General features: G+C 36.8%; 3 protein-coding genes across 5 annotated transcripts; 2 read left to right on the top strand and 1 right to left on the bottom strand.

The window, feature by feature from the left end:
• The first annotated feature begins 1,632 nt into the window (after positions 1-1,632).
• LOC124986656 (olfactory receptor 6K2) lies at positions 1,633-2,598 on the top strand. Its single transcript, XM_047555225.1, has one exon. It carries the CDS (start codon positions 1,633-1,635, stop codon positions 2,596-2,598), a length of 966 nt encoding a protein of 321 aa, XP_047411181.1.
• A 9,387-nt stretch (positions 2,599-11,985) lies between these two features.
• Positions 11,986-106,954, top strand: Spta1 (spectrin alpha, erythrocytic 1). Of its 3 annotated transcripts, XM_047554291.1 has the most exons (53): positions 11,986-12,009; positions 13,195-13,434; positions 14,753-14,878; positions 16,646-16,786; positions 17,579-17,725; positions 19,917-20,050; positions 20,604-20,748; positions 29,210-29,364; positions 30,387-30,522; positions 30,643-30,744; positions 32,172-32,309; positions 32,928-33,038; positions 35,093-35,170; positions 35,308-35,463; positions 36,998-37,202; positions 38,528-38,709; positions 41,964-42,207; positions 43,073-43,195; positions 47,002-47,219; positions 48,181-48,273; positions 50,977-51,114; positions 53,014-53,165; positions 53,769-53,955; positions 56,566-56,667; positions 58,055-58,146; positions 59,792-59,936; positions 60,754-60,935; positions 69,859-69,958; positions 70,069-70,266; positions 71,021-71,164; positions 71,696-71,799; positions 72,532-72,694; positions 72,909-73,040; positions 73,545-73,682; positions 73,867-73,971; positions 75,232-75,440; positions 76,527-76,647; positions 77,252-77,373; positions 78,197-78,329; positions 90,716-90,814; positions 91,007-91,015; positions 92,093-92,255; positions 92,911-92,987; positions 95,263-95,472; positions 98,094-98,390; positions 99,171-99,283; positions 100,378-100,395; positions 101,184-101,235; positions 102,483-102,670; positions 103,526-103,579; positions 103,994-104,140; positions 105,305-105,449; positions 106,829-106,954. In XM_047554291.1, exons 1-53 carry the CDS (start codon positions 11,986-11,988, stop codon positions 106,952-106,954), a joined length of 7,263 nt encoding a protein of 2,420 aa, XP_047410247.1. The 3 variants fall into 3 exon arrangements, with proteins under 3 accessions (XP_047410247.1, XP_047410236.1, XP_047410243.1); XM_047554280.1 differs by lacking the exon at positions 91,007-91,015 and having other exon boundaries at positions 90,716-90,813; positions 92,083-92,255; XM_047554287.1 differs by lacking the exons at positions 11,986-12,009; positions 91,007-91,015 and having other exon boundaries at positions 13,198-13,434.
• A 5,837-nt stretch (positions 106,955-112,791) lies between these two features.
• Positions 112,792-113,733, bottom strand: LOC124986703 (olfactory receptor 10Z1). Its single transcript, XM_047555348.1, has one exon. The coding sequence runs from the start codon at positions 113,731-113,733 to the stop codon at positions 112,792-112,794; it is 942 nt and encodes a 313-aa protein (XP_047411304.1).
• Positions 113,734-129,941: the final 16,208 nt, after the last annotated feature.

Consider the following 129,941-nt stretch of genomic DNA (forward strand, 5'->3'; position numbering starts at 1 on the left):
CAGGGATAGAAAGTTGGATCAAGGAGAGGTTTCTAAGTAGAAGAGTCCAGAATAAAATGTGGAGTTTAGGGAGAGATCCAAATCAAGAAATTTTGGAGCCACATTAACTAAGAAGGCCAATAGACTGTACATACAAAGAGAGAGTAATTTAGAGGAAGAAAAATGAGAAATGAGGAAAATTCACCAGCAATATATTTCTCTTTATCATTATAATAATGAATTAAATCACATACGAAGAATCAGAAGAGCTGAAAGTTTGAGGAAATAATTTTAGAACAGTTGTGGGGAGATATCAGTAAGATTTAAATATGGAAAAGACCACTATCTTAATATCTTGCTATTCCTTCAATAACTGATTCTATGTTTCTTTCTTTTATATACATATACATATATATATATAAAATTTTATATATATATGTATATATATACACACACATATTTTATTTATTTTTTACAGATTGCATTTTGATTCATTGTACACAATGGGGTACATCATTTCATTTCTGATTCTACATGATGTAGATTCATACCATTCATGTACTCATACATGTACATAGGGTAGTGGTGTCTGTCTCATTCCATCATTTTACATACACTCCTCCCTCTCATTTCCCTCTATGTAATCTAAAGTTTCTCCATTCTTCTCTCACCCCCCGGGCCCCAAATATATATCATTATTCACATATCAGGGAAAACATTCGGCCTTTGTTTTTTTGGGATTGGCTTATTTCACTTAGCATGATATTACTCCAATTAGAATGTCTATTATTAAGAACACAAACAATAATAAGTGTTGGCATGGATGTGGAGAAAAAGGCACACTTTCACATTGCTGGTGGAATTGCAAATTGGTGCAGCCACTCTGGAAAGCAGTGTGGAGAATTCTCAGAAAACTTGGAATGGACCCACCTTTTGACCTAGTTATCCCACTCATGAGTTTATATCCAAAGGACTTAAAATTAGCATACTACAGACATACAGCCACATCAATGTTTATAGCAGCTCAATTCACAATAGCTAGATTGTGGAACCAACCTAGATGCCTTTGAACTGATGAATGGAAAAAGAAACTGTGGTATATATACAGACTGGAAAATTATTCAGCCATAAAGAATAATATTATGACATTTGCAAATAAATGGATGGAATTGGAGAATATCATGCTAAGTGAAATAAGCCAATCCCAAACAACCAAAGGTCAAATGTTTTCTATGTTTCTTTAAACACAATAATTTAAAAATATTGTCTGGCCACCAGGATCAACACTGCCTGCAAGATATTGGGTACTAAGTCAGTTCCGTTGAATTAGAAGCTCTTGGGCTGGGGACAAGCAATCTGAGTTTTAACAAGCTTCTAGCTGATTCCAATGCATACTAATATTTGAGAATCTTTGGTTCAAAATATTGGCTGTGCTTTTTGCATTGCATTTTTTTCCTTACTGCAATTGCAGAGTTGTAAGCAAGCATGGAATACAGACCCTTTTGTTTTTCAATTTTATTCTTCTATATCCCCAATTCAGGGGTCTACCCAGAGGCTGGCTTTTGGTAAGTGAATTTTCTCTCAGAATAACAGCAGACACTATCTAGAAGCCTTGGTGTACTAGGAGTTGAAACTCTCACCTTCCCCTTGAAGATGGAGACCCCCAATCTGACCACGGCTCAGGAGTTTATATTCTTTGCCTTCCCTTATTCCTGGGGAGATTCTGTCATCTGCTTCATTCCACTGCTCTTCATCTATGCTTTCATTGTTGTTGGCAATCTGGTTATCATCACCGTGGTCCAGCTGAATCCTCACCTCCACACTCCCATGTACTTCTTTATCAGTGCCCTTTCTTTCCTGGAGATTTGGTATACCACAGCCACCATCCCAAAGATGCTCTCTAGCCTGCTCAGTGAGCGAAGGAGTATTTCCCTAAACGGCTGTCTCCTGCAGATGTATTTCTTCCACTCCACAGGCATCAGTGAGGTCTGCCTCTTGACAGCTATGGCCTTTGACCGCTACCTAGCCATCTGCAGCCCTCTTCATTATCCCACTATCATGACCCCCAAGCTGTGTGCCCAGTTGACTTTGGCTTGCTGTGTTTGCGGCTTTCTAACACCACTCCCTGAGATTGCCTGGATCTCCACGCTGCCATTTTGTGGCTCCAATCACCTTGAGCATATCTTCTGTGACTTTCTCCCGGTGCTGCGCTTGGCCTGCACGAACACACAAGCCATCGTCATGATCCAGGTGGTGGATGTTGTCCATGCGGTAGAGATTATCACAGCGGTGATGCTCATCGTCACGTCCTACGTTGGTATCGTGGCTGTGATTCTCCGGATTCGATCAGCGGAAGGTCGCCGCAAAGCGTTCTCCACCTGTGTCTCCCACCTGACGGTCTTTTTGCTCTTCTTTGGCAGCGTGGCTCTCATGTATCTCCGCTTCTCTGCCACTTACTCCCTGTTCTGGGATACTGCCATTGCTCTGTCCTTTGCAGTTTTATCTCCCTTCTTCAATCCCATTATCTATAGCCTGAGGAATAAAGAGATAAAAGAAGCTATCAAAAAGCACATGGCACAAGCCAAGATCTTTTTTCGTAAGACCAGGGACCTCCAGTAGGAGCCTTCAGCTGTGAGTATATATATATATATATATATAGCAACTGGTTCCTTCTCATCCTCACCTCTCAGAAAAAAGTCTTCTAGGGCTGGGATTGTGGCTCAGTGGTAGAGCACTTACCTCGTACCTGTGAGGCACTGGGTTCGATCCTCAGCACCACATGAAAATAAATAAAATAAAGATATTATGAAAAAAAAAAAAGTCTTCTAGTGAAACTGGTTCCCTAAAGGTCCCTAATAAACAAAATTTGCTAACAACTGAATTTGACAGTTTCTATTCAATCTTTGTCCAATTTAGCCCATTTTTGGACCTAACTTTGTTTATTAAACTTAATGCCACTCAAGGTATCTGAGGTCAGCTCATTTTGGTGAAATGCTCTGGGTGAACACTTTAAATCTAATACAATCAAAACATTTGTTTGTAAATTATGGTAACTGAAATTCACCTTCATAAGACTGTTTCTTCATGGTGCAAACAGTGGAAATAATGAATGACCTTAACTTGTAAATGGAGTGTTCAAGTATTGCTCGAGAAGAAATCTAGCTTCAAATAATGCATCTAATAATCTCTTTCTTATGATCAATGAAAATTCTAATCTTTGTTTTCACTGTGATCAAATGCATTATACATATTAAATAATAAATCTGCTGAATGAATAAATCAACATCACCTTGCTAAATTTTGATTGCTCCAGGCAATGAATGATTTATTGTATTGGACAACAAATCTTCATTTTTTCAAGTTCCTTCATTCATGGACTTTTAGGATTCTGGATCCTTTTTTTTTTTTTTTTTTTCTTTTTATCCTACCTTCTTAAGGACTCCCTTTTGCTGACCTTTTTTTTTTTTTTTTTTTTTTTTTAAATCATACAGGATTCATAGGGACCAATATCTTGGTTTGGATGGGAAAAAACTTGACAAAAGTGCAAGTGCTGAGATTTTTAGGTGTCCCTAGCCCACCAACACAAATTCTATAGTTGTTGGCCTAGTTTTCTTGCTTCTATGGCATAGTCCTTCCCTCACCCTCACCATGGAATCACAGGTACTTGAAAGTTGGATAGAAGTCAGAATGGCCTTAATTTGTAAGTGGAGTACTCCATTTACAAGGAGTAAAGGAGGGCATAGTTTTAAAAAGGCTAATGCCATCTAATAATGAACTGGGATGGAGCAGAGAAAGAAAATCAAAAAAAAGTTGTAGGTCTTGGGTGGAAGAGATCTAAACAGAAGGAAGGCTTCAGAGAATACTTAGTTTTAAAAATATGAGGGAAAGCAAGAAATACTGCTGAGTTTATATAGCATGTTTTTAATGTTCTTCAAAAGATATGAGAAATGGTATTACTGTACAGATTGGGTGACTGTGCTAAATTTTCTGGTATTGTTAGAGAGTTAATATACATGACCATCCATTGGGTGAAAGTGCAATTCTTTTCTCTTTTCTCTCTCTCTCTCTCTTTTGTATATGTAATTCCTTCCTAGATGTACACGGATAGAGCACATGCTAGGCTCTGGGTTCAATAACCAGCACTGCAAAAAGAAAAAGAAAACTGTAGGCATTGTTACATTATTATCATGTTATCATGCTGTCTTGATAATGATGGTATGATGATGGTTAAAGAAATCAGAAAATCCTTTTGTTTTGAAAACTATTACCATCATTTGGTTTACTCTAATGCCCTTGCTTCCTTCCCAAGTGGCTTTTGTAAGGAAAAGGCACCTCTCTGGGCTAATTGCTTAAAAAACCGTAAAGCAGCACAAAGTCTCTCCAAAGTCACCTTAAAATGCCTCTGAATGTCCTAATATTCTTCTGAAAACAACTGATCCAAGTGCCTTCTCAATTTAGGAAGAGCTGTTTATCCCTCTCAGCCTAAGTTATCTCTATTATTGGCAATGAAAGACAGTGAAGCATTCCTTAAAAGTGTCCCATTGTCTGTCCTTTGTGCCAAAAACTTTCTTAGTTTTCAGAAATCAGGTAGAAATTGCCACAGTTACGACCCCAGCCTCTTTACCATATATTATTTGTCTTCAATGTTATTTACATCCATGTTTACTGAATATTTACTAGTGAAACATCAAGTTTAAAACAGTCTAAAAATTAACTGGGGAAACAGACATGCTATTGTAATATTAACCACAATATTTAAAGTAAAATCTTAATCGCCATGGGCATACTTAGGAGAGAAAAACTGAATCCCAGTAGAATCACTTCCAGGAATGTATTGGTCTACTCAGTCTGCCATAATAAAATGCCACAGTCTGGGTGGTTTAAACAACTGAAATTTGTTTTCTTACATTTCTGCAGGTTGGGGATTCCAAGATCAAGGTGCCAAACTGACTTGACTTCCTGGTGGAACTCTGGTTTTGGCTTGCAGATGGCCACCTTCTCACTATATCCTCACGTGGTGGAGAGAGAGCTTCTGTCTCTTCCTCTGATAAGGGCATGAAACTTTTGGGATTAGAACCCACTTTTATGAACACATTTAATTATGTTTGATTATGAGCACCTACTCACCAGCTTAATTTCTCATACAGAGACACTGATTTAGGTTTTAGCTTGTGAATTTTGTGGGGCTGGGACACAAATTTAAAGTCTGGAATTGTGTGTGTTTGGGGGGTAGGGGTCATAATATTTGAGCTGAATCCTGATTTCTTCTTTTTCTGAGGGAAAGAATCACTGATATAGAGGAATCAAGGTGAAGGATATAAATTCTTCTTTTTATTGGTTCTTTTTAGTTTTACATGACAGAATTCATTTTGACAATTATACAAGCATGGGATATCTCTTGTCCTAATTCAGACCCCAGTACCTCTCCTCCTTCTCCCCTCTTCCCACCTCCTATTCCCATCCCTCTATTGCTCTTTCTGCTATACCCACAGTTATTTTTAAAATTAATTTCTTGTGACTGTACACGATAGATTCACTGTGGTATATCCACATATGTACATAGGAAAGGTATGTCAGATTCATAAATCCTTTTAAAACATAAAAGAAATGTAGGGGGCAAATAACTTCAGAGAACCTGAAGTGTTAAGAGTTAAAGTGGGTAGTGAACTACCAAAAACAAAACTTTTCATTTTTTAAATATTTCTACTCTCTTGATTCCTTTAGTAATCAAAACTGGAGAAATTTTAGAATGAACACTATTTCTGGAGAGACAAAAATTAAAATTTAAAAATAACAGATTAATGATGACTTCTATTACATGGGAGGATTAGTTTTACATTAAAGATAACATATTTGTCTTTGTTGATATATGAATCAAGGAAGTCAGACTCCAAAAATTTCACAGTAAATGAAGGCATTAATTTTTGGAGTGTCTGAGGCCAGGAGAAGATCAAACACTTCACTTTGTTGTAATGTTTGAGCAGGGACAGTTGCAAGCTGTTCAGTGCAGATTACACTACTGTGAGAAGTTCAGATCTGCTCAGAGCTGATAACCATGGCCAAGTACAACAACCCTACAAATTACCCCCACCCTTTAAAAATTGTACACAGGATTTCTCTTTTAAAAAAGTTTTCTCTTAAAACTTTCTCCATTTTTTGACTTCTAAGTGAGTCAAACAGTAAATAATGCCATCTAAAAATTAAAAGGTTTTTTTTTTTCAGTTAACTGTCTTCACTTTAACTTCTTATTCTTCAATTTTATTTTAAAATGTATGCAGACTTGCAAATTCGTAATTTTCTAAAAAAAGCAAAACAGAATTGCCTTCCTTTACTTTCCTTTAAGCTATCTGTAATAAACTCCAATGTCTCCTATAACCTCTCAAAACTTTTTGCTCATTGCATGGCACACAATTTTATGGATTTTTTTGTACATTTGTGTCTGCGTGGGATTTACTGTATATTCTTTCTTTAAAATTTTTTTATTTGTTCTAATTAGTTTTAATGACAACAATGCATTCATGCATTTTGATTTATCATACCTGGAGTATAATTTCTCATTTTTCAGATTATACATATTGTAGGATCACATTGGTCATGCAGTCATATATGTACATGGGGTAATAATGTCTGTTTTGCTCTACTACCCTTCCTACCCCTACACCCCTTTTCCCTTCCCTTGTTCCTCCTCCCTAATCTAAGTAATTCTATTCTTCCTGAGTGCCCCCACTTATTGTGAATTAGCATCTGCATATCAAAAGAATATTTGGTTTGGGGGTTTGGCCTAAATCACTTAGCATGGTATTCTTCAACTCCATCCATTTACCAGCAACTGAGTTGGTTCTTATCAGGATTTCTATGTGATCAGAGCTGATGAGCATTCTCTTTTTTTTCACATCTTTTATTGGTACATTATAGTTGTACATAATGATGGGATTTGTTGTTACATATTTGTACATGCACACAATATAACAATATAGTTTGACGAATTTCATTCCCTAGCACTTCCCTCCTTCTTCTCTGCCCCCTACCCCCTTGTCTCTTTCCTCTACCCATTTACCTTTGATTTTCATGAGATCTGCCCCCACCTTTCTGTTCCTTTTTCCTATCAAACTTCCATTTATGAGAGAAAACGTGTGACTCTTGACCTTCCATGTTTGACTTATTTTGCTCAACATTATGATCTCTAGTTCCACCCATTTTCCTGAAAATGACATAATTTCATTTTTCTTTATGGCTGAATTACACTCCATTGTGTATGTATACCACATTTTCTTTAGCCATTCATTCACTGATGAACATCTAATCGAGTTCCATAGTTTGGCTATTGTAAACTGTGGTACTCTTAACATGGTATGCATGTATCATTGTAGTATGATGACTTTAAATACTGAGAAGTGGTAAAGATGGGTGGTTCAATGCCTAGTCTTTTGAGGAAACACCATGTTGATTTCCATAGTGGTGGTACTAATTTACAATTCCACCAATAGGATTAAAAATTTTCCTTTTCCTCCACACCCTCTGCAGCACTCATTATTATTTGTATTCTTGATTACTGCCATTCTGATTGATGTGAGATGAAATCTCGGTTTAGTTTTGATTTGCATTTCCCTAATTGCTAATTATATCAAATATTATTTCATTTATTTGTTGGCCTATTGTATTTCTTCTTTTGAGAAGTGTCTACTTGCCCATTTATTAATTGGGTTATTTGGTTTTTTTGTTGTAAAGTTTTTTGAGTTCTTTATATGTTCTAGGTATCAACCCTCTGTTAGAAGAGTAGCTAGCAAAGATTTTCTCCCATTCTGTAGATTTATTCTTCACATTCCTAATTGTTTCCTTTGTTGTGCAGAAACTTTTTAATATGATGTCATCCCATTTATTAACTACTGGTATTATTTCCTGAACTTTAGGGGGTCCTATTGGGAGATCATTTCTTGTGCCTATATGTTAGAGGGTTGACTCTACATTTCCTTCTAGGAATTGCAACATTTCTGTTGTAATTCCTAGGTTTTTGATCCATTTTGAATTGATTTTTGTTCAGAAAGAAAGATAAGGGTCTAGTTTAATTCTTCTACATATGGATAACCAGTTTCCCAACACCTTTGGTTAAAAAGGCAGTCTTTTCTCCAATGCGTGTTTTTGGCATCTTTGTCAAGTATCAGATGACTATAGGTATGTGTATTTGTCTCTGTGTCTTCTCTTCTATACCATTGATCTTTGTATCTGTATTTATGCCAGTCCCATGCCATTTTTGTTATATGGACTGATGAGCATTCTTGGGAGGTGATAGGAATACAAGGAGAAGGTCAATGGTCTAAGTGTTAAGCCATTAGGACATAAGTTTTACTCATCCTGTCCCTCCATCCATCCCAAGGACATGCTGTGACACTACTACTAATAGTAAACAATATTCAGAGATTGGAAATCTATACCATTTTCAAGAGAGTAGAAATACAGGGTAGACTGGATTTAAAGTCAACAGGGACCAGAATAACAGCCTAAGAGCTGTCAGCAACTTTTACAATGTATCCCTCCTGGCTGTAATGACTGAAAACCTAAAGACCTCATCTGTTTTGGTTACACAAACCTCTTTCCTGAACATTTCCTGTGGACTTCAGGAGTTTATATTGCTTCTTTTCTCTAAAGACTGGTTCTTATCAACTTATTAAAAATTGCACGGAAAACTCTTAAAGTGAAATCTACCCAGTTAACAAAAAATTTTAAGTGCACCACACTGTATTGTAAGCACTCTATCTCTGAGCTCCATCCCCAGTCCTTTATACAGTATTGCATAAAGACCCTTACAACACTGTACATCAGATCTTCAGTTATTTTGAACATTTGAAACTATATTCATTGACTAGCAACCCCTCATTTCTCTTCCACTCGTCCCTGACAATAACCATTCTACTCTCTGCCTCTATGACTTAAACTTTTTCATGGTACTCCATATAAGTTGTATCATTTGTCCTTCCCTGACGAGCTTAACTTCCTCAAGTTTCATCCATGTTTTCTACATGACAGAATTTCCTTCTTTTTAAAGACAATAATATTCCACCGTATGTAAGCATGTACTTAAGCTTTGCAGTGCTGAGGAATAAACACAAGGTCTCAAGCAAACTAGCAAGCACTCTACCACTGAGTTCTTTATTTTGTTGTGTCTTTGTAGTTATACATGACAAGAGAATTAATTTTGACATAATTATAAAAACTTGGAATATAATTTGCTATAATTCAGTTCCCAGTACTTCCCTTTCCTCCCTCTTCCTGTTTCCTGTTCCCTTCCCTCTACTTTACTGATGTTTCTGATATTTACTTTTAGTTTTTTCCCCCCATTTAATTACTGTCTTGTGCATGTTTGAGACAGAGTCTCACTAAGTTGGCCAGGTTGGCCTCAAACTTGCAATCTTCTTGCCCTGATGTCCTGAGTCACTGATATTACAGACCTGTGCACCATGCCTGGATTCCAATGTATTTATAGGTCACATTTTCTTTATCTATTCATCTGGCATAGACGTTTTGATTGTTTTCATATCATAGCTATGCACTGGAGTGCAAATATCTCTTAATGGTTTCTATTATTTTGAATATGTACCCAGAAATGGAATTGCTGGATCATATGGTAGATTTTTAATTTTTTTGTAACTTTCATACTGATTGCACCAATTTATATGTCCACCAATAGTGTAAAATGATTCCAATTTCTCCACATCTTTGGTTAAACTTCTTTCTCTCTTTATTTATCTTTCTATGACAATAGCCATACTAACAAGTATGAGATGATCTTCATTGTGGTTTTCATTTATATTTCCCCAATGATTGGTGACATGGAACACCTTTTTATGTACCTGTTGGTCATTTGTATGTCTTCTTTGGAGAAATGTTTATTCGGGTCCTTTGCTCATTTTTTTTTTTTTTTTCAATGCTGGGGGTTAAACCTAGGACCTAATGCTTGCTAGACAAGCACTCTATCTCTGAGTTCCATCCCCAATCCTGTTTGTTTGATTTTTTTTAAACTTGGGTTCTTATTGCTGTGTTTGCTATTGAGCTGAAAGAATCCTTATATGTTAACCCTTTATCAAATAGATTAAATTATGTTCTTCTATTTTGTAGGTTGCGCTTTAATTTGCTGATTGATTCCTTCACAGAAGTTTTCTGGTTTGATCTAGTACCACTTGTCTACCTTTACTTTTGTTGCTTATGCTTTTATTTCCATATCCAAGCTATTGTTGCCAAGATCAATTTCATGAAGACTTCTTTCAGGTTTTCTTCTAGGAGGATAATATGATTTTATTCCATTTAAATTAAATTTGGCACTAAAGGTGGAATACAAGTTTAGCAAATGAATTATATCACATGTTTTAGGGAACCTCAGTCTGGAGTTGGTATGAGGAGGGGAAATTATCTTTATTTAAGAGATGAGAACAAGCATCCATTGCATATATATCGTACATACTGGTGTGATTCATTTACATTAGTTTCTAATTTTTAAAAGATTCTGTAATGCAGGTATTATCATTCCCACTTTTTCATGTTAAGGCAGTCTCTGGAATGTCATGTCTCATTCTGTAGTTATTTGACTTATGAATATTCACATAAGAAATCAAATTCATTTCAACATAACCATCGTGACATTCTTCTTTTCTTTATTTTTAGTCAAACTTCTCTTAGTACAGCATTTCTGGTTTCTTTCCCTGGTTTCTTTCATCTCACCAAGAGTGCAAAAAATGTGATAACATTATGGTCAAAGATACAGGATGACTCAATAAACAGAACTGATCATCACGAAATAAAATTGTCTCTTCAATACAGGGTGATGGGAAAATTGCATATTAATACACAACTGGACACTTAAACACCGTACCCCCCAAATCAGCTCAAATTGGACTATACACTTAAACATAAGCCCTGAAACTATAAAACTGCTAGAAGAAGACATGTGGAAAAACTTCATGCCATTGGTCTTGGCAATGATTTTAGGGACAAGAGAACAAAAGCTTAAGCAACAAAAGCAAATTGAAAGAAGTTTGGCTTGGATGGTTCCACTGCTTTGTAAAGAGATTTTAAAGCCATCCTGCAATTTTTCTTTATTGCTTGTTTGTTCTACTTTAGTAAGGTAAACTAAAAGAGCTATGCCCTTGAAAATATTCCTTCCTCCTTTTCTCTTCATTAAAAACAATATGTAAAATAATGTGATTTTTATCTTATATTTTAGGAGTCAGCCCTGTTTTCAAATGTTCTGTAATGCACAGTTTGTCAAATGTAGTCTCCAAATTGTTTAATTAAATTAAAAAATGAACATATTCATATATCTTACCTGTTTTTCCTTCTATTTAAGTGTCAAGGGGACAAGTATATCAGATTTTCAAAAACCAAATCTATGAGGCCATAGAGAAAATTGTCTCTATTTTTGGATTGAGTTTACAGCAAAAGTTGGGATAATTTGTTGACTTAAATGCTGCTAAATGCCTAATGAAGTTGTTGAGTTGTAGAAATGGGTCAGAATAAGAACCTATGTATGCCTCGAGCTCTTACAATTCTGCACTTCAGAGTCAAGAATGAACGACAGAGAATTCCTTCCTGATCCATGATTCTCAGCATTATCAAATATCTAAAAGTAATCAAAGAAGCAAAACACATCTTAATGCAGTCTTTTGTCTTATGTCTCTGTCTTTTCTTCCTACTTTTTCATTTGGAAACTTTGCTTGCATTTTTTTTTTTTTTTTTTTTTTTTTTTTTAAGTCCTGAGACACTGAACACCATAGACTTCAAAAGTGATGAGTCACAACATTGTATCTGTGAAAGTTAGCAGCTACCTCAGCTGGGTATGTCTCCTGAAGATAATGTTGCTTGTCTCTGCAGGCGGGATTCTGAACTTTTTTTTTTGCCACGTTTGTAACATTTCTGACATCCCTATTTGAATTAGAGTAGACAGTTCCATGTGCCCCTTTTTTCTCTTTCTCTCTCATACATTTTATCTTGCCAAGTTCTAGACCTTTGGGAAAAATGGAACAATCTCCAATGGAAACCGTGAGTACAGAATTCAATTCTTAGTGCAATTTGTCACTAATATTAGGAAATCTGTCTCCTTTGAACTCTCTTATAATATCTTTAACAGGGTCATTAAGAATTGTTCTTATTTGACTTTTAGGATATAGAGAATTTTAGGTCTCCTTTTCATGAATGTTTCACTTAAATTTTTTTTTATTTAAATAATAAACAAGGACCTATGCCTATATAGCAACAACTTGTTAAAGTCATTTCACATAGAGGAAAAACCAGGTAACTTGAAAAAAATAATAAAGATTTGAGTCTCCATGCAATTTTACAGCTGCAATAGTAATTGTGATTTGCAAAGAAGCAATTGTATTTAGAAAGAATAATCAGAGAATGTTGTGGCTAAGGTAAGCTAGGGAACAGTGTTCACATCTCTATGAGTGAAGGTGGCCCCTATGGAAAATTTGCTGGATATGGTCACACAGGTTGGATCCCTTTAAAGGAGAGGATTATTTTATGTTGTTTGTACAAAATTTTACATTACAAAAACAATTACTGAAATACTAACAATTAGAAGTTTATGAAAAGTGGATAGAAGACAGGTTGAAGTTAAACTTTCAGTGTTTTTGAATAAAGCAAAGAATAAAGAACACATGATCTACATTTTTAGGTTTGAAGAAACAAAAATTTCCAGTATTATATATAATTCATGAAGATAATTGCAAGTTAAAAAAGATAATTTCTAAATATTTAATCAACTTGTCAGTGCCTTCTTTAGCTCTTAGAGCCCATAAAATATCATTTCTTTTTTATCCACCTGAAATTCTATGATTTTTGTTAATTTAGACTTGCTCCAGTAGCCCACATTCATTCTTTCTATTGAAAAATAAATGTTGGTCCACATTTATGGGAAAAGTTGAGTGTTTTGGATGACTAAGAGTTCTATAGTTTAAGCTCTGCAGTACTTCAAACAATAAACATAAATAAGTTTAAAGGTATCTAATTATAGATCCAACATGAGTAAATAAAAGTCATGGGATATATAAGAAGGACAGCATGCTAAAGATGTAAGAACTAGCAGTAGATAAAAGCATTTCTATTTTTATTATTTATTTTTAATTTTTAATTAATGCATAATAATTTTCCAAGTTTATAGCATACAGTGTGATATTATGATCACGTAGGATTTTCTTTTCTTTTTTTTTTTTTACCTTACAGATTATGGAGAGCAGTGGGCCAAAGGTTTTGGAAACAGCTGAAGAAATTCAGCAGAGGCGTCAGGAGGTGCTGAATCGGTACGAGCGGTTCAAGGAACGGGTTGCTGAGAGGGGCCAGAAGCTGGAAGAATCCTATTACTACCAGGTTTTCAGGCGAGATGCGGATGACCTGGAGAAGTGGATCATGGAGAAAGTCGAGACTGCATCAGATAAAAGCTATGAAGATCCCACGAACATACAGGTAACTCACCTCCATGGACTTTCCCAAGCAGACCCTAAGTTCTCTGTGGAGGGAAACAGGTTTTTCATTCTGTGATTGTTGAAGTGCAGGTGTGAGTGCCATCTGATTCCATTTAGAGACAAAATGTAATTAAGTAAGCCAGTAGAGTGGGAAGTTCAAAAATTGAATTAAGGAAAAATCTAGAGATGCATTTCCCATTCTAGATTTGGAGAGATGAGACTGAGAAAAGAAAAATCAAACAAAAACAAAAAAAAAACAAACAACAACAACAACAAAAAAAACAGTTGTTGACAGTAGAAATGTTTCTTATAATGAACGTACGTTCAGAACTCACATTCTTGTGATTTAAGTATCTAGCTGGTTAATAGTAGCAGACTGATGTAATAGAAAGATTAGACTATTACTAAGGACAGTAATTAAATCTCTAAAGGACATGTGTTTTCAACTTCTTAACCTTCAGTATCTTATTTACAAAGGAAACTTATTCAAGATAGCATTTGAAATTAAACCATGGACAAAATAGTGACCAAAAGTTTAAGGAATCTCTGACATACCATGTGATTTCAATATTTTGTGCCACGAAGCATAAAATCATGATAAGAAATCATAAATACTTCAAAAGCAACTGCTGTCCATTCTTTTCAGAATCAAGGTTTTTCTTAGTTCTTCTCCAGATGCTGCTTGTGGTTCTTGTTAAGTTCAAATGAAAAATCCTGGGAGAAGAAGTTGGGTGGAGAATTCCACATCTATCTGTTGATGTAGTATTATAGCATGTGCTATCATCATGATCAGAAGAGGGGAGTTCACATGCCGAAAGGACAGGAGTACCTGGAACAAAATCTAAGTAATGTATGGTAAATGGATTAGTTTGCATAAGATAAGCACAGAGCCAGGATGTATGTTTAAAAATCCATTATTATAACTGTCATCTTCATTGAGCTTTACTCTCAATGGAACTTAGCTATTCTTATCTTTGAAGGAGACATCACATCTTTTAAATTTCAGAGGAGTCTATGGAGCCTTTAAAATAATAGGATATATGCTAGAGTCCCCAAAGGTAGCAGGGACAGGAAAAGACCCTCTCCATGGTTTCTGATGTTGACCCTGGGATCCTTTGAAAACCTACGTTTAGGGGTTTTACCCAGAGTGACTATTTCTTTTAGGATAGGACTATTGCAACAATGGCCATGGCTTGTCATTGAATTCAGGTTATGGAGCAAATAATGCTGTCTGAAAGTAAGAGAAGAAGTATAAAGATCATTTTATGATCAGGGAGACAATGATTCATTATCCATACACTCTGATTTCTAAACTTTAGGGGAAATATCAGAAGCATGAATCTTTTGTAGCAGAGGTGCAAGCAAAATCAAAGGTCCTTCCTGAACTGGAAGAAATCAGGAAAGTTCGATTTACTGAAGATCACTTTGCCCATGAGGACACTAAGGTAAATGTATGGTAGGGGTCTCAAAGAGAAGTTTCCCATTGTTAAATTTGTTATCAGGGTTTTAATCAATTATATCAGATAAAAGCCTTAGAATAAGGGCTTCTGCCACTGGTGTTCTCCTGGGATTGAGGGAAAAGTGATGGGATGTCCTTGTTTTCCTTGGGGTAGGAAGAGAACTGTGATTGGTATATGTCATTGGATGGTACTTCATTTCTCTTTATGACACTGTAGGATTATTGGTTCATCAAAACCATGTCAACCTGCTCCACATTTCTCAGATAAAATAGTTTTTCCCCGTGACTTTTCTATTTTTTCTGACCTCATTCTCCTTGGCTCTTAAACTCTTTAAACAAATGATGTTTTCCCACTTGAATCTACTTTGAAATCTTGCCTTTTTGTCTATGAAAGTTTTTTCTTTTCACGTCCCACACCTCATGACTAATATCTCTTTTCATATTCTCCTTTACTCTTACTACAAAAATCCTAAAATTTCATCTTCAGAAAATGTTCCTAGAGGTAAAGATAACATTTTCTAACTTAACCCATTCACTCTTCCAGATGTTTGCATTAATATAGTCATTTTTGATAATTTTTGTATTAGTGAACTTTTTACTGTTTATATTCTTTTAAGTTACCAGAAATTCAGATTACATGTTATAAAATTGGGGATTGTGTTTCTGTATGTAGCATAAAAATTCTATGCCTATAATCCCAGTGATTTGAAAAGCTGAGGTAGGAGGATCACAAGTTGGAGGCCAGCCTCAGCAACTTAGGGAGATCCTATCTCAGTAGAAAGAACTGGAGATGTGATTCAGTGGAAAAACTTGTTCAATCCCAGTACCAAAAAACAAACAAACAAAAAAACGAACAAAAGACAAAAAACTAACCTATTTTACTATCAATAAAATATCATAAGACAACGTAGACTTCAACCAGTAAAGAATCTCATTAGAAAGAACTCACAGGAAAATTTCAAAATTCAGATAAAATAGAAACAATTTTATATCACTCAGTAACTAATATTCTACATTTATTAAAACATTTGAGAAGTGATTAAAACATCTGCCATCTTTCAGAATCATTAGGGCTATATCAGACAGCATTATGGTAAGATTCAGAAAGAAATTCAGTCCACAGTTTTGTTGCTACCTTGAGCAACAAAGTAGCTTAAAAACAATTCTTGAAGCTATGACAAGGACAGTAACTTCAGTTGCACAAGAAATGCATTACATGATGTTCTGAGTTAAGGCGATCAAAACCCTCTATATGGTCTCAAATTATATAGTCACAAAATACTCTTACTGTTTTGGTGCTACTGATTTCCAGTAACCCAGCAAAATTATAGCTGTTATACTTTCTGGCAAACAGTCCATGCTGTTTCTTTTCTAGCATTACCACAGTTATTTGCTGTTTTTAGAACATTTTTTACCTATCCTCTACCTGTCAAAAATCTTTCTTTTCCTTAAGGCTCAGTTCAAATAAACAATCTTCCATGCATCCTTCTTCCTGCCTATCTTATTGCTTGTTGTTATTCCACCTTTAAAACCCCAAGGCATTTTTTGCAAAAATTTCTCCCATGCAAGATCATATTTGGTTTAATTCAATAACTATTTTCCTATACATCCTATTCCTTTCTTTAGATATTTATTGAACAATTAATGCGTGAATGAATGGGAGGGGGAATCATTCCAGCTCTTTTCCTAAACAATTCTGAGTCAGTACCTGCTCCATAGCCTCTGTGACTGATTCTGCCTCTGTCCCCCAAAGGCCCATTTGGAGGAACTGCGTCGTCTATGGGACCTGCTGCTGGAGTTGATGCAGGAGAAAGGCAACCTGCTGTTGCAGATCCTGAATTTCCAGAAGTACTTACAGGAGTGTGAGGACATCTTGGAATGGATTGGCGACAAGGTAAAGGACAGAATGTGTACAGAACCTCCCTTCCCTTGTCCCAGGAACTTCATAGCAACTCACTGCAGACTGCTCACAAAGAAGTCAGAGTGTCTGTTCTTGGAATTCATTCCATGGAGAAAGGGGGATTCTGGCAAAGATTTAGAGGCATTTTGGAGGTTACCACTGTAAGGTGTAAGCCTAAAGCTATGAATCCAAATATGGAGAAGACAAAGACTTACATGAAGAATAGGACTTGAAATGTGATCTGGGCTCATCCTCGTTCTACCTCCTTTGATCTTTAGCTCCTTCTCCTAGATTTTTGTTCATACTCTGGTGCCTTGCTTAGAGTATTTCTGGCCCTTTCTCTAATCCCCTCTCAATTCCTATATCCATGGGGTTCATTTTTCTAAGTAGGGAATAATCTCACACTTATTGAAGATGTATACAAGCAAGTACCTAGTGCAATACCTTTTTAAGATATTTGGTATTTACAAAAGGATGTTGGAGTAGAATCAGAATGAATGGACTTCTTATCTTCCAAAAACATAACAGGGTACTTCCAGAGGCCCTGGCCAACAGTGCGCCTGATTTTACTGAAGATTTATTCTAGAGATCACTGGCCTCTTGGCAAGGTGCCCACTCAAGAAATGCACTCTGGTTTCTGGTTTTTCCTGGGGATGGGGGCAGTTCTCCCAGGCTTCCCCAGGATTTGCATTGGAGTTATTTTGAGAATGCAGAGATTTTAGGCTTTTTACCTGCAGAAATTCCTAATGTTTATCAGTGGATCAGGAAACTTTTCTGTATCTACAGGAGGCTATAGTGACATCAGCAGAGCTGGGTGAGGACTGGGAGAGAACAGAAATTTTGCATAAGAAGTTTGAAGAGTTCCAGAAAGAACTGGAAGCTCGAGAGGAGAGAGTGGATAAAGTGAACCAGTATGCCAATGAATGTGCAGAGGTAAGGTGGGAGTGAAAGTCATTTCTGGGAAAGAGTTCTGACCTCCAAGAATAATTTCTGGCTGTAAATAGGTGGGATATGAAGGCAGACAAACGTGAGAAAACAGAGGGTAGCATGTTCCTGTAGTAACATGACCTGAGCACTTTCCTCTCCCCTTTGAATCCATCCAGCCCTGGCCAGTTCATGGAAATGGAGGGGTGTGTTTGTGTGTGTGTGTGTGTGTATGTGTGTGTGTGTGTGTATGTGTGTATAAAGAATTAAATTCATAAGGAGCAATGAAGTTACTGTTATATCATGCAGTACATTAATTACTCATATTTACAGAGCACTCTTTGTTCATGAAAAGAAACAAGAATAAAGTAGCGAGGAATATAAAATAATGTTGTCTATTATACACACATACACACATATATATATATGTACAGACACATATACACAACATACTCTATCATTATATATGAGTTTTTAGGAGATGGAAAGGAGAAAGGAGGCAGCTTTACCATCATTTACTTAAGAAATAACTAAAATGAATTTGTAGTCTCTGAGTAGACAAAGGGTCTGTTTAGGAATAAATAACCTTAGTATATGCAAAAAAAAAAAAAAAAAAAAGAAACCTTGGAAACCTGATTTTATGTGCAAACACACACACATATGTATATATAGGAGAGAGAAAGAAAGTCAGACTTTCATATAACACAGACACATGCACGCACACACACACATATATAAAATCTCTAACAGTTGGCTATATTGTACTTATCTTCTTATAGTTTCATTATGATTGCAGCCCAAAAGTAGGAATGTTAGTAGTTCTTTATGAACAACCAAGAATTCAGAAGAATGGGTTCTGAAGAAGGGAAACCAGCATATGTCTGCTAATTTTTTTCCAGACCACATTTCCTATACTCTGCATTTTTCCCCTCTCTCATTTTCCTCCTATTGTGGGAGGTTTCCAATATGTCTATTACTTCTTAACAAACCACCACAAAATTTAAAACAACAAACATGTCTTTTGTTCATGAGTCCATTGGTCAGATATTTGAGCTGCTGGACTGGGTCATTCTCCAAATCTCATCTGTTTCTTTTATGTGACTGAAGTTTTTTGGTGGCTCCACTTAGGGGTGAAGGACCTAAGATGGCTTCCACCATGTGTTTGGGGCCCTGGCAAAGAAGATGAAGGTTTTCTCAATGTGGTCTCTCATTCTTCAGTGGGCTACTCTTGTTTATATGCCAGTATCCCAAGAGAACAAAAGCAAATGACAACTTGAGACCTAGGTGCTGGAACTCATGGAAAATTACTTCTGTCACATTCTGTTGATAAGCAACTCAAAGACAGACCCTGAGACAAGGCAGGAGGAAACAAACTCCATCTCTTAGAGGGAGAAGTGACAAAACAGCACGAATTCCATTCGTTCCAGCCTACCACAGAAAAGATGAATCCAATACAATTAAAGTGTATCTTCTGCCCCTTGGAGTGGGTCTATACCACTATAGTAGATAGGACCATATACTTAAGAAGGAGGATATAGAAATTATGTCTGAACATCAAACTTGGGAATGGGAATGGAAATGGAAAGAAATGAGGATAGGAAGAGCTGAGGACTTGGACATATGAGAACTCCTCAACACTGAGAAGTATTAAACCAGGATAGTGTTGCAAGCTTAATCAAACATTGATAGATCTTGTTGCTTCAGTTGGTTTTCAGAATACCTGAACTTTTCTACAAAATCATGTGTGTATGCCTGTATGTATAATTCTGGGAAGAGGAAAATAGCTTTCATTGGATTCTCAAAAATATCATGATCACAAAAAGTAAAGAACCAAAGTACTAGCATTTTGGGAAATTGTCATACTTCACAAAGGGGATTTTCTTTTCTTCTCCTTGGTTTCTAGTTTACAGGGGATTTGGAAGGCATCAAAATTGTGGAGCTCTGAAAATAACATTCGGACTGAGCATTCTAGTTCAGTGTTGTAGGCACAGGATAAAAGGTCTGGCAGGTTGGTTTTCTGTGTTTTGGTGATGTGGATCAGGTTAGAGCCAGGGAGCAGGGCTATGGTGAAGTTCAGAGTTTGCTGCTGGTGGTCATTCTCTACTGCTGACAAAGGATAAAAAGTATGGAAAAGTGTGTTTAAATAACATTTGATATGACCTCATCTTTGCATAACATCAATGCTAATTTCCTTCCACAGGAGAGCCATCCTCAGTTGCCTTTGATAAAGACCAAACAGGATGAAGTAAATGCTGCCTGGAAGCGTCTCTGTGATCTTGCCCACCAACGACGGGAAAACCTGTATAGTGCTGCAGACCTCCAGAGATTCAAAAGGTATGAATCTGGTCACTGTCTTTTAGAAAACTTTTAAAATAGCAGCATGCTATTTGGTCTCTATCACTCCTTTTAGCAATGAGTGGTCAATACCTCAAACCAAAGTGCATCATGTGCTTGTCTTTGAGACAGCAAAAGAATTAAGAAGACTGTGATCTGCTCTATAGCCATGCTGTGGAGGTGGGAGACCAAAGCAACAATAACTACAGAAATAATAGTACTTGTGTATTAGTGTTGGACATTCTGCGGAAAAGTGATGAAGAAATAGATGGGGGGTGGAAGGTGGATTTGGGAAGAAAGTACTCATGAAGAGCTGACTCAGATATGCGTTGCGTCTCTGGATGCTCAACCATGAGGAGGCATCTTTTCCTAACATCTCAATGGAAACAAATAACAAGAAAAACATCTTAAATTACTTTTTGCTAGTATGCAGGAAAGTAGGTAATTGCTACCTGGGAGAACTAGGCTGGTTCATGCTCTGTGCCATGTTGTTCTGTTTGTCCTGCAATGCCTGCCATCTTGTTTTATTGGAGCTCATGTTAATGTCCGGTAGGGATATGACTGAAGCCATGCAGTGGATCAAGGAGAAGGAGCCTCTAGTCACCTCTGAAGACTATGGCAGAGATCTTGTTACGTCTGAGGCACTGTTTCACAATCATAAAGGACTTGAGAGAAATCTTGCAGTCATGGAGGACAAGGTAAGACACTGTTGAAGGAATGACTGACCCCTGGAATTAGAAAAGGTATTTGGTGAACCTCCGGCCTAATACCATGCCTCCAAAGGACACACTAAATTTACTATTTTCAATAAAGGAGAAATCATGTGGCACTTGAATATATTCCTTCATTGTAGTTCATGCTTGTTCATGGGATGCTATATTTTATTAAAATTATTTTTATTTAAACATACATATATGCTTTATATTTTGTTGTCTTTTGTTATATATTTCAGAATATAAGAACAAAATGGTACCTCCAAAGATGTTTCTCTAATCCCTCTCAGTAAGCTACCCTATGCCAGAATCTTTCATCTGTTCACATTTTCTTATTGCAGTTGAATCCTGCTTTTTTTGGTCCTTCACTCGGTATATCAGGGAAGCATTTTCTTCTCATTCTATAGTAAGCACTGAGACTCTTAAGGATTCCTAAATCCACCTTTAGGTTTCCTTCTGTAAGCTGAAAAACCCCAGTTCTTACGTCTAGAAGACTAGACACATACATAGAACTTGGAGGAAGCCCACCTCCTTGAATGATTCTTTTCCTTTATTTCTTTCCCTTACAACTTTAACCATAACTTAAGCCAATTACTACTGAGTGTCCACAGAGCAATCAACCCACAGATTCATACTTGCTGTTTGTTAGTTGTAGTCCTGTCCCTGTGACCAGTTTTTATAAATATCCACCATGCTACTTTTTTCATTCTTTCTCATTTGTTTTCTTGTTTTTGGTCTTTTTTGGTAATAATGAATAATTAAACCCTAGGATTTGATAAATAATTATAAAAAATGCCAAACCCTATAAAATACATGATTATATTAGAGTATGATGAAAGAATTAATGGTAACATGTGGAAAGTCACCCTATTCACATTTTGATATTGTAACCCTGTTCTTCAGGAATTGTGATCAAAATGGTGTAGTATTACTGGAATTTTCTTTGCCTTGTGGGTAGAAGTGTTTTTGTGACTTCCACAATAAAATTTAGGGAAACAATATAAAAGAATAAACAAGAAACCTTATTTCTGAGTTGGATGAGGTGGTATATGCCTGTAATCCCACAGACTTGAGAAGCTGAAACAGAAGGATTGCAAGCTCAAGGTCAGCCTCAGCAACTTAGCGAGACTGTTTCAAAATAAGAAAAAATGAAAAGGGTTGGGGATATGACTCACTGGTAAAGTACCCCTGGGTTCAACCCCTAGTACCAAAAATAGTTATAAAAAACTAGAAATAAACCTTGATTTTGACACTGAGTGAGTTTAATTAAATAAAACACTTTATCTCCATTTTCCCATAAAAGGAGAATAAGAAGTTTCTACTTCATATTATTCAATGAAGAAAAAAATTAAGAAAAGACATGTAAAGCACTGAACACAATGAGAGATAAAAAGTATTCGATAAATTTTACTAATGTCATGCATTTTTGTTTTTATTAGTACATTATAGTTATACATAACATTGTAGTTCATTTTGACATAATCATACAAGCATGAAATATAATTTGCTCCACTTCAGTCCCCAGTACTTCCTCTTTCCCTTCCCTCCTCCTTCTCCTGTTCCCCTTCTTCTATACTAATGGATTTTCTTCCATTTATTTTTATATATTTTAAAATTAGTGTTTTATAGATATACATAAAAGTGAAATTCACTGTGATGTATTCATATATGTACATAGAATGGTTTGGTCAACTTCATTATGCAGTTCCTCTCTTTGCCCATCCTTTATATATCCCCCTCAATCCCCTTCCTCTCTTCCTCTGCTCTGCTGATCTCCCTTCTATTTTAATGGGATTTTTCTCCCCACACTTTCCCCTCATACTTTGGTAAAAGCTTCTGTATGTAGGGGAAAACATTCAACTCTTGACTTTCTGAGTCTGACTTATTTCAGTTAGCAAGATATTTTCCAGTTCTATCCATTTATCAGCACATGTGATGACTTTGTTTTTCTTATGACTGAGTAAAATTCTATTGTGTATATATACTATACCTTCTTTATCCATTCATCTGCTGATGGGCACTTAGACTGGCTTCATAACTTGACTATTGTGAATAACATCACAAAAAACATCAAGGGGCCTGTATCACTATAGTATGTTGATTTAGTTCTTTTGGATAAATAATGAGGAATGGGATAGCTGGGTAATGTGGTGGTTATATTCCTAGTCTTTTGAGGAATCTCCATACTGCTTTCCAGAATGACTATAATAATTGGTCGTCCAACCAACAATATATAAGTGTACCCCCTGTCCCACATCCTTGTCAGCATTTATTATTGTTTGAATCCCTGGTGATTGCCATTTTAACTGAAGCAATGTAGTGTTGATTTTCACTTTTCTGATTGCTAATGATATTGAATATTTTAAAAATATGTTTTTTGTGGAAACTTGTATTTCTTCTTTTGAGAAGTGTCTGTTTATTGATTGGTTTATATGTCTGTTTGGTGTTAAGTTTTTTGAGTTCTTTATATATTGTGAATATAAATCCCATTGGAGAAGCAGCTGGCAAAGATCTTCTCCCATTCTGTGGGCTCTCTCTTTATACTCTTGTTTCCTTCACTGTGCAGCAGTTTTTTGATTTGATGCCATTGCACTTATTGATTTTTGTTTTATTTCTAGTTCTTTGGGAGTCTTGTTAAGGAAGTCAGAGACTGTACCAATGTGTTGGACTCCTGAGCTGCCCCCCCCCCCTTTTTTTCCCTAGCAGTTGCAAAGTTTCTGGTCTAATTTCTAGATATTTGATCCACTTTGACTTTTGTGCAGGGCAAGAGATAGGGAACCTAGCTTTATTCTTTAACATATAGATACTAATTTCCTAGCACCATTTGTTCAAAATGGTGTCTTTTCAACAAAGTAAGTTTTTGGCACCTTTGTTGAATATTGGAGACTGCAACTTTGTGGGTTTGTTTCTGTGTCTTCTAGTCTGGTCCATTGCTATTCACATCTGTTCTAATGCAGGCACCATACTCTTTTTGTTACTACAGCTTTGTAGTATAATTTGAAATCAGGTATTGTGATGCCTTTAGTATCACTTGTCTTGTTCAGGATTGCTTTGGCTATTCTGGGTCTCCTTTTCTTCCAAATGAATTTTAGAATTATTTTTCCCTAGTTCTGTGAAGAGTATCATTGCATTTTGTTGGGAATTGCTTTGAATCTGTATAATGCTTTTGGTAGTATGATTATTTTGACAATATTAATTCTGCCTTCCAAGAACATTGGAATTCTTCATTTTCTAAGGTCTTCTTTAATTTCTTTAATGTTCTATAGCTTTCATTGTAGAAGTCTTTCACTTCCTTGGTTAGATTAATTCCCAGGTTTTTTATTTAGTCATGTATTTTTTATTGTGAATGGGATAGTTTTCCTGATTCTTGTTTAGCAGATTCATTATCAGAGTATAGGAAAATTATCGATATATTGTGTTTACTTTGTATCCTGCTACTTTTCTGAATTTATACCAGGTCTAGAAGTCTTCTGATGGGGTGTTTTGGGGACTTCTAGTTATAGGATCATGTCATCAGCAAAGAGAGAAAATTGGACTTCTTTCTTTTGTATTTGTATCACTTTAATTACATTTTCTTGCCCGAGTTTTCTGGCTGAGTTTTAAGAACTATATTAATAGGAGTGGTTGGAGTGTACATTCTTATCTTGTTCCTGACTTTCAAGGAAATACTCTCAGTCTTTCTCCATTCAATATGATGTTGGTTTGGATTCGTCATATATAGTCTTTACATTGTTGTGGTAAGTTCTTCCTATTCCTAGTTTCTCCAGTGCTTTTTAACATTGAATGGATGCTGGATTTTGTTGAATGCATTTTCTGCATCTATTGAGATGAGCTTGTGATTATTGTCTTCAACTCTATGTGGTGAATTGCATTTATTGATTTGTACATGTTGAACCAATCTTGCATCCTTACTGATGAAACTCACTAGATAGATCATGGTGTTCTATCCTCCTAATGTCTATTTTTTTAAGTATTTTTGCATCTATGTTCATCAGGAATATTGGTCTGATGTTTTTATTACTTAATGTGTCCTTGTCTGGTTTTGGTATCAGGGTGATATTGGCTTCACTGAAGGAATTTGGGAGTATTTCCTTTTTTCTATTTCATGGAATGATTTGAGAAGAATTGGTATTAGTTCTTCTTTGGAATCTGATAGAACTCCACTGAGAATCCATCTGTTCCTGGGTTTTCCTTTGCTTTTCATCTGTTTCTGGGCTTTTGATTGCTGCTTCAATTTCATTGATTGACATTGTTCTGTTTAAGCTTTCTATATCCTCATGGTTCAATTTGAGCAGATTATATTCATCTTAAAAATATGTCAATATTATCTAAATTTTCTAGTTTATTAGAATATAAAATTTCAAAGTAGATTCTAAAGATACTGTAAATTTCAGAAGTGTCTATGGTGATATCTCATTTTTTTAATCTCTAAGTGTTTATTTGGGTCTTCTTTCTCTTTCTTTTGGCTAGTTTGACTAGGGGCTTATCAATCTAGCTTATCTTTTCAAAGAACTGATTCTTTTTTGCATCAATCATTTTTATTGTGTTTTATTCTCAATTTCAGCTCTGATCTTAATTATTTCCTGTCTTCTATTAATTTTTGGAATTGATTATTACTTTTTCTAAAGCCTTGAGGTATAACATTATCAAATATTTATTTGGGATATTTCTTTTTTTTTTAAAGTAGGGACTTAATGCTACAAACTTTCTTCTTACAACTGCCTTCATATTGCCCCAGAGGTTTTGATTGTTATATCACTATTCTCATTTTAAGAACTTTTAAATTTTTTTCCTGTTTTTTTGTATGATTTATTCTTCATTCAAAAATTCATTATTTTATTTCCAGGTATTAAAATAATTTCTGTTTTTTATCTTGTTGATTCCTAATTTCATACTATTATGATCTGATAGGATGCAAGGAATTATCTCTAATTTGTATATTCTAAGTCTTGCTTTATACTCTAAAATATGATCTATTTTGAGAAGGTTTTATATGCTGCTGAGAACAAAATGAATTCAACTGCCAGTGAATGAAATATTAATATGGGCTTATAGTCTACTTTGTCTGATACAGGAGTAGCTACTCTATTTGCTTTTGGTCTTCATTTATATGGTGTATTTTTTTCCATTCTTTCACCTTCAGTCAATGAATGTCTTTGCCTATCAGGTGAGTCTCTTGTAAGCAATATATGGCTGGGTCTTGCATTTAAAGCTATTATACTCATTTATGTATTGATGGAAGAATTTAGGTAATCTATATTCAGTGTTAGTATAGAGAGAGACTATTTCCTGACATTTTGGTCTATTTCTGATGCTTAATTCAGACTTGATTTTCCTTTAATTCACTGTTATTAGTAGCAATATTCATCCCCATGTTGGCTTTGATTTTTATTTTCCCTTTCTTCTGCATGAAATATTGAGTATGTGTCATAGTACAGGCTTAGTAGTTATGAATTCTCTTATAGTTTGCTTATCATGGAAGGCTTTTATTTCAACTTTTCAATTCTGAAGGATGGTTTCGCTGTGTATATTAATTTTGATCGGCAACTGTTTTCAGTAAGAGCTTAGTATATATTATTCCAAGTCTTCCTGGATTTTAGGATCCAGGTTAAGAAATCCATTGAAATTCTCTTTGGCTTACCTCTAAAGGTGACCTGCTGTTCTTCTCTTGTGACTTTTAAGATCCTTTCCCAGTTTTGCATGTTAGACATTTTAATTATGATCTGTCTTGAGAGGATCTTTTCAAACTTGCCTATTTAGGGTTCTAAATGTCTTTTGTATTTGAATTTCCCTCATTCCTGAGGTTTGGAAAGTTTTTTGGAAAATAATTTATTGAAAAGATTATACATTCCTTTAGTTTGCATTTTGGTGTCTTCATTTATGATTTTTAGATCTGTTCTCTTAATGTTGTCCCAGATTTATCAAATATTCTGACCATAGTTGGTTAACATCTTTTCTTTTTCGTTAACTTTATTTTCAAGATTATATAAGTCCTTCTAACTTTCCCATGTTCATATGTGAATACACGACTAGTGTAATTCCACATCATGTACAACCACAAGAATGGGAAATTATACACCATGTATGTATGGTATGTCAAAGTACATTCTACTATCATGTATAACTAAAAAGAACAAATATTTTTAAGAAAAAGAAACCAAGAAAGAACCAATTAAAAAATTATATACATTCTCTTCAGGGCCTGAGAATATATCTTCAAAGTGGTCTAATCTATTGGTGATGCTTTCAATTGAATTTTAAATTTGATTTATTGAGCCTTTTCAGGACTTATTTGGTTCTTTTCCAGAATCTCTATGTCCTTACTGAAATGATCTTTTACACCTTTGTTTTCTCTCAAAATTCACCCTTTACATCTTCTTTTAGCCCACTGGACATTTTAACATGAATTTTCTAAATTTTTTTCTCTGACATTTCCTCTACTGTGGTGTCAGTGAGATCACTTTTTGAAATGCAGTGAGTTGTTTGGGGTAGTTTGCTTTTTTATATTGTTTGCATATCTACCCTTCTGCTGGGATGATTATTGCTTTTACTTTTATGCAAAGGACTTGTCCTAGGCTGGGCAAATATATAGGTATTGATTCTCCCACTCAATGTGTATCTTCTACTGTTTCCAGTATCAGCACCACTTTGAGAGAAGATACTAAGCAAAGAAAAAGAAGGATGGGGGTGAATTTGAGGCAGTAGCTGGTAATGCAAGAGGAAAAAGAGGGACTAAGAGGAGCAAACCTGAACTTAGGAAAACAAAGAATGATTCCAGTTAAAATATTAGAAGAAATACAATCAATGGGTTAAGGGCACAATATTGACTACGAGGGGAATAACTATTAATTCAAAATGAATAGTAATATACGTAAAATCAAAATTGATGTTAGATCTATTTATAATAATTCATGCCAAGTGGGGGAATTTCTCATTGAGTCTTCCTGGTTTGGATTTCGTCAAGATTTGGGACCTTTAGAAGGTACTTACCACTCTTCAGCTTTACCTCCATGTTTCCCTGGGTGTGGAGATAGCAATCATACCAACTCACCTCTAATACAGTTCTAGGAATCCCCCTCTGATCTTTGGTGTGTCTAGGTACCTACTAGCTTTCTGTTTGATCAGAGGAAATGCCCCCCACCAATTGTCTGTGACATAGTATCCCAGTTATTTCCTGTTAGGAGGTGTAGTCTTATATACCTTCCTGAAGAAAAGTCCCATGTATCCAGTGCTGTCAAATCCAGTGTGTACTGCCCAGGTATATCTGAGTGTGGAGGTGTGACAGTCTCAGGTAGAGGTATTGTAGTCTATTTGATGTGGCACTGGGGAACCAGTGTCAGAGGGTGTAGTGCTCCTGTCCTCTCTGGAAGTGCATAGGTCACAGGTTGATGGGTTTTTATGTGGGCACACTGCATAGTGGCCGGTGACTATGGGGTGCACCTCTGTAAGCCCCTTTGTGGGGTGTAGTGTCATGCATATGCAAGGTTCTCCTTGGCTGCTTGAGGTTATTCTCAGGAATTGCCCTATGTGGGTCTGCACATCTAGATGAGAACTGAGTTAGCTAACTCTGGGACTGACAGCTGTGTTCCTACAGGTGCTGAGGCACTGGAGATATTTCCCTGGTTGCTGTGGATTTCTCATCAGTCAATTCTTGTTCATCAGCTCAGGGGCCTGAACCTGCATGCTGTGCTGCATCTGCTGGCTGTTTCTGTTGAGTGTGGGAGCACAGAATGCAGGGCTCAGTGCTGTCGTGCTGACTACTGTGGAATGTTCTGCCCCCACTTTCCTCCACAGGGCCTTCTTTAAAGTGGCATCGAGTCTTGTGACTTCTACAAGTGTGGGACCTGTAATTGCAGGCTATCTGCGAGTGGGTTGTGGTACAGAAACCACCACCGTGGCTGATGCAGTTCACCTGTGACTGGGATAGAAAGTTAGTTGGCCTTCCTATATCTGAGGTCCGATTGCCTGCGGTTGTGAATTGTGGGTGCCCACTCCCTTTCACTGGGTCTTCTTTGGAGGGATGCTATCTAAGCTCTTGGTGGTTGTCTCCAAGTGTGGGACCTGTGGGTGCAGGTTCTCTGTGGGTCATCTGTGGCACAGAAGCCTTCACCATGGTTGGTTTAATTTACAGTGGTTTTACCTATCACTGTGAACTGTGGTGGGAGTAGGCTGTCTGTGGGCTGTCTGTGTCTGAGCTCCTGTGCAGACTGTCTGGTCAGCTGTTCTTTCACTGTTTCCTTTCTAGGCTGTGGAGAGGTTGAGGACTGCAGCCTAGATTCACTCCACCATCTTCTTCTATAATCTCTTAATATCCAAGTTAAAATATATCAACATAAATATATTTGTAAATTACTATATTTCATATGATTTATTACACTTTTGCCATAAAACTTTGCCAGGAGTCAGAGTGCTTGATTTCTTACTTGGTTTCTTTTTCTTTCCAAAGGTAAAGGAGTTATGTGCCAAAGCAGACAAGCTGATGATTTCCCATCCTTCGGAGGAACTTCAGATCAAGCAGATGAAAGAGGATCTGCTCTCCAACTGGGAGCACCTCCGTGCCTTGGCTACTATCAGATATGCAAAACTGCAGGCTTCTTATGGGTGGGATATCCCTCTTTCCTATTGCTCTGTTTACCTCCACAGGGTTCAAGTGTAATGTCAAAAGAAGAAAATAGTGAGGGTCTTAGCTCTGCCTATTTAGCAGAGGCAGATGAAGTTTTAATTTGTGGATGTGATACTCAGCATCACACCTCCACTCACCTGCCTCCTTGTCTTTATCTGTGTGTATCCTTGTAAGGTATTGTAAAGTGGCCCATAAAGCTGGAAAGGCAGATGATATAATATTCCAAAATCCTGGCTCCTGCTGCAGAACTCAGATTTCCAAGCTGAAGAGCATAGAAATAACTCCAGAATTATTTTCTGACTATATGTTAAAAGTTTACAAAAACTGGGCATTGCTTTAGTAATTTTGTTAATTTTTATGGTTAATAGTTAAATTTCCAGAAGATAGTATTTATCTTATTGATATGACTTCAAATCAAAATTTTTTGAATAATTAATCATTGTTTCAGTTTTTAAAATTACTTTTATTGGTACATTATTATCATACACAATAGTAGGATTCACTGTTAACTTGTTCACACATGCACACAATATAACAATATAATTTGGTCAATATTATTCCCTACTACCTACCCTGAAGTTCTTGTTTTTAATTAATAGGGCTAAATGTGAGCTAAGATACAAGGAATCCTAATCTCAGTTCTGGCCCCTCTCCCACATGGTGCTTTCTGTAATTTACATGACATCTGTTTATGTATTGGCTGTTTTGTATTTCATTCAAGTACTGCTGGGGTACTGTGACCTCATGGTGATGGAGATCTAAAGCCTGTGCAGGGTATCCACATGACACCTATGAATATTGAGCCTGCTGTGAAGGACTTCCCACCTGCACCACTAAAGGATTGCTGATGCAAATAACAGGAAGAACATCAGGGAGAGGGAAGGAAAGGATCAGGTTGAAGAAGAGCTCACATATCTTAACTCAGTCTGACCCTAACTCCCTTCAAAGTCCTTTGCCTTTTGTTTTCTCTTTCCTGTCCCTTACCTCACCCTTTCCACAGGTACCAGCGGTTCTTATCTGACTATGATGAACTTTCAAGCTGGATGAATGAGAAGACTGCTCTGATCAATGCTGATGAGCTGCCAGCAGATGTGGCGGCTGGGGAAGCCCTACTGGACAGGCATCTGCAGCATGAGGTAGTCGGGAAAGTTCTACCTAGTCAGAGGAGGGAGGGGGGAATTCGGTTCAGCACCAAGAACGTCAGAGGTTTTTTTGGCTGTGTTTGAGACTTTGTTTTGTTTTGTGTGTGGCCACAGCATGAGATTGATTCTTATCTTGACCGATTTCAAGCTGCTGAAATGACTGGTTGGGAGTTGCTGGATGGCGAGCATGAAGCCTCTGATGAAATTCGGGAAAAGGTGATCTAGTTTTAACAGGCTTTGTGAAATCTGGATTGCATGTTCACTCCTCATTTGATCTCATAACACTACTGTAATCTTGGAAAGGGAATGGGATAGAAGTCCTCCAAACAAGTTACTAATGGGAACTCCAGCTTCACCCTGTCCCCTTTTGCATATGCTGAGTATCCTGACAGCATAAGGAGTGTTTGCTTACCTTTGAGTCTATTTCATCAACTCTCCGACTTCTGCCTAACTTAAATCCTCATACTATTTTGCCTCATTGAATATGCTCCCCTTTTTTACATTCCCCTCCTCATATCTAGATTATAAATTCAATGAGGTCTGTACCTTCTTAAAGTTCAAGTCCCCTGTAATGCGTAGCATGGTGCCTGGCATGTGGCTGGCCTCTGTACCTTTTCCTCCCTCCTTTTTACAACATCAAATTTAGTTGATTTTCCTATCTCCTGTATACCTCAGAATTTTCAATACAGAAGTCCACTGAATGAAGAAATCAGAATTGCCATCATTCTAACATCCTAGAACATGAGGACTTGTCTTAACTCCCTGACCCAGTCACAGAATCTGAGCAGTCCTTGAGATGATAGTAACAATAGATTTTTCATGCCTCTTTTTATCCTACTAGACTCTAAGCATAGCCCCCAGCTCTGTGTGATGGGTGAGGTTGAGATAAACATATTTTGAATTTCCCCAGAACTCTGCGGTAACATGATATTATGGATTTTATTCTTTGGCAGAACCCTAAATCCATGAAAACCTAGCCACGATCCTGGGATTCTGAAAATTTGTACTGATTTTTGATGAAGTTAATAGCAGCAACTATAATAAACCAGAATTTCTTGGGTAGATGGTTGGTCAGAAACAAGGACTTTTTTTTTCTGTTTGAAAATGTGTTCTTTTTACTCTTTCTTTGATTGTTCTTTTTCAGAGTAAAATACCAGCTTCTCAGTCTGACATTTTAAGCACTCTCTGTACTTCAACTTCATGAGCTGTCTAGCCATTAATCTACCCACTGCATTTTCTTCTACAGCACATTCTATAACCTAATAATTAGTATCCCAATAATATCCACTTGTTCCAAGGGTTATGTCCTCCTACAATTCTGATACTACCTCTCTGCTCTTTAAATCTCCATTTTGTACAATACTTCTCATACATTCCCTGACCTTTACTCCCTAATTAATCCAATCTGAATTACTCTTTTCTTCCTTCTTTACATATACAGTATATTGAATCTCTTTTGTGGTATTTATCCCAGTTTTTCTACACTACAACTATTTGCTTAGGTGTTGGAACCTTAAGAGAAAAATCCCATTTTCGACTCATTTTTGTAAACTTCAAAAGGGTTTGCATTTATAAGCTCCATAGTAAATATAAGATAAAATAATTAAATGACCTTCTGATACAGTATCTTCTCCTTTCCAAAGATGACAACACTTTCTAACGAGTGGATTGCCCTGCGGAATTTGTGGTCCAAGCGTCAGCAACAATACCAGCAATGCCTTCACTTTCACCTCTTCTACCGAGACAGTGAGCAAGTAGACAGTTGGATGAGCAGACAAGAGGTAGCTGGAGGATTCCAGTCAATCACTTCCTTCACCCTTCATTTACCACCATGCCTGTGATCAGCATCTCACAACCACTTCTTTGGGCTAGAACTTGTACTTGGGAACTAAAGGGTGATCCGTGACAAAAAAGTAAAAATGAGCCCACTCTGTATGACTCTTTTAATCCTCTCCTGGGGAGATGCATAGAAAAATATTTAAAGGCAGCATATAGGCTGGATCACAACTGAATATAAAGTTAAAGTAATGTCAATTTATTAAGGGGTTAGGTAGAAAAAATTGTGATGAGGCAAGCAATACTAATCAGACAAGATGTCTTGGAGGAGGTAAGTGGTTCTTTGGAGATAGTTTAAGAGCTCAGATAATGCCTAGATTGGTTGAGTAAATTCCATGGGGATAGACCCAGTGATAGAGGTGGGAAAATTGGAATCATTAGGAAGAAGTCTTAAGCTCCTGATATCTGAGGTTAATCCCTACATACCTTCCAGATTTGCACTAAATCCCACATTGCTCTCCAACTCCCTTGCTTTCCTCCTTAGTGCTTATCTCAGGTATAGTCTAAGAGGAATATTTCTCACCAAAGAAGATATTGGGTGTGTTTCTTTCTGTCTTCTGCAGGCCTTCTTGGAAAATGAAGATCTGGGAAATTCTCTGGGCAGTGTAAAAGCCCTTCTGCAGAAGCACGATGACTTTGAGGAAGCCTTTACTGCCCAAGAAGAGAAGATCACTGTAAGAAATGGGTCCTGAATGGGGCATTGGTTTCCTGTTGGCATACAATACTTCATCCAACATATGTCCCTAGATGAAATCACTCCTGTAACTCTCAGACATAGCTTGCAGATTATTGTGAATAAATTTCCATCCCTAAATTGAGAGCATTACGTTAAACAATATAAACCAAACTCAGAAAGTCAAGGGTCATATGTTGGATTTTCTCTCATATGGAAGTTAGAGAGGAAAAGGGGGAAAAGGGTTACAGGAAGGAACTCTCATGAAAATAGAAAGGAGATCAGTAGAATAAAAGAAAGAGACCAGAAGAAGAGAAGAGGGGAAAGAAAAAGAAGGTATTGAGGAAAAACTGACCAAATAGTAGTGATATATTTTGTGCATGTACAAATATGTAATAACAAATTCCACTATTATGTACAATTAGTAAAAAGAAAATAAAAAGAAAAAAGTTTCCATCCTTGTTTTGTTATTAGCAATATTTACTTATTTTTTAAAAACTCTTTGATTTAATATTATACACATGTAAAAATTTTTTATGTAATTTAAAAGCTAAAACTTAATAAGCATTTACCTTTAGAAAAAAGGAAAAACATCCAGAAAAATAATCACACATTATTTTTCCAACATATTTCTTCCCTACAAAACATATTTAGAAAGACTTTTCAGATGATAGGCAATTATTTTTTCTGATGAAGTGAATTATGGGTATTTATTATTTTTTTATTATTAAAATATTTTTTATTTTTATAGACTGCATTTTGATTCATTTTGCGGCCCATATTTAATATAGAATCATTACTTAAATATTTGAGTCTGTTTTTGTTTCTCCATCCTAGTAATATCTTCCTATAATTTTCTCTTATAATATCTAGATATCTAAGTAATATCTGTTCTTTTCCTTTATGGTATATTTTTATTTTCTAATATGCTTTCATTTTTGTGTTTCTCATCTAATGCCAGTATAGAGATGTTTTGAGAACCAAAGGTAATAATGTTTCAGAAAATAGATAAATACATAAGCAGGACTCATAAAGGTTTGAGGCAGACTATGTGGGTTCCTTATACTATATGTCTTTTGCTGTCTCCTGGGCTTATGTTGACCTTAATATTCTCTCTCTCTCTCTCTCTCTCTTTCACACACACACACACCATTGCCACCACTAGCATCAAAAATGACAAATTCTAAGTCTTCCCTTCTTTGAATGGAACAATTTTACTTAAATTTTTTAGATTAAAAATATTAGTACATTACAGTTATGCATAATATTGGGGTTCATTTTGACATAATTATGCAAACCTGGAAACCAGTCAGTCTCCAGTACTTCTCCTTTCCCTAATCTCCTCGTTTCCTTATTCCCTTTCCTAATCAATATGGTGCTTAATATGGTCCCTTATTAATCCATATGCTTATTCTATTGATTCTCAAAGCCAAAAGTATATAATACTTTATTTTTATGTTGTTATCATTTGCTTTATATTATTTTTCTATTCCAATTAATCCATTCTAAACTCTAGCAATTTGGGAGTATGAATGAATATGGCAAAAATTCATGCTTACAATTTCTGACTCTTCTTTCCTATGCAGCTGGAGATATAGATATATGTTATAGGTTAATGAATGAAGTTGGGGGGATAGAAAGAGAGAGAAAGAGAGATAGATACTGGCCACTGGACTTGGTTTTGTATAAAGAGTTATTTGTTCTATGTGAATAGATCAAATATTTACCTTTTAGTAACATCTGCATTCATGCACTGTAGCCTGGATTGAAAAAGTATTGTGGTACACATGTATGAATATGTGACAACAAACACCACTATTTTGTATAATTATAATTGTCAATCAAAAATGGGCATAGAGAAGCTAATTGATATAGTTCAGGTATATATTTTGAAATACTATTTATAACAGAAATAAGAACTGGGACCTAGATCTTCTGACCCTCAAACTTGTCTTCCCCCATTGCTATGCCTCATCTTTATACAGTGACTCAAACTGTGACTGCTCACTCAGTGGTCTCTGAGTAAAAAAAAAAACACTCTATTTTCTTTTCCAGACCTTAGACAATACTGCAACCAATCTGATTGACAATGACCATTATGATTCAGAGAACATTGCTGCTATCCGTAATGGGGTATGTTCACCGCACACAACTTCTAACTGCCTGTGCACTGGGATCAGGAAGAGTTGGGGCATGGTGTCCAAAGGTGAGCAATTCAGGCATCCATATGTGGTTTTGCTGATAGTAGTGAGTTTGCTTATGTTTTGCAGTTGTTGGCCCGGCGGGATGCCCTACGAGAAAGGGCTGCCACTCGGCGGAAATTGCTGGTGGATTCATTACTTCTGCAGCAACTGTATCAGGACTCTGATGACCTGAAAAACTGGATTAACAAGAAGAAGAAGTTGGCAGATGATGAAGATTACAAGGTAGGCAGGGTTTCTAGACCCTGGATATGCTCATCAGCAGTTAACTTCATGGAATTACAGTCTTGGAGCTGAAGAGATGGCTGATGATCCCCATTTATAGATGAGGAAACAAGGTTTGGGGAAAAGGCAATGACTCACCTGAGGCTATACATATATATAGTTAAAAAAAAAGAATCAAGATTCTGATTTTTAAATAGCTAGTTGTCCCTCACCCCTACCCTCTGGCAGAACATCTAGTAGTCCTTAACAGAATGGGGGAAGAGAGGAAAGGCTTCTTATTTGTCTGCTTATTGTCCCTTTATTCCTCTTCTATTCCTTTGTGTACCATTCTTATAATAGGAAAATATTATTTCAAATCCCAGTGATACATTTCAAATTAAAAAAAAATACCATCAACTAAAAAGTAACCTAAGAGTTTGACATAACATAGATTTATTCAGTTTTGCAACTGAGAGGGAACAATCACTTCTTTTATATACAAGGAAACTAGGATCTAATTGGAAAAAGTCCCAAGTTATCTAGTTATTTAGAAGGTGGCATAACATACAGGGTCAAAGCATGAGCTCTGGCAAAGGTGAACCCAGGTTTTAACTCTTGCCCTTTACTGTTGAAGTTTCTATGACTATGAAATTGCTAAATTATCTCTGACCGTTGATTTTTCTTCCTTTGAGTTGTGGCAAACACATATTTTGCACTCACGGATGTTATATAATATAAACTATTATGCACACACATGCATTTATGTGAAATGTATGTGTGTGCATAATACACATTTACAGTCAGGGCTAGAATTAGTCTCTGAATTTCTAGTTCAGTATCTATTGACAATATTTACTTTTCCAGGTATCATTTAGTCTGAAGTGGTTACATGTGATCCTTATGATTATTTATTTATTTACTTATTTATATCAGTGGTTCAACCACTGAGCCATATTGACGGCTCATTTTTTATTTTTTATTTGAGACTCACTAGGTTACTTAAGGCCTCACTGTGGAGGCTGACTTTGAACTTGAAATCCTCCTGCCTCAGCCTCCTGATCCACTAGGATTACAAGTGGTGCCTACCAAGCCCAGCTGATTCTTATATATTCATAGGACTATGAATCTTGCTTGTACCTTTCATTCTGTGAAACTAGGTAGCAAGTGTGCCTTCTATATGGCTCCCAAATATTCAGAATAAACAGATCTTTTTTATATGGGACAAGTAAATGGATGGCTTATGTACTAAGAGAGAAATGGAAAGTAATTTTCATCTCTCATGATATCTCTGATTGATTGTTAATACTTGCATTCCAAGTGATCTTCAGGTCCTATTCGGACTCCATAGAAATAAATGCTGTATTGCTTAGCCTTTCTGCCATGTGTGTGGAAGGAGGGATTGATTGCATGAGTCTCCCAAGCATTGGGCAAGGATTCTTCTCCCTTATCTTGTTTTAGTACAGTTAGATTTATATTGAGAACAATCCTTTGTCCTCAGTATTTCTGCCCCTCATTCTCCAGATAATTATTTCTTTTATTTGACATCTTCTCTCAGGATACACAGAACTTGAAGAGCAGGGTTCAAAAGCAGCAAGACTTTGAAAAGGAATTGGCAACTAATGAGATCATGCTCAATAACCTGGAGAAAACTGGCCAAAAGATGATTGAAGATGATCACTATGCCTCTGATAACGTGGCCGCTCGTTTGAATGAAGTTACCAGCCTCTGGAAGGAGTTAATGGAGGCGACTGCTCAGAAAGGTTAGAAGCAGAGGTTTTGTTGGAAGGCTAGTTCTTACATTCTGAAACATACCACTTTCACCTTTACAAGAATGAATTTACCTGGTGACCTCTATGAGTAGAGATACTATCCATTTACTTCTTTATGTCTTCCTTTTGTTGGCCAATGATTTAAAATCCAACCTAAATTTCTCCCAATATATAACAACAAAATTTTATGTTTTCTTTACATTTGTAGGGCTTTTTAAAGCCAAAATACTTTTGATTTCTTCACTTATTCCCTGTGTTTTCTGTTTTCTTGAATAAATACTCATGAACCATGCATTCAGTATTGGTTCTGTATCTAAATCTAATGTACTTAAAGTAGGTTTTATATGTTTTGGTTCTATAAACTAGACAGAATATTATGGCCCACTTGTAACATTTTGAATGGGTCATATTAGACATTAAACATTACCATTAAGAGATTATACATGAATAGATTATTACTATCATGTGATTTTCTACATGTTGTAAGCTCCTTAAAAAAATTCCCACATGTGTGCTTGCATAGTCTTTCTGATATTTTACCTTAGCTCTTACTTTGGAGAATTAATCAGTTATCAATAATTAATTGCCTCCATTGCCTCCATTGCTATGAACATTATCTGTAGATATTACTCTGTCCTGGTTACGGAAGAGATGTGTTACATGGACTCTTTGGCTGTCTTCTCATTTTTGGTTAGTACAAAAAATCCAACCTGGTTATAATAACATGTCAGTGCTATGCTCATTTAGCAATTGCTTTACTAAGAGAACATCTAGTAATTGCTTCACAGAAACAATGCAAATAATTGCTATATGATCATAAAGAATTCAACCAAGAATACTGTGAATAATCAAGACTTTTTTGGAAGAAAAAATTATGGGGCATGGTTTGTGATGAAGGACAGGCACTAAGAGAGGGCATAGCAAAGTTCAAAGAAACTTCAAAATTTCAAACTGAGCCAACCCCACATTTTATGCTTTTCAGAGAAAATGTGATATTTGGGTTTGAATTTCTTTGAAAGCAAGTTCTGAGTAGAATAATAAATGAAAATGAAAATACCCAAGAAGGTTTAAATCTGACACAGATTAATTTTATTTCACCAGGGGTTATTACTTATTGTTGATCTTGTTTTGAGAACATTACTGTATTTCAAACCAAATACCATCAGAATTCTACAAATTTAAGGTGATTTTTTTATATAATGACATTCTCTTTGGAATATCAAAATATTTGTTTCTCCTTTATGTTGAGGGAAGGTATATTATACTGTATAAAGGAACAATATTCTTAATATTTTATGCCTAATGTCTTCTCCTAGGGACTCAACTGAATGAAGCTAACCAGCAGCTACAATTTGAAAATAATGCAGAAGACTTGAAGCACTGGCTGGAGGAAGTAGAGGGGCAGGTTGCCTCTGAGGTTTATGGGAAAGGCCTTGCTGGTGTTCAGAATCTACTCAGGAAACATGTCCTCCTGGAGTCGGCTGTGGTTTCTCGTCAGGTTTGTTGTTAGCTCTTTGGCTAATTGTAGGCAATTGGTATATATGCTCTGAGTATCTTCATTATTATTAAATAATAAATAATTATTAAGTAATTATTATTAACAATTATTATTATTATTAAAAAAGCAAGGAACCAAAGGTAAATTCAAATTCTAGTTAGTCAGAATTCCCAGTACTCCTCCAATTCAGTCATTCTCCTGAGTGCCTGTCTTTATTAACTTTTCTAAATATAACACAGTTTACTCATTCCAGAAGCCTAAGTGTGTTAGACAATCAGTCACTTACTAGTTACATGATCTTTGGTAGGTCATCTCATCTTTTGCCTCTGTATCCACACCTGTAAAATAAGGGTTTTGGATAAAATTTGGCTAAAATTTCCCATTCTGATATTCTATTATTTGAATTGAAAGTATAGTCAATCTTATCTTTTGTGTTACAAAAATTAAAGTCCACATATATGTAAGTTGATTTTCCCAAAGTCACAGAGAAAATTAACAACAGGGTAGGACTAAGTTCCTAATTTCAGGATTATTGGCCCTAACATTCCATTAGACTGTTATTTAGAAGAAATTTATCTAGTTAGTTTTCATAACATTTATATTGTGAGTTTTGGAAGAAATCAGTTACAGCTAATTCAATTTCTTATCCTAGGAATCTTAGCTTTTAATTTTAAAATGATTTTGCTCTTCCCTAGAAGGTCACATAAATCTGTACTCTTATAATATGCTTCTTAAAATTCTGTTCCTTGTTACTCTGACTTAAATGGGAAAACCAAAAAAACCTACAGAAAACAAAACAAAACAAAAACAACCCTTCAGTCATTTATATAACTCTAGGGATGACTCAATGAAACTTTGAATAAACTAAAAGGATAGAGATAGGAAAACCATTCAAAGATGATATTTTAGTCAGCTTTACTGTGTTCAAAAGATAAGACAAGAACAAAATAGAGGAGGAAAAGTTTATTTTGGCTTACAGTTTCAAAGTTTCCATCCATGGTTGGCAACTCCCTAGCTCTGGTCTCAGTGTGAGACAGAATATCATGGTGGAAGGGCATGACAGAGGAAAGCATCTCAGGACGTGGCAACAGGAAGCAGAGAGAGATTTGCTCACCAGGGAAAAAATATAAACTTCAATAATATGCCCCCAGTGACTTACTTCCTCCAGCCACACCCTACTCGCCCAGAGTTACCTCTAGTTAATCCATACCAGAAAGTCAATTCAGGTCAAAGATTTCATCATTCAATCATTTCACCTCTAAAACTTCCTACATTGTCTTGCACAGGAACTTTAGGGGACACCTCATATCTAAACTATAACAGATGAATTTGAAATCAACACAGTGGTAGAGAGTTTGAAACAAATTTTTAAAGGGGAGAAGATAAGATTTGTTTACTTGTCCAAAAGTTTATCTTTTTGTTTAAAAGTAAATGAAAAAGGACAACTTGAAAATGATGAGCATCATGTGTAAACACTTAAGAAATAGGTATCTGTCACATTATTTGGGAAAAATAAGAGTAACCAATCACTAGGAATTGGTTCTCCTAGTAGAAGCTAAGAAGTGATGCTTGCAAAATTCATTTTATTTATTCATTTATTTTTTCAGTACTGGGGATTGAACCCAGGGCCTCACACATTCTAGGCAACTGTTCAAGCACTGAGCTATATTCCCAGTTCTGCAAAGTTGATTTTGTTAAGTATAGAATGTTATAGTTATAAAATATGTTCAGTATTTCCTTTTCCAAAGTCTTCATTATATAGGTGAGGAAACAGATCAAAACAGGTGAACAAACTTTCCCATGATCAAATTGCAATTAACTCACCCCTAGGAATAGAAGGCAGGCCTCCCATCTCCCTACCTTTAGGGAATCTTACACTACATTAGAGATTTTCAGAGTATGGGGGATTCATAGTATGATGATGATGATGTTTGAAAATCACTCTATTATACTATGAAGTTGTCCAAAGTGTCCCATGAAAATGAGAAAAATTATCTAAAGAGAGATTTTAATTTTAAATATTTATGGACCCTTATTTTTTACAGAGTAGTGAATTTACATTTTAAGAAACAATTGATAGTCAATGTTTTGTTCCAAATTGAAGAAAGAGATCAATTCCTGGATAGGCTGATCATTGGATGATAAAACAGAATAATTAAAACCAATGCCTACAATTCCTCTTTTCTCAAAGAATTTCTTTTATGTTACAAGCTTTCCTCCTCAACAACAACATCAAAAATCAAACAAAAGAAGTAAATAAGCATGTGTACCATTTTTATACAAGGCCAGCTATCGTTCATCTCTCTAACAAACTTGAAATTCGTCTTTATGTCTATTTTAACCTACAGACATACAGCGAGAATTTTATTTCCAGGAAAATCATTCACAATCCTGTATCCATCCTTTTTCAGATTTGGCCCAAATGGGGACAACTAGGTTGTCCTCAAGGCCAGTGCTGTTGCATCTGTCTTGCTGAGGTTCTGACATTTGCTTTTGTAACACCACATTCCATTTTGTAGATTTTGTTCCTCTTATGCAACAAACTTAAACCTCAGAAGTTCTCATTTTATATTGGAAAATATAGCTCATTTCAAAGGCAGACAAAGCATGGAAGGGAAACACAGATAGGTTTCACAGATGGGTTTCTAATTCATCAATATGCATAATTGTTTTAATTAATTTAATTTAATTTAATTTAATTCCAATTTGTAGGATTTCCTTGGAGCATTTTGTACTTTCTTTTCTCTCTCATTTTTTATTAGTGCATTCTAGTTATACATAATATTGGGGTTTATTTTGACATTATCATACAAGCATGGAATATTGTTTGATCCAATCCAATCCCAGTATGTCCCCTTTCCCTTTTTCCTTCCCTCCTTCTTTCTCCATTCCCTTTCTTCTACTCTACTAGTCTTCCTTCTATTTATTTATAGTTTTCTTTTAATTACTACTTTATGGACATGCTAAATAAAGGTGAAATTCATTATGGTATATTCATAGATGTATATAGGATGGTTTTGTTAATTTCATTCAACAAGTCTTCCCTTTTCCCATCTTTCTTCTAAAAGAGGTCTTAGCTTCATGAGGTGATCCTCAATGTAACAGTCCATCCCACTCCATTTTACTGATTTGATTGGAAATCTTAACATGCCACATATGGAAAACTCTCCCATGGCCCCCCTTATCACTTGGAAATCCAGTTCATTTTTCCTAAATGCTGGTATGTCCTGACACTCTTTCTCTTTCTCCTTCAGGATCAGGTGGACACCCTCACAGATATGGCTGCACATTTTGAAGAAATAGGTCATCCTGATGCTGGGGACATGAGGGCCAGGCAGCAATCCTTGGTGTCACGATTTGAAGCTCTGAAAGAGCCATTGACCACCCGGAAGAAAAAGCTCATTGACCTATTCCGTCTGCAGCAGATTTGCAGAGACACAGAAGATGAGGAAGCCTGGATCCAAGAGACTGAACCTTCAGCAGCATCCACCCAGCTTGGTTAGTACAGCCTGAGCAGGTTGAGCCTTGGAGAGAGGACCAAGGGCTGCAGGTAGAGAGATCTGGGACAGAGTAGTGTTGGAGTAGAAGGTTTGCTCTTGGCTTCACTCACCTCCAGATTCATGATAATTTGTCCAGACCTCCATCTAAATAATGCCAACTGATTTATCTCCTGAAAGCACACATGAATGATGCTGTGAATTCAATAGTTCTGGGAAGATCTAGAGTACTCAGCTTTTTACTGACTCTTCTAAAACTTAAGTTATTGTGACTATTCTTGACTGAAAAGTCATGGCTAATGTTTTAAGGTATCAAGTTAGTTTTTGTCTGGGTTATGGGTGGCACCCTTTTGAAACTATAAGAGCTACTATGAAGATAAAAAATGTAAAGTTAGCAGATAGAGTACAATTGTTTTGTCCTTTGTAAAGTATTAGTTCACAAGTGACTACACCAGGATACTTAGGTTCAAGTGCAGAAAAAAACAGTATACAAATAAAGGGTGACTTTGTGCATATGTATTGGGAAGATCTGTGAGGGACTGGACAGTGCTATCAATAGAGGAGTTAATCTAGGCAAACTTTGTAGAAGAACTTGAGGCTAATTGTAAAAGCACAGAGTTTCTGGAGGGGTATTTTGAATAGGAAGTATGGGAAAGAAAGTTTGAAGGGAAGAGAAGTAAAGAATGTTTAGGAGACAGGGAAAATGAAACAAGGAGTATGGATGGGGGATCTCAAAAGAGGGACGAAATTCACAGTAATTGTGTTTGTTGTGAAATATTAATGGTTGGCAACAAGTGAGTCACATTTTGTAAGTTCCTTCCATATACTAGGATAATCCCAAACTTTAATTTTGTTTCTCTCTATAGGCAAGGACTTAGTTGCAGCCAAAAATCTTCTGAACAGGCACCAAGTCATCTTGGCAGACATTACCAGCCATGAGCCACGAATCCAAGTGATAACAGAGAGGGGAAACAAAATGGTAGAGGAAGGTATGTGTGATTCATATGGAGTTGACTGAAATATCACAGACCAGACCTGTGGGAAGAGACTTGTACAATCTTAGAGCTTCAAGGAAATTTAAAAATAACTGATCCATTTTCCCACTCGATGCAGAAATTCCTTTTAGAAGTTTCTGACAGATGATATACAGCTTTGTTTGCATATTGCCAATATTAGAAATCTCCCAACCTCATCATCTGATCCCCTTTTTTTTAAAGCCAAAATTATCAAAATAAGATGCTTTTACCACGATCATCAATATGCTTCTCTATAAGTTACAGAACTTAAAAATCTAAGTTCAAAACCTGTTATAGCATGTGAAGACCCTTTCCTATGTAGGAGCTTCCAGTTTTGTGGAGACTTAGGTTTCTAGTGTCTTATTATCTTAATGGTAAAGGTGACATTTCTTTGAACTTTTCACTTTATATAGCTTCAATGACTCTCCTCATTCTGATCTTCCATATTCAGAAACATCTGCTACTTTAATAATATAATGTTCATTCTTGAATATCACAGGCCAAGCATAGTATAAGCAATGCAGATTAAATTGAGATTTTCCTTTTGCTGTGTGAAGAATCCATTTCTGCCACCCAGTGTCCAGTTTTCAAAAGTATAGGTTAAAATAAAGTTTGCTAAGACAAAGTTCAAATTCCAATTGAGTGATTAAAATTGATGAATTTTAGGTTTTGGGTTTCTAAGTTACTATAGAAACTCACCTTTTGTTTCTCTAAATATCTGACTGTGATTGGGAACTTTGTAAATTTTTTCTTCTATAAGTTTGTTTTATGTATTTTGAAGCTCTGTTATCTTATACATATATATTTAGGATCATTATATCTTTCTGATTAATTTAAATCTTTACATTATGAAATATTCATCTTTATTCCTGCTGATATATCTTATTCTGAAATCTACTTAATGTGTTTTTAATATAGACACTTGAGCTGTCTTTTGATTAGTTTAGTATGGTTTATACTTCTTGATCCCTTTGCTTAGTTAGGTCTTGCTTATTCTATAGAATCTGGTATTCTCTCCATTTTAATTGGTGTGTTTACAACATTCACACTTCACAATTATCATATGGTTGAGTTTAAATCTAGCATCTTGCCATTTTTTTTTCCCTCTTTGTCCATCAGTTCCTGTCTTCTTGGAATTATTTCTGTATTTATTATAAACTCTCTGTATCTCCATTTTGGTCTAGTAATTAACAGTTCTGTTTTGTGTGAGGATGTGTTTATTTTAGTGCAGATGTTTTCCAGTTGTGGCTTGAGGTACTGGAGACTCTTCAAGAGAATGCACGTTGTCAAGATATTTTGGAAAAATGTTAAGATGTTATTTGTTCTTTTCTCACACTTCTTCTTTTATTGGCATATGTAAAGTTTCCAGAGAATACACAGGATGTGCAGTGATGTCATTGCCCAAGTGTCTACTAGAATACATGTTTGTGTCTTTTTGAGTCTCAACATTTTCTATTTTGATTTCTCATTTGGTAACTTTCAATAAGTTTGAGCATGAGCAAAAGTGGTTTAGTGTCCTCAGTAATTTTTAAAGTCATGCATGGATTCTGAGAGAAAGTGTTTGAGAGTCATTGCTCTAGGATTTAAAATATAGATCTTTAATTTATGACAGCCTAACTTCAAATAGTATCACATCCATTCATCTGCTGACGGGCATCTAGGTAGGTTCCACAATCTAGCTATTGTGAATTGAGTTGCTATAAACATTGATGTGGCTGTGTTAATGTAGTTTGCTAATTTTAAGTCCTTTGGGTATAAACACAGGAGTGGGATAATTGGGTTAAAAGGTGGATCCATTCCAAGTTTTCTGAGGATTCTCCACACTGCTTTCCAGAGTGGCTGCATCAATTTGCAACTCCACCAGCAATGTAAAAGTGTGCCTTTTTCTCCACATCCACACCAACACCTATTATTTTTTGTGTTCTTGAAAATAGTCATTCTAATTGGAGTAAGATGAAATCTTAGAGTTGTCTCTAATTACTAGGGGGGATGTGGGGTGAGAGAAGATGAGAGGAAGTTTAGATTATGTAGAGGGAAATGAGAGGGAAGGGGGGTACGAAAAATGGTGGAATGAGACAGACATCATTACCCTATGTACATGTATGATTACATGAATGGTGTGAATCTACATCATGTACAACCATAGAAATGAAATGATGTACCCCATTGTGTACAGTGAATCAAAATGCAGTCTATAAAAAATAAATAAATCATAAAAAATTAAAAATAAATAAATTAAAAATAATATCACATCATTTCATGTGTAATACAAGACCCTTAATGTGTACTCCCATTTTCCCATTTCATCCTTTGTGCTCCTGGTATTACACATTTTAAATTTTTGTATATTATAAATCCTACCTTGTTTGTCATTATGTTTGCTGTGATATGCCATTAGCTTAGAATAAGATTCAAAAGTGAAAAAAATAACTAATGTATTTATCATTTCCAGCATATTCAGTCCTTGGTGTAGGTAAATATTTTCATGTGTATCATTTTCCTTCTGCTTTATGAACTTGTAGTGCAGGTGTGCTAACTATACAATCTCTTTGCTTTTGTTCATCTGCAGGTCTTTATTTTACCCTCATTTTGGAACATATTTTCACCACATAACAACGTTCATCATTAATAATTTCTTTCTTTCGGTACTTTAAAGAGGCTGCCACATTTTTCCTCTGACTTGCAGTTTCTGATGAGCAATCTGCTGTCATCATTACCTTTGCTCCTCTGTGTGTTATGCCCCCTTTTTTCCCCTAACTCTTTTAAGCTTTTCTTTTTATCACTCGTTTTCATCAACTGGATTATATTGTAAATTCATGTGGTCTTCTTTGTTTCCATGGCTTGGCAATCATTGAGCTTCTTGGATCTTCTTTGTTGTGGTTCTTCCAGGGAAGACTTTATTCTGTGACTAATTTACGGATTAGTCTAATACTAAGATATTACCCTTCTAAAGACTCAACTCATGTATTACAATATCTTGTACTTTGCAGGTTTATAGTTTAATTATTTCCTGCTTTATGTGAGCTCTAGGAGTTTTTGGTTTTTAAGTCATTCTTTCCTGACCCTTTAGGAATTTCCTTTCACATGTGTGTAAAAAAGTAGTCAGTCAGATACTTAAGGGACTTTTCTTCATAATTCCAAAACTCCATTTCTGTGCAGCATCCTTCTCTTTAGTGCTCTGCCTCACAAATTCTAGTTGTCTTGTCTTTCCCAGACTCCGATCTCTATCTTCCTAATTCAGTGTGACTGGAAGTTTCCAGTGGGGTTAGTTCTACTACCAACTCCATCCCCAAAACTGCTGAGGGCATAACCTATAGCAATAGTAGTATATATTTTATTTTTTTCATTGTTTTATATCTTGCATGAAAATCATTGTATATAATATGTTTTCCCTATTTTCCAGTTGTTTAATGTGGAAGTACAATTCCTATAATAAATACCTTATGAACAGAAATAGAAGTCTGTTGATTTTTCTGTTTAGACTAGAGAAGAGACACTTTTGATACTCAGAGTAAAAGCTACACATTGGTGTTTTCTTTTCAGATCTGTATTTCTTTGTTTATACCAACTCATTTATCACCACATACACACACAAGTTAGACCTAGCTGCTCATCTTACTTCAGATTTTCCAATTTTCAGAGAACTTATGAAAAGTATGACATTGACTAAATTCAGCACCATTGTCAGTCCTCCCCCCCTCTCTCACATTATGGGAGAAACTAGAGTACAGCAGACATTCATGAAGGTCATCCTCACCTTTTCTATAACTACTCCACAGGACACTTTGCTGCAGAAGATATTGCCTCTAGGGTTGAGAGTTTGAACAAGAATATGGAATCTCTCAACGCTCGAGCTAAGAGGCGGCAGAATGATCTTGAGGCCAATGTCCAGTTCCAACAATACCTGGCTGATCTGCATGAAGCAGAGGCATGGATCAGAGAGAAGGAGCCTATTGTGGACAACACTAACTATGGAGCTGATGAAGAAGCCGCTGGGGTAAGGCAGGGGTGGGGTGAACATTGTGTAGTGAATATTCACCAAATGCTACCAAATTATTAATGTGGGTTTTTTTTTTTTTTTTTTTCATACTGCGAGACAGATAAATGTTCTGCTTGATTATTTGGACTTTCCAAAGTTATCACCTTTGGCTTCTATCTGCTGGGATACCCTTAGAGTTAGCAGGGATCCCAAAAGATAACACCACATTTTTCTTTTTTTTTTTTTTTTTTTTTTGCGGTGCTGAGGATCGAACCCAGGGCCTTGTGCTTGCAAGGCAAGCACTCTACCAACTGAGCTATCTCCCCAGCCCAACACCACATTTTTCTAATCCTACAGAGATTTATAGATTCTTTGGGGAGTTTCTAAATCTAAAAGATGTGAACAAAGATCTATACTTATCTTGGTCCTATTCTGAAACTTCTCAGAATAACTAAACTTGAGCTTTCATAAAGCAAACATGTTTTTCTGATATAGGCATCTTTATTTCTTTATTTAAATATAAAAATTATGCAGGTATGTCAGGACAAGAAGAACTTCAAAGATCATAATAACTCTTTACCCATTTTCTTCATTGTCCTATGGGAAGCCAATATAGTGTTTCACAAACCCTAGTCCTGAAAACTAATTGAAATATGAATTTAAAGTTATGCTGATGTTTATCCTACAAGATAAGATTATCATTAGCACTCTCTTTCAACTGTGACATGTTGGTTAAAACATGGGCAAATTTGAATTGACTTTAGCTTTAACAAATATATTGAAATTATTTATCGATTCCAATTTTCTTGAGTCTTGCCAATGGAGGGTTAAAAAGAGCTTTGTAATAGATAGAAAGTGTCTCTTACCAAGACTTAAGGCTATCAGCATAATCCAAAGCAATAGTAGTTAAAGCACCTTCTTGATGGGATTAGTGTTCCTGCTGTATTTGTTCTGATGATCTTGTCGTCAATAAATACAGGCTCTCCTCAAGAAGCATGAGGCCTTCTTGGTGGATCTCAATGCATTTGACAAGAGTATGCAAGCGCTACGGGATCAGGCAGAAGCCTGCCAGGTAAGGACTTGATGATGGGAAGAATTAATGTTACTCACCATGGAGGCAAAGGGATTTTCTTATCACTGATTTTACTTCCTACAACCCTCCCAGGGTTGCAAAGAAAATACTAAATTCTATAATCCTGTTAGGCAGGAAATGTAAAATCTACAGAGATTTAGTCCAAAAGAAGTTTTCAGTAAGCTATATTATGTGTTCATTGATATCTGGTTTTGACTTGCCTCATTCTTCTTTTTTATACTCTTCCTTTCCTCCCTCCCTCCCTCCCTCTCTTCCTTCCTTCTTTCTTTGCATACTTAACTCTTTTCTTTCCTTCATTAATTTTTTTTGTAACAATGCTTAATAAATGTCTACCATCTGGAAGTATGAACAAAAAGTGATACTAACTTGCAAGAAAATTACACTTCATTAGGAGGCTAGAAATTTAAATAATTAAGTTCACATAGTGTATGTAGAACCAAAAAAATAAGAATATCAAAGAAAGGAGCCTTCTGTTTCCTGAAACAAGAGTGCTGGAAGATAGAAAATTTTCAAGCTGAGGGGAGCCATTTTATCTGAGTTTTTTGTTTGTTTGTTTTATAAAATGGGAGGTTTTCTGTGCAGACAAGAAGGTAAAGGATTTTTTTCTTTTATGGAAATACAGTCCTAAAGTTGTTTAATCATTTATTAGTGCATGATATTTATACATAATTTTGGGGTTCATTTTAACATATTCATAAGTGCACATAACATAATTTGCTCCATTTCAATCCCTAGTACTACCCCTTTCTCTTCCCTCTTCCCTTCCCGATCTCCTTCCTCTACTCTATTGGCCTTCCTTTCATGAATTATTTTTAAATTGGTGTATTATGGTTATCTATAACAGTGGATTTCATTGTGATATATTCATACACACACATAACAAATTTTGGTCAATTTCATTCTGAAGTTCTTCCCCTTTCCTATCCCTCCTCCCTTTCTCTTGACCCCCTTTGCCCTATTCCACTATTCTCCTTTCTATTTTCATGAGATCCCTTCTTTAAAAAAAAAAAAATTTATTTCACTCTAACTTCTCCATATGAGAGAAAATATTTGACCTTTGACTTTCTGGATCTGGCTTATTTCACTTAGCATGATGTTCTCCACTTCTATCCATTTACCAGCAAATGTCATAATTTGATTCTTTCTATAGCTGAGTAAAACTCCAATGTAAATATGTACCATATTTTCTCAAAATATTCCTTTAAGTAATTTTTAAACTGATGAATTATGATTGTACATGAAGGTGGAATTAATTGCAACATATTTGTTTATGCATATAACATAATTTTTTCAATTTTCTTTCTCAATACCTCACCTTTCCTTCCCCTTCTTCCTCCCCTGGTTCCTTTCCTCTACTCATTTCCTGTCTGATTTCATGAGATCCCTCCCCTACTTTTTTCACATAGGAGAAAAAAATATGGTCCTCAAATTCCACCCATTTTCCTATTAATGACCTTAAGTTCATAAACCAGGAGTAGATGCACTGAGGTGCAAAACAATTAAGTGTATTTGGGAAGTAGAGATACAATTGGTTGAGAATGTGAGAACGACTAGGGCATGAGGAGAAAGGCAGTGTGGTGAAGGGTGATCAATTCAGAATTCAGTGAATCATAGAATCGATGTTTCCTATAGGTGTTGGAAGGAAAAAAAATGAGCCATTTTTTTACATTCAAAGAATCCCTTCAAATGAGAGGCTCAGGATTCACACACTAGACCAGACAAAAGACAGATTCAGCACATCAGAGCTCCTGTGTTCTGCCTTTGGCTGGATACACACAGTAGGTGCCTAGAAATTAACAAAGAGACTTATACACTGTGGTCATGAGGAAACAAGTGTTTGAAGGGACTTCATCAGGGGACTCTTTAAGGAGAGGTACATGTTCAGCTCCAATCTGAAGAAGGGGTGAATTGTTATTAGGAAGAGGGGTTTTCTTGGACTCATTTTCTGAAATACGGTAATTTGCAGAAAATGCAACTCAGAAAAAACCCTTCCTTGAAGAGCAGGCTGCTTGCTAAAGTGAAACAGAAGACATATTTAATATTATCAGTTTATGTTCTCAATATTTTAAATTCTGTAACCTTTGTGCTGTCGGTCACCCTAAGGTCCACAGTTCTGGACATAATGACTCAAAGGTCAAGAGAGTGGGGAAAGTTGTCAGCAGAGGCTGTAAAGGGGAGGTGATAACGGGGAGTGGGTTTTTAACTTTCTCAGACAGTTTTCTAAAATGTCAATGTGTATAATCCTTTTGGACCTTCAAGTCTGTCTACTCTTTAAATTGGTGCATTACACTTATATAAAATAGTGGAATTCATTGTGATACGTTTGCATATGCAGATAACATAAAAGCATTTAGTCAGTTTTGTTGCCCAGTACCTCCTCTTTCCCTTCCATCCTCCCTTCCCCCAGCCCCATCCTCTACTCCACTGGTCTCCTTAAGGAGCACATTAGGAACACTGACTTACAGCATTTAACATTTCTGAGACGAGATGCTTTACTTGTTCACACTGAGTTCATATTTCCCGACCTGCTGGCCTCCTGATAAGTGTTACAGTATTTCTGAAAACCACATATTTTAATCTTTGGCAGTCACATAAGACTTAGGCTCCTCCTGTGAGGCAGGTTCCACAGAGAGATGCTTCCAATACATGACTGACATCTGCTTCCTTTTTTTTCCCCCTCAGCAACAGCAGGCTGCACCCATGGAGGATGCTGCTCAAGAAGCAAGGGTTGTGGCTTTATATGACTTTGAGGCCCGTAGCCACCGAGAGGTCACCATGAAGAAGAATGATGTGCTAACTTTGCTCAGTTCCATCAACAAGGTGACTTGTCCTTTAATCTTTCCATCAAAGAAGTGCTGTTTTCACAGCCATCTCTCCTGACCTTGCCAGATAACCAGATAATCATATTTTTACCACTAGACTTTTTTCTTTTTTCAGTTCTGGGGATCAAGACCTTGTGTATGCTAGGCAAAAGCTCTACCACTGAGCTACATTCCCATCACTTTTTCTTTTTCATATGGAGATAGGTCTCACTAAATTGTCTAGGCTCTCCTCGAACTTGTGATCCTCCCGCCTCAGCCTCCTGAGTCATCTGGATTACAGGCATGAACCACCATGAACAGCCTCAACATTTTTATTCATTTTGTCTTTTAAATAATTTATAACTTACTAAGTAGTATCCTTTCTCCAGATCACCCTATAAAACCTTCTGGACTTACAATCCTAATTTTTATCATGAAAGAAATGAAGAATCAAAAAGTTAATAATTAACATAAAATATGTAAGGTGTGTCACTTCTCTAATGTATAATTTTATAGGACTAAATCATCCCTTTTTTCCCATCTCTTTGCTTGTTTCCATTCTGTGACAGTATTCATAGTGAGGGGATAGGAATATCTAGGGTCAGGAGAGGTATGAAAAAAGATGAGTCTTTTGCTGGGGGTACTGGAGTGCACCTGTAAATCCCAGTTTGAGGTCAGACTGAGCAACATAGAAAGACCTATAAGAAGAAAAGAAGGAAGGAAGGATGGAAGGAAAGAAGGATGGAAGGAAGGAAGGAGGGATGGAAAGAACGAAGGAGAGAGATTTTAAGATATTAGTTCATGTACTGGGAAGTTCAAAATGTACAGGGTAGGTTGGCAGAAAAGAAAGAAGTAAAAAAAAAGGCAGGAAGGCAGGAAGGCAGAAAGGAAAGAAGGAAGGAAGAAAGGAAGGAAGGAAAGGAAGGAAGGAAGAAGGAAGGAAGAAGAAAGGAAGGAAGGAATGATGAGTCTTTTATCTGCTTGATTTTCTTTATACTTTATGACCATAAAGACAATGAATGATAAAATAGTGGGCTGGGATTTTAAATACATTTATCATAAGAAGCCAAGTAATTATTATATTCTAATACCTAATTAAGTTTCAAAAGATTTTGATGAAAAAAAAGAAGAGAACTTGGCATATTGTTACTCTGTATGCTTTTGGAGAGACAAAAAGCTTCCTCATGAAAAGCACTGCATGCTTAGGCTGGGGCTGCAGCTCAGTGGCAGTGCTTGCTAGCATGTGTGAGGCCCTGGTTGTATCCTAAGCATTGCATAAAAATTAAAAAAAAAAAAAAAAGAAAAAAGAAAAGCATGCCATCCATCTATACCTACAAAAATCTTTTTAAAAACCCCAAAAAACAAAACCACCATGTACCAGCCCACCACCTCCTTTTCTCTTTGCCTAGACCTCTTTATTTCACCACATTTTTCTCTGAGAAAATGAACTACCAAGAAGTTAGTACAATAAGACTAACAAAAAAAGAAAAGAATTTACATTAATGAATTTCTACAGTTGACAATTGTTAGAACCTCTAGATGTGAGAAGAAATTTTTGTGCAGTATTATCACACACATGACCACCCCCAAGACACTTTGTTGGATTCCTGGTGAACAAAAGTGCACCATCCATTAGAAGAGCTAGGCTTGATTTTTGAAACCCTTTCTACAGTTAGGGAAATGACATAAAATACCATATTATTTGATTTTAGGGGCTTACCTCTGCAATTCCTGAAATTCCACAATAACTTTTTTTTTGGTAATCTGTGGAAATCACATACCCACCTATAAGTGATGGTTAGTTTTTCTTGGCCACCAACTGGTGTCTGTGCCTAGAACCTTAGTTAGGAGAATCAAAATCTCTCTTGTCTGTGGGTCTTCCAAGAACTGAAGGAGTGGGAATCTGTTCTCCCTTCAGGACTGGTGGAAGGTTGAAGCGGATGATCACCAGGGCTTTGTGCCAGCTGTCTATGTCAGAAGACTGGCCCACGATGAGCTCCCCATGGTCCCAAAGCGGCGGCGAGAAGAGCCAGATGACATTGCCCAGCGCCAGGAGCAGATTGAGGAACTGTAAGTTCTGGATGCTGGAGAAATGGACAGTGTTTCGCAAAATATTTCCTATTGAATGAAGGTACTCTTCTCATTGGTTAGAGATACAAATTCAAAGATTTCAAGAACAGGAAAAATAAAACTTAGGATCCTCCAGACACTTGAATTTTATATGAAGAGAGGGAACCCCAAAACCATTAAATCAATTGCCTGAGGTCTGACACTTAATACAGCATTGTCTGTGGAATCTCTGCTCTTTCCTTTAAGGTTGATAAAACATCTCCTGACAACCAATGTGGACTTGGTTTATTCTGTTTAATATTGGGGGCATCATGTAAGAATTTCAATTTGATAGAATAGGAAGGGATGTTGCCAGCCATACTCTCAGGTCACTGACATTTTTATTGTTATTAAATGTAATACTATGTTTAGCTCTCTGCTCCTAATGCTTTATTTTGCTGCCATCTTTATTTCACCCACTCCTTTACTGATCTTCTTTTGAAATTATTCTTCCTTCCCTTTTTGTCTCTTTCACTCCCTATTTTTTTTTAATCCTGTCTCTACTCTTCTGAATCTTTTACATCTTTTATTCTATTTTCCCATCCTCATGACTTCCCCACCCAGGTACCGCTCTCTCTGTGAACGTGCGGAAGAACGCAGACGTTGCCTGCTACAACGTTATAATGAATTTCTGCTGGCCTATGAGGCAGGAGACATGTTGGAGTGGATTCAAGAGAAAAAAGCAGAAAACACTGGAGTTGAACTTGATGATGTTTGGGAGCTGCAGAAAAAGTTTGATGAATTTCAAAGGGTAAGTAAGAGGAACTTTCATTGGGTACGGTGGCACACGACTGTAATCCCAGGGGCTTGAGAGGCTGAGGCAGGAAGATTGTGAGTTCAAAGCCAGCCTCAGCAACACCAAGGTGCTAAGCAACTCAGAGAGACCCTGTCTCTAAATAAAATACAAAATAGGGTTGGGGATGTAGCTCAGTGGTCAAGTGCCCCTGGGTTCAGTCCCCAGTACCCACCCACCAAAAAAAGGAAGAGGAGCTTTCTCTAGACACCTTTTGAGGCTTGTCATAGATTCTTTATGTCCCATGTGTCCTCCTACATGACTCTTCAATTGATTTAATACTTATTATACTTATTAGATATTCTCTGCAATGCTACTGAGAATTCCACAAGTCAGGTCTTCCTCTTTTTATTGTAGTCGTTAATCACTGGTTAGGAAATGCAGAAGAAATTAACTACTGATCGCCCAGAATTCCTCAAAACTTTCCCTATATCATACTGTCTTTGTTTTTTTTTTTTTTTTTTTTTTTTTTTTTTGGTACCAGAGATTGATCTTGGAGGCACTTGACCACTGAGCCACATCCCCAGTCCTATTTTGTATTTTATTTAGAGACAGGGTCTCTCTGAGCTGCTTATCACCTTGGTGTTGCTGAGGCTGGCTTTGAACTCAGGATCCTCCTGCCTCAGCCTCCCTAGATGTTGAGATTACAGGCGTGTGTCACCACACCTGGCTTGTACTGTGTTGTTGATGCCCAGGTTGAGATGGGATTTTTTTAAAATTCATTTTTATTGTAAACAAATGGGATACATCTTGTTTCTCTGTTTGTACATGAAGTAGAGGCATACCATTTGTGTAATCATACATTTACATAGGGTAATAGTTTTTGATTCATTCTTTTATTTTTTTTCTTCCCTCCCACCCCTCCCACACCTCTTATCCCTCTATACAGTCCCTCCTTCCTCCATTCTTGCCCCTCTCCCACCCCCAATTATGTGTCATCATCCACTTATCAGGGAGATCATTCATCCCTTGGTTTTTTGAGATTGGCTTATCTCATTTAGCATGATATTTTCCAATTTTGCCTGCAAATGCCATAATTTTATTCTTCTTATGGCCGAGTAATGCTCCATTGTATATATATATACCATAGTTTCTTTATCCATTCATCAATTGAAGGGCATCAGGTTAGTTCCACAATCTGGCTATTGTGAATTGAACAGCTATGAACATTGTTGTGGCTGCATCTCTGTAGTATGTAGTCCTTTGGGTATAGGCCAAGGAGTGGGATAGCTGGGTCAAATGGTAGGTCCATTCCAAGTTTTCTAAGGAATCTCCACACTGCTTTCCAGAGCGACTGCACTAATTTGCAGCCCCACCAATAATGTATGAGTGCACCTTTTTCCCTACATCCTTGCCAACACCTATTATTGCTAGTATTCTTGATGATAGCCATTCTAATTGGGTGAGATGGAATCTTAGGGTAGTTTTGATTTGCATTTCTCTTATTACTAAAGATGTTGAACATTTTTTCATCTATCTGTTGATTGCTTGTAGATCTTCTTCTGTAAAGTGTCTGTTCATTTCCTTAGCCCATTTGTTGATTGGGTTATTTGTATTCTTGGTGTAGAGCTTTTTGAGTTCTTTATATATTCTGGAAATTAGTGCTCTATCTGAAGTATGAGTGGCAAAGATTTTTTCCCACTCTGTAGCTTCTCTCTTTGCATTTCTGATAGTTTCCTTTGCTTAGAGAAAGCTTTTTAGTTTGAATCTATCCCAGTTATTGATTCTTACTTTTATTTCTTGTGCAATGGGAGTCCTGTTAAGGAAGTCTGATCCTAAGCCGACATGTTGAAGCTCTGGACCTACTTTTTCTTCTATAGTATGCAGGGTCTCTGGTCTGATTCCAAGGTCCTTGATCCATTTTGAGTTGATTTTTGTGCAGATGAGAGATAGGATGTTGGGATGGGACTCCGCGTAGAGTCTAATTCTGGGACAAAGATTGGGGTGGGAAGAGAAGAATGACCCAACTTTACAGTGAGAAAATGTCTAAGTATTTATCTACCTAACATCCTTTCATCACCTTTTTTTCTCTTATTTTTATTCTATTATTTTATTTAGTACTGAATATAAGTTTCTTCCTTCCTTTTCCTTTTGATATTTCCCATTATGTGTGTATATGTGTGTGTGTGTGTGTGTGTGTGTGTGTGTGTGTGCATGCACATAGATAGTGGGTGTACTCCCTTGTGCTGATTTTTACAATATCCTTTTATACAGGAAAATCATAACTCAATGAAATTCTATAAAGATGGAGGTATTTATAAGAACAGGAAATAATATTACATAGCTCAGGTATAGATACCTCTGACAATAAAAGTCACTATAGGGAAAATTTTTAATAAATCTAAGTAGATGGATATGCTTCTTACTTTAGATGAATAATAGTTCTCTTGGCAAGGTTTGATAGTTACTGGGTGTCAGAGAGTTTAAGAGTATTTCCTCAGTGGCTGATTAGAAGAAAGCAATTTGTGGGGCTGGGGTATAGCTCAGTTGGTAGAGTGCCTGCCTCGCAAGATAAAGAGGGTTTTGAGAAGAGGGTTGACACTACTTTGGACAAATTTTCTCATCCAGGATTTGAAGACCAATGAGCCTCGGCTAAGGGATATCAACAAGGTAGCTGATGATCTACTATGGGAAAACCTTTTGACACCAGAAGGAGCTCACATCCGGCAGGTAACTGAGGCTCCTTCCATTCCTCCTCACCAGGAGGTTGGGCCTTGCAGTCATCATTTTACTCTAATGTACTCCATCTCATAGTCAGCAGATCAGTTAGGATATGCAGGAATTGACAGCAGTGTGAAACTGACTATAGGGAAGCCCAGCCATATAGGAGGAGCCAGACTATAGGAGTCCAGCCATTTTTATTGTCTAAATAAATTTAATTAAAGAATGTTTGTTTATTATAATTTATTGAGTGTCCTCTAGGTTCTCACATAGGTTTTTTTTTTTGGTGAAGGGGTGGACAAAAGTATTGGGACCATAAATTCAGATTTAGTTTCAAGAAGCAGTTTTAGGAAGTTTAGAAACTATTGCATTGGGCATCAGGAAAATTGAGCTTAAGTGCTGGCCCTATCCCTATCTGACTATGTGTTCTTGGGCAACTCATTTCTTTGCTGAGATATTCAGTTTCCACATCTGAAAAGCAAGAATGTCAGATAGAAAAATCTCTAAATTTCCTTTTAATTTTCTGTGCTATGTTCCATAAGTTGAAAATAAAGTTTCGCCTTCTATCCCTACCCCAAAATATAACTTTTGAATAAAAATTTTGCAATATATGCATTTGAACTGACATGAAATTTTTAAATTACAACAATCACTTCCCTTTTGTTACCATTCACATGAGATCCATTGCTCAAATACATGAATGCAAAGAAAGTGCAGATAAAGAAGCTATGATACTAGAAAGAGGATAATCAAGAAAGTTTACTGTAAGAGTTGGGTTCTGATAAACATAATAAAGAGGGAGAAGGGAGGGAATAGAGATGAGAGAGAGGAAATTCTGTGTCTAGAGCTACGACTCCATAAAAGACTAATGAACTTTAATAGAAAGTCTAGTCTGTGTGTTGTTATAAAATGGCAAAGATGAGGTCCGTTCTTGCTTCTGTGGTGGTTGTCGAGGAAGAAGTAATGTGCATGAATAGGTATACCCCTAACAGAAAGTAAGGCTCTTAGAGATTACTAGGTCTATTCAATTCAGAATACAGAAAGGTATTATGTTTGCCCTGGAGAACTGTAGCAGATTCTAATTACTAAGGCAACAGTTTTTACTCATTTTTCAGAAGTTATATATAATATGATCTGTGTGATAGCAAGCATTAATTATGAATCCAGGGTTGATGGATCTACTGGGAATCATCAGTTTGGAAGAGAAGAAATCCCTTTATCTGCTGCCCCAGCATAAGAGCGAACCAAGCTTAGCCTGTCCAAGAAAAAAGTAAAGCAAGACAATTTCTGAAGGAGATAACATGAAAGCAATAATTTAAGTCCCAGTTAGTCATAGACACCATTGAGCTATCTGGACCAGTTCCTTGTCCAAAGTCTGATGTGTCTTTTCTTTTAGGAATTGAATACACGCTGGGATTCCTTACAGAGGCTTGCTGATGAACAGCAGCAGCTGCTAGGCAGTGCACATGCTGTAGAGATGTTTCACAGGTAAGAATTAATTCTAAAACACAGTCCTACTCTAGAACAACTCACATAACTCACAAGTCCAGTTATTATGTGTGTTAGTCAGCTTTTCATTGCTGTGACAAAAATATCTGACTAGAAGAACTTAAAGGAGAAATTTGAGCTCACAGAGGACTCAGTTCATGATTGGCGATCTCCATTACTCTGGGCATGAGGTTAGGCAGAACATCATGACACAAAGGCTTGAAGGAGGAAAACCACTTAGTTCAGAGTAGCAAGGAAGGAGAAAAAGAGAGAGGAAGGGACCAGATCTAGACTATGTTCATAGTGATCTCTTTCCTATAAGCCATGCCCCACCTGATTATGGTTACCAACCATTAAGTCCATTAATTATTAATCCATCAAGTGGATTAATCCACAGATGAGGTCAAAACTATCATAATTTATTTTTTCATTTCTGAACATTGATGCATTGCCTAACATGTGAGTTTTTTGGGGGACATTTCATTTCTAAACCATAACTCTATGGGAATCATAGCTGTTAGTGTTACCCTTTTTCCTGAGATAGAGACAGTTTGCAAATAGGAGATTAGGTTTTTCAGCAATAGATTCCTCATTTGGCAGATTCAATACTCCAAGACAACCTACTTCAATTTTATTTATTTATGTATTGAATGTATTACTATTTTATTTTTTTGTGGTACTAAATATTGAATCCAGGGGTATTTTCCCATTAAGCTACTTCCCTAAACCCTTACAACTTTTTTTTTTTTTTTTTTAATTTTGAGACAGGATCTTCCTAAATTTCCCAGACTGAACTTGAACTTGCTATCCTTCTGCCTCAGCTTCCAGAGTAGCTGGGATTATAGGCATGCACTACCATGCTTAGCTCCAACTTTAGTTTTCTAATGCCTGCCTTGGGCTCTGGCACATAATTAATACTTTATGAATGCTTTCATGATAGTGCATCAGTCGAGGTACAAACAAGTGGTGTAAATAATTATAGTCCTAGACTAGGAGCAGACAGTAAAAGGCAACAGACATCACATTGACTTTGTTCATTGAATACATTTTTTGTCTTTGATTACCAAATTTGTACTTGCACTAAGAAAAATAACCACACATACAAGAAATAAACAAATGAACAAAACAGGAACCAGATACTTTCCTATGTATAAATGTGTCTTAAAGATGCAAGGAAGGAGAAAGCAGAGATTCATGCGGGTATGGTGGGAATAGCTTACAATAGAAAACATGCATGTAATTGTTAAACAGTTAGCTCTGAGTTAGACCTCTTGGTTCAAACTGTAGGCTGCACTATCTGGCATTGGTGTTATTGTGGGAAACAGAGGTGGTGGTGATGGTAATGGTGGTGGTAGAGGTGATATGATGTTGGTGGTAGAGGCAGTAGAGATAATAGTCATGGTGGTGTTGGTGGAAGCGGTAGAGGTGGTGATGGTGGTTGTGGTATTAATAATGATAGTAATTGTGATGGTGTTAAAGGTAGTGGTTGTGGTGGTAGTGGAATTGGTGAAGCTGGTGGTAGTGGTGATGGAGATGGAGGTGGTAGATGTGGTAACGTGGTGGTGGTGACTTCCTCCTGAGCCCAGTCAGTTTCCCTTTGGTACATATCATTTCTTCTAAAATCTTTTATTCTCTTGTGTACCAGAGATGTAGATGACACAAAGGAACAGATTGAGAAGAAGTGCCAGGCCCTCAGAGCTGCTGACCCTGGCTCCGACCTGATCAGTGTTCAGGCGCTTCAGCGACAACATGAAGTCTTTGAGAGAGACCTCACCCCTCTGAGGGAAAAGGTGAGATATTTTCTTCTGAGCTTTCTCAACACCTTCCTATTTGCTGTAATAACCATATCAATGCCCCTACTTTGGTTCTCTTTTCCAGTCTCTTATTCTTTTGTTTCCTTATCTTGCACCATCTTTGTTCTTGTCCTCTGTCCCCAAAGCAAGACCACTAAAAAGACTTAGCCCCTAGACCATTAACATCAAGAAAAATACATTGAACTTCTACTATCTGAGTGAGTATTTAATGTCCCCCTGCCTGTTTAGTGGGTGTCAAGTGATCAGAAGTTGTGTCAAGTAGTTGCAGGACAGTGACCTAGAAGAAATAGCAACTATGCATACCCAGGATGGCTAGGGCTATGCCTGAGCTTGGTGCTGTGTTTTCTCAGCTAGGAGTTGAATAAGTTTACACCTACCCCAAAACACAAAAAGAAGATTAGAGCTTTCCAGATACATTGAAGGCAACATGCAGCTTGGTATTATCATGCAGAGCAAAAAGAAGCACAGAAAATACCTATATTGGAAATATCCTCACATAAAGAATAAGGACCCTTTTTATACCATGGTTCTGTCACTAACTGGAAGAAGCATTTAACCGTCCTTTTCTAAAACTTCTTACTTTTTATCAAAAAAGAATGGTTTCTGAAGTTTGAGCACTTCAGAAAGTTATCATGTGAACTAAAAGGTTGGTATTATTTTAATGAAGTAGTAAGATGTGATTGTACATTGCTGGCATCTATTTGGGGAGATTAATACCAGGATTCAGGACTCTTATTTGCTAAGAATCGGGTGCTATGATAGTCTGATTGCCAGAGCTCTTGCACCTCCTCAGGTGACCATACTGGGAGAGACAGCAGAACGGCTCAGTGAGTCCCACCCAGATGCCATTGAGGACCTGCAGAGACGGCGAACAGAGCTGAATAATGCCTGGGATGACCTACAGGTGCTTACAGAGGACCGTAAAGAAAACCTAAATGAGGCCCAGAAATTCTATCTCTTCCTCAGCAAGGCCAGGTAAAGTTCAAATGTGGATTTTCACCTTGTGGGTGGGGAATTTTCATATTTGGACCTTAGATACAGCCTGGAGGAGCAGTCTGGGTACTACAGGTGCTATCAACTGATGAATTTGAAAAGTACCACTCTGTCCAAATATTGAAACTGTTGAGGCACAAAAATGTCAAGTTCAATACTTCCAGCCATAAAAGATTGATATTTGAAGAAATGTAAGGCCATATGGATCAACTAAACAACCTTCTTCAAAGTATATGGCACATACAAGGTGCTATATCAGGAGATGCAGGGCAAGGGGACTTTATTACCGCTGGACAGGCAGAGAAAAATATAGACAACCAAGGTAAAACATAACAAAACACACATCCTAGCAAATAGCAGTGAAAGCTCAGAGATACAGAGAACAGATTAGATTCCCTGCACTGTAGCTGAAGTAGCATTTGATTACTTATCAGTCAGGATATTGATAAAAGAGAATGTTATTCATACAGATGGGACTGGAAAAAGATATGAGGATAAGAGAAGTTGAGAATGTTCATGAAGAAGGGGAAACTAGAGAATAGTATTTTTTATGTTGAGGGTGGTAAGGAGAAGTGGTAAAGAGAAAAATTTTGAAATGTCGGAACCAAATCCTAGAGAATTTTCAGTGTTGTGGTACAATCAGAAAATTATCGCAAGATGAAATTCACCTCGAAAATACACACTATGCGGAATAACTCTGCCCCATCATATTAACCTGCTTGGAGGAGTATTTGGAATTGAAGGTCCAGGTGGTAGCAACTCACAATGCAGTTCTTGAAGAAGAAAAGGGAGCAGATGAGCAAAACGATTGCAGTTGTTTTTGGTAACTCCTCCCCCAATTTACCACCTCTGGAAAGCTATAGTTTTTCACACACTGTAATTAGACAATATTCATACCCATTCTTCAAAATCATTTATTTCCATATAATTACTAAGATTCCAGATTAAATGATGGCTCCTTCTTCTTATGAAATTTTATTCTTTGATATTGCAGAACTAAAGTCATGTTTTCAGCTTCTGAGAAAAACTAACGCCTTATTTTATTCCTTTATAATACTTTTGATTTCAGTTTTTTAATAGCTATGAGTGTCTATGATCTATTTGCTTCCCCCACCCTCAATATAAACAAAGTATGAGCTCCTAGAAGGTGAAGATACATCTTTTTCACAGTGTTTGGTACTTTATAAGCACTAAAGAAAACTTAGATGTTTGGATAAATGAATAAATTATTTTACAAAAATCAAAAGACCTATCTTGTCCAGATCTAAGGATTCCTATTTAGCCAACAAGACTAAATATATTCTTAGAGATTATTATTTTAACCATCATGATAACTTTTAAGTTAATGCGTGGTTGACATTTTCTCTTTGGAAGAATAAACCTTAGCTTGCCTTGCTTAAGGTCTTGACTACTAAAACAATAGGAAATAAGCCTTGATTTAATCTATAATGTAGGAAATGCATGTACATTGTACATATGTTTGTGTGGGTCTATATGTGTGTGCTGAGCAAAAACATGTATTAGATTATTGGGGAAAAAAGAGGAAAGAGGAAAGATATGTCTCCCCTAAGACTCCATAAGTTATATCATTAAACCCCAGAAAACTGTTGAAGGAACAGGAATCAACAGTAGTAATGGAATATGTTCAATCCAGAATTCCAGAGGTCTGGGCTCTAGTCCGCATGTATTTTTAAAATTTCATTATATTGGCAGATTGCTTACCTGTTCCATGCTGACTTCCTCATCTCCAAAATGGTAATAAAAGAGTTCTCATAATTTTTTTTTAAATTTTTTAATTTTTTTTTTTTTTTTTTTGCAGTGCTGGGGATTGAACCCAAGGCCTTGTGCTTGCGAGGCAAGCACTCTACCAACTGAGCTATATCCCCAGTCCTCTCATAATTCTTTTCAAGATTATTTCAGGAATTAAAATAAATAAAATGCATGACAAGATTTTCAAATGCAAGATAATGCTATCATTAACACAACAAGAATACCAAACATCATAGAAATATAAGAAGTCAGACAGAAAATATTATTCTGGAAATATTTTCTTTTTTTTTTTTTTAATTGTAAACAAATGGGATACATGTTGTTTCTCTGTACATGGCGTAAAGGCATACCATTTGTGTAATCATAAATTTACATAGGGTAATGTTGTTTGATTCATTCTGTTATTTTTTCCCTTCCCCCCCCACCCCTCCCACCCCTCTTTTCCCTCTATACAGTCCTTCCTTCTTCCATTCTTGCCCCCCTCCCTAGCCCTAACTCTAACCCTAACACTAACCCCTCCCACCCCCCATTATGTGTCATCATCCACTTATTAGCGATATCGTTCGTCCTTTGGTTTTTTGAGATTGGCTTATCTCACTTAGCATGATATTCTCCAGTTTCATCCATTTGCCTGCAAATGCCATAATTTTATCATTCTTTATGGCTGAGTAATATTCCATTGTATATATATATACCACATTTTCTTTATCCATTCGTCAATTGAAGGACATCTAGGTTGGTTCCACAATCTGGCTATTGTGAACTGAGCAGCTATGAACATTGATGTGGCTGTATCTCTGTAATATGCTGATTTTAAGTCCTTTGGGTATAGGCCAAGGAGTGGGATAGCTGGGTCAAATGGTGGTTCCATTCCGAGTTTTCTAAGGAGTCTCCACACTGCTTTCCAGAGTGGCTGCACTAATTTGCAGCCCCACCAGCAATGTATGAGTGTACCTTTCTCCCCACATCCTCACCAACACCTGTTGTTGTTTGTATTCTTGATAATCGCCATTCTAATTGGGGTGAGATGGAATCTTAGTGTAGTATTGATTTGCATTTCTCTTATTACTAGAGATGTTGAACATTTTTCCATATGTTTGTTGATGGCTTGTACATCTTCTTCTGTGAAGTGTCTATTCACTTCCTTAGCCCATTTGTCAATTGGATTATTTGTATTCTTGGTGTAGAGTTTTTTGAGTTCTTTACACATTCTGGAGATTAGTGCTCTATCTGAAGTATGACTGGCAAAGATTTTCTCCCACTCTGTAGGCTCTTTCTTCGCATTGCTGATAGTTTCCTTTGCTTAGAGAAAGCTTTTTAGTTTGAATCTATCCCAGTTATTAATTCTTGCTTTTATTTCTTGTGCTATGGGGGTCCTGTTGAGGAAGTCTGGTCCTAAGCCAACATGTTGAAGCTCTGGACCTACTTTTTCTTCTATAAGATGCAAGGTCTCTGGTCTGATTCCAAGATCCTTAATCCATTTTGAGTTTAGTTTTGTGCATGGTGAGAGATATGGGTTTAGTTTCATTCTGTTGCATATGGATTTCCAATTCTCCCAGCACCATTTGTTGAAGAGGCTATCTTTTCTCCATTGCATATTTTTGGCCCCTTTGTCTAGTATGAGAAAATTGTATTTATTTGGGTTTGTATCTGTGTCCTCTATTCTGTACCATTGATCCACCTTTCTATTTTGGTACCAATACCATGCTGTTTTTGTTACTAATGCTTTGTAGTAGAGTTGAAGATCTGGTATTGCGATACCCCCTGCTTCACTCTTTCTGCCAAGGATTGCTTTAGCTATTCTGGGTTTTTTATTCTTCCAGATGAATTTCATAATTTCTTGCTCTATTTCTGTAAGGTACATCATTGGGATTTTAATTGGAATTGCATTGAATCTGTATAGCACTTTTGGTAGTATGGCCATTTTGACAATATTAATTCTTCCTATCCAAGAACATGGGAGATCTTTCCATCTTCTAAGGTTTTCTTGAATTTCTTTCTTTAGTGTTCTGTAGTTCTCATTGTAGAGGTCTTTCACCTCTTTTGTGAGATTGATTCCCAAGTATTTTATTTTTTTCGAAGCTATTGTGAATGGGGTAGTTTTCCTGATTTCTCTTTCTGAAGATTCATCACTCATGTATAAAAATGCCTTAGATTTATGTGCATTGATCTTATATCCCGCTACTTTACTGAATTCACTTATGAGATCTAAAAGTTTTCTGGTGGAATTTCCTGGTTCCTCTAAGTATACCATCATATCATCAGCAAATAGGGATAGTTTGAGTTCTTCTTTTCCTATTCATATCCCTTTAATTTCTTTGGTCTGTCTAATTGCTCTGGCTAGAGTTTCAAGGACGATATTGAAAAGAAGTGGTGAAAGAGGGCACCCCTGCCTTGTTCCAGTTTTTAGGGGGAATGCTTTCAGTTTTTCACCATTTAGAATGATATTAGCTATGGGCTTAGCATAGATGGCCTTTACAATGTTAAGGAATGTTCCCACTATCCCTATTTTTTCTAGTGTTTTGAGCATGAAGGGGTGCTGTATTTTATCAAATGCTTTCTCTGCATCTATTGAAATAATCATGTGATTCTTGACTTTAAGTCTATTGATATGGTGAATTACATTTATTGATTTCCTGATGTTGAACCAACCTTGCATCCCTGGGATGAAACCCACTTGATCATGGTGCACTATCTTTTTAATATGTTTTTGTATGCGATTTGCTAAAATTTTGTTGAGAATTTTTGCATCGATGTTCATTAAGGATAATGGTCTCAAATTTTCTTTCCTCGATGTGTCTCTGTCTGGTTTAGGTATCAGGGTAATATTGGCTTCATAGAATGAGTTTGGGAGGGTTCCCTCCTCTTCTATTTTATGGAATACTTTGAGAAGTATTGGAATGAGCTCTTCTTTAAAGGTTTTGTAAAACTTGGCTGAGAACCCATCTGGTCCTGGACTTTTCTTTGTTGTTAGGCTTTTGATGACTTCTTCTATTTCATTACTTGAAATTGGTGTATTTAAATTGTGTATGTCCTCCTCATTCAGTTTAGGCAATTCATATGACTCTAGAAACCTGTTGATGTCTTCGAAATTTTCTATTTTGTTGGAGTATAGATTTTCAAAATAGCTTCTAATTATGTTTTGTATTTCAGTCGTGTCTGTTGTGATATTTCCTTGTTCATTCCGAATTTTAGTGATTTGGGTTTTCTCTCGTCTTCTCTTTGTTAGTGTGGCTAAAGGTTTATCAATTTTGTTTATTTTTTCGAAGAACCAACTATTTATTTTATCAATTTTTTTGTATTGTTTCTTTTGTTTCAATTTCTTTGATTTCAGCTCTGAGTTTAACTATTTCCTGTCTTCTACTACTTTTGGTGTTGGTCTGTTCTTCTTTTTCTAGGGCTTTGAGCTGCAGTGTTAGGTCGTTTATTTGTTGAGTTTTACTTCTTTTTTTAAATGTGCTCCATGAAATAAATCTTCCTCTAAGTACTGCTTTCATAGTGTCCCAGAGATTTTGATATGATGTTTCTTTGTTCTCATTTACCTCTAAGAATTTTTTAATTTCCTTCCTAATATCTTCTGTTATCCATTCATCATATAATAGCATATTGTTTAATCTCCAGGTGTTGGAGTAGTTTGTTTTTTACTCTTTCATTTATTTCTAACTTCAATCCATTATGATCTGATAGAATACAATGTAGTGTCTCTATCTTCTTGTATTTGCTGACATTAGCTTTGTGGCATAATATATGGTCTATTTTAGAGAAGGATCCATGTGCTGCTGAGAAGAAAGTGTATTTGCTCTTGGTTGGATGGTATATTCTATAAATGCCTGTTAAGTCTAAATTATTGATTGTGTTATTGAGATCTATGGTTTCTTTGTTCAATTTTTGTTTGGAAGATCTGTCCAGTGGTGAGAGAGGCGTGTTAAAATCACCTAGTATTATTGTGTTATGGTCTATTTGGTTTCTAAAATTGAGAAGGATTTGTTTAACATACATGGATGAGCCACTGTCTGGGGCATAGATGTTTATGATTGTTATATCTTCCTGATTTATGCATCCCTTAAGCAGTATGAAATGTCCTTCTTTATCCCTTCTGACTAACTTTGGCTTGAAGTCCACATTATCTGAAATGAGGATGGATACGCCTGCTTTTTTGCTGTGTCCATGTGCATGATATGTTTTTCCCCATCCTTTCACCTTTAGTCTATGGGTATCTCTTTCCATGAGGTGAGTCTCTTGCAGGCAACATATTGTTGGATCTTTCTTTTTAATCCAATCTGCCAGTCTATGTCTTTTGATTGATGAATTCAGGCCATTAACATTCCCGGTCATTTGGTTCATATTTAAAATTTTATTTATTTATTTATTTATTTTTGACACATCTTGGTACCTCCTTTATTTGACAGTTCCTTTAGGATAATTCCTCCCTTTGCTGATTTGCTTCTTTGTTTTTTTATCTCTTCCTCATGAAATATTTTGCTGAGAATGTTTTGTAATGCTGGCTTTCTTTTTGTAAATTCTTTTAGCTTTTGTTTATCATGGAATGATTTTATTTCATCGTCAAATTTGAAGGTAAGTTTTGCTGGGTATAAGATTCTTGGTTGGCATCCATTTTCTTTCAGAGCTTGAAAAATGTTGTTCCAGGCCCTTCTAGCTTTTAGGGTCTGGATTGAAAAATCTGCTGATATCCTTATTGGCTTCCCCCTGAATGTAATTTGGTTCTTTTCTCTCACAGCCTTTAAAATTCTGTCTTTATTTTGTATGTTAGGTATTTTCATTATAATGTGCCTTGGTGTGGGTCTGTTGTAATTTTGTGTATTTGGAGTCCTATAAGCCTCTTGGACTTGGTTTTCCATTTCATTGTTCAGATTTGGGAAATTTTCTGATATTATTTCATTGAATAGATTGTTCATTCCTTTGGTTTGTTTCTCTAAGCCTTCCTCAATCCCAATAATTCTTAAATTTGGCCTTTTCATGATATCCCATAGTTCTTGCAGATTCTGTTCATGATTTCTTACCATCTTCTCTGTTTGTTCAACTTTGTTTTCGAGGTTAAATATTTTGTCTTCAATATCTGAAGTTCTGTCTTCCAGGTGTTCTATCCTATTGGTTATGCTTTCTATGGAGTTCTTAATTTGGTTTATTGTTTCCTTCATTTCAAGGATTTCTGTTTGGTTTTTTTTCAATATCTCTAACTCTTTATTGAAATGATCTTTTGCTTCCTGAATTTGCTCTGTTAATTGTCGATTGGTGCGATCATTCGATGCCTGCATTTGCTCTTTCATCTCATCATTCAATGCCTGCATTTGCTCTTTCATCTCATCGTTTGCTTCTCTGATCATTTTAATTATGTACATTCTGAACTCCCTTTCTGTCATTTCTTCTGCCATGCTGTCATTGGATTTTATTGATGTAACATCTAGATTTGTTTGGGGCATTTTCTTCCCTTGTTTTCTCATATTGTTCAGGAATCAGTGGGTCCTTAAGATATTGCAGATTTCCTCTATTGACTTATAATGTTCCTGAAGATTGCTAGTATATCCTCTCTTATCCTTCAGTAGCCTGAAATCTTGGAGGAAGTTGATAATGCGGAGCTCCACGAAGAAGCTGCCTCTCTAGGGGTGGTGACCCTCTGGTGGGGTATATTCCCTGCTAGTGGGCAGAGGTGCCTCCACTTGTTGAGCAATGGTCATCCAATGGGGAACTAGGCTGCGGGCTGAGGCAAGGCCTGTTTGTATCTGTGTCTCTGGTTTTACCGTCCCTGTGGGAAAACCTCCCCCGGCAGGAAGACTCATCCGGTGGGGACGTCTCGCTGGTCAGTTCCCCTCCTAGAGGTTCCCCTCAATCTACAACTACCGCCTGGGCTGGGCTGTCTTCCTCTGCAACGTTCCCATGGGCCCGGATCTACCTCCTGGGCCTGGGAGCCTCACCCTTTGCGGGCGAGTCTCCTTAAGCTGCCTCTCCCAGAGAATCTGCCCGCAGTCCTGGAAAGTTCGCTCTGCCCCTAGGCGTGTCTCTGTGTGGCTCTTCTACCAAGAAGCCGGTCCTGGGACCCTGCTCTGCACCTAATCCCCTGGCTATGCGGCCCCTCCTCTGAGCCGTCACCTGGAGCCCCGTACAATAGCTCCGAGACCCAGAGACCCGCCACACACCTCCTCCTCTGGACAACTGCCCGGTTTCCGATGCAGTCACTAGGAGTCCAAGCAACTCACTTCCCGTCTCCTCCTCCTGCCAACCGCCCATAGCCCTAGGCAGTCACTCCAAGTCCAAGTGACCCGCCCTGTTCCTCCTCCTCCTCCTCAGGGTAGCCCCCTGGGTGTTCAGGAGCGGTGGCTCTGAGACCAAGGGACCCACCGCGCTCCTCCTCCAGGCAGGCCACCGGTGTTCAGGAGCGGTCGCTTTTAGTCCAATCAACTCACCACTCGCCTCCTCCTCTGGCAACCACCTGTGGCTCTGATGCAGTCACTCCCAGACCAAGCGACCCGCCGCACTTCTCCTCTTCCTCCGGGCAACCCCTCGGTGCCCAGAAGTGGTCGTTCTGAGTTCAAACAGCTCGGCACGCAGCTCCTCCTCTGGCAACCGCCTGTGGCTCTGATGCAGTCACTCCCAGGCCAAGAGACCCACCGCGCTCCTCCTCTTCCTCCGGGCAACCCCCCGGTGTTCAGATGCGGTGGTTCTGAGTCCAAACAGCTCGCCACGCAGCTCCTCCTCAGGCAGCCGCCCGGAGCCCCAGTGGTTGCTCCGAGTCCAAGCGCTGTGCTGAGCCGCCTCCTCTACGATGATCCCAGTTGTCCGTGTTTACCGCTCCAGCGGAGGGAAGAGCGTCTCGCCAAGCAACTCTACTTCACAAAGTTACCTGTGTTCCGGGGCTACCGCCCCATCCGGGATGCCTCCCCAATGGGAGAGACTCCCCCAGCGGCTTTGAGTTGGTCCCAAGTCTCTCACTATCTCCTCTTTTGAATCTTGCATCCTGGAGCAACGTGAAATGCAGCCACCCTCTAGTCCGCCATCTTGAAAAACTGGAAATATTTTCTAGAAAGTTTAATATGGATAGTCCGGTAGAAAGTTGCAGGTTTTATTTATTTATTTATTTATTTATTTTTTGTGGATCCTAATATACCTGTTTCTCTAGGGACCTTGAGAATTGGATGAGTGGCATTGGAGGCATGGTGTCATCACAGGAGCTGGCTGAGGACTTAACTGGCACAGAGATCTTGATAGAGCGACACCAGGTATGGCTAGAAATCTACAACCACTAATCATTTGACCTGATAAACTCCCCTCACTTAAGAAAATTTCAAAAGGATTAGCCTTATCAGTCTATTTACCTTCTTTCCAACAGGAGCATCATGACGAGATGGAGGCAGAAGCCTCCACCTTCCAGGACTTAGAAAACTTTGGCACAGACCTTATAGACAGTGGGCATCGTAAAAGCCCTGAGATTGAAAATAAACTTCAAGATGTTAAACGAAAGAGAGATGATTTGGAGAAGGCTTGGGATCAACGCAAGAAGATGCTAGACCAATGCCTGAACTTGCAGGTACAGCCAAGTTCTAGTAGTTAAGCAGATTTAGCCCTGGTCTGTTCCTTGTAAGCAGTTTGGATATTATATTATAGTCACTCAGCATACTAACTTCTGATGGGTGTAAACACATGGCATCTCTTGATTGTGTAGCGTTGTATTCTATAGTCTGATTATTGTTTTACTCACTGCTCTTATCCCTGTTAGAAGTGACAAACACACTGGTGATCAGTCCTGAACATGACAGGGAGGGATTGTCATATATTGATTAATTAAGGGGTTTATGTAGGCCCTTGTGTCACAAAGATTAGTAAGATAATATTTATATTTTTAAGTAGTGAAATTAGATGTAGTACAGGTGATTCTAATGTAGGGAATCTTTTCATAAAACAAAATACGTGAACGCTTTGAGAGTGAAGAGGAAGGAGTGATTACAGCTTTTGAGGGAAGAGTATAGGAACATCACAGGTCAACTCTATGGGTAATGTTTAGCAGAGTCTCAAAGAAAATAACCAGTCAGTATCTGCCAGTTGTAAGGTATAGGAAATAATGCCCCCAAATTGGGTAGAGCTTATGTAAATACATAAAATGTGTGCTCAGGAAAGATTAGAAAACCCAATATAGCTAAGATTCATTATCTTAGTGTTTCTGGAAAGAAAGTAAACACTGCTTGCAAGATCCTTGGTGTCTGTGTCGGGGGAGAGAGGTAAGACCATTTCCTCTGTCCACCTGCAAAAAATATGTAATACACTTCTAATTTCATTCCCTGTAGTTTTTCCAAGGTAAATGTGAACAGATTGAGAGCTGGATGGTGGCACGTGAGAATTCCCTCAGGTCAGATGACAAAGATTCCTTAAATAGCCTAGAGGCCCTGATGAAGAAACGTGATGATTTGGACAAAGCAATCGCTGCTCAGGTAGTAACAATGAAAATAAGTATCCCAATAATAATGATTGTAATAATGACAGAAGTCTTATACATTTGTCTGGTATTATGATTTAGAAGTATTTTGATTCACATTTACTTCTTACAGACAAGTCTAAAGCAGGCACGGTCAATTGACACTAGACACTCTCTTATCCAAATCATATGTGCAATTGAACTTGATGTCTGCCATCCTAAAACACAAAGTTTAGGATTAAAATTGACTTTATATTCTTAATATCTATTTCAACAACCCGTTTGGTATAGGATTCACTTTATAATAGCATGAGAAATGACTGTTCTTTAGGGAGCTCATTACTACATGTAGCTCACCTCAGTAAGATTGTTAGATATTTTTCCTCTTGTTGAGTTGAAATATACCTCCCTGTAAGGCATTTACCCTTTGGATCTGTCTCCTGAAGCCAAAAGGGATATCTTTTTGTTTTTCCGTAGTAAGGAGTCTGAGATTGTACCAAGGACTAAGGTACCTAAGGAATCCGAACTCTTATTTTCCTTTATTTAGGAAGGAAAAATCAATGACCTAAAAGATTTTGCTGATCAGCTTATAAATGATGACCACTACGCCAAGGAAGAGATCACTGCTCGGCTCCAACAAGTGCTAAACAGGTCAGACCTGACGCTACAGGAAGATGTAGCAAAGTGACCTCTTTGCTAGCATTGTGATGGGGGAGACACTCTGAGATTTTGTCTTTTCTAGAGGCCTTAAACTGTTTGACATCTTGGAAATTGTGTTACCTTTTCATCACTGTGACCAAAATACCTGAAACAAACAACTTAGATGAGAAAAAGTTTATTTGGGACTCAGGGTTTCAGAGGTCTCAGTGCATTGTTGGCTGACTGTCCTGCTCTGGGCCTGAGGTGAGGCAGAAAATCATGGCAGAATGGTGTGGTAGAGGAAAGCTGCTTAGAGAACCATAAAACAGAGAGGTGGGGGGAGCCAGGAACAAGATATAATCCAAGGTCACACCCTCAGGGACCTGTTTTCTTCAGCTACACCCCACCTGCCTACAGTTACCATCCAAGAGCCCATTCAGATTATTAATCCATTAAACGGAAACTCATCATTTCACTTCTGAACATTACTGCATTGCCTAACACATAGACTTTTCAGAGGACATTAAAGATGCAAATGATAACACTGCCTGATCTAGACTTATGGAATGAAAGACATGGAAAGTACTTTTGAAATTACTTGACTTAATCACTGCATTTTATATCTGAAAACAGTGAGATAGGATGAGAGGAAAAAGGGCAGGTTGCAAGATGAAAAAATTCATGTATTTGACATCAGAGCAAAAGGCAAGGGTAATCAGAGAGTGATTTAGCCTCCTCTCATAGATGGGATGCTCTCAAAGCACTACTGATTGCTGAACAAACAAAACTTGGAGACTACGCTGATCTGAAAAAATTCTACCATGACCTTGAGGAGCTAGAAGAATGGATCAGTGAGATGATGCCCATAGCCTGTGATGAATCCTACAAAGACCCCACCAACATTCAGGCAAGTTCAAAATAGGAGTCTTGGAAAATTTAACCGTCTTACCTTGTTGGCTGAATGATCACCCGTATATACTGAACACTCATTTGCTTTTGAAGCCTCTGCATCTACCATCAGAAACTTCTGATGTGACAGAAATATTAACTTTCCCTTTTATACATTATTTTCTTTATCTCACCCACCTGAGAGGATAATTTAGTTTTTTCTTTGCCTTCAGAGGAAATACCTGAAGCACCAGACCTTTGAAAATGAGGTCCATGGTCGAGCTGAGCAGGTAGAAGAAGTCATCAACCTGGGGAACTCCCTGATTGAGCGGAAGGCGTGTGATGGCAGTGAAGAGACCATGGAGGTAAAGGTCCTGTTTGGGATGAGCTTTGGGCTGCAAAGGTACAAGAAGAAAAATCTTTTACTCTTTATTGTTCTAAAGGTAGGGATCCAGCATGTGCTCTGTGGTCCCCCTGATTGCTGGACAAGAAAGGAAGAAAGCAGTGATGCTTAGACCACCTCTCCCATCATACTTAGCTCCTGAATCTCCAAGAAAGCTTTCAACTGAATTCCCAAGTCTTCTCATGCTTGTTTTGCATTTCCTATCCTTTCTGCCAAGAATTTTTTTGGCATTTGGATGCTAGTCCATGCAATCAGTGCAGGATCCTTGTTTAAAACTTCTCCTTTCATCCAAAACTTCTTGCTTTCCCAGATTGAGCATCACTAGTTTGAAATGTATAATATTCAAGTAAGAGCAAATTTTGGCTGATCCCTACATACAGAAACTCCCTACATTATCATCTCGAGTTGTCATAGTACTCAGAGTACCAAACACTATTTTAAAAAGTCCTCACTTTCTTTGAGTTAGGAGCAACTGAAATTGCTAAAAGAACATTGGGAAAACCTCCTTGAGAGAACAATTGACAAAGGACAGAAACTCGATGAGGCTAGTCGTCAGCAGAGGTTCAACACAAGTGTCCGGGATTTCGACTTCTGGCTTTCAGAGGTAATTGCACCTGGAGGTGGTGGGAGCATGGTAACTTAAAGAATACTTTTTAAATAAATGAATTTATATATGAATGGCTTTCGTGAGCCTTCTTGGAAAAAGACTGTAGACTAGATGCTAAATTTTATTCTCCTTAAACACATTTTTCATCTATCAGCTTTATTACTTATTGCTTTGTGCCCAGGCAGAGACACTTCTGGCAATGAAAGATCAGGCCAAGGACCTGGCTTCTGCAGAAAACCTGCTCAAGAAACATCAGCTATTGGAAAAAGAGATGTCGGCTCGAGAGGTAAGTAGTATTGAAATCCTCTCAGCAGAAGGAAAACATTTCTGATTTCCTCCCTTATTTTCTAGGAGACCATTTGAGAACTTAGCCTTGCAAAACTGAGCATGGTGTACTCAATCAGCATGCATTTTAACCAGGTCAAATCTATGGGCTACAGAGCCATTGTGACAGTCACTGTCAATTATCACTGAACTGTAGACTCTAAAACTCCAGGAAGTGGATCTTAAAAGCTGCCTTGTTTATCTTTTCACCCATACATGTATATAAACTATTTTCTATAGTTATATATTCAATCTAGCCTTTGAAAGAAAATTCAACTTTATTTTACAGAATTATAGAGAGAAAAAATAAAATCACTTGGAACATGTACAATGAATTTAAATACAAATACACTCTAGAAAACCTGTGAAGAATTCCAGTTGCAACCTAAGAGCAACCAAAAACTTGTCCTGGGAACAGTAATAAAAATGCTGGCAGGTGTTCATTTCATAGAGAGAATTGTATACTATCATTTTTCTTTGGTAATAGAGTCACATGCAGAAAGGACAAGAAGTCGAACACTTTCTTGATTTAGGTCTTCAGTACTTAGCATCTCCTGTTACATAACTAGAAGGCTGTGTTAGAGTGGGCAGAGCCTGGGTGTGTTCTATGGCCAACCCTAAGCATTCTACCAATAAAGTTGTTCTTGTTCAATATTTTGATCAACGAATCAGTGCTCTAAAGGAAGGTAGTCCTGTATGGTGAAATTGTTCACCAAGATCTAATTTTCTCGCTGTGGATACAGGTAAAAAGCAGAAGGAGGAACAAGGACATACAATAAATGTATAGTTTCAGTAACATAGTTATGCTATCTGTATCACTCTATGTCTGACCCTTATTTATTCTGAACATAGAAAAATATGTATAAAATATGTAATAGTGTAGACCATCAAATTCACTATCTTTTTTTTGTGCGTGTGAGTGTATGTGTGTGTGTGTAGCATTGGGGATTGAACCTAGGGTTGCTGTATCTACCACTGAGCTATAACCCAAGTCCCTTTTGATTTTTATTGTGAGACAGAGTCTCACTAAGTTGCTGAGGCTGGCCTCAAACTTGTAGTCCTTCTGCTTCAGTCTCCTGAGTTATCTGCCCAGCTAAATTCAAGCTATCTTTTAAAGCAATCTATTTGAACTGGTCTTTGATCCAGAAGCAGTGATGATTGAAGTCTGGGGTCTATACAATACCTATACTCTGCCATTCACAGACATATTGGGACTTTCTAGGATGCACTCAAGGACCTGAAAAACTTGGCTACGGATCTGCTCTCCAGTGGAACTTTCAACATTGAGCAGATTGTGGAGAAAAGGGATAGTATCAACTCGCGGTTTGAAAATGTTCAGAACTTGGCAACTGCACATCATGAGAAACTGAAAGAGGCCTATGCCTTGTTCCAGTTCTTCCAAGATCTAGATGATGAGGAATCCTGGATAGAGTATGTACCCTCAACTCAATTCACAATTTGTGGGTAATCTAAAAGATTTGACTGGAAAATCCACCCAACATGTTCCAACTTATATGAAATGAAATTTCAATGTAAAATTTGTATTACATTTTAATCATGTTTGTCTCTGCTTAAAGTTCACATTGGCTTCCTTTTTTCCCAAATTTCCTCACTGGATTTAGACAGAGGAATAGAAGTGTGGAGGGAGTGGTGAGCAGTTCATATACTTGTTAGGAACCAAATTTTGAAGTTCTATATGTTTGTTTTATATAGTTCATAGAATGTGTAATACTCTCAGATATAACTGGGCATTTATAGCTTACCCAGCTAATATCATTGACATTATTCTGTCTATATCCAGTGTTGGTAATAACACTGAACTGGATATAAAACAAAGAATGTTACACACTATCTACCATATTTTCATTGCTAATTCTCCTTTTGTTGTAAAAATTATGATTGAGGAACTCTAAGCAAATCAGACTATTCTGCTTCCCATATAATTTGTTCCATCATACTTCTCTTCTGCAAATCTTCTGATTATTATGAGTAATGAATGAATTACATGGAAGCATAGTACATAGGGCACCAAAGAGGATATCTTTAAAACATTGTGGATGGTACAAAATAGCATTATCTTGTCTATATTTCATGATGATATTCAAATATTTTATACTTGGAGCCATTTAAATTGTATGACCCCCCTATAATACCAACTCTTTATAACTATTCTGTTTTTATTGATATTGAGAGACAAAAATAATAAGAGTCATAAAGGTCATATCTATTTTCACTTTTTTTCCCCAAGAGTAGTATTAATGTATGTTCATGAGCAAAGAAAATATACAAAAGTAGATAGGCAAAATAATTCATGGGAAGGCTTTTTACAGGTGTGCACATGGTGGACATCAGTATTTTAATTTGTACTAGCGTGACTCAGTTGATATCTTTTTCGCTATTGGCATCAGAATGTTCCAGAGCTTACCACCTCCCCCCACACATGCATTTAGAAAACTGTTGCTCTTGAGTGACCTCAATATCTAAACTTTGAATTTTTTATTGCTTTCTTGGTTCCAGAGAGAAACTGGCACGAGTAAGCTCCCAGGACTATGGGAGGGATCTGCAGGGAGTTCAGAACTTACTGAAGAAGCACAAACGCCTGGAGGGGGAGCTGGTGGCACATGAACCTGCTGTCCAGGTAGGAATAGAATTATCAGACCCAAGGTGATAAGATAATCTAACAGCTGTCTCTCATGTTATAGCCAATATTTTGGTGCTTCAAAATGTGAATGCAGTATGCCGAAGTCTCAGAGAGTTAGTCATACAGTTCACAAGTGTTCTGTTTTTGACCACATTGTATCTTCTCTGAATAGAAGGATTCTAGACAGGAGTTTGTGCCATTCCCTGGAAGGAACATTTTTAGCAGTGTTGGAAAGTCATTGACAATTGGGATGCAGGTTAGGACATCTGCTAAAGCTGTACGATAGCCATATGGGAAAAAGGATACTCTGGGTCTGACCTGGCAGCAGAGTCCATGTGTGACCATGTGCTTATAAAGCAGCTCATGTGCTTTATAAGCAAAATGCAAGCACTGAGATATTTGCCAAAATATTTGGAAAAGTTTAGCAGGGTAGACCTGGCTGCAGTTTCCTTCATGTTCCCAGGATTTCTAGGACTACCTCAAGTCCCATGGAGGTTATAAATGATCCAAAGGGTAGGAAGGACCAAATACTTATCTAGAGACTGTGACTGAATGGGGAGAGATTATGGAGTAATGCAAAATGGATGGGTGTGTTCTTCAGAATGTGCTGGATATGGCAGAGAAGCTGGGAGACAAGGATGCTGTGGGGCAAGAGGAAATCCAGGAGCGGCTAGCTCAGTTTGTTCAACACTGGCAGAAACTCAAAGAGTTGGCCAAGGACAGGTGAGTGGGAGGCCCAATTATCTTCCTATGGGCTTCATTTATGAGATGGCTGTTGGGACGATAATTAAGTGTTGGCTCAGCTTTGACCACTCTCCCTGAGTACCTATCTTATAAGGCTCTGCTCAATTCTTCCATGAAGCTCTCCACCAATTACCCTAGACAGAAATGATCATTACTTCTGTTCTGAAAATGCCTTTCTTCCTGTACTTACATGCAGCTGTCTTTTATCAGTATTTTCCTATAAGTGGTGTTCTTCATATCATGTTAGCAGCCACACATCTGGTTTACTTTATTGTCCCAGATACACCCCTTAGTCATGAAAGAGTGAGGGAATACTTTTTTCTTTTGCAGCCTCCTAGACAATTTGAACAACATAGCTATATCACAAATCTAACAATTTCTGACTACAATCCCATCCTATTGGTGGTAGGAAGACACATTTCTTCCTAGGGAAAAAGGAAGCTTCTAGATTTGTGGTTCCTTAATCATGTACTGTAGAAAGAGATACTTTGCTCACTGTGGACAGTCTTCAACTATGAAATCTTAGCATTTTACTTTTGGGGACCATAGGGTTTCCTTTCTTTAGCAAATTTCCTAGAAAGTAGACCCAAAATGGACTTCTAGGGCAGGAGTCTGCTCCATTTCACAGGAGATCTTCACCCCTGACCAGTAGGCATGTAGCAGATTGTGCTCTGGCCCAGTTTAACTGTGACTAACTTGTGGAACATGAGCAGGTCTGCTTGGATGAGATTGTGCCACCATGCTGTCATCCCATGGCTTACCATTCCTTCTTCTCATTGTCTGGGTAACCACCCTGTCACAGAGGGCTTCGGTTGGAAGAGTCTCTACAATTCCTGCAATTCATGGAGAATGCAGAGGAAGAGGAAACGTGGATCAGTGAAAAGGCGGTGATGGTGGCCCGAGGGGATTCTGGAGATACACTGGCTGCTACTCAGGTGAGGAACAAGCAGAATGAAATCAATTTTTCTCTCTCTTATTTGGATCCTTAAGTAGTTAATGTCTTCACCTGTAAAATGAGAAACTTTTCCTAGTGAAAGAAGGATATGAGGGAATTTGGGATAATTCTACCAATTTTAAGTATGAAAATGTAAAGATCTGAAGGTATCAATAAATTGTCCAAAGTAAAGGAACAAATCAGACATGAAAACAGTCCTCAAATCTTAATCTGTAATCTGTGTCTATGATTCAAAAAGACTTTATGGTTAAAGTCCATTCCTGATAGGTTGGATTATTTACAGGGCAAAAATTTTCTAAAGATTTCCTCCAACCCTAATGTTACAGTAATTTGACAAAAATTCCTCTTATGCCTGGATATTGGTTACAAATTCCAGAATACATAATTTTTAGGACACAAAGAATTTTAATATGCCTACTAGAAACAATAGTTCCACTTAAGAAATACCCTTTTAAATGCAGGGCTGGGTTTCCCAATGAATAGATAAATAAAGTTTACAGTGTGATCTTGAGTTAATATAGATTTTGACAGCTTTTGAGATACTGATTATAAAACAGTATTGTTCTAGGGAACTTGAGAAATATGCTTTCTAAAAATTGGGACTTTACCCAAAACTCTATGTGGAGATTAATTCATTTTTATATGATGACATAAAAAAAAATTTAGATTTACCAAAGAAACCTTAAAAATCTAAGCAGCATATAGTTCAAATTACCGACTCCTATGGTTTGAAAAAATCTTTTAGAATGTGTTCATGAGCACCACTTAACATGTTGAATCATTGACCACTCTCAGTGGTTTTAAAGTTTCATATCAAATATTCCAAAGGTTCTTCTTTAAAAAAAAAAAAACTTTTTAATTTTGAGAATTATGAATTCTCATGCATTAAAATAATAATGCAGAAAAATCCTATGTATCCTTTACCAAGTTTCTTCCAATGGTAATGTCCAGAAAAACCATAGTATAATATCATAACCAGGATATTGACACTGCCAAGAGTCAGAACATTAGTATCACCAGAGATATGTCTCAGGTTGCTCCTCTATGGCCACACCCACTTCCTTCCTGCCCTGTCCCATTCCTAACAACTGGCAACCATTAATCTCTTCTATATTTCTAAAAAATTTTGTCATTTCAAGGCTGTTATGTGCATGAAATAATACTCTCTGTCACTTTTGAAGATTGACTTTTTCACTCTGCATAAAACTCAGGTGATTAATTCAAGTTTTTGTGTTACAATAGCTCATTCCTTTTTATTGCTGAATAGTGTCATGGTATGAGTGTACACAGTTCAATCACTCACCTGTTGGAGGACATTTGGGTTGTTGCTACTTTTTGACTATTTTGGGAAAAACTACTATAAATATTCATATAAAGATTTCCAAGCAAACATAAGTCTGTTTCTCAGGGAAAAATGTTTAAGAGTCTAATTGCTGTACTGAAGAGTAATCATCCATTTATTTATTTTTTAAAGCCAAACTGTTTTCCATAGTATCTATATCATTTTATAGCCTTACTACCAATTTCACAAGTGATAAAGTTTCTCTATATCCTTGCCAACACTTTTTGTTTTTGCTATTTTATTTTAACCATTCGGATAGGTGTGTAGTGATAGATCCTTGCGGTTTTAATATACATTACTTAATAGTTAATGATGTTTTATATTTTTCATGTTTGACATCTGTGTATTTTCTACAGTGAAATATCTCTATGTCATTTACCTGTTTTCTAAGTAAATAATTTGGTTTGGTAATAACACCTAACATGAGATGTCATCTTAATAAATTTTAAGTGTACAACACATTGGTGACTACAAATACAATATTGTATCTATAGAGTAGAACTTGTGGACTTTTACTTGTTTCACTGAAATTTATGCCTAATTAATATTCCATTTACCCCTTTTCTTATCCCTTGGTAACTACCATTCCACTGCTTTTTTTGTTTGTTTGTTTCTTCCTTTTTGGTTCTTTTTAATTATATATAACATTAGAATTCATTTTGACATAATTATAAAAGTATGGAATATAATTTATTCTGATTCAGTTCCTGGTACTTCCCTATTTATTCCCCTCTTCCCTCCTCCTGTTCTCTTCTCTCTACTCTACTTATCTTTCTGCTGTTCAACTTTTAGTTTTTTGTTTTCTTTTTCTTTAGTTAGTGTCCTATGGATATACATGATGGTGAGGTTCACTGTGGTATATTCATATATTTATATATGAAATTTAGGTCAGATTCATTTCACTGTTCTTACCCTTTCCCATCCTTCCTCCCTTCCCCTCAATCTCCTTCATCTAGTCCACTGATTTTTCTACTATTTTTATGAAGCCCGTCCACCTTCTCTCTCTTTCTCTCTCTCTCTCTCTCTCTTTCTGTCTCCCTCCTTATTTAGGACTAGCTTTCACCTATCAGAGAAAACATTCAACCTTTGACTTTCTGCATCTGCCTTACTTCACTTTTTATTCTATTGGTTTGCCTCACATAAGTAGAATCATGCTGTATTACTTTTTGTAACTGACTTATTTCACTTGGCATAATGTCAAGTTTTATTTCTATTGTAACATACTGCATAATTTCTTTCTTTTATAAAGCTGAACAGTCTTTCCATTATATGTATATACTACATTTGATTTATCCATTCATCTGTAAAAGAACTCTAGAGGTTTTTTGATATCTTGGCTATTGTGAATAGTGCTGAACTGACCATAGAAATGCTAATATTTTGTCAAGATCCCGATTTTAATTCCTTTAGATAAATGCCCAGAATTAGGATTTCTGGGTTCATGTGGTAGTTCTGGTTTCAACTTACTGAGGAACATTCACACAGTTTTTTTATAACTGTACCATTTTGAATCCCCACCAACAGTGTAACCAAGGACCCAATTTATCCAAGCCATCACTAACACTTGCAGTCTTTTGTTTTTACTAATAAACAGCCTTACAGGTATGAGGTTAATTCTCATTGGATTTAACTTACATTTTCTTCATGATTAGTGATAGTGATTATTTTTTTCATGTACCAGTGGGACATTTATATGTCTTCTTTAACAAAAATTTTATTCAAGTTCTTAGTTCATTTTTTTTAAATTAATTTTTATTGTAAACAAATGGGATATATGTTGTTTCTGTTTGTACATGGAGTAACAGCATACCATGTGCATATTCATACATTTACATAGAGTAATGATGTTTGATTCATTCGTTATTTTTTTCCTTCCCCCCCACCCCTCCCACCTCTCTTTTCCCTCTATACAGTCCCTCCTTCCTCCATTCTTGCCCCCCTCCCACCCCCCATTATGTGTCATCATCCACTTATCAGTGAGATCATTTGTCTTTTGGATTTTTGAGATTGGCTTATCTCACTTCACATGATATTCTCCAATTTCATCCATTTGCCTGCAAATGCCATAATTTTATTATTCTTTAGAGCTGAGTAATATTCCATTGTATATATATATATACCACAGTTTCTTTATCCATTCATCAATTGAAGGGCATCTAGATTGGTTCCATAGTCTGGCTATTGTGAATTGAACAATTATGAACATTGATGTGGCTGTATCTCTGTAGTATGCTGATTTTAAGTCCTTTGGGTATAGGCCGAGGAGTAGGATAGCTGGGTCAAATGGTAGGTTCATTCCAAGTTTTCTAAGGAATCTCCACACTGCTTTCCAGAGTGGCTGCACTAATTTGCAACCCCACTAGCAATGTATGAGTGTACCTTTTTCCCCACATCCTCTCCAACACCTATTGTTGCTTGTATTCTTGATAATCGCCATTCTAATTGGGGTGAGATGGATTCGTAGTGTAGTTTTGATTTGCATTTCTCTTATTACTAAAGATGGTGAACATTTTTTCATTAGTTTGTTGATTGCTTGTAGATCTTCTTCTGTGAAGTGTCTGTTCATATCCTTAACCCATTTGTTGATTGGGTTATTTTGTATTCTTGGTGTAGAGTTTTTGAGTTCTTTATATATTCTGGAAATTAGTGCTCTATCTGAAGTATGAGTGGCAAAGATTTTCTCCCACTCTGTAGGCTCTCTCTTCGCATTGCTGATAGTTTCCTTTGCTGAGATTTTAGTTTGAATCTATCCCAGTTGTTGATTCTTGCTTTTATTTCTTGTGCTATGGGAGTCTTGCTAAGGAAGTCTGATCCTAAGTCAACAAGGTGAAGATTTGGACCTACTTTTTGTTCTATAAGATGCAGGGTCTCTGGTCTGATTTCAAGGTCCTTGATCCATTGTGAGTTGATTTTTGTGCAGGGTGAGAGATAGGGGTTTAGTTTCATTCTGCTGCATATGGATTTCCAGTTTTCCTAGCACCATTTGTTGAAGAGGCTATCTTTTCTCCATTGCATATTTTTGGCACCTTTATCTAGTATTAGAAAATTGTATTTATTTGGGTTTGTGTCCATGTCCTCTATTCTGTACCATTGATCTACCTATCTATTTTGGTGCCAATACCATGCTGTTTTTGTTACTATTGCTTTGCAGTATAGTTGAAGTTCTGGTATTGCGATACCCCCTGCTTTACTCTTCCTGCTAAGGATTGCTTTAGCTATTCTGGGTTTCTTATTCTTCCAGATGAATTTCATGATTGCTTGCTCTATTTCTGTAAGGTATGTCATTGGGATTTTAATTGGAATTGCATTGAATCTGTATAGCACTTTTGGTAGCATGACCATTTTGACAATATTAATTCTGCCTAACCAAGAACATGGGAGATCTTTCCATGTTCTAAGGTCTTCCTTAATTTCTTTCTTCAATGTTTTGTAGTTTTCACTGTAGAGATCTTTTACCTCTTTGGTTAGATTGATGCCCAAGTATTTTATTTTATTTTATTTTTTGAGGCTATTGCAAATGGAGTTGTTTTCCTCATTTCCGTTTCAGCTGTTTCATCACTTGCGTATAAAAATGCTTTAGATTTATGTGTGTTGATTTTATAGCCTGCTATTTTGCTGAATTCATTGATGAGTTCTAGAAGTTTTCTGGAGGAGGTTTTTGGATCCTCTAAATATAGAATCATGTCATCCACAAATAGTGACAGCTTAAGTTCCTCTTTTCCTATTCGTATCACTTTAATTTCTTTGGTCTGCCTAATTGCTCTGGCTAGAGTTTCGAGGACAGTGTTGAATAGAAGTGGTGAAAGAGTACATCCTGTCTTGTTCCTGTTTTTAAAGGGAATGGTTTCAGTTTTTCTTCGTTAAGAATGATGTTGGCTATGGGCTTAGCATAAATAGCCTTTACAATGTTCAGGTATGTTCCTACTATCCCTATTTTTTCTAGTGTTTTGAGCATGAAGGGGAGTTGTATTTTGTCAAATGCTTTTTCTGTGTCTATTGAAATAACCATATGATTCTTATCCTTAAGTCTATTGACATGATGGATTACGTTTATTCATTTACAAATGTTGAACCATCCTTGCATTCCAGGAATGAACCCCACTTGATTGTGGTGCACAATTTTCTTAATATGTTTTTGGATACGGTTTGCCAATATTTTGTTAAGGATCTTTGCATCTATATTCATCAAGGATATTGGTCTAAAATTTTCTTTCCTTGATGTGTCTTTTCCTGGTTTGGGTATGAGGGTGATATTAGCTTCGTAGAATGAGTTTGGTAGGGTACACTCCTTTTCTATTTCCTGGAATACTTTGAGAACTATTGGAATGAGTTCTTCTTTGAAGGTCTTGTAGAACTTGGTTAAGAATCCATCTGGTCCTGGGCTTTTCTTGGATGGTAGTTTTTAATGGCTTCTTCTATTTCATTGCTTGATATTGATCTGTTTAAATCATGTATGTCCTCCTGGTTCAGTTTGGGCGGAGCATATGTCTCTAGAAATTTGTCAATGTCTTTGGTAGTTTCTATTTTGTTGGAATACAGATTTTCAAAGTAGCTTCTCATTATGTTCTGTATCTCAGTGGTGTTTGTCAAGGTATTTCCTTTTGCATCATGTATTTTAGTAATTTGAGTCTTCTCTCTCCTTCTCTTTGTTAGTGTGGCTAAGGGTTTGTCTATTTTGTTTACTTTCTCAAAGAACCAACATTTTGTTTTGTCAATTTTTTGAATAGTTTCTTTTGTTTCAATTTCAATGATTTCAACTCTGATTTTAATTATTTCCTGTCTTCTACTACTTATGCTGTTATTCTGTTCTTCTTTTTCTAGGGCTTTGAGCTGTAATGTTAGATCATTTAATTGTTGACTTTTCATTCTTTTCTGGAATGCGCTCCATGCAATGAATTTTCCTCTTAGTACCACTTTCATAGTGTCCCAGAGATTTTGATATGTTGTATCATCATTCTCATTGACCTCTAAGAATTTTTTAATCTCCTCCCTGATGTTTTTTGTTATCCATGTTTCATTCAATAGCATATTATTTAGTCTCCAAGTGTTGGAGTAATTTCTCTTTTGTATTTTGTCATTGATTTCTACTTTCAGTCCAATATGATCTGATAGAACACAAGGCAGTATCTCTATTTTTTTACATTTCCTGAGGGCTGCTTTGTGGCATAACACATGGTCTATTTTCGAGAAGGTTCCATGTGCTGCTGAGAAGAAAGTGTATCCGCTCATTGATGAATGGAATATTCTATATATGTCTATTAAGTCCAGGTTATTGATTGTGTTATTGAGTTCTATGGTTTCTTTGGTTGGATTTTGTTTGGAAGATCTATCTAGTGGTGACAGTGGTGTGTTAAAGTCACCCAGAATTATTGTGTTGTGGTCTATGTGATTCTTGAAATTGAGAAGGATTTGTTTGATGTACAAGGATGCACCATTGTTTGGGGCATAATTATTTACTATCATTATGTCTTCCTGATTTATGGTTCCCTTAAGCAGTATGAAATGTCCTTCTTTATCCCTTCTGACTACCTTTTGCTTGAAGTCCACTTTATCTGATATAAGGATGGAAACCCCTGCTTTTTTACTGAGTCCATGTGCATGGTAGATTTTTTCCCATCCTTTCACCTTTAGTCTGTGGATGTCTTTTTCTATGAGATGAGTCTCTTGCAGGCAGCATATTGTTGGGTCTTTCTTTTTAATCCATTCTGCTAGTCTATGTCTTTTGATTGATGAGTTTAGGCCATTAACGTTCAGGGTTATTATTGAGAAATGATTTGTATTCCCAGTCATTTGGCTTATTTTTGGTTTTTAAGTTGACTTGGTTTCTCCTTTGAGTGGTTTTTCTCTAAGGTAGTTCCTCCCTTTGCTGACCTACATTGTTGTTTTTCATTTCCTCCTCATGTAATATTTTGTTGCGAATATTCTGTAGTGCAGGCTTTCTATTTGTAAATTCTTTTAACTTTTGTTTATCATGGAAGGATTTTATTTCATCTTCAAATCTGAAGGTTAGTTTTGCTGGGTATAGGATTCTTGGTTGGCAACCATGTTCTTTCAGAGCTTGAAATATGTTGGTCCAGGCCCTTCTAGTTTTTAGAGTCTGGGTTGAGAAGTTGGCTGCTATCCATATTGGTCTCCCCCTATATGTAAGCTGATGTTTTTCTCTCGTGGCCTTCAAAATTCTATCTTTATTTTGAATGTTAGGCATTTTCATTATAATGTGCCTTGGTGTGGATCTGTTGTGATTCTGTGCATTTGGTGTTCTGTAAGCCTCTTGTATTTGATTTTCTATTTCATTCTTCAGGTTTGGGAAATTTTCTGATATTATTTCATTGAATAGGTTGTTCATTCCTTTGGTTTGTTTCTCTGTGCCTTCCTCAATCCCAATAATTCTTAAATTTGGTCTTTTCATAATGACCCATAGTCTTGGAGATTCTGTTCATGATTTCTTATGATCTTCTGTGTTTGGGCAACTTTATTTTCAAGATTAAATATTTTGTCTTCATTGTCTGAGATTCTGTCTTCCAAGTGGTCTAGTCTGTTGGTGATGCTTTCCATTGAGCTTTTTATTTGGTTTATTGTCTTCATTTCAAGGATTTCTGTTTTTTTTTTTTTTTTTTTTTTTTTTTTGAGAATCTCTATCTCTTTGTTGAAATGATCTTTTGCTTCCTGCAGGTGCTCTTTCAGTTTATTGGTATTATCATTCATTGCCTGCATTTGCTCTTTTATCTCATCCTTTGCTTCACAAATCATCTTAATCATGTATAATCTGAAGTCCTTTTCTGACATTTCTTCTAACATACTGTCATTGGATTCTATTTCTATAGAATCTAGATTTGTTTGGATCATTTTCTTCCCTTGTTTTTTCATGTTGTTCATGTATCTTCCCCTCTAGCAGTGCAGATCTGGGGTATTGCAGATTTCCCCCTATAGGCTTATAGTGGCCCTATAGGTTTCCAAAACCCTTTCTTTAAGGGGAAATCAATATTAGCAGTGCCCAAATCAGACACTATGCAATCCTAGAACAAATAGCCCCTATGGGGACAATAAGAAAATTGTCATAATAAACAAAATGAGTTCAAATATTATCTTTGGTAAAATAAACAGGTTTTCAATAAGGTCTGCAGTTTCAAATGGAGGACAAAGAGGATGAAGAGGGATGTACAATGTGGCTGTTAATGGGATAAGAAAAGAATATACAGAAGTTCTAGAAAATAGAAAATGTGAGAGTGTAATCAAAAGAAATCGGATGTTAGAATGCAAGAAAGGGAGAAAGAGACTCTGAGCGAACAGGTAAAGAAAAGGAAAAGAGAGCGAGAAAAGGAAAGAAATAAAAACTTAAATTTTTTTAAAAAGGAGAAAAAAGAAAATCTACTGTATAACAGTGATATACTAATGAAACCTCCAGTGTTCAATAGCCTGATGCATGAGAGGTACCTGACAATGAGCTTCAAGCCTCTAGCAGGCATCGCAGGATGGGATTTGCCCCACCCAAAGATCGGAGCTATGGCTTCCAGGATTATCCAAGATGACCGCTCTGACTTCGAAATGTGGCAAATGGGGAGCTGCAGCTCAGGGGTGGACGTGGTCAGCTGGAGGTCCTGGAGACGAGATGCAGTTGGTCCGGCAGGGGTCCTGGAGGTCTGGTGTGTTTGGTGTGGTTGTGGGATCCTGGAGGCCGGGTGCAATCAGTTGATCTGGGGTCCCGGTGATAGGGTGCAGTCAGTTGGTCTGGGGGTCCTGGCAGCAGGGAGCAGTTAGTCAATGTGAGGGCCCCAGAAGCAGGGAGTGATCAGTTGGGCTGAGGGATCCTGGAGACGGGGCTCAGTCAGTCTGTCCAGGGGTCCTATGGGGCCTGGCTGTTGTCTCAAACTGGCGGCAGCCACGTGTAATCAAACCTGCAGGTACTATAACAGTGAACTTCCAGGCAGCAGCAGGCAGCTGGTGCTCCAGTGGCAGTTGGCGATCATTTTGCTGACTGTTGTTGGACGATTGGGAGGTGAACCTTGTGTGTTGGGTGATGGATAGGAGTAAGGCAGGCAATGGACAGGCAAGAGGCAGGCAAATGGCAGATGATAGATGCCTGACAGTGAACAATATGCTCTCAAAAATGGCATCGATATGCTGGCAGATTGCAGGTCATCACAGCAGACAAATGGGGTAAACACCAGGGGATCGATAAGCAGCAAAAACTGCCTCACTGAGAAACAGATATCCTCTGCTTGAAACTGGCGTTACGGAGCGACAAGGAACACAGCCTCCCTCTTGTCCACCATCTTGGATCTCCCTTAGTTCATTTTTTATCAAGTTCTTATTTGTTCTTTTAATTTTATTTATTTATAGTAATGAGTTTGAGCAGTTCTTTTTTTTAATTGGTTCTTTATACATTTTGAATATTAACTTCTTACTGGAGAAATAGTTTGCATGAATTAACTCTTATTCTGTAGGTTGCCATTTCACTCTGTTGATTGTTTCCTTTGCTGTGCATAGTATTTTAATTTGGCGAAGCCCCACTTGTTTATTTATTTATTTATTTTGTTGTTGTTGTCTGTGCTTTTAGTGTCATATCTAGGCAATCATTGTGAAAACCAGAGCTGTGAAATTTTCTGCTTGTTTTCTTCCAGGAGTTTTATAGTTTCAGGTCTTAGTTTAAGTCTTTAGTCCATTTTGAGTTGATTTTGAGGTATTATGTAAGATAAGGGTCCAGTTTCCTCCTTCTGTAAACAAAGATTTTGTTTTTCCAGAACCAGTTTTTAAAGAGACTGTCTTTTCTCCATTGTGCATTTTTGATACTTGTTAGTTGATGGTATGTGCATGGATTTATTTATGTGCTCCATTGTCTGTGTCTTTCTTTATGCCATACCAGACTGTCATTTATAGCTTCATAATGTATTTTGAAATCATGGTAAGTGTTCCCTCCAGTTTTGTTATTCTTTTGTCAGCACTGGTTTGGGTATTATTTTTTTTCGGGTTCTATATGAGTTTTTAGAATTTATTTGTTCTACTTCTATATAAAATATGATTAGAATTTTGATAAGAATTATATTTTGAATCTGTGGATTCTTTTGTATAGTATGGGCATTATGAGATGTATTTCCATTTGTGTATATCTTTCTTAAATTTCTTATATCAGCTTTATGTAATTTTCAGTATACAAGTTTTTCACCTCCTTGGTTAAACTTATTTTCAAGTTTTGCATTCTTTTTGATGTGATTATGAAAGGGACTGTCATCTTACTTTTGTTTTCAGATAGTTCATTGTTATCATGTAGAAATGGAATTGAATTTTGTGTAACTTGTGTGATTTTGTGTAACTTTTTTTTGGTTTATTGATTCTAACAGTTTTATATGGAGTCTTTAGAGTTTTTTTTTTAATATATATTGAATCATGTCATTTGCAAATAGAGACAATTTACATCTTCATTTCTGATTTAGATGCATTTCCTTCCTTCCTTCCTTCCTTTCTTTTTCTTTCCTAATTGCTCTGGCTAAACTTCCAGCACTGTGTTAAATAGACTTAGGAAAACTGCATCTCTGCCTTGTTCCTGATCTTTAAGGAAAAGCTTTCAGTTTTTCACTATTGAGTTTGATGTTCACTATGGGCTTTCTGTTTCTAGTTTGTTGATAACTTTTATTGTAAAAGGTTACTGAATTTTGTTAAATGCATTTTTCTGCATTGGTTGAAATGATCATGTGATTTTTAAACATCTTTTTTTCTGTCAATGTGATGTACCACATTTATTGATTTGCATGTTGAACCATCCATGAATGCTAGGAATAAATCCCACTTGCTTATGGTATATATTCCTTTCAATGTGCTGTTGGATTTTGTTTCCTATTATTTTGTTGAGGATTTTTGTATTTATGTTCATTGAGAACATTAGCTTATATTTTTCTTTTCCTGTGGGTTCTTTGTCTGGCTGTATCAGGGTAATACGAGTTTCATAAAGGTATTTGGAAATGTTCACTCGGCTTCAATTTTTATAGTTTGATAAGGATCTGCATTAATTCCTTAAGTGCTTGACTGAACCCATCAGTGAAGCCATCTGGTCCTGGGACTTATTCTGTTGGGAGGTTTTTGATTTCTGATTCAGTCTCATACTATTTATCAGGTTCTTCCTACTTTCTGTTTCTTCATGACTTAGTCTTACTAGGTTGTTTCTAGGAATCCATCCATCTAGTCTCCATTAACAACTTCTGCAAAATGAAACAAAATATAATAAGGCCCATCTTGTTTTAAAAGGAGTGACCATCTTATAGCAATGCTTAAGATCATCATACATTGAAAATACTTTTATTTTCAAATGGTGATTTTGAAAAGGTATATTTGTCATAGAAATTCCATTTCTTCCTTTAGCCTGTGTTACTGTGTTGTATAGGACAAAATATTAATGAGATGCTGTACGACAAGCAGAATGCAAAAAGGCAGCAGCGACAATGGTGTTGGTGGTGATGGGTGAGGACTGGTAAAGATATTTCCTAGGAACATACAGCAAAAGATAGAAAAGCAGTGCTTTGCATGCCTCATTCTCACTTCTCTTTCTACTCTGCCAGCTATACAGATGTTATGCTTCCGTTGAGCAGTCAGATATACAGAAGGTTTGCAGTGATATTCAAAGATAATTTCCTTAACCTTCTTTGCATCCTTTTGGATAACTTCTTAGTTTAGGATACTCTTAAAGCTTACTATTTTTCTGATACATACAACATTTTCTAGAATTTTATAACCTCCACACAGAGACATCTTTATATACCACCCTCATTAAAAAAATCAGAAAAAGGTAAAGGTCACATGATAAGTTAAAAAGAATGTCAGTTAAATTCCAAGTTCTATTTTCTAAAGATACTGCCCTCCAGGGAAGAATCTTGAGAGGAATTTTGTAGTTTTCCAGAGGGAACAGACACTCACCCAGTCTGTGAGTTTAGCTGAACCAACCCTGGTGAATAATATCACAATGAGCCTGAATGTGGGTAGAGACAGATTTTTCAGCCTTGGCTATTTGATTTTCACTGATTTTATTTATGCAGAACTTTCTAAAGAAGCATGAAGCTTTGAATAATGACTTTGCTGTCCATGAGACCCGAGTGCAAAATGTGTGTGCACAAGGAGAAGACATCCTGAGTAAGGTGAGCTCACACAGAGAATCCAAGTCTAATTTTTATTTTGAGAAAGAAAGTGTCCCATAGTCATGAGTAATGCTAAAATCATACTCAGAACTTTAGCAATCTCTTCTAAGCTTTTGTTGTTTTTGTTCCCAGTAACTAATTAACAACTAATTATCTACTCAGTTGCTGTTTTCTGGAATTTTTTTCTGCAAGTTCTTATATGTGCACCTTTGACCTTTCCTTAAATCCTTTGTTGACATTCTTGCTATTAAGATCTTGTTCCTGGCTTTGGCTATAGAGTATTCTAAGAATCTGAAGAAATTTCTTTCTGATCCTTTAAGGAACAGAAACACACATAAACATCTTTGCAACTTGAGAATTGCTCTTTTGTTTAGGTATCATTTTTACAAAACCTTATTGATCTGAGTGCTATGTGGAGACCCCTAAACAGAAATGACTCCATACCTTCTGGAGGCTCATATCAACTAAGAAAATTATACTTATGTGTACAAACATGACAAGATCCTCAGACACTAGAGTGCAAATAACCTTCTTGGGCATGGATGAATAATGGAATGATACTAGACTTATAAGACAGTAGTTATATATTTGGAATAAGAGAGATCAGAGTTTTGTTTTTTTTTTTTCAGTTTCAGAAACTTTATTGGATTATATGGGGCTGAGAATTCTTTTCTTTTTTAAATTTTTTTTTATTTTTACAGACTGCATTTTGATTAATTGTACACAAATGGGATACATCTTTTCATTTCTGTGGTTGTTCATGATGTAGATTCATACCATTCGTGTAATCATAAGTATACATAGGGTAATGATGTCTGTCTCATTCCACTATTTTTCATACCTCTGCCCCCTCTTCCATCATTTCCTTCTATGTAATCTAAAGTTCCTCCATTCTTCTCTCACTCCCTACCCTCCCACCCCCATTATATATCATCATCCACTTTTCAGGAAAAACATTTGGCCTTTGGTTTTTTTGGGATTGGCTTATTTCACTTAGCATGATATTCTCCAATTTCATCCATTTTTCTGCAAATGCCATAATATTATTCTTCTTTATTACTAAGTAATATTTCATTGTATATATATACCACAGTTTCTTTATCCATTCATCTGTTGAAGGGCATGTAGGTTGGTTCCACAATTTAGCTATTGTGAATTGAGCTGCTATAAACATTGAGATGAGAACTTTTTAATAGTGCTAATGAATTCACATTTCTAGCCCAGACACTCATTAATTTATATGTCTGTCTTCCTCTCCCCTCCACCTTGGTATTGCAGGAAGAAATTCAGAATAAAGAGAAGATTTCTGCAAAGATCCAGGTTCTGAATGAAAAGGTCCCTTCTCTGGCCAATGCGATAGCAGCTTGGAAGTTGCAATTGGAAGATGATTATGCCTTTCAGCTATTTAACTGGAAGGCTGATGTGGTAGAGTCCTGGATAGGTATGTGTCAAGTTTGGGATCCCTGATAAATTCCATTTTTAATATAGTCTCTGGGGATTTTTCTTTCACCATGAAGAAAGAGACACTTCTTTACACTTATCGATTCTGGACACGGTTATACCCATGTGTACACACACACTCACACACACACACACACACACATACAAAGGGAAACTGAGTGTCATAATTTCACAGAACAGTTTTTTTTGTGGGGGGAATGTGTGATTTTCAGAAAGATAGGATCATCACAAAACATTGTAGGAAATATAAACTATAATGTATGATTGATGTACTTATAATTTATATCTAATTTTCAATTTTCCTTTTGTTCTATGAAACACTCAAAAGTTTTCGTAGCCCTAGATCTGTCTGTAATTTTTATCCTCTATCAGCTTAGAAAAACCATCCATTTTATACCCCTGATCCCATGAACCACATCCTTGGAGAATCAGGAGGTCTTCATGTAGTCTGTGGTAAAAAATTCATTCACAACCATAGAAACGAAATGATGTACCCCATTTGTGTACAATGAATCAAAATGCAGTCTGTAAAAATTAAACAAATAAATAAATTTTAAAAAATTCATTTTCTGCCAAAAAGGGTTCCTACAAGACCAACATATTTTTTCTTTCTATTAATTTTCTTTCCTTTGTAGCTGAGAAGGAAATGAGCCTGGAGAACGAGTACAATGGTGCGGACCTCACTGCCTTTCTAACTCTCCTGGCAAAGCAGGTGAGGCCAGGCTGCCATGTTGACAGGTGCCATGGGACCCAAAACCCACATCACACAGAAGCTCAGTCCTCTGGAGTTATTGCATTTCAAAAAATCGTGGTTTGACTGTCTGTAGCATCTATAGTATGCTCCCTTTTTCCTTCTCAGTATTGATAATGCTACCTTACTCCCTCCATTTTACCTTGCCCTCTCTCACATACTAGTTTTGCTGCTAGGTATTCAGCTTATACAGAATCAACGTTGGCTTTTTCTCTGTTTGTTTGTGCATTCCTTTGTGTTAATGACTGTACTAGTCCATTTTTGGTTATAAAAATGCAGGTTGACTTTATCAAGAGAAGAGGTTTATTTAAATTACAGTTTCAGACTGGAAGTCCAAATAGCATAATGAAGGCCCCATGGTAGATGGTAGGGACATGTGCAAAAGAAGAGATCACAGCTAGAGACAGGCAGCCAGAGACAGTGGGGTTCAGCAGTACTTTCTGAGGATGCACTTCCAAGTGACCTACGTAACCATGTAACTAACCCTACTCCTAAAGGTCCCACACTCATCACACAGAGGTCTGAGCTTCTAACACATAAAACTTTGGGGAATACATTTGTTTCCAATCTATGGCAATATCTTTTTAAATATATTTTTGCTTTCTCTTAGATCAACTTGATGCTCTTGTTTCTTTCTTAAATTTCTTAGATAATAAAAATTTAACCATTCTTCTTTTCTTATGTAAGCACATGAATTTAAGTATATGAATTTCCCCCTAAGGAAGAATTTAGCTGTATTCCACAAATTTTGTCATTTTTATTACCTTTCAGTTATACTTTTATGCCATATCTAATTTAATTTATTTTTTTAACATACCCATTACTTGGTAGTATATTGTTTAATTTCTAAACAGTGGGGAATTTTCTCATTATCTTTTTTTGAGATTTATGTCTAGTTTAATTAATTATTGTGTTTTGAAAATATCTATATTTTTTCAGAGTGTTGATTTATATATAGTAAATATTCTGTTTTGTTTAATATTCCATGGACACTTGTAAAGATTATGCATTTTACAGTGGTTTTTATTATAAACCAGATTATGGTCATTAATTATGTTTTTAAAATACTTTGTTATTTTTATATATTTTGATCTAGTTTAAAAATTTAGGTAAAATCATGGAATCATCTTATGTGTTGATACTTTTGCTTATGAAATGCTTCTCTTTCTTTCTAATACCATTTCTTGACTTACATATCCTTTTTTCATCTAGTAATACACTATACCAATTTTTTAAAATATTGTAGTGTGTATTTATTTCCATCCTTTGGGTATTTTAAAAATTATTGCATAATAAAATATTTGATGTGTCTCTTGTAAATATCACACATTTGGGTATTATTTTATCTTTCTAACTTGATAATATTTATTGAAAAAGTGAATTTATTTACATTTAAAGCAATTAATTAATAAATTTTGGTTTAAAGTGGTAATTTAGTGACCCTTCTCCATCCAGCCTCCTTATATTTTGGTCAGGAATTAAAGTGGTTCAAAACATAGTTTCAGCATTTATTTTATGCTTATTTTTTGAGGGTTTGAACACATTGCTCTTACTCCTAAGTCCTTTTAGAGTTTTCCACTAACGTCCTATAATCAGGGCTGCTCCTTCCTGTTGGATCCTGAAGTCAGCATTGTAACACTACCAAAAGTTCTACTTAGCATTTTAGATCCTTAGCTGCTATTTCTGCTTGGCTTCTAGGAAGTGTATCCTATACAGTGTAGGAATCTAAACTTAAGAGGAAAGGGAGCCAAATATTGAACCAATTTTTCTACAGTTTTATTTTTGTGTGGCCTCCAATCCATGATTCCTCAGATTTTTTTTTTTTTACTTTTATCCAGCTGTTAAAATTGATCTCAAAGGGAGAGTTGGTCTAATGCAAGCTAAGGTGTAAAGCTGGGAGTGAAATTCCTGAATTATGTGATTTTGGTACCAACATTTACACAAAAAAAATTAATTTGTGTAACTGGCACCTGCCTGAGGTCATTTTTTTAGTTTGTGCACTTCCAAGGTCTTTAGTAGTGCACTGCTACTAATTTGAACCAAATGTAGTAAGAGATAAAAGAGAATCTGGGAAAGTGCATGCTAGAGAAAGGGTTTAATTTTGATGGGGAAAATCATCTTAACCCTTGCCTAGCCTTTATCTTTTCAATGATAAAAGTATGTGGAATCCAGTTCTGAATGACTTCTTGGAATGTATGTTTTTCCTGTTCATGATCTCTCTATTGGTCTTTCTCAGGACACACTGGATGCCAGTCTTCAGAGCTTCCAGCAAGAGCAACTTGCTGAGATCACTGACCTGAAGGACCAACTGGTAGCAGCTCAGCACAGCCAGAGCAAAGCAATCGAGGAGCGCCATGATGCCCTGCAAAGGCATTGGAAGCAGTTGCTGGAAGCCTCTGCAGCCCACAGAGAGAAATTGCTGGAAAAGCAGCTGCCTCTACAAAAGGTAAGGCAAAGAAAAGGAAAAGAGTGAAGCACAATTAGGTCTCTGCTACATGGATATTAATCATGGAATTCAGAAATAGATACTGGAAATCCTGTTTGGAAAAATCTACAGACAGTTTAGGGCATTGAAAAGGATCAAGAAGATATTCTGATTCAGTGAAAAGGAGTCAATTTTTTTCTTAGATTGAAAGGTGGGCTTTTTCAAATGGATTGATCAGTTATACAACTAACTTCAGATGGAATCCAGGAGCGTGCAGGGAGTGGGAGAGGTGGTTGGAAGAAGAGGGTAGAAGGTCTTTACACACTTAAAACTAAAACTTGGCATGGAGGAGTGAAGACTGGCCTTGTGGTTTGGTCTAACTCAAATAAAAGGAGCACTGGACAGAAGACATAAAACCTGTTCTCAACTCATATTACCATTTCCTAGGTGGGCAACCTTATATGCGTCAGGTGACATTTCTGAAACTTACTTTTCCATTTAAGGAATAGGACAATATTGCCAACCTCTCTTGATTTCCTCTGTTTTACTACTAAAGCAGATGGTGAATCTAAAAATGAAATCTAAACCACTAAATTCTATGTGGATATAAGTGATTTAAAAGTTCTTTCCAGTGGTAGCTGCTAAAGCATTGGATATTTATTATAAGTTGTATCAATAATAAAATAGGGTCAGTGAAATTTTTGAGCATCCCCAGACCATAAGAAGCATTGTACTTGGCAGAGAGTTAGAGAAATTGAGAAACAAACACACATATGAAAGTTAGTCTGGACCCCTAGTTAATTTCTACTCTACTGAACTGTTAGGTAGCAGTTAGACATAATCAGTGGGTCAGGGGTTGAAGAAAATACTTCATACCGAGGAAACCAGTCAATCAACAACTCTGCCTTAGTGGAGTTGTAAGCTATTTCAGAACACTTGCCTAACCTCAGCTTTATAAACTGTTCCTCTTGCAACAGGAGGAAGTATAGATAAATTCAGGAGGTAAGAATCAAGGGTGAGTGTATGCTTCAAAAGGGCCTAATTGCTAAAACATCCTAAGCAAGACTCTGCTCAAATAGCATAGACCAAAGATTCCCAAACTTGGGAAAGCAGGATGATTAAGATCAGAGTACACTGACCATAAATCCTGCAAACCCAAGTTCTAACTAGATCCTGTCAGCAGGAGCAAGATGACCAAGAGTTGCCATTAGGTTGTTAATCAATGTAGTCTGTCAGTAGAGAGCGTGAAGGTGATACCTGGGTGAGACCTTCTAACAACTCCATCCTCCCACCCCATGCTCACAAAGAAGTATGTTATCACTTTCTTCCTCAAGATAACCCTCGCTCTCCCTTGGGTGCCTTTTTATTTAATAGACTTTGCTATGGTTTTACTATATTTTTTGCCTTGCTTGAAACCCTCTGCTGCAAGAACGCAAGAACCAAGAACACAAAGCATATCTCTGTTAATAAAAGGACATAGAACTTATAGAAATAAATCTTCAATGAAAAGATAAATCAATTAAGTTTTCAACTGTGCAAATATATATTAATTCTACATAGGAAGCTACTTCACATTCTATTTTGCTTAACTTTAAAATTCAAGGGGTTTGCCTATTTTATTTTTAGATTACAAAATATTTTAAGTTATCCAGCCAATACATAATATTATGAAAATAATATGAAAAACTTTATAGCTTTTTGTATCTCTTTTGTGTAGGTGCCATATTAATTTTCTCTGAATTGATTTATTTTAGCATATATACTGTTGAAATAAGTTCACAAGATAAGAAGTAATGGCATAATACCTTTGTCCTTTTCCTTTCCATTTAGATGAATTTTCTTTAAGTCTTTTTTTTTTTGTAGGGGAGGAAACTAATTTTCATATTTTCTCAAGATGGATCTCTTTAGAAATACAATCTGCTGACCCAAAATCTAGGATGCATTTTAAGTCTAAAACTATTTTTGATCACCTGCTGTTTGTAATAATCCATGCTTTTTTGGAAAGACTTTTTTAGTATTAAATACAATTCAGTCTTTCAGACAATACATAGATTCATGCTAAGGATGTAGGTCAAAGGGTAGGAAATGTTTTAAAGAAGTGGTTTGAAAAGCTTCAGGCATGAGATGAGACCTGAACAAGGATTAGAAGGAGGGTATGAAAATGACTTAGTGTACTCAGAAATGCCAGCAGGATGTGGTCTGCAGAAATTCGGAGGAAAAGAAGAGGAAGTGGATAATGAATGAAAGAGTTGTCTGATTTGTTTATCCAATGATTTTTCCATGTACTTGTTTATCATACATTTCTGCATGTCTTCCATGTGCCAGGTAGAACTTGAGCACATACTAGAATAAGAAATGTAGTTGAAAACTACCCTTGCCACTTTTGAACTCAGAGGTGAAATAAGTTTCGAAGTCATTCACTTTTTCATTTATAAATGAGGAAAGACTTGACTATTTTCACACAATGAGAAAATTCTCAGCTCAGGGCTGCTCCTCACATGCCCATTCATCTGATCGCAAGATCCTTTCCGGTTTTAGTTCCGCATTTTGAAAGCGCTGGCTCCTTATTTTTATCCTCAATTTTCTCTTCTGCTGAGAGGTTTGATGAGGAAAGATGGATACGTCTTCGTTTTCCTTTGCAGGCTGAGGAGCTGTTCAGGGAGTTTGCACACAAGGCTTCAGTTTTCAACAACTGGTGTGAGAATGCCGAAGAGGACCTATCAGAGCCTGTTCACTGCGTGTCCCTGCAGGAGATCCGACAGCTGCACAAGGACCATGAAGCCTTCTTGGCCTCCTTGGCTGGGGCTCAAGAAGACTTCAACCATCTGCTAGAGCTAGATAAGCAGATTAAGGCCTTAGATGTGCCCTCCAGCCCTTATACCTGGCTGACAGTGGAGGTGCTGGAAAGGATCTGGAAACAACTACCTGACATGATCAAGGTAATTTGAAACAGAAGAGTGACTTCAGTCTACAGTGAGCATGACCACTTAATTTGTCATCCTAGTTGGTGTCTTTCAAGAAAGAAATAAACATTATTAATAATTAAATGGAGAAAGGAGCCACCAACTAACACTAAGAAATATTGGGAAATAGCGATATCTTTGTATATGTGTGTCTGTGTGTGTGTGTATGCGAATGTATATGTATACATATATATGTATTTATAAGCCCTATCTATCCCATATCCAAGGTATTCTCTACTTCATACATACCTCCCAAACTAATTTTTACATGTTCATTTTTAATTTTTGTCATCTGTGATGATGGTCATTATTAGAACTATAGGAAGTGAAAAAACCAAAAGGTTAACCATAGAAATCTCATTACATCTCCATTTTTAATGGCAACTCTTATTACTATCTTTCTACTTAAAGCTGATTATCTGTTTCTTTAAATTTAATTTTACCCCCCCACACACCTACCAAAAAAAAAAAAAAAAAAAAAAGAGAAGGGGAAAGTTTGTTTTATTACTTATTTGCTTGTTACTGTGATTGGTCCTAGATACTCCTCTAAGTACTTATGTGGAGTGACATGGGCCTTCTCCACATTTTGGAGGTGAGAAACAGTGGAGTAAGAAGAAATATGAACACATAGACTTGTGCCTGTGGAAGATAGGTCAGATTTGGGAGAGGGATGTACAACTGAGGCTTCAAACTGGTTCTTTTATAGCAAAGACAGGTTGTCAACACGAGTCTTATTGTCTGTGGTTTGGGTTTTAGGAACGGGAGGAGGAGCTGCAAAAAGAAGAGGCAAGGCAGGTCAAGAACTTTGAGATGTGCCAAGAGTTTGAGCAGAATGCCAGTGCCTTCCTTCAGTGGATCCAGGAGACCAGGTGAGCTGGGCTCCCTCCAACCCCGCAACCCCTATGCTGCACATGTTATTTGACAACATACATTGTGAATGGAATGGAGAGACACCCACAGCACGTACTGGGTTCCCAAATCACATATTGCCTGTGCTTTATATTTGGATATGATTCCTTTAATCCTTATAACTTCAGGAAACAAGAATTCATCCTGCCACCCACATGCACCCTTCTTTATTCTCTCCTTAGTATTCTTACTTTCTGTTGCCTATAATTGCAGTCCAAAATGATAGCAATTCTTATGTTTGTATGCCACATTGCACTTTACAAAGTACTTCCATGTCTATTATCTTACCTTTCAGAGCAACCTTGAAAAGTATACAGAACAAATTGTATTACTTCCAAGTGTGTGAAGATGTTCAAATAGTAAATTCACTTGCTTAAGGTCACATATGTACTTGCTGGCACAACCAAAACCACCAAACATGAAGCTATTATTTTGCCTGTCTCCTAGAGTTGTAATGAGATCAAGTGAGCTAATACAGACTAACTGCATTTATTGGGCACAAAATGTTCTATGAATGAAGATAACATTTGTTACATCTCCTGGGGAAATGACCTGGAAAAGTGGAAACATAGAGGATACATTTGTTAGAACAAATGGTCCAAAATGGTAGATTGTACCTACTAGGAGGTGTTTTGATGGTTAAAGGGGTAGCTGGACAATCCATTACAGATTGCTCCTGTATACTCACTGAGATAATGAACAAAAAGAACTCTTGCATCATGTCTAAAAATACATCATTAGAACTCATAGGAAACAGCACATCCTCCTATCCCTCTATTTTCGGTTCCCTGGCAGTGTGTGCTTAACATTAAACACACCCCTTTACATCTGTGCTGAAGCAAGGAGTTTCAATGAAAAGCTCTGAGCTTCTCAGGTGGGAGAGATTAGGAAACAGTGTGGACAGCTTCATATTTTATGGCTACAAATGATTTAGAATGATCTATAATGATTCACAGATCTGAAGAAACAGGATCATTGAAATAATCCACGTTAACATATGATTTCTCTTTTTTTTTTTTGTCTTCCAATTCATGTTCCGGTCCTTTGTATCCAGGGCTTATTTTCTGGATGGGTCAGTATTTCATGTTATCATGTTTGTTTTCTTATATTATTCTGGAAGAATTAGTTAAGGAGATCTTAGGACAGAGGCATCATGATCCCTTTACAATTGATAATGCATAAGTAAAAATGTAGGGTGAGAAAGAAGCTCATTTATTTTACTCTGCCCCTATATTCCAGTAGGAGGAAGCTTGCTGACATGGCTGAAGTTTGCAGTCAGCCCTTCATGTCCACGGTCTGCATCTGTGGATTCGACCAAACATGGATTGAAAATATTCATGAAAAATATTGTCTGTACTGAACAAATACAGACTTTTTACTTCTTATTATCACCTGGACAGTATAACAACTATTTGCTTGATATTTATAGTGTATTAGGTATTATGAGTAATCTAGAGAAGATTTAAAGTGTATGGGAGGTATGTGTGTGTTATATGCAAATATGTGCCATTTTATAAAAGGGACTTGAACATCCATAATTTTGGTATCCGTAGGGATCCTAAAACCAATCTCCATGGGTACCAAGGGATGACTGCATATGGTAATAGAACCAGAAATATACATGCAAGTCTACTTCTACACAGAGAACTAGGCAGTCCTGTGTCCTGCTCATAATCTGAATGATTACTACAAACAGAAGGTTTGGTTTGAAAATTTAGTTTTATGAAACTTCGTCTTATCAAAGCCGTATAACTTGGGAGAAGTAGAAGCAGAGACGTGTAGGGCCTTTGAGTTGTTTTATCTATATGAAATATTGTCCTCTGATATTATGAATAATGTTTTCTTTTGGTTCTTAACTAGATCTTTACTCAAAGAAACAGGAACTCTAGAATCCCAATTGGAAGCAAATAAAGTAAGTAATGATTGTTTATTCACTGAAAACATGGCCAGAATTAAAAAGAATTCAAAAGAAACTGCTTAATGGCAATGTGGTAATGTTTTTAGGTAATTACCACCCAAAATCCCAAAACTTAGAATGCAATCCCTATCTTGCTATCAAGTGGCATTCTAACCACAGGTCACCAAGTTGTAAATGTGGACCTCAGTTTTGCATCTACACAATGAACTAATACCTACAGTACAGAGTTGCTGTAATAATTAAGTAAGGGAGCAGATAGAAAGGTTCTTAGCTTACAACCTGGAATATCTGTGAATTTGTGCTGTTACTTTATGTGGAAAATGATATAAATGAATCTAGATCATTGCCCAACAATTGAGTGAAACTAACGGCATAGAATAGTGTTTCTCCATCTTATTTTTAGCTGCCTCTTCTCAAGAGGAAAAGTAAAATACATTTGATTAAATTTAATTTCTTTATAACAACAGAAGAGTAAGGTGGCAGCTAGAGTTGATAGTTGGAGGACCCCAAGCCTTATGACGTCTAACTTTTCTCACACATTCCTCATCATCATATCCAATTCATTCCTCTTCTCCTTGGGGGACAATATTCCCTCATTGAGAAATCATAGTCAAGATGCAGAAATTTGTCATTTAAAGTGCTTGGGTGACAGCAGCAGCCCATGCATATCTATCTGCAGGCTGATGAAAGGGGCCCAGGAGTGAACACTTAGAGCTCAGCCACAATCACTAATGCAGATAATTCACATGTAATCACTGGGAGTTGATGATGCATGAGTCCCAGAAATTCTGCTCTTCTTTATCTGCAGAATATGGCTATTAACTCTTAACTTCACATTTTAAACAATAGAAAGGAGACTGGTAAGGTAGAAAAAGGGTATCAGGGGAATGTAGGAAGAGAGGATGAGGGAAGTGACTGGTGAATTAAATTGATCAAATTATGTTAAGTGCATTTTGAATATGCCCCAATGAAAACAGCTATTCTGTATAATTATTATGCACCAATAAAAATTTTAAAAGAGAATACCAGAATGATAGATATCATGTCACCTAAACTTCCCACTATGTCATAAATGAGGACTACAGAAATGAAGTGATTTTCCTAAAAGAGGAGTGAGTCCCTGAAAATAATTGAAAAGGAGCAATTAAGTGAAACTCAAACTCATCAGCCTCCTCACTTCTCTCCTATTTCCAGATTTGGTGTTGGATGTCTTACTGACTACCTCTCTTCTTTTTATCCAGAGGAAGCAGAAGGAGATCCAGGCCATGAAGCGTCAGTTGACTAAGATTGAGGACCTGGGAGACAACATGGAAGAGGCTCTGATCCTCGACATCAAATACAGCACCATTGGTCTGGCCCAGCAGTGGGACCAGCTCCATGAGCTGGGGATGCGGATGCAACACAATCTGGAGCAACAGATCCAAGCCAAGTACTGAGAATGGATAGCCAGGGCAGGGAGGGTGCAGGAACTCAACCAAGGGCTGGTGTTTGGGTACTGGATGGAAGATCTGCTTCAGAAATAGTACGCTCACCTCCAGAGTCAATATTCTTTCTCATTTTCACAGAGGGACTATTTCAGTTCATACTGGGGCCTGTCATGATGCCTATCCCCCTGAGTCTACCCATCATCTGTCTGGATAAATGACTCTATCCAATTCTCAGAGTCCCTTCACCATCTTGTGTGATGTATTCAGAGAACATTCCCTTTTGCAAATGCCATTCAAAATATAATATCTAGAATGGAAGAAATATTCAAGTATGGCCTAATAGAGCAGAACAGTGAAATTTTATTTTAGATAAATTATCTCAAAGCAGCTTTTTAGGTCTCAATAGCTTTGGGGCAGTACTTTTATCTATATCATGGATGGGCAAACTTTTCCTCTAAAGGGCCTTAGTCTTTGTGAGTCCAGTGATTCCAGTTTTAGCATTTCAATTTGTCTGATGTAGTGGCAAGGCAGCCATAGATCATTCATATAGGAATGAGCATGTTCAAATATAATTTTATTTGTGGACACTAAAGTTTGAATTCTATATACATTCCAGGTTTCATAAAATATTCTTCTTTTGATTATCTTCAACCATATAACATATGTAAACACCATTCTTGATGCATGGACTATGAAAACAGATGGCAGACTGGATTTGGCCCATGGAACACAGTTTGTCAATCTCTGAACTAGATGACCCAAACAGCATATTGTCCCTTAAAATCCCTCTCTTCCATATGGTATGTCTTCTGCTGTTCTTGTTTTATTTCCTGGGTTGATTTCTGCTTTCTTTTCAGGGATACCATAGGTGTGAGTGAGGAGACACTAAAGGAGTTTAGCACCACCTATAAGTGAGTACAACTTCATGATTGACTGGTGCTTTGTTTTCTAGACCATTCAGAATTAGTCAAAAACTAACTAATCCTTTTTTCCCTCTTATTTGATTTTCTTTCTTCTTATAAGATTTGATAAGATCTTAAATTGAAGATCTAAATATGCTAATTTGTTTCAGCCACAGCTTTTAATATAAAATGTCCATAAGATTCTTGAACTTTAAAAAAATACATTTCACTTATGCTCAATTCTTTGATTTTCCCTCTATTCATTAAGTTAAAAAATCCAGAGATACAGACAGGCTCTCTACCTTGTTCTCTCATAACCTATGACATGTCAAAACAGCTGTAGCTGATGCAAAACAAGACCTATTCCTTTCTGTTATAGTCCTGGTTCTTTCTTGAGCTTGATAACATGTTTTTGTTCTTTAGACACTTTGATGAGAATTTGACAGGGCGCTTGACTCACAAAGAATTCCGGTCCTGCCTGAGAGGACTCAATTATTACTTGCCCATGGTGGAGGAGGATGAACCTGAGCCTAAGTTTGAGAAGTTCCTGGATGCTGTGGACCCAGGGAGGTAAGAAGAGGACCAAGAGTCAGATCGTCCTGGGGTTGGGGCTTGGAGGATGTTTTAGTCAACTTTTTAGCTGCTGTGGCTAAAAGAGCTAATCAGAACAACTGTAGAGGAGGAAAAGTTTATTTGCTGACTCATGTTTCAAATGTCTTAGTACATAGAAGGCTGGCGTCATTCCTTGGGACTTGAGGTGAGCCAGAACATCATGGTGGAAGAGTGTGACAGAGGGATACGACTCACATAATGATCAGGAAGCAGAGAGAGAGAAGTGTCCACTTGCCAAATACAAATATACACCCTAAAGCCATGTCCTCAAAGCCCCACCTCCTCCAGCCACACTATCTGCTTTCAATTACCACTCAGTTATCCTGTCAGGAGATTAATTCACTGACTGGGTTAAGGCTGTCAAACCGAATCATTTCCCCTCTAAACCCTCTCTCATTGTCTCACACGGGGAGCTTTTGGGGGACATCTCATTCAAAACATAATAGAGGGAGAAGCATAAAGAATAAAATGATCCATAACACATGAAATAACTTATTTGAAAATAAGAAGATTCAGACTCCATAAACAAAATGGGCAGCTCTTGATTTCTTTCATGAATAACTCAGAAGTAAATGCCACTAATCCCAACTCAACCCCTAGTTCTGCAATTTTCCCAGTTCACATTTTATGTTTGATTTATGAATTTCAGCTATTTCAGAGGATGGAACTTGAGAGAAGAATCCTTTCACGTATATGAGATCTTAAGGAATGTTAGATGATTCAAGAGCTAACACTTGAGGGTAGAGGTGTGTGCACTTGTGAGAGTGGTGTAGTCAAAGACAGAATAAGTTACTGTTTGGGACCAATTCTTTCTTATACCAAAGACTGAAGAAGACAAGCTATTATTTAAATATGTGGGACTGGTGCTAATGGGAAATTCCAAAACTGTGTAAAGAGAGTGACAACCCATGTGGAACAGAGTCTGGAGCTTATCAACATTTATTTATCTGTATGGTGGGGGGAATTATCAAAATAGAGAGTATAGCCCATAGTCTCAGAGAGTTTATTTGAAGGAGGAACTGGAGTTTTTCTCTGTCCTTGGGATACTGCATAGCATGGCAATGGAGCCTGCCTTCTTCTCTGACTTGGAAAGGTTCAGCTCCTCCTCCATTTCTCCCACAGGAAGGGCTATGTCTCACTGGAGGACTATACATCATTCCTGATTGACAAGGAGTCGGAGAACATCAAGACCAGTGATGAAATAGAGAATGCTTTCCATTCCCTGGCAGAGGGCAAGGCCTATATTACCAAAGAGGACTTGAAGCAGGTCAGATTCCAGTTCTTTCTGTTACTATGCTTCTCTCACCATCTGGATTTTAGTTATCCCAGTCTTGGTTGCCTACTTTGAAAATCCCACCCACCTACCCTTTCTTTTTTTTTTTTTTTTTTGCTTCACACCTCCTCTTTCACAATGTTATTTTGTTGGTCACTTCATTTTGTCTTGATGAAACTCAAAAACCTACAGTGCTACTCTTTTGACTAAGAGTCAGTTCACTTAAAACCTGCAGCTCAGTTTTTAAGGCTAATTCATTTCCCTTCTATTTAACAAGTCAAAGTTAGGGAATGAGAGAGAACAGTGAAAATGAGTAAGCTCTTTTCTTCAAGAAAGAGCCAAGCTGAAAATGTGAGTTGGTCTTTTTTATTATACATCATAAAATTTTATTTTAATTTATTTTTATTGTAAACAAATGGGGTACATCTTGTTTCTCTGTTTGTACATGGATATTGCAGATTTCCTCTATTGACTTATAGTGTCCCTGTAGATTTCCAATATCTCACCTCCTAGCCTTCAGTAACCTGAAGTCTTGGAGGAACTTGATAACGCAGTGTTCCAGGAGAAAGCTGACCCTCTAGGGGTGGTGGCCTTCAGGTGGGGTATATTCCCTGGTAGTGGGCAGAGGCGCCTCCACTTGTTGATCGATAGTCAGCCAAAGGGGAACTAGACTTGGACTGGGGCATGACTGGTCTGGGCCTGTGTCTCTGGTTCTACTGCTCTGGTGGCAAAGCCTTGCCCAGCATGGAAGACTCACCCGGTGGGGAAGTCTCACTGGGCAACTCCCCTCTGAGAAGTTCCCTTTGGTCCAGAACTACCACCTGGGCTGGGCAGCCCTCCTCTGAACAGACCAACCTCCTGGAGCCTCTCCCTGCGCCGAAGCATCCCACTGGGCGGCCCCTCCTCCAAGAAACTGCCTGCGGTCCTGGGACCCTCACTCAGCTCCTAAGCCTCTCACTGAACGACCCTCCTCTACAATGCTCCCGGTTTTCTGGGTTCATCGCTTCAGTGGGGTTTTCCCTGGGCAACTTTACTTCACAAAGTTCCCTGGGTTCCGGGACTACCGCCCCATCTGGGGAGCCACGCCCAATGGGAGAGACTCACCCAGCGGCTCTTAGTTGGTCCCAAGTCTCTCAATACCTCCTCTTCTTGAATCCTGAGTCCTGGAGTGACATGAAATGCAGTCACCCTCTAGTCTGCCATCTTGAAAACTCTATACTTCATAAATTTATGAATAAAGGTTGTGATAGAAACAGAGCTTGTCCCTCCTTCCAGACGTTCTCCATGTCCTCCATTTAGTGCATCTGAATGCCCTGGAGAACCAGTTATTTCAAATCTCAATAACTGTGTCTTTCTCTTTTTATGCTTTTTAGGCCTTAACCCCAGAACAAGTGTCATTCTGCACCATACATATGCAGCAGTATATGGACCCACGGGGTCGAAGCCATCCTGCTGGCTATGATTATGTGGGCTTCACCAGTTCCTACTTTGGCAACTAATGAGCAGATTGTTGTGGATCATGAAAAATCTTGGTTTGGGGGACATATTTGGAAATGAAGGAAACAGGGAGGGTAGAGGGTGAAAATATTTCTTTGTGTGTGTGTGTGTGTGTGTGTGTGTGTGTGTGTTACATTTATTGCAGGATCTAAAAAATATATCAAGCTTGGGGGTGTATAAGAAATTAACAGAGTTGGAGGAGAGGAAACTATGGGCTAATTTTGGAGGCAACTCATCACTGCTAAAGAGTGCCAGTCTTTTTTTTTGTTGTTAGGTTTCTGTATGCCTTTATTATTTTATTGATTTTAGATTAGAAAATAAAATACTTTTTAAAGGAATAGATTAAATAAAATGTTTCTGACCCAATTGAACTTCTGTATTTCTGGAAAGCATACCATTCTCAAAATATGGACAGCTAATTGTACTGTAAAGAATGGCCATAGTAGAGTCAATAAATAAAATTCAAGGTAATTTGCATTTCTTTTTAACTTTGAAAGTGTTTAAATTCTTACACTGGAAAATGAAGATATTTGATCTTCTGGGGAACTTCAGTATTTTTGTCTGTAAAATGGAACCGTATGGAGATCAGCATGGAGACCTTTTTTTTCTTTTTAACTTGTTCCTCTTTCATACTTCACCATTATAGTAGATGTTATCACTGTGAGAATGACATAAATTCCAGTACAGCAGGGCTCCCCTCCTTGTATCCCAATCCCCTGAATTTCCTCTTAAGGTTTGATGTAGGAAAAAGAACATTTTTGATAGCAACTCAATTCACAATAGCTAGATTGTGGAACTAACCAAGATGCCCTTCAACAGATGAATAGATAAAGAAATTATGGTATATATACAAATGGAATATTATTCAGTCATAAAGAAAAATAAAATTATGGCATTTGCAGGTAAATTGATGGAATTGGAGAATATCATGCTAAGTGAAATAAGCCAATCCCAAAAAACCAAAGGCCAAATGTTTTCCCTAATAAGTGGATGATGATGTATAATGGGGGTGGGGTGATGGGATGGGGTTGAGAGAAGAATGGAGGAAATTTAGATTACGTAGAGGGAAATGAAAGGGAGGAGGGGGCAGGGGGGTATGAAAAATGGTGGAATGAAACTGACATCATTACCCTACGTACATGTATGATTACATGAATGGTATGATACAGGGGACACACCCTATAATGGCGGCTGCACCCTCATGGCAACCTCTTCCTCATACGTGGCACTGCCTGATCCAGCAACAGTTTACCCGGACTTCTTTGCACTGCCACTCTCCCCTGGAAACTGAAAAATGTGTTCTTACCCAGCAACCAGTTATGTGTAACTCCCTGGTTGGCCTGCTTATCTCCACCCCCTACTGTCAGGGATTGGTTAGCAGTAGTTCCACGAACGTGATCAGCTCGTGCTTGCCATATAGTCCTATGGGACTCTCCCCTGCGTGAATCCCATGCCTTGCTGACCTTTAAGCTAATTGGTTCCCACCTAGCTCCCACCCTACATAAAAGCTGTGTAACTTCCTCAGTAAGTGCTTCGTGCACTGACAGACCTCCCGGCTCTGGTGTGTTTCCATTGCTGCCGACACTCATCATCCTGCTCGGCCCCTTATTCTCCTCAAATGGGCCCTGAGGAGATACATCGGACTTTGTTGCTCGACAGGGAGCAACAGTATGAATCTACATCATGCACAACTATAGAAACGGAAACTGTACCCCATTTTTGTACAATGAATCAAAATGCAGTCTATAAAAATAAAAAAAAAACCCTTTTAATCTTCAATTAAAATGTCAGTAGAATTTTAATAAAATTGCAAATTAAAGACAAAACAAGAGTCAGTGTTCTCTCCAGGAATTTTCAGGACAGGTTTGATCTGAACATTTTCAAATGTTTACATTCTGGCCTGACTTATAAAAGGTGATGGTGTCATTTGGTCATGAGAATTCTTAGGTTTTTTTTTTACTTTGTGTAAAAGTCCTAATATCACACATAAATAACCCTCAGTCCTAAATATTCGAAAACTGCCACTTGATCACCATCTTGTCTCAATCCCTTTCTCTGCATGGGAATTAATCCTTTCTCCATTCAGGGAAAAATTCTATCAAAGGAGCCACGTAAGAGAATTTTGGTTAAAGCTAATAAGTTATCTTTGCTGCAATAAATAAATACTTAAATAAGAATTTTACTGACTCTTGTACGAACAAATACTATGACATAGAATATAACAATAAGAAAGCATTTTGAAAATAAATGTCTACAAATACCTAAATTAATCACAAGTAACAAAAAATTTTACAGTTGAAAAGAATGCAGTCCAGTAGACCATCAATAATCAGTTTTGTGTAGTATCACACTTACCAGGTAAGGAGAGTCTAAGACCACAAATTGAAATAATCAAAGACAAAGGTAATCATGGTTTTACACATTCACCCCCAAATGGGGGAATAAGGCTAGAGCCTCATGTGTGCTTAGGCAAGCACTCTACCACTGAGCTTCATCCTCAACCCTCCTGCCAAGAATCTCAAGACCTAGATCATATTTTAGGCATGTGGGGTGAAAAAGTATTTTTTATGGTCAAAGGCAATGAAAATGTTTTAAAATAAAATGGTCAGATATACATACAGTTCTTTATGAAATCAGATCTGTGCAAAATAGTATAATTTTTTAATCAGCATACATCATTTAGTAGGAAACTATAAATATTCAATGCACAATATTATATTTGAACTTATATCACATATCCTTCTTAGTCTCAAAGTTAATTTCTCCTATTAATATTCATCTTTTCACCATTTGTTTACTTATTTTAAACTGTAATCCTTCCCTTAACCTTTATTAATTATCTTCTTTATGATTTACAGATTACAGCCTGTTCCTGAACCCGAGCTCTTTGGATGCATCCTTGAGTTTTTCTTTCTTAATACCTAATGGTTGATTGCATTTCCAAAATTGTACCTTTTCTAACACAACACCCCTCTTACTTCTTATGAATCTTTCTGATTCCATTCATCGATTCTTATTTCCATACTCTGCCTACATATAGCTTGACCTATTTCCCAGTATTTAATCCTCTCATGTCTTGGAATCTAGATCTTCTTCAGTCTGACATAGTGCTGGGTGACAGCACTTTGTCAAACTCTATTGTGATACATAAAATTCTGGACACTGCTGTCTCTGGCTTCTACCAACATCCACTTTCAAAAAGATAAGGCCCCTTAAGGTGATACTGACTAGAAACTTCAAGTAATAATAGAGGGTTGTATTGTGTACACGATGTGTATCAGGCTTTGTTCTAAAGAATTTATATTAATCTTCACCCCAAATCCCTATCAAATGGATATTGCTATCATTCCATTTCTCAATTGAGAAAATGGAGACACAAAATATTAAGACACTTTCTATAGGTCACATAGCTAAAAAGCATTTAGACTACTCTTAAAACTCACCAATCCTGAGTCCAGAGTCTCCTTAAAAACATGATGAGTTAAAAAGATGATGAGTTGGGCAGGTATGATATGTTCACATCAGGGAGACCTCCATTGTTTCTCTCTCTCTCTCTCTCTCTGTGTGTGTGTGTGTGTGTGTGTGTGCACATGTATCCAGAAGGAGGAGTGTTTTCTCTTTTAAAGCACATGGTCAAATCCTTAATTAAGAGAGAAAATTTTCAGAGACTATTACTGTTGTATCCAACCCAAGTCAATTATGTCAAGTTCTATAGACATGAACCTCAGAAATATCTAACAACCCCCCTCCCCCAAGTGACTCTTTTACCTTTCTGTACTTTTGACTACTTCATTTGTAAGCTAGACATACCTTTAAATATTGCTTAGTGATTCTTGGACATCTTTACTCACCATTGGCCTGTGGACATTTAGAGATTGTTATGCTGAGTTGTTGATAGGCTATGGAAATAAATTTTCTCAAATCCCTTGGAGCAATGAGATATGTTCCATCCTACACTGAAAAAGACTCTAGGGTGGATGGCCCTTCTCCTCTGACCCTGACCTTTCTGCTATCTAAATAACTCACCTACTCCTCTCTCTCTTGTTCTTTTCTCTAAGACCTAGGTCCCTTCTCCCAAATTAAAATTTTATCCAATTCTAATTATAAAATGTGTTTATTTCCTAAAAACAACAAAAAATATGGACACAATCTGAAAAAAATATTGTCACAGACTAAATTCTTCCTTGATTTCTGAAGTCGTTCCTCACTTCTGTCTCATGCCAAATCCTGTGGATTTGGATCTCACTCTTTCAAAATTCCTTACAATTATAGTTTTCTTTAATGTACAATATTACAGTCCCTATTCAGTCCTCTGGCTCTCTGGAAGATAATAGAAATAGATTGATTACTGGTCTCCTTGCCTCTGGTTTCTCCCTGCTGAAATCCATCATCCTTCCTGACACTGGGTTAATCTGAAATCACATTTCAGATGCCATTCTACTATCTGCTCCCAGGTTCAATGTGTCCTGTCTCCTACTGCCTAAAGGATCATGTCTGAAGCAAGGTATTCAAATTGCTGCCCACCCCCAACAAATAAGTCCTGACCTGAGTAAACTTCACAGTAATTTGTGAGATGTTTTCAGCTCTCTCCTGGACAACTAACTCACCATCGTCTGAAACAGTTCTCTCTTGCCTTACCACCCAGTCTGTGGTTATTCTGTTCTCCCTTCTGTGAGTGTCCTGAGTCAGTGCACTCAGGATTCACTCATTCTCTAGGAACAAGTTCAAGTCCTACCTTAGACATGAAGCCTTCTCTGATCTTCCTCCACCAAATAACATCTCCCTAAATAGAAAGTTGATATCACTTTCCATAACACATTCATAACACCAACTGAAATTTATTAGAAGATGACTATGACTAAATTACATTCATGATCCTCTTTTGTCACCAAAACTATGAAGTTAAAACCATTTTTCAGACAAGGGATTTGAAATGGAGTAAATTTTAAGCCACTTGCCCAGGGTTATAGAGTTAGGTTGAAGAGCTTACATTCAGGTTCCCACCTGACAGTCTGGGAATGCACTACACTTTTTCTTATCCCTAACCATGTCTGGTACCACATATAGAACATTGTAGGTAGAAGGCAGTGTAGGCAGAATAGATAGTTCTACAACAAATTCAAAGGATAATATGCTGGTCAGGGAGCAAGGATGCTCCTTGACACCAAAGAGCACCAGAAGCTATCAAGGAGAATAGGAAATAAATACATTTTCTGAAATAGAATTGCCCATCTTAGATAACAATTAAAATGAAGCAGGTAAATTAATGAGTCAGAGATTGAAAGCTTTACTATATAAAAAGATGAAAGATATCCAGTGAGAGGGAGAATAATTTACCTTTTCATTTTAGCAAGGTATTACTATATCATACTGCTTTTCACTGATTTCTAAATCTTGGAAGAACATTGTAGGTTAAATGTTCTAATCAGGGCATGATTTCGGAAATCTCTATAGTGACCCTGCTAGGGTTTCTGCCAGCCATGCCTTGCACTTGAATACTCCAAATTTTCCTCATTGTGTTCAGCTCAGTTAAAAAAGAAATTGTCATGATTTTAATGAATTAAGAAAAGTCTTAATTACTTAATGGGTTTCAGTAATTAAGGGGGCATTTTTGAGGCTGAAAGTGAAAATTCATATTGTGAGCTAAGAGTTGAGCACAGATAGTTGAGTCAGAAGCCCTCTCTCTGCTTTCCTGAGCAGCCTGGGAGGAAGAAAGAGGAGGCAGGATGGGACTCTTTCAGTGGCTGCCGAGCAGGACAGCTTTGGACTAAGGTCTGGAATATGTGGCCTGTTGGACTAGGTTTTCGGTCTATGACCAGCTTACAAAGAGGAAAGAGTGTCATCTTTTACTCAGTAAGCTCCCTTGGAAAGCATTCCTCAGAGCTCTCTGCACAGCCTGATTCCTTAGACTATAAACAATAGGATTGAGAAGAGGGGTCACCACAGTATAGGTGACAGCAATAAGCTGATCCCGCTCAAGAGAGTAACTGGCTTTTGGCCTCAAGTACATGAAAGAGGCACAGCCGTAGTGAACGATGACCACCGTGAGGTGTGAGGCACAGGTGGAGAAAGCTTTCTTCCGTCCCTCAGCAGAGGGGATCCTCAGGATTGCTGCCAGGATATAGGCATAGGAGATGGTGATGAAGAAGAAGGAGGCCAACAGAACCAGCAGGCTGAGGATTAGGATCCCTAGCTCGTTCAGTCCTGTATCTCCACAGGCGAGGCTCAGCACTGGTGGTGTGTCACAAAAAAAGTGCTGGATCTCATGAGAGCTGCAGAATGATAGGTGGAAAATGACCAATGTCATTCCAAGCCCAAAGAGGTATCCACTCAGGAAGGAGGCACTAACTAGCTGGGCACAGAGGGTAGGATGCATGCGGCTGGCATAGTGTAGTGGGGCGCAGATCGCCACATATCTGTCAAAGCCCATGACAGCCAGAAGGAAGCAATTGCTACAGGCCCATGAGGCAGAGAAGAACATCTGTGCAGCACAGCCCACGTAGGAGATAAATTGGCTCCCCATAACCAGACCAGAGAGCATCCTTGGGATGATGCCCAAAGTGTAGCAGGTCTCAGAGAATGACAGGAAGGAAAGGAATAGATACATGGGGGTGTGTAGATGCCTATCCAGACTGATGATTATAATAATAAAGACATTGCTGGTCAGGGTGACAAGATACAGAGAGAAGAACAAGGCAAAGAGCAGGAGTTGCAGTTCACCAAAGCTGGAGAATCCAAGAAAAACAAAGCCTCTCCAGAAGGTCACATTCCTCAGCACCATTCTGAGGGATATTCCTGATGGGTTTGCCAATTCCTTACACTTTGCTAGTCGGTGCCTAGTTTCATCAAAAGGCAGCTGCTATGGATTCACTTTTCTTTGTGTCTGTAGTAACCTGAAAAGAAAGGACTGATTGAGACTGCAGTCAGGTTTCAGACAGGTATTTGTTATGTTAGGCACAAACATGTATGAATTCATTCTCAAAGGCATGTATGTACATATACCTGCAAACACACACACAGTCATCACAAAATTCTTGTGCACACATTTGCACACAAACATATATGATTACATATGTGTAAGTACATACAAAGCACTCACATAATTATGCATATTTTGCACATTCAAAATTATATGTGATTGCATAATGACCATGTTCATAAATATATCAGGCATGCCCTCATATAACAAATGCATATGAATTTAGGTACATACAAATTTAAAGATACATGTACCACATATATGTTCATGTACCCTTATTTAGACACACACACATTGCTTATTAGATGTAGAGGTAAATGGCTTAATGGATATTATTTTATAGATCAGGCAACAAAAGTCAAGAAAGGTGAAGTCAATGAATAGACATTTCACAGAAGAAGAAATACAAATGGTCAACAAACATATGAAAATATGTCTAATATCACTAGCAATTAGAGAAATGCAAATTAAAACTACACTGAGATTTCATCTTACTCCAGTCAGAATGGCAATTTTCAAGAATATAAGCAACAATAATTGTTGGCAAGGATGTGGGGAAAAAGGTACACTCATATTGCTGGTGGGACTGCAAATTGGTGCAAACACTCTGGAAAGCAATATGAAGATTCCTCAGAAAACTTGGAATGAAACAACCATTTGACCCAGCTATCCCACTCTTCAGTTTATACCCAAAGGACTTAAAATCAGCGTACAATAGTGACACAGTCACATCAATGTTTATAGGAGCTCAATTCACAGTAGCTAAGCTATGGAACAAACCTAGGTGCCCTTCAATACTTCAATGGCTAAAGAAAATGTGGTATATATACCCAAAGAAATATACTCAGCCATAAAGAAGAATGAAATTTTGGCATTTGCTGGTAAATAGATGGAACTGGAGGCTATCATGCTATGTGAAATAAACCAATCCATGAAAACAAAAGCCCAAATGTTCAAAATAGGCACAGAGGATGGAGGGAGGAGTGGAGGTTTACTAAATTTGACAGGGGGAACCAGGAGAAGGGAGAGGGGATGGGAACGGGAAAGACTGTAGAATGAATCTGACATTACTTTCCTGTGTTCACATATGAATACACAACCAGTATAACTCCACATCATGTACAATCACAAGAATGGGAAGTTATACTCCATGTATGCATATGTCAAAATACATTCTACTGTCATATATAACTAAAAAGAACAAATTAACAACAACAACAAAAAAAGGTGAAGTTAATTTCTTGAAGTCAGAATTAGGACTGGTGAACAAGGATGGTCAGTGCTAACCTAACATTATTTTCCCCTTAAAATTATTTCTCCTCTCAGGCTCTGTGAGATACCAATAGTAATGTAGATTAAGAGATATCTTACTCAACATTAAACATTTGTGTCTATACAGCCACTCCCCATGTCATTTTATCCTTTCTAAATCCCTTGGGCACAGTAGGGGAGGCTCCTTTTACATGCTAAGACTATGGAAGTGCTGAAGGAAGAATGGGGCCCATGGCAGGTTGTACATAGGCATCCCTTACTCCAAAGATCAGCCACCAGGCTCTGTGTCTACCCTCCAAAGCATGGGAGAGATCTAACAAGGGAGGATGCTCCTCTCACCAACGAGGTTCACAGTGAGAGCAAGTCCTACCTTTCAACAGACATGCACTAGCCTGCCTCTCAGAGGCTAGTCTACCGAGGAAAGACCTGAGGTCCATCTTAGCAACACCTATTCTGAGCAGGATGATGTCTCCATGTGATACCAGGAAGCCTCCTTCCACACCTCTAGCCTCAGGGAGTGAATCATATCTGCTTCCATCCAAACAACTTTTCCCTCTAATGATTCCCCAGTCCCAGTGGGTGCTGGTTTTAGGAAGCTGGTCTAATTGTGTTTCTTGTCATTAGTTGGAAACATCCTTTTGGGAAAAGCAGAAAAGGGAGTATGAACAAAGAGATGCTAAGAAAAATCATGATTAAAGTGATAATTTGTATATCTATTGTATCCTAAATATTATATTATTTTGAACTGATAAATCTCATCAAACCTAACAACCTAGTGAAATAGCTACATTTTTTAGAAGAGCAAATTGAGTCTAATAGAGTTGACAACAAGTCCAAGATCACAGAACTCAGGACTTGTGCTTTAAATACACACCATAAAAAGGTAAAAAAACAGGAATCGCCTTGTCTCCTCTGCTCACTCAAGATGTTGATATGGCTATTTCATGTAAAGTCTGGTTTCAAAGTCATTCTGAAGACTACACTTACCTCTTTCAAGATCATTTTTTCCCCTTTATTCTCATCTGTCTACTCTGCCTTTTTCAGGTGTTTTTTCTTAACATAACTTTGCCTTATTTACATTCTCTTTCCTTTTTTGTCCTATGCTGCTGCAATATCTGAACCCAAATTTCTCATCTACTCTCTACCCTTAGATTGTCATGAAGCCTCAAAACATCCCCAAAATCAATCTAGATTAATCACTTTGCCTAAATCATCACTGTCAAAGTGCATGTTTCTCAAATGTCTGCACCTGCAAGCTACATCTTCACTCGCTCACTGATTCAATAGAAATAGTAACAATGATTGGTAACATGAATTCATACCAGGCATTGACTAACTTCATTATGTGAATTTAACACTCACAACATTTAGGGATTGTTATTATTTTCTTTATTTTTCAGACAGATAACTGAGACACAGAAAAATTAAACATCCTATGATAACAAAGCTATTGGTGACACAGTGGCAAGTAAACCAAGAATCTTTTCTCCTAGCTACCATACTAGTAATGGTACCCTGAATCATTTAGAAAGAGTCAGAATATGAGTATCATGTGGCCAGGAGTGGTGGCCCATGCCTATAATCTAGTAACTTGAGAAGCTCAGGCAGAATCAAATTCATGCCCAGCCTGGACAACTTGGAGAAATGCTGCTTCAAAATTAAAAATAAAATAAAATAAAATAAAAAGGAATGGGGTTGTAGCGCAGTTGTAGAGCCCCCTGGGTTCAATCCCCAGTACTCCCCACCAAAAAAAGGAAAGATGGGTGGGATTTAGAAGCAAGTATAAATACTAACTTATGTCAATTTTTCTTGCCCTATCTTTTAGTGGTTGGTTTAGGGATAATAGCAAGCATTTTTAACATAATCTACTTAAGCTTAATATCGAATTACTTCCATTAAAATACAGAAAATATACAATGACATGGTCCTATTTTATATACATTTACATATTGATATGTTTTAAAACTGTCATATGCCATTATAAAGAAATTAAGAAAAAATTCTCTGTATGAATATTCTTTTTCATTTAACAAATGTTTACCATTTTCGGTGCTTTTCTTCTTTTTTGTATATTCAGGGTACCGTGGGTTCCAATTTCCTTCAGTTTAAAGGACTGGCCTTATTATTTCTTATAGTGCAGATTTGTTGAAACACATTATCTGTATTTTTATTTATTTGAAAATGTCTTCCTTTTTTTCTTTAATTGTTAAAATATAGGTGACTTTTTGGTTTTTAGTTGTAGATTTTATTTTTAATTTGTTTTGCTGGATATAAAATTCTGGGTCAACAATGGGTTTTCCTTTCATCTTTTAAATGTCCTTTTCAATGTCTCCATTATCCAGTTTCTGATGTGAATGTTGCCATGAATCGAATCATTATTCCACTTTGTCATGTGTCATTTTTCTCTTGCTTCAATAGTTTCTCTTTACTATCAGCAATTTGACTATAATGTACTTGGGTATACCTTATGCCTCTCTCTTATTTCTGGTTTGTTGAATATATTGGATTAATTGATTAGCATTTTTCACCAAAATTGGGAAGTTTTCAGTCATTATTTCTTCAAATATTTTTTCTCTTCTTCTTTTCTTTTATTTTCTTTTTCCTTTCCTTTTCTTTTTTTTTTCCTGAGATTTTAATTACACAAATATGGAATACTTGATGCTATCTCAAAAACCTAAAATAATTTATTCATTTCACTGCTATTTTTCTCTAGATTTTTTAGATTAGGTGATTGCTATTGATTTACCTTTAAATTCACTTATTCTTTCTTCTATCATATTCAGTGTTTTATTATACCTCTATAGCTAAACTCTTTCTCTCCTACTGCCTGCAGTATTGAATGTCTCTGATCAAACTGACTTCAAGAAGCTTCTTCTTTTCTTCTTTCTTTACTTTTTAGTCTGGTCTCGTCATGTCTACTATCCATGGGTATCTTAGCTGTCTGTATGTATAATTTAACTACAAGAAATATTTGTACAGAGTTTACTCTCAGATCTTCTCTGCTATCCCCTAAAGTGGTGGTTGCTGTGACACTCCTGAGTTCTGCAGTCTGACAACTCAAGCCAGTAAGGTGCCTGTTTTCAGACCTTCAAATCTGCATGGCAGTAGAGGTACACAGTCAGTCAAAAGTGTATCAACCTCACAAATATGACCAAGAGCCATTCAGTCTTTCAAGAATATGTTCTTCTCTCATTTTGTTTGTTTCATTGTTATTGTTTATATTTTTCTGTCTTTCACCGTACTCCCTGTGATGAGTCAGGGCTTTGGACACAGACAATATTCAGGTTTGGCATTTCAGCTTTTTCTGTAACTCTCTCATTTACAAAATTTCCCCTTTAAAATTCCCAGTATACTTCTGCTTTAAACTCTGAACTTTTCCTTTGTATGTTAGGTGAGGTATGCTGAGGACCACAGCTAAGCAATAAAACTTCAAATTCACTGTTCTTACCTAATGTTGTAAAATAGTATTATCTTAATAATTGTTCCTCAAATTTTTGACTGCCTTTGGTCCCTTTTCAATGACTTCAAATAGGTGTTTTCAACGTTTTTAAAAGTTCATGGTTCATGTTTTTTTATTTTAATTTTTTCCCTATGGAATGAAAAACTAGATTCCTTCACATCATCAACTGTCCCTTTTGTATCTATATTCAATACTCCCACTCTCCCTGTTTCTCATCTTCCCCTCTCAACCAACACATGCTAATCCAAGATCTGATATTAAGTGGGCTGCAGTGACTGGTACAAGTGGTGGACAGATGAATTAAGTTGAGCTAATACATTTCCCTCTCTCTCTCCCTCTCTCTCTCTGTTTCTCTCTCTCTCTCTCTCTCTCTCTCTCTCTCTCTTAAACATAACTCATAGTCAAAGAATAATATATAAGTTTTAAAAGAAAATATTTCTACCTTAAATATATACATAATGGAATATTATTCAGTCATAAAGAAGAAAAATATTATGGTATTTGCAAATAAATGGATGGAATTGGAGAATATCATGCTAAGTGAAATAAGCCAATCCCCAAAAAGCAAAGGCTGAATGTTTTCCCTGATAAGTGGAGGATGACATATAATGGAGGTGGGGGGGTGGGTGGAGGAAGTGACAGAAAGTTGGAAGAACTTTAGATTATGTAGAAGGAAATGAGAGTGAGGGAGTATGAAAAATGGTGGAATGAGACAGACATCATTACCCTATGTACGTGTATGTTTACACGAATGGTATCAATCTATATCGTGTACAGCCATAGTAACAAAATAATGTACCCTATTTGTGTCCAATGAATCAAAATGCAATCTGTAAAAAAAAAAAAATTAAAAAATAAAATAATTGTTAATATTTATGAAATGCATCTAATATTGTTCAAAGACAAATTTATAGTTTTAAATTCTCATATTAGGAAAGATGAAAGAAATAAAACCATGACTGGTGCTTAAGAGAAAAAACCAGCTTACCCCAAAAGTAGGGAGAAGAAAAATATAATAAATATATAAATAATAAACAATAAGACAGAAAGAAAAGAACAATAACAATACCAAAATCCGGTCTTTGAAGTTCTTAGGGAAATTGATAAATCCTTAACAAGACTGATCAGAATAAAGAGGGAGGAATTAAAAAAAGCAAAGATGAAAGAAGCAATTCCAGGCAATTGGGCAATTACAATAAGGACAGGCAATTACAATAAAGACATTTGAACAAGTTAGTGTTAACATTGAGAACGTTAAAACAAGCAAAATTCTTTTAAAAGAACAGCCTACCAAAGGTAGCAGAAATAAACAGAAAATCTGAACAGCACAAAATGGTTTTTAAAAAAACACGAAAGTATCCAGAAAGAAAAACAAATCTATTTTATCACACACAGCGGGATTTAATTTGTTTTTGTGGCTGAATAGTATTCTCTTGTGTATGTATACACCACATTTTCTTTATCCATTCATTGTGATGAACACATGGGCGGATTCAATATTTATTGTGAATAGTGCTGCAATTTGTGGCAAAATAGATGGAACTGGAAAACATTATATCAAGTGAAATGATTCAAACACAAAATGATAAATACTGCATATTCTTTCCACATGTGAGAGCTATAAACTTTGACCTCACAGAAGTGAGTAAAATAGGGATTACTAGATGCTGGGAAGGGTAGGGGAGTGGGAACAGAGTGAGGTTAGATAATGGGTACAAAATAAGTTAGATAGGAAGAATAAATTCTAGGACTTTACTACATAGTACTGTGACTATGGGTTACAACAATCTGTTATATATTTTAAGAAGAACAGAAGAGGGGAATTTAACCCTAAACATGAAGAAATGATAAAGAGATGAAAATACTAATTATGCTGATTTGATCACAATGCATTCTATGGATGTATTGAATTATCAGACAGTTCCCTTTAAATACGCAAAAATAAAGGTAAAAATAAAATTTTAAGAAAGAGAAAAAATTAAAACTACCAATTTGAATAGTTTCATGGTCAATTCTATCAAATACTTAAGTGAAAAATAGGAACAAAGCTATACAAATTCTTTCAGGAAATAAAATGTTGGAGAATAATTCATATGAGACAAAAATTACAACTGAAACCTGACAAGCATATTTCAAGAAAACAAAATGACAGGCCATTGTAACACATTAACATGGTTTCAACGTGGCCCTAAAGAAATTTCAGAAAATACACTGCATCAATACATAAAGAGATTAATATTCCATGAAAAGGGGATTTTATTCCAAGGAGGCAAGACAGATTTTCTAACTAAATAATATTAACATAATTTACCACATTAATAAAAGGAATGGTAAAACATTGATTTATTCACTTCAACACCTGGCAAAAATATTTGTAAAAATCAGTGCTCATTCTTGGAAAAATTTGTTTCTCTGACGAGGTGAAAGTTAACATCATATTTTGCTGTAAAATATTGAACTTTTCCCCTAAGATGTCCACTCTTACTAACTACATACGACATCGTACTGAAGGTTTAAACCAGTACAATAACACAAGAGAAAGACATTAAAAACATCATTATGTGAAAGGAATGACAAGACTTTGTTCATTTTCAGATGCTATCATGGCATACCTAAAAATTCCTACTAAATATACACCAAGGGCCACTAGAAATAACAAATGTGATTAGTCAAGTCTCATGTTATGATGGATCAATGAATTATTCTTATATTAGTAATAAAGAATAAGAAACAAATTGTTATTAGAGCACTGTAATTATATTTGGGTTCAAATCATATTTGGGTTCATTTTTGACAAAATCACACATGCAAGGTGTTTGATGTCAACCCCTGTTCCACTCCCTTTTCCTTTCCTCCTCCCTTCCCCATTCATTCTCCTCTACTCTACTAAATATTCTTTCTTCTACATATACATAAAGGTATATTTACCATTATAAATAAATATGACATGATTGTGTAACATTCATTCCATTTTTCTTCCCCTTTCCCTTCCTTTCTCCCTCATTCTTGTTCTCCTTCTACTCCACTATCTTCCTTATCTGATCTTTATATCTGATCCGTCCTCAACTGCTTTCCTTCCCCTTATTTTTATCTAGCTTCCACATATGAGAGAAAATATTGACCCTTGATTTTTTGTGTCTGGCTTATTTTTACTTAGCAGGATTTCCTCTATTTCAATTCATTTACAGGCAAATATCATTATTTCATTTTTCTTTATGGCCTTGTAAAACTCCATGGTGTGTATAGACCACATAATCCATTCATCTGTTGAAAGGCATCTGGGTTAATTCCATGATTTGGCTATTGTAAATTGTGCTGCTGTAAATACTGAAGGGGCTGTATTGCTATAGTATATGTTATATATATGTATATGCTGCTTTTAGATCTTCGGGATGAATACCAAGGAGTGGTAACACTGGGTCGTATGTTAGCTTCATTCCTAGTTTTTTGAGGAATCTCCACACTAAATTCCAGAGTGGTTGTAGTAATTTGCAGTCCTACCAACAATGTAAGAACCTTTGCCCTACATTCTTGTCACCATTTATTATTACTCATGTTCTTGATAATTACCATTCTGACTGAAGTGAGATGAATTTTTAGTATAGTTTTTTTCATACTCTTATTCATTTTATTGCAGTATTCTTCTTTAAAATTTTCTTGTTTGTTCTAATCGGTTGTACATGACAATAGAATGCATTTATACATTTTGATAGATCATACATAAATGGCGTATAATCTCTCATTTTTCTGATTATACATGTTGCAGGATCACATCAGTAATGCAGTCGTATATGTACATGAGGTAATATTGTCTGTTTTATTCTACCATCATTCCTACCCCCATGTCCCTTCCCATCCCTTCACTCCCATCTACCTAATATAAAGAAATTCTATTCTTCCCTATTCATTCCCCACCTTAGCATACATGAAACCACCCCTTGACCCAGCTATCCCACTCCTCAGTTTATACCCAAAGAACTTAAAATCAGCATACTACAGTGATACAGCCACATCAATGTTTATAGCAGCCCAATTCACCACAGCTAAAATATGGAACCAACCTAGATACCCTTGAACAGATGAATGGATAAAGAAAATGTGGCATATATATACAATTGAATATTATTCAGCTTTAAAGAAGATGAAATTATGGCACTTGTTGGTCAATGGATGGAGTTAGAGAATATCATACTAAGTGAAATAAGCCAAACCTAGAAAACCAAAGTCTGAATGTTTTCTCTGATATGCATACGCTAATTAGTGTATTTTTGATTTGTATTTTCCTAATTGCTAGAGATGCTGAACATTTTTTCATGTATTTTTTGGTCATTTATGTTTCTTTTTTTGAGAAGTTTCTGTTTAACACTTTTTGCATATTTATTTTTAAATGTCAATTTCAATAGCATAAAAAAGTAAACAATTAGAATTAAATTTAACAAAAGATGGAGAAGTGTTCTATACTTAATACTATAAATTCAATGTGTAAAAATTAAGGAAAAAAACGTAAATGGAGAATGTATGCAAGTTTGTGAATAAAAATAAATAGTAAATATTCAAGTTTCCCAAATTACCTGTATAGTTAGTGCATTTTCAATAAAATTCCAGCAGGCTTTGGTATAGAAATATTCATTTTGATAGGTCATACATAAATGGAGTATTATCTTTCATTTTTTTATTATACATATTGTAGGATCACATTGGTCATGCAGTCATATATGTACATGAAGTAATAAAGTCTGTTTCACTCTACTATCATTCCTACCCTCATACTCCTCCCTATCCCTTCACTCCCCTCTACTTAATATAAAGTAACTGTTCTTCCCTATCTGCCCCCCCCCTTATTGTGAATTAGCATTCCCATATCATAGAAAACATTCAACCTTTCGTTTTTTGGGTTTGACTTATTTCACTTAGCATGATATTCCCTAATGCCATCCATTTACCAAGAAATGTCACAATTTCATTATTCTTTAAAACTGATTAATATTCCATCATATATATATGCCACATTTTCTTTACCCATTCATTTGTTGAAGGGCATCTAGATTGGTTCCATATCTTAGCTATGGTGAATTGAACTTCATAAACATTGATGTGATTGCATCACTGAGTATGCTGATTTTAAGTCCTTTGGATATAAACCAAGGAGTGGGATAGCTGGGTCAAATGGTCATTCCATTACAAGTTTTCTGAGAACTCTCCATACTGCTTTCCATAATGGTTGCATCATTGTGCATTCCACCAGCAACATATGAGTGTACCTTTTCCCCTATATCCTGATTTCAAAAATACTATAAAGCAACAATAATCAAAACAGTATGCTACTGGCAAAGCAGGAACACATTGAAGAAAAATAGAATTCAGAAATAGTTACATATCGAGCTAATTTGAGATCAGCAAAGGTGTCTGTATGCAACTCAGTGAAGCAAGGAAAATCTTGCCAGCAAATGGTACTGAAACAACTGCAGTTTGGAAAGGAAAAGAAAGAAAATGCATTAAAAAAAAATCACTGCTCTATTTTATGTACATACATTATATAAAAGAGCACAGGCTTAATTGTAAAGGCCAAAGCATACAGCAACCAACATCAAACAGGGGAATATCTTCATTATCCTGAAAATATCTTCAGCACAGCATAAAATGCACAAGAAATTAATAAATCAAAGTATTACTAGAAAATCCCATCAAAGAACAGAATGGCAAAACAAAATGAAATTATTATGCTGTAAGAAAGAACACAAATTCTGTTAATCTAAATGGACTTAGTATGTGTATTTCCACATCAAGATTTGTAGGAATGTCTTAGTATTTAATTTATAATAATAAGAATTAAAGAAAGACCAAATGTCCAAAAGCAGGTCAAAAAGTAAACAAGTTGTAGACTACTCATAAAATGAAATGATATCTAGCAGTAAAGAAGAAGTATGCACTAATAAAAACATGAAAAATAAACACATATGGATAAGTCTCAAAAGTATTACGTTGAGCAAAAGAAGAAACAACAATACTGTCCCATTTATGAGTTCACAGAACAAGAAAATTTTCTGATGGTTATAGAAATCATTCATTGATTATTTTTGGAGCTTTGATTAGAAATACCCAGGAGGGAACTTTCTAGATCCTATATTTTGTGTGATGAAAATTTTCTAGTCCTCACAGTCAGATTTGGTGACCTATGGATATACATCCAGCAGACTCCTTGAATTCTACACTCCTTGTCTATGCATTCTTCTCTCTGTAAATAATACCTCAACTTTTAAGTAGATTTATTTTATAATGTAAACTGCACATAATAAGGCTCAACAAATCTTAATAATGGTTTTACATTGAAGAGAGAATGAAAATATATTTGGAGTTTACAGAAAATGTACATTGTAAAATTACCTTGGCTTATGATGCTTTTTAAAAATGAAATGTGAAGTTCATTTTTGGGTTGAGTCATGTTCTCTGTTTTTATTACTATCATAAACAAAGTCCTATTTCTGTTTTATGGTGGCTATGTAATTTAAATAAAATAAAATATTAGATATGGTAGTTACTAAAATAAGACAGATTAGGATGAGTAACCTGCATATTAAAACCTCAACTGTGTCTCAACTATGAGTTGGTATTTTTTTTTCTGATATTAAAAATTTGAGATGATGGTTAGAGTTAGATCATTTATAACTAACATTTGAAGAATTAAATGATATAAAACTGAAGATGTTGATTTATCAGAGAATGTATGTTGTTTTATCCTTATAGGTTAAGATATTTTTCTCTTGCTGCTTTCAAGATTTATTATTATTATTTTATTTGTTTTTGATGTGTATTGGTGTGGATTTCTCTTTGTCCTATTTGGTGTTAACTCAGGAAGGAAGTAGGAAATATCCACAAAGAAATAGTAAAGGTAAGGAAAAACTAAATGAAAAATTCCTGACGTTCCTGTGTTGTTCATCGTCAGCTCTAAGACTGGGATGTCTGCTGCAACAAGAAAATACAGAGAATTCATCACTGTAGTTTCCTTTTACTTTCAAATTTTCTAAATTCTTGGACTTCTCACCTCCTTCTGAGATTATTTTTAATATATGCTTTTTATGTAATGTCTCTAATTTTTAGTTATACTAATTGGTAGAAATGGGGAAAATACTTTTTCTCCATCTTCCTAAAAGTAGAAGTCATGTCGCCATCAGTTAGGTTTCATGATAGTCTTCTAAAGGGAATGTGTAAATCCATACCTTTCAACATTTTCAGCTAGGTAAACAGAGAAATAAGTAGTTAAAATATGTAATAGACTGAAAGACTTCATTAAAACTCTAGGGCCACTGGGCGCAGTGGTGCACACCAGTAATCTCAACCCCTCGGGGAGGCTGAGACAGGAGGATCTCCAGTGCAAAGCCAGCCTCAGCAATGGTGAGGTGCTAAGCAACTCAGTGGGGCCCTGTCTCTGAATAAAATACAAAATAGGGCTGGGGATGTGGCTCAGTGGTCGAATGCCCCTCAGTTCAATCCCTGGTACCACGCCCCCCAAAACACAAAAACAAACCTCTATGGCCAGAGGTGATTGAGAACAATGGTGTTTTGATTTATATTTCTGAAAAGATAAAGCTAAGATTTTGCAATAAATGGATAGTTATAATTAACAGCCATTTAATATTAATCAGAATAAAACTTTCAGAAAATTTGTATCTAAATGCAATGCAATGACTGTCTTTTGCAAGGAAGTAGAAAAAGGAACAAGTAGAATTATTTTCTAAGAATTAATTTAAAATGATTTTTGATGATAGACCATTTGACTGTAAACATGAGCACACACCTTGAAAGGAATTCAAAGAACTGAGTAGCACTGATATAAATACATTCTCCTTCAGTGTTTTTCTATATTTCTGTGACTAAAGGTATTTGGTGTTCCTATCTATAATCTAAAACATTTTGCAAGAAAATTGACCCTGAATTGTTTTGTTTTAGCAAAAATAAATGTTAGTCATGGATAGATAAGGTAATTTTTTAAAGTAATATTTTCATTCAGGAATAGTTTTACATTAAAATTTTAATTGATGGGCACCTACACTGGTTCTGTAATTTGGCTTTTGTGAATTGTGCTGCTAATAGTAAACATGAGTATTTATGTACTGTGATAGAATGATGATGAAATATTCCTCTTTCTCTACAACCTCTCCAGTATTTATTATTATTTGTATTCTTGAAGACTGCAATTCTGACTGGTGTGTGATGAAATGTTAATGTAGTTTTATTTGTATTTAACAAATTGCTAAAGATGCTGGACATGTTTTATTTATTTATATGACCATTTGTATTTCTCTCTTTGAGAAGTGTTTGTTTAGTTCATTTGCCCCTTTATTAATTGGGTCATTTGCTTTCTTGGTGTTATGGTTTTTGAGTTCTTTGTATATTCTGGATATTAATCCTCTGTCAAAAGAGTATGTTGTGAAAAGATTTTCTCCCATTCTGTGGGTTTTCTCTTCACATTCTTGTCTGCTGTGCAGAAGTGTTTTAATTTTTTTAATACCATCCTATTTATTAACTTGGCATTATTTCCTCAGTTTTAAGGGTCTGTTATGATTTAGATATTAGGTATCCTCCAAAAGCTCATGTGTGAGACAATGCAAGAACTTCAGTGGTGAAATGATTGGGTTGCTAGATCCTTAAGCCAATCAGTGAATTAATACCTTAATGGGATTAACTGAGTGGTAACTGAGGGCAAGTAGGGTATTGCTGGAAGAGGTGGGTATTAGGGGTGAACCTTTGGGTTATAAATTGCGTCTGTAGTCACTATGTATTTGGAACTACTGTACTGCCACACGATATTACCAGAAACTGGAATTCCAACTTCGCTTATTTTTAAAAGTCCTTCCCATCACCCCTCCACTGTTAACCCTGGTCTCATTTTATCCTGTTTGATCATTGTTAAGTGCTCAGCATACTAAGGTGCAATTCGTTTTTCATGGATACTATCTTATTTCCCCCACAGAGGTAGAACCCTTTTGTAAGAAGACACCAATCCTTACGTTTTCCTGAGGACTCCCACAATAATTACTGCAGTCTTTAACACAACATTGGTCCTTAAATATCCAGGAAGGGAGTCAGTGATTAGAGAAAGTGTGTTTGTAGTTGAGTGGTGTCAAAGAAAATCAGAACCATACAGTAATTAAAATAGCAAAATGGATTTTATTCATGATACATTTCAATAGGGAAAAAGATATCTCGGTTTAATACTGGACTTAATTTTGGGGTTGGGGGATCCTAGAAAGGAATTCAGGGATGCTTTCTTAGTCTCTGAGCTACATTCTCAGTCCTTTTTAAAAAATTTTCAGACAGGGTCTTGTTGCTGAGTTGCTGAGGGTCATGGGTCTTGCTAAATTGCTGAGGCTGCAGTCCTCCTACCTCAGCTTCCTGAGTCACTAGAAATTATAGACATGCAACATTACTCCTGCCTTGGTCTTAATTTTTAATACACTATGGGACAATGAGCACTGATAATCACAAAACAGAGTTGGGGAATATCAGGATAAAACATTACTAAGAGAAAACATTAGGGATTAGGGGGCATTTGTACTGAAGAGATCCAACAGGATTCTTGCTGAAGGCAGCCTGGGATAATTAGACATCACTTGGGGAATGGCAGTGGATATGGAATTTGCTCAGATATCAAGAGTTCTCCAGTGTCAAGAATGGGGATTTCTTCCAAACTAAACTTGCTATAACTGGTCAATATAGGTACAGCAAAGGAGGACGTTTTAGCCCACGATCAAAGTCTAAATGAGAAGCAGGCTTAGAGGAGCCTGTCTGAAGTTTGGTCAAGGAGAGCAACTTTATCAGCGAGAAAGTGAATAGAATGAACATTGGGGTCACAATTTCACTTGGTCTTCCTGCCTAAACAAAACTCCCAAAGCAGCAGGAAAACCTTGTTATGGGCAGAATGAATTCTGCAAGTTTTAAATCTCCACAGATTTCCAGAAGCATTTCAAAGTCACATATTACACAGGACCCTGTACCTAATGAGAGCAAATTACAAAGTTAGGTGAGAAAGTTTTTGCTTCATCTGATGAAAGAGAAGAATAATCCCCTGGGATCTCCTAACCAGAACCAACTCTCTAGAGCTAAAGGAACTTCAGCTCTGATAATAATCAGACAGGAACTCTAAACTGGTAGAAAGTAAATCTCTACCTGTTGAAATTTAGTGGATGGCAAGGTCTGATTACAGTACAAATGGCCAAGCCCCACGCCTCATATCACAAAACTCTGGAGCCATAGAAAACTGAAGCTTTCACAAATTCAGAATCCTCTCTCCCTTCCCAGCTGGGAAAACTCTAATTTAGCAGTTGCAGTGACTTTCCTATGGTCACTAAATAAGCAGAGATAAAAGTGAGAATTCAGACTCTTTTTTTTTGGTAGGGGGGCAGTTGGAGGGAACCAGAGATTGAACTCAGGGGCACTTGACCACTGAGCCATATCTCCAGCCCTACTTTATATTTTATTTACAGACAGGATCTCACTGAGTTGTTTAGTGCCTCACTATTGCTGAGGCTGGCTTTGAACTCCAGATCCTCCTGTTTCAACCTCCCAAACTGCTGGGATTACAGGCGTGTACAACCACACCGGGTAAGATTCCAGACTCTTAAATTAGCGCTTCTCATATAAAGTCAATTTCTCTTTTTTGAATGGAAAACACTGTGAAGAGTATCTTTTGGAAGAATGTAACCATGACTGTGTTGGAGTTTAAGAAAATACATGAGGTAGGAAACTCTTCCAGATGGATTGACTTTCTTCTGGTTATAATCAATTATGATGACTAAAAGAAAGAGAAGAAAAGACCTGTTTAGAATTTGTATTGACGATTCTTTGCATTTTCAAAACACTTCTGAATTTATTGATGGCTTTGAAAGCGACCACTGAAACCTGATTGTGTCAGAAGGGGTAGTTTATGCTGTGTGAAATCAGACTGTTTTCACATAGTGTGTTAGAAAGATCATGGGTTTTGTCCCAAGGACTTTAGCGATTAAAACAGCTCTTCATTTTGCCAATATATTCTATTTGTTCCTTTGATATACTTAAGTTTTTAGTTTAGAGTCCACATAATCACCTTTCTTACAGAGCTGTTATATAGAGTCAAGCAAGCTTAAGGGCTGTGGTATGTGAAGGTTTCTACCCATGGGATGAGTTCTTCACACAGTTCAGGAAAAATGGAAGGGACCTATTGGGACCTAATATTTCCAGGAGGGAAAGAATTCTTTTGAAACAGTCCTGAATGTTGCAGAAAACTAATAATCAGGGAAAA

This window comes from Sciurus carolinensis, chromosome 1 (genome assembly GCF_902686445.1).
Source record: "Sciurus carolinensis chromosome 1, mSciCar1.2, whole genome shotgun sequence".
Taxonomy (NCBI): domain Eukaryota; kingdom Metazoa; phylum Chordata; class Mammalia; order Rodentia; family Sciuridae; genus Sciurus; species Sciurus carolinensis.

Excerpts from the sequence above, each read along its gene's own strand:
- LOC124986656 (XM_047555225.1), top strand. The coding sequence starts at position 1,633 with ATGGAGACCCCCAATCTGACCACGGCTCAGGAGTTTATATTCTTTGCC.
- Spta1 (XM_047554291.1), top strand. The coding sequence starts at position 11,986 with ATGGAACAATCTCCAATGGAAACC. Across the intron at positions 51,115-53,013 it reads TGCTCAGTTCCATCAACAAG|GACTGGTGGAAGGTTGAAGC; the intron begins GTGACTTGTCCT and ends TTCTCCCTTCAG. Across the intron at positions 71,165-71,695 it reads ACAAAGCAATCGCTGCTCAG|GAAGGAAAAATCAATGACCT; the intron begins GTAGTAACAATG and ends TCCTTTATTTAG.
- LOC124986703 (XM_047555348.1), bottom strand. The coding sequence starts at position 113,733 with ATGGTGCTGAGGAATGTGACCTTCTGGAGAGGCTTTGTTTTTCTTGGA.